General features: G+C 41.7%; 9 protein-coding genes across 12 annotated transcripts in view; 4 read left to right on the forward strand and 5 right to left on the reverse strand.

Moving 5' to 3' along the window:
* Window positions 1–7,789, forward strand: part of vcp (valosin containing protein) — a 9,380-nt gene extending 1,591 nt beyond the window's left edge. The window contains exons 2-17 of one of the 2 annotated variants that reach the window (XM_084054002.1): window positions 78–180; window positions 489–661; window positions 749–891; window positions 997–1,127; window positions 1,217–1,348; window positions 1,468–1,570; window positions 2,469–2,602; window positions 2,695–2,830; window positions 4,655–4,767; window positions 4,989–5,153; window positions 5,236–5,358; window positions 5,453–5,665; window positions 5,761–6,069; window positions 6,599–6,754; window positions 6,869–7,023; window positions 7,246–7,789. In XM_084054002.1, the coding sequence (XP_083910128.1) occupies window positions 495–661; window positions 749–891; window positions 997–1,127; window positions 1,217–1,348; window positions 1,468–1,570; window positions 2,469–2,602; window positions 2,695–2,830; window positions 4,655–4,767; window positions 4,989–5,153; window positions 5,236–5,358; window positions 5,453–5,665; window positions 5,761–6,069; window positions 6,599–6,754; window positions 6,869–7,023; window positions 7,246–7,357 (2,292 nt within the window). In that variant the 5' untranslated portion in view covers window positions 78–180; window positions 489–494 and the 3' untranslated portion in view covers window positions 7,358–7,789. Of the gene's footprint in view, window positions 1–68; window positions 181–488; window positions 662–748; window positions 892–996; window positions 1,128–1,216; window positions 1,349–1,467; window positions 1,571–2,468; window positions 2,603–2,694; window positions 2,831–4,654; window positions 4,768–4,988; window positions 5,154–5,235; window positions 5,359–5,452; window positions 5,666–5,760; window positions 6,070–6,598; window positions 6,755–6,868; window positions 7,024–7,245 lie in introns of both variants that reach the window. The other variant, XM_084054001.1, reaches the window with a different exon arrangement.
* A 342-nt stretch (window positions 7,790–8,131) lies between these two features.
* akr1a1a (aldo-keto reductase family 1, member A1a (aldehyde reductase)) lies at window positions 8,132–10,581 on the reverse strand. Its single transcript, XM_084055121.1, has 8 exons — window positions 10,487–10,581; window positions 10,255–10,374; window positions 10,004–10,155; window positions 9,541–9,736; window positions 9,404–9,453; window positions 9,111–9,260; window positions 8,847–9,006; window positions 8,132–8,229 (listed from the first exon to the last, which is right to left on the reverse strand). The coding sequence occupies exons 1-8, from the start codon at window positions 10,565–10,567 to the stop codon at window positions 8,164–8,166; spliced, it is 975 nt and encodes a 324-aa protein (XP_083911247.1). The 5' UTR covers window positions 10,568–10,581; the 3' UTR covers window positions 8,132–8,163.
* An 11,392-nt stretch (window positions 10,582–21,973) lies between these two features.
* On the reverse strand, window positions 21,974–34,507 carry dnajb5 (DnaJ heat shock protein family (Hsp40) member B5). Its single transcript, XM_084055882.1, has 5 exons — window positions 34,234–34,507; window positions 33,637–33,827; window positions 31,675–31,954; window positions 29,698–30,395; window positions 21,974–23,760 (listed from the first exon to the last, which is right to left on the reverse strand). Exons 3-5 carry the CDS (start codon window positions 31,883–31,885, stop codon window positions 23,527–23,529), a joined length of 1,143 nt encoding a protein of 380 aa, XP_083912008.1. The 5' UTR covers window positions 31,886–31,954; window positions 33,637–33,827; window positions 34,234–34,507; the 3' UTR covers window positions 21,974–23,526.
* Window positions 34,508–38,050: 3,543 nt separating this feature from the next.
* epg5 (ectopic P-granules autophagy protein 5 homolog (C. elegans)) lies at window positions 38,051–72,595 on the reverse strand. Of its 2 annotated transcripts, none has more exons than XM_084054000.1 (46): window positions 72,491–72,595; window positions 71,836–71,945; window positions 71,056–71,682; window positions 70,489–70,749; window positions 70,169–70,367; window positions 69,812–69,948; window positions 69,615–69,722; window positions 69,417–69,490; window positions 69,129–69,237; window positions 66,684–66,798; window positions 66,452–66,602; window positions 66,142–66,303; window positions 65,894–66,051; window positions 65,552–65,703; window positions 64,164–64,304; window positions 63,812–63,973; window positions 63,457–63,579; window positions 62,184–62,446; window positions 61,766–61,906; window positions 61,496–61,640; window positions 60,769–60,966; window positions 58,225–58,332; window positions 57,733–57,855; window positions 57,179–57,345; window positions 56,782–57,015; window positions 56,535–56,658; window positions 56,087–56,231; window positions 54,947–55,118; window positions 54,420–54,582; window positions 54,043–54,185; window positions 53,775–53,931; window positions 53,050–53,247; window positions 52,741–52,954; window positions 51,833–52,020; window positions 49,803–50,010; window positions 49,526–49,601; window positions 47,909–48,012; window positions 47,152–47,327; window positions 45,429–45,659; window positions 44,392–44,601; window positions 41,890–42,034; window positions 41,556–41,798; window positions 41,208–41,421; window positions 40,802–41,020; window positions 40,181–40,295; window positions 38,051–40,090 (listed from the first exon to the last, which is right to left on the reverse strand). In XM_084054000.1, exons 2-46 carry the CDS (start codon window positions 71,887–71,889, stop codon window positions 39,908–39,910), a joined length of 7,740 nt encoding a protein of 2,579 aa, XP_083910126.1. In that variant the 5' UTR covers window positions 71,890–71,945; window positions 72,491–72,595; the 3' UTR covers window positions 38,051–39,907. The 2 variants fall into 2 exon arrangements, with proteins under 2 accessions (XP_083910126.1, XP_083910125.1); XM_084053999.1 differs by having other exon boundaries at window positions 71,056–71,685.
* A 1,239-nt stretch (window positions 72,596–73,834) lies between these two features.
* On the reverse strand, window positions 73,835–79,569 carry LOC311043391 (protein limb expression 1 homolog). The gene is made up of 6 exons (XM_084054617.1): window positions 79,450–79,569; window positions 78,413–78,618; window positions 77,930–78,070; window positions 77,689–77,784; window positions 75,265–75,342; window positions 73,835–74,616 (listed from the first exon to the last, which is right to left on the reverse strand). The coding sequence occupies exons 1-6, from the start codon at window positions 79,523–79,525 to the stop codon at window positions 74,155–74,157; spliced, it is 1,059 nt and encodes a 352-aa protein (XP_083910743.1). The 5' UTR covers window positions 79,526–79,569; the 3' UTR covers window positions 73,835–74,154.
* A 1,330-nt stretch (window positions 79,570–80,899) lies between these two features.
* Window positions 80,900–87,601, reverse strand: riok2 (RIO kinase 2 (yeast)). The gene is made up of 10 exons (XM_084054167.1): window positions 87,424–87,601; window positions 86,365–86,503; window positions 86,165–86,281; window positions 85,412–85,587; window positions 85,194–85,282; window positions 84,211–84,402; window positions 84,010–84,102; window positions 83,447–83,890; window positions 82,695–82,794; window positions 80,900–81,410 (listed from the first exon to the last, which is right to left on the reverse strand). The coding sequence occupies exons 1-10, from the start codon at window positions 87,487–87,489 to the stop codon at window positions 81,249–81,251; spliced, it is 1,578 nt and encodes a 525-aa protein (XP_083910293.1). The 5' UTR covers window positions 87,490–87,601; the 3' UTR covers window positions 80,900–81,248.
* A 1,086-nt stretch (window positions 87,602–88,687) lies between these two features.
* LOC311043095 (serine/threonine-protein phosphatase 2A catalytic subunit beta isoform) lies at window positions 88,688–97,329 on the forward strand. Its single transcript, XM_084054265.1, has 8 exons — window positions 88,688–89,160; window positions 90,065–90,103; window positions 90,600–90,770; window positions 93,255–93,428; window positions 93,594–93,683; window positions 94,428–94,589; window positions 95,976–96,094; window positions 96,389–97,329. The coding sequence occupies exons 1-8, from the start codon at window positions 89,059–89,061 to the stop codon at window positions 96,459–96,461; spliced, it is 930 nt and encodes a 309-aa protein (XP_083910391.1). The 5' UTR covers window positions 88,688–89,058; the 3' UTR covers window positions 96,462–97,329.
* Window positions 97,330–108,218: 10,889 nt separating this feature from the next.
* Window positions 108,219–111,427, forward strand: shld3 (shieldin complex subunit 3). The gene is made up of 3 exons (XM_084054139.1): window positions 108,219–108,778; window positions 109,142–109,821; window positions 110,851–111,427. The coding sequence occupies exons 1-3, from the start codon at window positions 108,580–108,582 to the stop codon at window positions 111,052–111,054; spliced, it is 1,083 nt and encodes a 360-aa protein (XP_083910265.1). The 5' UTR covers window positions 108,219–108,579; the 3' UTR covers window positions 111,055–111,427.
* Window positions 111,428–113,177: 1,750 nt separating this feature from the next.
* On the forward strand, window positions 113,178–134,437 carry LOC311042957 (phosphatidylinositol 3-kinase regulatory subunit alpha-like). Of its 2 annotated transcripts, none has more exons than XM_084054061.1 (17): window positions 113,178–113,353; window positions 114,086–114,597; window positions 115,293–115,422; window positions 118,602–118,694; window positions 119,040–119,111; window positions 119,621–119,737; window positions 120,033–120,231; window positions 121,592–121,677; window positions 126,266–126,368; window positions 126,497–126,595; window positions 127,448–127,628; window positions 128,233–128,358; window positions 128,819–128,961; window positions 129,484–129,660; window positions 130,226–130,300; window positions 131,156–131,326; window positions 131,507–134,437. In XM_084054061.1, the coding sequence occupies exons 2-17, from the start codon at window positions 114,406–114,408 to the stop codon at window positions 131,694–131,696; spliced, it is 2,154 nt and encodes a 717-aa protein (XP_083910187.1). In that variant the 5' UTR covers window positions 113,178–113,353; window positions 114,086–114,405; the 3' UTR covers window positions 131,697–134,437. The 2 variants fall into 2 exon arrangements, with proteins under 2 accessions (XP_083910187.1, XP_083910188.1); XM_084054062.1 differs by having other exon boundaries at window positions 121,595–121,677.
* Window positions 134,438–138,577: the final 4,140 nt, after the last annotated feature.

The raw sequence follows: 138,577 nt of genomic DNA on the forward strand, positions 1-138,577 counted from the left end.
CCATTAAAGCCTGTAGGACTCGCGTGGAAATTATTCTAATCAGTTATCACATATCTGTTTTTTCACAGCACCAAAAGTGATGATCTTTCCACTGCCATTCTGAAACAGAAGAGCAGGCCCAACAGACTGATAGTCGATGAATCTATCAATGAGGACAATAGTGTGGTCTCCCTCTCTCAGGTAGCATTTCTAAATTTGTATCACACACTGACATATTCAAAATGACTTATCAAATGTGATCATAAACTGGCTTATATATAGATTTAACCTTTTCTGATTTCTGTGAAGCTTGTGTCAAGCTCATTCTAACTGTCTTTATTAATAGATTGTGCTTCTTATTGTTATTTCTTACTTTTGTATTGCTGTATCTGACCGTACTTTCCTTACTCTGCATCTGTAACTTTGTAACTAACTGCTGTGCTGCCTCGGGGCGACTGAATTTCCTCTGAGGGATTAATCAAGTAAAGTTTGTTTGAACTTGCATTCAGACCAAGATGGACGAGCTGCAGCTCTTCCGTGGGGACACAGTGCTGATGAAGGGAAAGAAAAGGAGGGAGACCGTGTGCATTGTTCTGTCTGACGACACCTGTTCTGATGAAAAGGTCCGCATGAACAGGGTTGTCCGCAACAATCTGAGGGTCCGTCTGGGGGACGTCATAAGGTGGGGATACTCAAGCGTCTGTAACTTTAGATAACTTAAGTTAAACTAGATAATGTCATTAACTATACCCCCCCCCCCCCCCTCCAGCATTCAACCATGTCCTGATGTGAAATATGGAAAAAGGATCCATGTGCTCCCAATAGATGACACAGTAGAAGGGATTACTGGAAACCTGTTTGAGGTCTACCTCAAGCCTTACTTCCTAGAGGCGTACAGACCCATTCGCAAAGGCAAGTATCAGATCAACCTGGTTAGAAATGAAAAGTGCAACTGTATGTGCTACCAGATGAGGGAGTGAACCTAATATTTTTTATCCTTTCCCTGTGCCTCTGAAGGTGACATCTTCCTGGTCAGGGGAGGAATGCGTGCTGTGGAGTTCAAGGTGGTAGAGACTGATCCCTCCCCCTACTGCATTGTTGCCCCTGACACAGTCATCCACTGTGAGGGGGAACCCATTAGGAGAGAGGTGAGTAGCAGACAACTCGCACCGTGGGTGTTATGACTTTGTCAAGATAACACATTGAAAATGGGATCTGATCTTTTTTGTGTGTGCAGGACGAGGAGGAGTCCCTGAATGAGGTTGGCTATGACGACATTGGAGGAGTGAGGAAGCAGCTAGCTCAGATCAAAGAGATGGTGGAGCTGCCTCTTAGACACCCTGCACTGTTCAAGGCAATTGGAGTCAAGGTGAGGTGCAATTAACAAGTGATCTTCACCTTTTGTTTAGCTCACACACATGTGCTGTACCATGTTCCTAAATTCATTTATATTGATGGATAATGTTGTTTTAAATTCTCCCTCTCCAGCCACCACGTGGTATCCTGCTGTATGGACCCCCTGGAACAGGAAAGACCCTGATTGCTAGAGCTGTGGCAAATGAAACTGGAGCCTTCTTCTTCCTTATCAATGGTGTGAACTAGTTGAGCAATAACATGCCTTGCATTGTCATTATATTTAATGGCAAATCCCAGTACTCCTTCTTTGAAAAGACTACCAGCACTCACTTTAATCCAATTAGGATCTTGTTTTTTTTTATTGAAGTCTTTATCCCTCAGCAGCACCCCTGGTGGAGACCTTTCTAGTTTAAAAAAAACAAAAACATATTGCCACATGAAAACCATAGACCTATCCCAATTAAACAGTTTTAAAGAAAGTAGTCCCGACTGCCTTCACAAACGAGGTGGTTGCTATACAGTGTTTGTTAAGAATTGTATTCTAATTCACCAGTATCACACTTCTGCCTGTTGTCCTTTGCCGTTTATGACTGACACATAACAGACCGGCAGGTGGACTTTCCCATGGAGACATTGCTCTATCCACTCCTCCATAGTTATGCCTACAGAGGTCAAAGTTCACCTTAAAATGTGTTGTGTATTTCACCTTGACTTAGTTAGCAGCCTAAAGTTTTCCTTAGCCACAGAGTTGTTAGAAGAACATACTAGAATGTTAGACTTAATAGCCATGGTATATGGTTATTATAACCTATCCATCAGATTGTGTGAATTGACCAACCTGTTTATAAAATTGTTGGCTTTGACCCAGAGCCTTTTTTACTATCATGTGCAGCCTCCCGGCTGTTAAAACCAGCTTGCCAAGCTGGTCAATGAATGATAATCCCAAAGATGAGTCATAATAAAATCAGCTATCAAATAGTTCCAGGATCAGTGTTCATCTCCCTTTTGTTGGCATACTTATTGCATGCTGTCTGTCCCCCAAAACAACGTAGCCTTAGCTTTCCTTGTACTTAAGTATTTGAAATGACACACGGGATACGTTGCTGAACTAAAAGTTTGTTCCTCTGTTCCAGGCCCTGAGATCATGAGTAAGCTGGCTGGAGAAAGTGAGAGTAACTTGAGAAAGGCCTTTGAGGAAGCGGAGAAGAATGCCCCTGCCATCATCTTCATTGATGAGCTTGATGCCATCGCCCCCAAGAGAGAGAAGGTTAGGGGAGGGAAACTAAAAGGCTACTTTAATAGCGGTACATTACTTGTTTTCTCTATCTAGTGAACTGTTGTGCTTGTCTGTCTGTGTAGACTCATGGAGAGGTGGAGAGGCGTATTGTGTCTCAGCTACTCACCCTGATGGACGGTCTGAAGCAGAGAGCTCATGTCATCGTCATGGCTGCCACCAACAGACCCAACAGCATTGATCCAGCTCTTAGGAGATTCGGTAAATACACATTTCTCTATGCTTACCACGGATCCCCAGGAAGAAAGTTGATAAAGGTGCTAAATGCCTTTTTGGAGGGAGTCAGTGGAGTTGTGATTGGTGTCCATAGCAAATCCAGTATTTGGCTTACAACCACTCTTGCCGGTAACGATAAACACAGGTTTTAGCAGGAGCAGTTTGCCTGAGCACCAGAGGTTGGCAATTGGAATATGGGGTTTCACTGAATAAAACATGTATGACTTTGACCAACCTTAGGAGAGATACAACCTACCACCACCCATTTGTGATAGTAAGGGAGAAACAAGTGCTCCCTCCTGTGTTCACTCACACGCTGACTGCAAAAAAGCAAAAATTGACAATCAACAATAATTAAGCCTACTTGAACATGTTTGCTATGAATGTGAGGCTAGTTCCAGATTAGTTTTACTTGTTAATCAAGTAGTAATGATAGTTTGAACCAGCTTGATGCAGTTTTTAGATTACTTTAATATACCACAGGTAAACGAAATCAACGTTAATCTTCTGCTCTAAGCTATCACCAGTAGAAATATTGTTTGTCAGATCTAACAGTATGGCTGATAATAGTTATAAATTAGATGGCGGAAGAGATGAGGAGGGATAAGGAAGGCGGCTTGGGAGAGACAGATGAAGCAGAAGGTGCATGAAGGGCAGCTAATTCAAGATCTACAGAAATAAGAGGGGAAATGTTAATGGATTCAGAACTCAAGTGATGGAGATTCAGATATTCTGCAAATACAGCCAAGAAAAAGACAGAAAAAAGCAGTGAGAATGGAGAGATGAGGAAAGAAGCAGTTCAATCCCACCCGGTTGAAAAATATACATGTCTATCTCAAATCAACACATGTGTTTATATACTGCATATTATGTCATACTCAAGAAAAAGTATTTAAAAGTTCCAAAATGTTACTAATGCACTAAAATTGATAGTGTCCACACTACTGCCTAGTGTCAGACAATAATTTTGTCACACTTTCATTGGTGAACAAAGGGTTTTAATCCATTATTACATACTTTGAAATCGAAAATGAAACCACCTAATGATGTCAAGAGCATGTGTATTTGGCATCAGTTTCTCGGCTCATTTTATGGGAATCGAAACTTAAATGTTCCTGGCGAGCAGATCCATAGATAAACAAAGGAAAACCTTAGGTTGCACCAGAGCAATAGTTCAAACAAATTAATTCATTGTTCATTTGTATTCATTGTATTTTTGTTTTTGTGGCATTCCTAAGCCAATATTTTGATGACCGTATGTGTATCCGGTAGGAGACACAAATAATCTACTTTGTCTCCCCTACTGGATACATTAGCCGGTAGGAGACGGGAATCAAATTATTGGCTTAGGAATGCCACAAAAACAAAAATAAATCCATGGATTCAAGGCTTCATGGGGTGTGCAATTGATAGAAAATAAGTAATTTTTTGGGTGAACTCCTCCTTTAATGTGGACGAGAAGCATATATTTTTTAAAGTAGAGAAGCATCAGCTTTATTGGGATCAAACATCAAACAGACCATGTGGTTGTTTTGACTGAAGGGACGCATTTATGGAAGACCCGTCTTGTGGGTGTGTTTTTGGATGCATGTGGAGGCAGTAGTACAGTAAAAAAAAAAAGAGACTGTACGCGTGTGCTGTAGCACCAAGGAATTGTTTACACCCCTAGCTAATTTCATAATCTCATTATGATATTTTTTGCAATAAAGTAGCCACAATTTGCATGTTCTAATTCGAGCCAAGGAAAGACCCTTTGGTCAGACACACTGGCATTTGTACCACACTAATAGATTGTTCTCCCCCTTCCAGGGCGTTTCGATAGGGAGGTGGACATTGGCATTCCTGATGCAACAGGCAGACTGGAGATCCTCCAGATTCACACCAAGAACATGAAGCTGGCTGATGATGTTGACCTTGAACAGGTCTGTACATGCATGTCCCTCGGGAACCTGCTGTTAAGGGAATGGCTGCAGTGCTGAACGATATTTTGAGGACATTTGGGTGACCTTGTTCTATCAATGGTTGTGATATGAATATGCAGAGGAATTGCCGATTTTAAAGTACTTGTAGACATAATCAAGAATTTTCTGAGCGGAGTGACTTAATCTACAATGTGTTTTCATCAATTTCTTTGTATATCTAGGTGGCCAATGAGACCCATGGACATGTGGGTGCAGATCTGGCTGCTCTCTGCTCTGAGGCAGCTCTGCAGGCTATCAGAAAGAAGATGGACCTGATTGACCTGGAGGATGAGACCATTGACGCTGAAGTCATGAACTCCCTGGCTGTCACTATGGATGACTTCAAGGTGAGAACAGTAAAGAGGCATGAAGTTCCACGTGACCTGTAGTGTTGAGCTCTCCCTAACATGGTTCATCCCATTATTCCAGTGGGCCCTAAGTCAGAGCAACCCATCAGCATTGAGGGAGACGGTGGTTGAAGTTCCCAACATCAGCTGGGAAGACATCGGAGGTTTAGACGATGTCAAGAGGGAGCTGCAGGAGCTGGTGCAGGTATGCCAATCCGCAGATATTATGTGACCGAAACGGGCACAACACAATCTGTGGCTTTTATGTGATCAATCAAAATGTCTCCTCTCGTTCTCAGTATCCAGTGGAACACCCAGACAAGTTCCTGAAGTTTGGCATGACTCCATCAAAGGGTGTGCTGTTCTATGGGCCCCCTGGTTGTGGTAAGACACTGCTGGCCAAGGCCATTGCTAATGAATGCCAGGCTAACTTCATCTCCATCAAAGGACCTGAGCTGCTCACTATGTGGTTTGGTGAGTCAGAGGCCAACGTCAGAGAGATCTTTGACAAGGTGAGATGTTACTGCTGCAATACTCAGAATTTTGATATGGGTGTATGAGGTGAAGCTCTTCAAGTTAACATTTTTGTTTTCATGCATGTACCCAGGCTCGCCAAGCGGCCCCTTGTGTCCTGTTTTTCGATGAGCTGGACTCAATAGCCAAGGCCCGCGGTGGCAACGTGGGAGATGGTGGTGGAGCCGCTGACCGTGTCATCAACCAGATCCTGACTGAGATGGACGGCATGTCCAGCAAGAAGAACGTCTTCATCATTGGAGCCACCAACAGACCGGACATCATCGATCCTGCCATCCTGAGACCTGGTCGTCTGGACCAGCTAATCTACATCCCCCTGCCTGACGAGAAGAGCAGGATCAATATCCTCAAGGCCAACCTTCGCAAGAGCCCCATCAGCAAGGTGATTACTGCTGCAATGGAAAATATTAAATAACCCACACATAATGACAAACAAACCGGGCAGAAATGTCCACCTGAAATCTCATAATTCCCCACCACCCTCTTTAGTTCAAGAGTCAATACTTAATTACCATTTCAATGAGACATTCCAGTTTGGAATTTGATTCGGTGAGTGCTCGGGAGAATATATATGTATATGTATATATCCACACACAAGCATAAAAATCCTCCAAAGTGAATGAAACACAACTGACTGCCTCAGAATATGTCCTTTTACATAATTTAGTAATCGGAAAGGACAAAAAATGCATTGAGGCTGTTTGAGGCGGGGTCCCATATTATTTTTAAACGCATCCTGAGAATGCAGGTGTTGTAAATATTAGATGCTTGCAAGATCCTGACCAATGTTTTTTTTCTTATGCTGTCTTTACCACTAGCTCCTTCCTGTCATCGGCTGAGCAGTTTCCACGCAACACTTAAATGGAGAATGTGAAGAAAATTAATTATTAATCATTTCTTGTATCTTACAGGATGTTGATCTCGACTTCCTGGCCAAGATGACCAACGGCTTCTCTGGAGCTGATCTCACAGAGATCTGCCAGCGGGCATGTAAGCTGGCCATCAGAGAGAGCATTGAGAATGAGATCCGCAGAGAAAGGGAGAGGCAGACCAACCCATCAGCTATGGTCAGTGTTGTACTGTCTCTCTTTCATTCACATTTCCATCTTCATCCCCCTTTGCTGTTCTGCCATTTGAAAGTTGATCTCAAAGGGCATCTCTCCCCTAATGTCTTTTTGTAGGAAGTAGAGGAAGACGACCCAGTGCCTGAGATCAGGAAGGACCACTTTGAGGAGGCCATGCGCTTCGCTCGTCGCTCTGTCAGTGACAATGACATCCGTAAATACGAAATGTTCGCACAGACGCTGCAGCAGAGCCGTGGTTTCGGCTGCTTCAGGTACATTTGACTATTTTTGCATTTTGTGGACATGCGGTTTATTGAATGAATCAGATTTTCAAAAACAGTGAAAATTGCAGATCTACAAGCTTTTGTTTTAAGTAAAATAAGTCTTAAGTGGTTAATCAGACTCACTGATTTAATCAAATATTTTTGTGTTGATATAAAAAATGGTCACATTGTAACATGTCTACTACTCTCTCCCACCGTCTCTCCTGACAGGTTTCCCTCAAGTACAGGTGCAGGGGGCACCGGTCCTGGCAGCCAGGGGTCAGGAGGCACTGGCACTGGCCCTGTTTTCAATGAAGATAACGATGATGACCTTTACGGATAAGCATATACTGCCCCTCAGTGGCCAGTCCTGGGATCACACCTGTACAAAATCTCACCAGATTCCACATTTTTAGGACTTTGTGCTTCTTTCATGTGTTCCTTTTTTGTATAATTTCCCTCGGGTGGAGAAAGCATGTAGCCGCTTGGTTTGCTCTGGCTTAGATGTTGGTTGGGGACAAGGTTAGGATTTGGAAATTGAAAGAGATTGTTTGCCGTTGGCGGGGGAGGGGTGTTAAATGGCCTCATTCTCAGTATATCACAACTCTACATTGAATGGCTTTAGTGATGGGGTTCTCTGCTAGACTATATGAAAGAAGAAAAAACATATTGCTAATGACTTCCTCTTTTTTTTTTATGAACAGTAGCATATAATGTATTAAGAGTTTGTCAAGGTTATGTTGTTGAAAATAAATCTCTCAAAATGGAAATGTTACTGATGTCGGCTTGTTTTTTTTTTTCACTGACAAGATTGAACTTGATTGGTTATTTTATTGAATACTTCAACAGTTCGCAAATAGTACAGTGGTATGATTTATACAATAAGGGCTTGTTTTCATTGGTCTTGTGTATTCAATTCATCAAGCATTCTGTGATCAGACGTATGTAGGTAATGGGGTTATTCTGTAACTGACCACTCTTGACATTGGAAGAAATTGTTGTGCAGCATGAAATTTTAATTTTCTGTTTCATCTTCCATTAGATATTTTAGTAACATAAGTGTCAATGTAAAACTGCTGACCAAAATCATGTTGCATGTGGAACAAGAAAAATGTGAAAACTTTTTTTTTTTTGTGCATCTATGCTCCATCAGTAAGCATCATGGAAGGGGAAGTGGGGGTGTCCTGCATCTCTCCAGACTTTCTTGCCATTACTCTGTGAAAAGATGATGAAAGTTAGTTCTGCGGAGACAAGGAACATATAGTATCTTGGTTATTAAGTGTGAGACTAGTTGTGCCTTTACCCAGCATACTGGAATTAAACAGATTTAGTTGAAACGTATTGCTGAGGTCCTTTTCAAACATGACTATCCAGGAAAAATAATTATAAGTCCTCTGTACTCGGTCAGTTTAATGATTTAGACTAGGGTGACGGTTCTATTTGCCTTTCTCAGACTACAGTATTATTACAGAGCTTGAGATATAGTATTTTGCTTAAAGGCAGGTCATACATAATCAATCTTGTGGTATACTGTATGTACGTGTAGCTGTTTTAACCCATTGAGACCTGGAACGTGTCACTCTGTGTCACTTTAGATTTCTTTGGCTATTCAAAAGTAGCAGATATACAAGCTCATAGCGTGCCGAGTGCCGCGCTATGAGCTTGTAGATTTGCTATTTTTTTTAAATCTTGAACTTCTTTTTTTATTTCATTCAAAAAATTGAATTTTTAAGAATCGCCTCAGGTCTTAATGGGTTAAGGCAGGACATTTAAGTTCTTACCAGTGGTAACAGATCCTGGTATAATTTAAGGTGTTTGAATGAATTGGTCACCTCTACTGCGGGAACAATGAAGCGTTCGTTCCGGTTGATAGAGTCAATCTGCTTCATGTCATCCTCTGACAGGGAGAAGTCAAACACCTGCAGGTTTTGCTGGATTCGGGCAGGTGTTACACTCTTAGGGATGCACACCACACCCCTCTGGACATGCCACCTACCACACAACAGGTTCACACTAATCACAATAGTAATTGTCGACTTGGGAAGCAGCCATAAACACCAACCAGTAGCTCTGGCTGAGGAGATAGTTGGAGTTACCTGAGTATAATCTGAGCAGGGGTCTTGTGGTATCTCTGAGCGAGAGCCCCCAGTCGTGGGTCATCCAGCAGGCGTGGCTCATTAGGGGAGGCCCAGGGTCGGTCTCCGCTGCCGAGAGGACTGTAGGCCGTCGCACAAACCCCCACCGACCTGGACAGAGGTATAAACTGTAATGCACATTTTTAACAAATAGTGTGAAAGGAATTTTAGGTTGCAATAATAACACAAAAGAGAGCAGAGGCGGTCTGTAACATAATACAAAATAATACACAAGCAAACATATGCTTACTGACCGACAATGAGACAGCAGGTCTGCTTGGGATAAATATGGATGGCATTCGACCTACGGCGAAGACAAAAAGATGTTTAGAGTTTCTTAATGGTTTATTCATGATAATAAAATACATTTCCCAAATATCTTGTTCAATACCTGGTTGACCACAGGCTTGTGTTTGGCCATGCTGATGATATCACCAGTCTGCCTCGCATTGAAATTGGACAAGCCTATGGCCTTGACCAGACCATTGTCCACTAGCCTCTCCATAGCAATCCAAGTGTCTCGGTAGTGTATGTCATCATAACACACACTCCCATCCTCCCTTCGAGGCATCAGCTCTTTCCCCCGCCTTAAAATATGAACATAAACAAAAACATCTCAAGGCATTGTAACAGCAGCATAATCTAAAGCCTATTCACGCTGGGCCACGCAAGGAGCCATGTTAACCACTTAAGCCATATAATTTGCTGCATTACAATAGTGGGGGGCTTTATGTAAAAAGTTAACATTTGCCCAAAATAGGGACACCAGGGACTTTCTTAAACTATATGTTTAAGAAATATAGAAGGGAAACAGGTGCAAGAAGGCGTACAGAGTCAGTATCTGTGATGCTCACTGGAAAGCCATGGGCCAGTGCATGAGGTAGAGGTCCAGGTAAGAGAGACCCAGGTGGTCCAGGCTTGTCCTACAGGCCTCCTCCACGTCCTCTGGGTCATGCTTGGTATTCCACAGTTTGGAGGTCACGAACACCTCCTCACGACGTAGAGCCTGGGGTCATAAAAGGAACATGGACTGTTTTAATACAAGTACTGCTCTGATTGATATGGTGGTTTCTGGTAAGGTGAGGTAGATAGAATCCCATCTCACCTTCTGTGGGCCTACTCTGAGAGTCAGAGCCTCTCCCACCTCCTGCTCATTGCCGTACGCAGCAGCACAGTCAATGTGTCTGTACCCACAATCTAGAGCCGCCAGCACGGCCTGTTTCACCTGAACAAACATGAAGAGACCAAGCATAATAATTTGCACCAGAAACAATAATCATATTGAATTATGAGATGATATTATTGGTAAGACTAGATGAGTATTTATATATATCAACCTGTCCAGGAGCACTCTTCCATGTGCCTAGCCCAATTATGGGCATCTTCTGGCCTGATGTCAGAGTCACGAATGAAGTCATTATTCTGGAACTAATGACCTAGGCGAGGAGAGAGGGTGGGGTGAGGTCGGGGTGCGATTGCAGGGTGACATGTACCACTCTTGAATGAATGATTAAGTGTTAAAATAGTGCATAGACTGACCAGTTGAATATTCTTCCTATGTACTTTCGTCCAGTGACAGGCTGGTCACCATGACTAAGTGCTAACGTTACTGATTATCACTCATATCCCAATTCATTAACTCCACTTCAACAGAAGTCTGTGTATGTGCAGTATGTGCACGATTTCAGCTGACTCTGTGTGTGTGTGTGTGTGTGTGTGTGTGTGTGTGTGTGTGTGTGTGTGTGTGTGTGTGTGTGTGTGTGTGTGTGTGTGTGTGTGTGTGTGTGTGTGTGTGTGTGTGTGTGTGTGTGTGTGTGTGTGTGTGTGTGTGTGTGTGTGTGTGTGTGTGTTGTTTCCTCTGGTGATCCAGCCTAGGACTGGTTGTTGAAGGGTTTTGACAACTTGGGATGCCCAAAGACGAGGCAGAAAGGCTGGCAAAGTTTTGTGCTGTCTCTGCTGCCATATATGGCGGAGCCTCATATCATGAGGACATATCCATGAGTTTGTGAATGTAACCTTTACTGCACCAAATATCCCTGTATGCTTTCCCTGTGTGTGGACATAAATACATTGCTAAACTGTGTGTGTGTGTGTGTGTGTGTGTGTGTGTGTGTGTGTGTGTGTGTGTGTGTGTGTGTGTGTGTGTGTGTGTGTGTGTGTGTGTGTGTGTGTGTGTGTGTGTGTGTGTGTGTGTGTGTGTGTGTGTGTGTGTGTGTGTGTGTTGCATTTATTTGTCAACAAATCAGTCATATTACTATACTTTATAATATTATAACCTGCTATCATTACAGTTTTTCTCAGTTGTTTGGTACATTTCTGAAATGATCCTCACCAAGGTTGTTATACTAAAGTTGAATACACAAACTCTCTGTGAACTCTGGCTTATGTCTGTAAATAGCTGATGCAGCTTTATGGCGTTAGCCCCCATTCGTCACAGTGTGGTGCTACTGAAGCACAACACTGATCCCTTTTATGTGTATCATATGATACACTGTCATTCAGAAGGTTCAAAGGAGAGGAGGAGGAGGCCTACAGAAGAGAGGCCAACAACCTGACACAGTGGTACCAGGAGAACAACCTCTCTATCAATGTCGAAAAGACCAAGGAGCTGATTGTGGACTACAGGAAGAGATGAGAGAGGCTGGACCTCATTACCATCAATGGGTCTGCTGTCGAGAGACAATAGCTTCAAGATCCTCAGTGCTCACATCACCGAGGACCTATCCTGGGATGGGCACACGGCATTAGTGGATGTGAGCTTCCCTCCATCCAGGATATACACACTGAATGGTGTGGCACTACAGGCTTTAGTGACAGTACTATCAAAGACCCCAACCATGGACTGTTGAGCTGCTACTGTCTGGCAAGAGGCACCGCAGCATCAAAGCCCAGAACAGCAGGCTCCTGGACAGCTTTTTTATTTTTCAACCATAGAAACACTGGATAATAATGGCCTGGTGCCTGTCTGCCTGTTACGCGCACACACATGCACAGGCACACAAATGCAGCTGTGCATAAGCGGGCAAAAAAACACATACACATATGCATATATTATATATACACAGTACAGTATATACGTACATACAGTGCAATGTGTTACAGTAAACATAAACGCATACAGATAACTGCATGCACACACACACACACACAGACAAATGTACACACACATTATAACACTGTTATTGTAACATACTTTTGGATTTGTTTTACAGTATCTTTATTGTGATTTTATTTTGTTGTTGTTTTTCTTGTTGCTACAGTGATGAGGAGTGAAAAGCCAAGAATTGTAGTCTTTTATACTTGCATAATGGGAAATAACAATAAACATCTTCAATCTTGAATCTGGCTGCAGTTGTTTCTGTTCACATAACCAAGGGTGGTTTTCTCAACATGATTCATGAATCACCCAGTTAGCTCTACTTCCTGCAGCACCAGCTGGAGAAATGAAACTGAGATTCCATAAATAACCAGTACTGTAACGAATCAGGAAATTATATTTAAATTGTACAGCCAGTGAATGAATACTCAATCTACTTCTTAACAACATGCTTTTCCTTTGACTGACATTTGCTCTCCAATAATGCAGGATCATGCATGTGGTATAAGCACAGTAAGGAGAAGGAATTAGCTCTTACCTCTGACAGCTCTGATGGACGGACTAGTGAGTGGCTGATCACCAACAGTGTCCCTATGCCTTTTACACAGACCACGGTCAAAGTCTGCCAGCTTTTGTTGATCTGTAACTCAAACTGATGGAAAACATCCAAAGTGTACTAGTCATCAAAAGAGGCCCAGCCAAGACAAACAAGAGCTAATGTATATACATCGTCAAAGACAAGCCACTGTAATCACATACGTGTGTGTGTGTGTGTGTGTGTGTGTGTGTGTGTGTGTGTGTGTGTGTGTGTGTGTGTGTGTGTGTGTGTGTGTGTGTGTGTGTGTGTGTGTGTGTGTGTGTGTGTGTGTGTGTGTGTGTGTGTGTGTGTGTGTGTGTGTGTGTTAGTCCATGAGCCAGAGCCCCAAAATTGAGCAATGATTATCGAAAGAGTGGGCAAAACCAAACCTATTTTAAATTGTTCATAGGGTCAATACGAGTAAATAAATATATGATAACCTTTCCACAGGAGTAGCTTTTTCATGGTTATCACACATTTTGTTATTTTCCCCATACGTACATGACAGGTGAAAAAATGACAAAATTTAAAAAAGAAACTGAAACTTCCTGAGTTGATTACTTACACGAAGACAATAATTTATCGTATTACAAGTTGTCTGAAATTGTATATTTAAATATGCAAATTAGGCATTAGGAAAATATGCCCAAATTTGCATAACTTTCCAGAATCAACATTGGAACATTGGACAAAGCCAGAGTCAACATACTTATTTCATTTTGTTAAGATGTTGGAGTCAAAGGTTTTTAACAAGGGAATATTCAATATCTGGCTCAATTTTGGGTCTCTGGCTCATTGACTAAATGCCTAATTTGCATATTTAAATATTCAATTTCAGAAAACTTATATACGATACGATAAATGATTGTCTTCATGTAAGTAATCAACTCAGGAAGTTTCATTATGATAACTCTTTTTTAAATGTTGTCATTTTTTCACCTGTCATGTACGTATGGGTAAAATAACAAAATGTGTGATAACCATGAAAAAGCTACTCCTGTGGAGAGGTTATCATATATTTACTCGTATTGACCCTATGAACAATTTAATGTATGGTTTTGCCCACTCTTTGAATAATGAAATCTTGTCTGGCTCATGGACTAATAGCTGAATGGTTAGAGAGCCTGCCTTGCAAGCTATAGATCTCAGAATCAATCCCAGGCCTCAGCAATGTGACAAAGTATCTCTGAGCAAGACACTTAAAAGAATAGTTCACCCATGAAATACTTATTTTCTATCAATTACACACTCCATGAAGCCTTGAATTCATGGAGATTTTTTAGTTTTTGACACATTCCTGAGCACAGACTCAGACATATTGGTTGGATGCATGGCGCATATAATAGGCTATCGCATTGTAGATTAGTAGGCGATAATTCCAATATTCACTATACATTCCTCATGTTTAAACTCACTGAATTATACATTTATGAACTTGCATATAAATTGTATATATTTTTGGACGACTTGTGCATTTAATTTGTCGGCATGGATCCATTTATTGCGGCCATGTTTCCTTTCTTGCTTATTATACATTTTACTTCCTCGTATCATTCCGGGGAGCTCTTTTGGGTCTTGAGTCGAACCAATTACTCCCGCGGAGACATCAAATTTCTCTTTTGGGCCTTGAGTCTTGGGACTCAAGGCCCAAAAGAGAAATTTGATGACACCATCGTGTCACTACCGAAACGGAAACAAAATTACTAAGTCCAGAGCTCGATGAATGTTAGGGGCCAAAAAAAAAGTCACTACCAATCAACTTTAAATTGCCTGAAACGTACTCCTAACAGGTTTTTGGGGGAACATTTTTTTTTTTTTCGTTTCGGTAGTGACACCATTGTGTCACTACCGAAACGGAAAAAAAATTACTAAGTCCAGAGCTCGATGAATGTTAGGGGCCAAAAAAAAAGTCACTACCAATCAACTTTAAATTGCCTGAAACGTACTCCTAACAGGTTTTTGGGGGAACTTTTTTTTTCCCGTTTCGGTAGTGACACCATTGTGTCACTACCGAAGTTGTATCGTATCGTATCGTATTGCTTCATTTTTTCAATTTTCTATCCCACCAAAAAATCAGGAAAATGCTCATTTTTTCGGATATTCTGCTTAGTATTTTGGCTTCTTTTGATTTGGGACTGACACTGAGAAAAGCTAAAAAAAAAATTTTTTTTCAAATCTTTCATCCCAGAATAAAAATCAAAGAATGTCTTTGCCATTTTTCCAATTTTCTAGCCTACCCAAAAAAATCAGGAAAATGTTTCGTTTCGGTAAAATTTATTTTACCGAAATGAAAGTTAAATCCGAAAAAATCACTAAGTGTGGAGGCCAAAATCGTCCCCCAAAAAACCTGTTAGGAGTACGTTTCAGGCAATTTAGAGTTGATTGGTAATTTTCGTTTCGGTAAAATGTATTTTACCGAAACGAAAGTTAAATCCGAAAAAATCACCAAGTGTGGAGGCCAAAATCGTCCCCCCAAAAACCTGTTAGGAGTACGTTTCAGGCAATTTAGAGTTGATTGGTAAATTTATTTTACCGAAACGAAAGTTAAATCCGAAAAAATCAGTAAGTGTGGAGGCCAAAATCGTCCCCCAAAAACCTGTTAGGAGTACGTTTCAGGCAATTTAGAGTTGATTGGTAATTTTCGTTTTGGTAAAATTTATTTTACCGAAACGAAAGTTAAATCCGAAAAAATCACTAAGTGTGGAGGCCAAAATCGTCCCCCCAAAAACCTGTTAGGAGTACGTTTCAGGCAATTTAGAGTTGATTGGTAATTTTCGTTTCGGTAAAATTTTACCGAAACGAAAAGTGTAGTGACAAACTTTCGTTTCGGTAGTGACACAATGGTGAAAAAATAAATGTATTTGTCTTGTTTGTTGTTCAAGTCAAAGCACCAGGAAGGCTGTATTTCTTGGCCAACAGTTAGCTCAATGGGTTGAGACGCAGTATTCATGATCCAGAGGCCATGAGTTCAAATCCCACTGGTGTCTTTACTGTGATGCTTCCCTTTGCAGACTAACTTCTAGAAAAACAAGTTAAAACCACAAGGAAACCTGTAACTCTCAGCCAACAGCTTAGCTCAACTGGTAGAGCGTCTGTCCAATAACATGACTTGAGTGGGTTCGATTCACACTCGAGTCAAGTGTCCCCGGTAACTTGGGGCAACAGATAAATTGACTGATATCCTTAGTGATGCTTCCCTTTGCAGACTAACTTCTAGAAAAACAAGTTAAAACCACCAGGAAACCTGTAACTCTCAGCCAACAGCATAGCTCAACTGGTAGAGCGTCTGTCCAATAACATGACTTGACTTGACTTGAGTGGGTTCGATTCCCACTCGAGTCAAGTGTCCCCGGTAACTTGGGGCAACGGATAAATTGACTGATATCCGTAGAATAACTTGTAGGAGTGTGCTGGTTCAAATCCAGTTCAACACAGGACCGAGCGGTCCTGGGTTCGATTCCCACTAACGTCAAGTCCCCGGTAAATTGGGGCGGCGGATAAATTGACTGATATCCGTAGAATAACTTGTAGGAGTGTCCTGGTTCATGTCCAGTCACCACCTTAGTAACTGAGACCGAATCTGGCCAATTCGGTCTCAGTTACTGAGATAGATAGAGGGTGTGTAGAGTAGGCGGAGTAGAGTAAAGAGGGGGAGGAGTAGCAGGTAGTGAGTAGAGTACTATTCCTACTCCTCCCCCTACATCTCCCCCTACTCTGGGCCCTACTCCTACATCTCCCCCTACTCTGGGCCCTACTCCTCCCCCTACTCTGGGCCCTACTCCTACATCTCACCCTACTCTGGGCCCTACTCTGGCCCCTACTCCTCCCCCTACTCTGGGCCCTATTCCTCCCCCTACTCTGGGCCCTATTCCTACTCCTCCCCCTACTCTGGGCCCTATTCCTACTCCTCCCCCTACTCTGGGCCCTATTCCTACTCCTCCCTCCTACTCCTCCCCCTCTTTACTCTACTCACTACCTCCTACACACCCTCTATCTATCTCAGTAACTGAGACCGAATTGGCCAGATTCGGTCTCAGTTACTAAGGTGGTGACTGGATTTGAACCAGGACACTCCTCTAAGTTATTCTACGGATATCAGTCAATTTATGCGCTGCCCCAATTTACCGGGGACTTGACGTTAGTGGGAATCGAACCCAGGACCGCTCGGTCCTGTGGTGAACTGGATTTGAACCAGCACACTCCTATAAGTTATTCTAAGGATATCAGTCAATTTATCCGTTGCCCCAAGTTACCGGGGACACTTGACTCGAGTGGGAATCGAACCCACTCAAGTCAAGTGAAGTCATGTTATTGGACAGACGCTCTACCAGTTGAGCTATGCTGTTGGCTGAGAGTTACAGGTTTCCTGGTGGTTTTAACTTGTTGTTCTAGAAGTTAGTCTGCAAAGGGAAGCATCACTAAGGATATCAGTCAATTTATCCATTGCCCCAAGTTACCGGGGACACTTGACGCGAGTGGGAATCGAACACACTCAAGTCAAGTCAAGTCATGTTATTGGACAGACGCTCTACCAGTTGAGCTATGCTGTTGGCTGAGAGTTACAGGTTTCCTTGTGGTTTTAACTTGTTTTTCTAGAAGTTAGTCTGCAAAGGGAAGCATCACCAAGGATATCAGTCAATTTATCCGTTGCCCCAAGTTACCGGGGACACTTGACTCGAGTGGGGATCGAACCCACTCAAGTCAAGTCAAGTCATGTTATTGGACAGACGCTCTACCAGTTGAGCTATGCTGTTGGCTGAGAGTTACAGGTTTCCTTGTGGTTTTAACTTGTTTTTCTAGAAGTTAGTCTGCAAAGGGAAGCATCACTAAGGATATCAGTCAATTTATTTATTTATTTTCTTTTCGGTAAAATACATTTTACCGAAACGAAAATTACCAATCAACTCTAAATTGCCTGAAACGTACTCCTAACAGGTTTTTGGGGGGACGATTTTAGCCTCCACACTTAGTGATTTTTTCGCATTTAACTTTCTTTTCGGTAAAATAAATTTTACCGAAACGAAAATTACCAATCAACTCAAAATTGCCTGAAACGTTCTCCTAACAGGTTTTTTGGGGGACGATTTTGGCCTCCACACTTAGTGATTTTTACGCATTTAACTTTCGTTTCGGTAAAATAAATTTTACCGAAACGAAAATTACCAATCAACTCTAAATTGCCTCATGCATTGTGGATGCGGCAAAGGGAAACGAGTACAGGCTACTAATCCTACATACTTACTGCTAGTAACCCCATTCATACTTTAAAATGTTCATCTTACTGTGGACATGTTTGCCTGAAAAGGAATCTTTGAAATGTTTAATAGTTTTAGAATTGTACTCCTTTAAAAGTTCAGAGATTTATAATGGAGGTCGATGGAAGAATTTGGGACCTAAACAAAACACAAAAAAACACTTTCACCTAGAAACTCCATTCATAGTTCAAAAATTCCACCTTACTGTGAACATACATGCTTGAGATTTTTTCTTTGAAATCATTTGTAGTTTGGGAGATATTTAACTTTAAGCGCTCCATGCATTGTGGATGCGGCAAAGGGAAACGAGTATAGGCTACTAATCCTACATACTTACTGCTAGTAACCCCATTCATACTTTAAAATGTTCATCTTACTGTGGACATGTTTGCCTGAAAAGGAATCTTTGAAATGTTTAATAGTTTTAGAATTGTACTCCTTTAAAAGTTCAGAGATTTAGAATGGAGGCCGATGGACGAATTTGGGACCTCAAAAAAACACTTTCACCTAGAAACTCCATTCATAGTTCAAAGAATTTACCTTACTGTGGACATGCATGCTTGAGATTTTTTCTTTGAAATCATTTGTAGTTTGGGAGATATTTAACTTTAAGCGCCCAATGCATTGTCAATGCGGCAATAGACATTTAAAGGGAAACGAGTACAGGCTACTAATCCTACATACTTACTGCTAGTAACCCCATTCATACTTTAAAATGATCATCTTACTGTGGACATGTTTGCCTGAAAAGGAATCTTTGAAATATTTAATAGTTTTAGAATTGTACTCCTTTAAAAGTTCAGAGATTTATAATGGAGGTCGATGGACGAATTTGGGACCTCAAAAAAACACTTTCACCTAGAAACTCCATTCATAGTTCAAAAATTCCACCTTACTGTGAACATACATGCTTGAGATTTTTTCTTTGAAATCATTTGTAGTTTGGGAGATATTTAACTTTAAGCGCTCCATGCATTGTGGATGCGGCAAAGGGAAACGAGTATAGGCTACTAATCCTACATACTTACTGCTAGTAACCCCATTCATACTTTAAAATGTTCATCTTACTGTGGACATGTTTGCCTGAAAAGGAATCTTTGAAATGTTTAATAGTTTTAGAATTGTACTCCTTTAAAAGTTCAGAGATTTAGAATGGAGGTCGATGGACGAATTTGGGACCTCAAAAAAACACTTTCACCTAGAAACTCCATTCATAGTTCAAAGAATTTACCTTACTGTGGACATGCATGCTTGAGACTTTTTACTTTAAAATGTTGTGTAGTTTTTGAGATATTTAACTTTAAGCGCCCAATGCATTGTCAATGGCAATGGACATTTAAAGGTGAACCTTGCTGTTCTTTCATACTTTAGCCTATACACTTGATTCACAATTGAAAAATTCCACCTTACTGTGGACATGTATGCTTGAGATTTCTTTTGTGTGTGTGTGTGTGTGTGTGTGTGTGTGTGTGTGTGTGTGTGTGTGTGTGTGTGTGTGTGTGTGTGTGTGTGTGTGTGTGTGTGTGTGTGTGTGTGTGTATAGTCCTTTGTACAAGGCATTTCTTGTACTTCTGTTTATGTGGGCATAAATAAATATTTCAAATGTGTGTGTATATATGTATATACATATATATATACATATATATATATATATATATATATATATATATATACATATATATATATATATATATATATATATATATATATATATATATATATATATATATACATGAACCTATGTTATATATATATATATATATATATATATATATATATATATATATATATATATATATATATATATATATATATACATGAACCTATGTTATATATATATATATATATATATATATATATATATATATATATATATATATATATATATATATATATATATATATATATATATATACATGAACCTATGTTATATATATATATATATATATATATATATATATATATATATATATATATATATATATATATATATATATATATATATATATATATATACATGAACCTATGTTATATATATATATATATATAGCAGGTTGGAAGCCAACCTATTTTATTGCTACTTTTAACTTTTTTAATGGATCCTATGTAAGTAAAGCCTGATAAAAGTGTCAAACTTCCCCCCCAGGATAATATCTCATGTTATCGGACGGTCTGAGGTTGGCAGGTATGGTATAATGATCAGAATCATGGTCAGAATCATGTCAGTCTCATGGTCAGAATCATGTCAGTATCATGGTCAGTATCATAGTCAGAATAATGTTAGTATCGTGGTCAGAATCATATCAGTATCAGAATCATGTTAGTATCATGGTCAGAATCATGTCAGTATCATAATCAGAATCATGTTAGTATCATGGTCAGAATCATATAAGTATCATAATCATAATCATGTTATTATCATTGTCAGAATCATGTTAGTATCATGGTCAGAATCATGTCAGTATCATAATCAGAATCATGTTATTATCATAGTCAGAATCATGTTAGTATCATGGTCAGAATCATGGTAAGTATCATAATCATAATCATGTTATTATCATAGTCAGAATCATGTAAGTATCATGGTCAGAATCATGTAAGTATCATAATCAGAATCATGTTATTATCATAGTCAGAATCATGTTAGTATCATGGTCAGAATCATGTCAGTATCATGACAGACTTTTTTTTGCAGTTAGGGCGCAGCAGGTGGCGCCCTAGGCAAGTGCCCAGGTTGCCTATGCCTAGAAACGCCCTTGGCCGTAAGATAAGACTAAAAGTTGGCAGAACAGAGAAATAAGTTCAGTGGGGCATGGTGTGTGATTCAGGGGATATTTATGGTGTTTGATGTCAAGGTGAACAAGTACAGACTGGGGAAGCTTTGTACTTTTGTAAGAAAAAGTTCATAGACATAAACAGAGAAAGTTCACAGCTAAGGTTTATTTGTCATTTCAAAACTATCATGAGCCTTATCAAAAGCACAAAAGCAGTGACAGTGAGTCTTTCAGTAACCATACTTACACTCACACTCTCTCTCGCTCTCTCTCACATACAGTAGTACAGTACTTCACCATGGTCCTTGAGCAATTCTAACATTATGTGCTGAGTAATCAGAAATCCACTCAAGAAGTAATTCTGTCAATGACATTATAATCTGTCAAAATATCTTGTGACATAAAAGTGCATCAAGCAACATTGCATTCAAACATTTTCCCATACACTGGATAGATAAGGATTGAACAACTGTGGGAAAAGCTGTGGAGGGTCTTTAGTGCCCCCTACAGTTTCAGAGAACAGCTGCTGCAGTATATTATTAAAACTGCTTTCTAGACAGTCTAATCAGTCAAAAACAGATGTACATTTCCGTATACAGATATGTTACAGAAATCGGAAGCCATAGTCAAATCACAAATTTGGGACTACAAGAAACCAAATGCAGGACTCCTGGGTTGTCTTGCACTGAAGCATGGATTGAAACAAGGACAATAGAACCTAGCCTCCACTTTGCAGCTGGGTTTCCCAGAGGATTCCTCACATCTTCAGCTACAATGAATGTAGCAACGGTGAATTTCATGTTGAAGATCCTTTTTGGAAACCCAGACTGCACAGTTGAGGTAACTCTGAGAGTATACAATGTAACAAAATGGACCTGTACACTCTCAAAGTCAAATGAACACTCAGGATTTTACAGTGTGTAAATACGAGGTCATAAGTGCTTTGTATATCACTATGATTAGACTGTTCCCTGCCATTTTACATACAGTGCAATGTGTTATATTTTTCAGCATTATTGAAATTACAAGGTTAAAAACACGTCAGCCAGCTCCAAGTCGTTGGTACCACACAGCGTACAATATTGTGCTTTATGTTGTTATGACAATACATGTAATTGGACTTTACTGTGTGAAGTGTGTGTGTGTGTGTGTGTGTGTGTGTGTGTGTGTGTGTGTGTGTGTGTGTGTGTGTGTGTGTGTGTGTGTGTGTGTGTGTGTGTGTGCGTGCGTGCGTGCGTGCGTGCGTGCGTGCGTGCGTGCGTGCGAGTGTGTGTGTGTGTGTGTGTGTGTGTGTGTGTAAAGTGTGCGAAAAACCAGGCTAAGGCACTTAAAAGTCCCTCAGATAGTGAGGCTGGTAATTCAGACTAACCAGAGCTCAAGGTGAAAGCACCCATTTCCTATGTGGATATTGTATAGAGAACCGAAGTCTGACATCACTACCACTAGAGGCCGCTATCCCCCCGGGTCGCAGAGTTATTCTTTTCCATTCAAAATACCATAGGGTCTCAATAGCATGTGGCATATAGGAACTGTGTGGCGATTTTACTCATATGGATATGAAGCATCAATTGATGGTGAAAAAGTACTAAATACTAAAAGAGTAAGAGAATAAATCAATCGTCTCTAAACACAGACGTTATCAAATGTAACTCAATATCATAAATGACACAGAGTCACATACAGTACCTGACAGAATCACCAGGCTGATTTGTTTATTTCTGGAACACAGTTCTTATATGACGCGACGTTAAGACAACTCTATGGTATTTTCAATAGAAAAGATACTTCCGTGGCCCAGGGGATAACGGAGTGATGTCAGGACTTCAATACTCTATTCGCTTGGCTTACTGTGCTGTTATGTGATTGTCAACCTCAGATCTTCCAAAGCAGCATAAGAAACACAAGATACATAATTTTATAGTCTGGGACTTCTGGTGCAATTCACCTACTGTAGCACCCATTGTAACACAGCTGTTGGACTGTGGTTCTGACTTGCGGAGAGATACATTACAAAACTGTTGAATGGCACCAAGAGGTCATGCATGAGACTCTGTCCAGCTCTAAGCAAACAGGCAGTTTTGAACTGAACTGACAGACACACTGAAACTGCTGTCGGTTCTACACTCAAGGTCAAAGCAAATAATCCCATTTGAAAATTCCATTCGGAAAAGAAAATCCCAGAAAATCTTTTATTTTTGTAAATATTGGATGCTTCGTTCGTTGTATCACAAAAGACAAAAACCGGGCCAGCTGGACAGTATATAAAACCATAAAAAAAAAGAGAGAGAGTTAAGAAAAGAAGTCCCGGTAAAAGCAAAAAGTAGGCCATGTTCATCCTCGGTATTACTGTCTCTGTGCGTACACAAAATAAACACAAACAACAATATCCCAATACTGCAGTTTGTCTTGGCACTTCACTCTCCCTCTAGAAAAGTCCCTGTATATATTAGTGTCTGTTTAACACCACGTGGAATAAAAACAAGGCTGGGGATTTTGGAGTGGCAACTAGAAGTAAGATGAATAGAATTATGGTCAAATAAAACAAAATATCACGGCTGTTGAAAGAAAGGAAGATTATCTATTGTGTATTCTGTATGTTTGGCAGTGGGAGTAGGGCCGTGTTGAGTCTGGAGGGTTTGTGTGTGTGTTGGGGGGGGGGGGGGGTCAAGTCTCCCTAAGACTGGGGCAGGTGTTGTCTAATAATCTCCCTGGACTGAGGGGGGATCCTGTCAGGGAAACGAATGGAAAACTCTACGATGAGGTCACCACGCTGCGATGGGCTCTTGGGCAATGGCAGGCCTTCCCCTCGTACACGCTTTACCGTTCCTGGCTTGATGATCTCGTGACACGGGAGCGATATCACACGGTTTTCCAATGTTGGAATGCTAACAGTACAGCCACACAATGCCTGGGAAGAGAAGAGAAGAGAAGAGAAGAGAAGAGAAGAGAAGAGAAGAGAAGAGAAGAGAAGAGAAGAGAAGAGAAGAGAAGAGAAGAGAAGAGAAGAGAAGAGAAGAGAAGAGAAGAAGTTAAACATCTTTAGTATAAACTACATGCCAAGGTAGATGACTTCATGTTTCCATGACCAACCAAAAATCTTCAACATCACTTTCTGTTTGCTGACTTTCACGGTATCATTTAAATTACACAGCCCCACACATGATAAATCAGACCAGAAGTGTTTTTTGGTCTACAGAGCACATATTTTGCATTATGGAACATCGGGAAACATGACTTGGCAGAGGCTCAATTCCCAGAGAGCAGGACAGCAATGCCAGCTACTTCAGCACTGGAAAACTTTTCCGGTTTTGGACGCTGGTGTGTGTGTGTGTGTGTGTGTGTGTGTGTGTGTGTGTGTGTGTGTGTGTGTGTGTGTGTGTGTGTGTGTGTGTGTGTGTGTGTGTGTGTGTGTGTGTGTGTGTGTGTGTGTGTGTGTGTGTGTGTGTGTGTGTGTGTGTGTGTGTGTGTGTGTGTGTGTGTGTGTGTGTGTGAGAGAGAGAGTCTGAGTTGGGGGTTGCAGAGTGCACTGGGGACTAATTTTAGCTGCGGACTCATAGCTAGAGCTAATGAAGTAAGGATTCGGCTGAGGTCGTAAATAGTTGGAGGGCTTGTCAGACGGGCTAGGGCAGGAGGTGGGGAGTACGCACACACACACGTTCACACATACTGGGCCTTATCACAGAGCCCATTGAATCCTGTCAGAGCGTAAAGAGAGAACTTAAACTTCAGGCTGGGGGAGCTGTGGTTATCAGGAGTTCACAGGCTCATCCGGTAAGAAAACTGCACTAGATTTGCCTTGGGTAGACATAGCTTTCTGAATAAAAAAAATGTGTGAATAAAGTTTCTGATGAATATTCTCAGTAGAGATAATCTTTTGGTGGTCTTTATACCAAGGGAGTATACGATATGCAAAACAGGGGTTCGACTTCGAACTGTGTCGAACCCATTCACACCACACTACAGTGTGGTTGAATTTCAACGTTATTAAAAGTGAATCTGAGAAGTGCATCTTTGCGGACTGTTTAATACATACGTCTCTCCTTACTCGATTGAGAAAGCCGGTGTAGTAAGTAGCATTGCATTGTTTCGACTTGAAATTGAAGACCCAACCAGTCATTTTGGGGCCTCCAATCCATTACGTCTTTTTAGAGATTTTCCTCCTCTCATCTAGTGGATTAATGTCAACATATAGGGGTGGACATATGGAGTGTTTCTGGTTCAGTCTGGCAGAGCAGCTGCCTCACAGAATAGACAGCAAGTTTCCAACTGTGATGTCACCCTCCTTTCGCACTACATTATGCACATCTACTGTACATGGTGGGTATTTGACCTATAGCACAGGAGCGTCATTTGGGGTCCAAGGGGATAGCAACTGCCAATCTTCCACCCCTTAGTGTTCACATTTAACCTCAGATTCAGTTATTTTATACATATATTCTCCATCTGTGAACATCAGATTTTTGATCGTCACCGAGTGCATCTCACTTCGCACCGATCCATCTACTGTACATGTGACATGTGACACACGTTATAGACATGTGTTTTCTTGTCCTCAATGATACATTCATTATCCACTTATAACCTGCCATCTCTACTTTGTCATTCTAGCCAAACATAAAAAAAATAATAAAAAAAAGCGAAATTAGCAGATCTATAAGCTCAATGCATCGCGATCAGCTATCTTAGCTAGTATGTTTGAGTTGTCAGTTTCCCCCCCCAGAAATGACTCCTCTGCTATAGCAAGCCTATGACTGGTATGTTGATGATTGACTCATCTCCCCGTTATGAACATGGTTCCATTCACTATCATAAGTCCAGTCCAGTGGCACACGGAGTGGTTGCTATGGCACTCGACACACAGTGCCAGCTGATCTGAGGACCCGCTGATTGAATAAGCCTCAGATCAGACAATAAAGCTCTAGGAAGCATGCACGTCGCGCGAGCGCGCACACACACGCACGCACGCACGCACGCACGCACGCACACACACACACACACACACACACACACACACACACACACACACACACACACACACACACACACACACACACACACACACACACACACACACACACACACACACACACACACACACACACACACACACACACACACACACACACACACACACACACACACACACACACACGTCAATCAACAACTAGTCAATATACTGTACTGTAACTGACGCTATGGTTAGCCAGTGCCTCAACTGTTGTAGAGAACTAAATCTTTAAGTCCCTTTTTTTTCTGGAGAAAATACATTAAAGCCCACCTTGAAAGAAACTGGTTCAAAATAGTCCCTTTTTTTCATGATTCTTGAAAATAAAACGTATGCCTCTGATTTTAAGGTCCAATCCTGGCATGCATCTATTATAGAGATTGAGTAACACAACCATCACACAACAATCCCTGAAAACGTACAAACTACAAACAAGTCTATATGACTGGAGTTAATCAGATGACATAGCATATGTTTGCCAGCCTAAATGATATCAGAGGTGCAGATGTGAAGTGTCGTCCATTAAGCTCTTAGAGCTCAGCAGTTACAGTTAGCACAAAACTGTGACAGGGCCTCCGCTGCTGCAACAGGAGAGAAAGGAGCTGTGACAGGAGATACTCGCACTGCCTATTCTCAATAACATCACACTGCAAAGTAGGGATGGGACGAAAATTACATGTCACGATTATTGTGGCAAAAATAATTGCGATTAACTAATTAATATTATCGCGATAATCAAAATACGATATTTAAAACTTAAAATGGCACTTTTGTTAACCACTTGAACACCCAAAAATAGCAGTTCTACAAGCTCACAACGTGTTGCAACGCAAATAGATTTGTGCAGAGTGAAATAAGAGTACCAAATGTGGTCTTTAGAGGTCTGTTTTATCAAGTATAGAGGGTTTAAGTGGCACTGAATTTGCAGCTCAACAAAAGCTAATTCCTAGTGTATGACGAAGGACAATTTCACAATACATTTTTATCTCCACGATATGGTTATTGTTTTTTTCTCACGATAAACGATAATAACGATTATCGTCCCATCCCTACTGCAAAGACTTTGTCTTTGATATGGTACCAGTAACTGTTAACCTATAGATGTAGGTTAGTTGATGGTAAGTCAATCTGACAGTCATGCAAAGTTATATAGCTACTACTACTGTCATAATAATGTGCAAATTGGTGCACTCAGAACAAAGTCTTAGCAGTATTTCCATCCTCTCAGACAGTCTCACAGAAAAACAATCTCCTCTAGAAGGGAAAGTCCCTGGAGCAACAAACAACAACACTAGTCAACAAGGAGCAATCATAAGGCATTGGTTCCAAGAATGGCTCATCTCTTATCATTGGCGCAATGCCTTAAACCCAGGTTTAAGCACTAAGTATAGAGGCCTAAGTGTAGAGGCTCTCTATACTTAGTAAACTTGACCGGAGTTGGCTCTGTACTTCGTCTGCTCTTTTTCCCCTCTACACCAAATCACTTTCCTCGAAAATAGCCGATCAACAAGTTCACAATGCGTCAAAATGTTCGAATAGGGACACACATGTACTGTAGCCGGGGCTGTGTTTTTTACTGCAGCATTAAACATCCAGTCAGGGCATCGCACCTCAGAGCTCCTGGAAGCAGAGCTGAGCGTCTCAGTGGAACACAAGCTTTTATTTGCTTTGGATACCGATTCATCTGACCCACTTCCCTCATACCCCCCTCTCCCCCTCTCCCTGCCTTCTCCCTTCCCTCTCTCCGCTGCATCCAAATTAAGTCTCTTATGTTGGAACTACGCGAGCATAACCTCTAATTTATACTTCTGTTGCTCAGTTGAAAATCTGCTATTTTTGGTGAGCAACGTGGCCGTATGACAAAGTATTGATGGAATATTCTGCAGTGCAAGCCCAATTACTGTGCAGGTGTAATCAAATACAGACTCCTGTTTAATGTGTCAACGCAGCAGTTTATTTCCATTCACTGGACTGTCTCTATTGTGTTCACAGCTTTGTGTATTCATTGTCTTCGCCAAGTTGACAGGCTGGGAGTCGAAGACAATGTTTTCACCGATGTCCATGCGCGTGTGTTTGTGTGTGTGTGTGTGTGTTTGCGGATGTGTTTGTGTCTGTACGCAGCTAATCTCAGACACCACTGGAACGATTATTTTAGCTGCAGTGACGTCAAATACCGGTATGTGTGTCTCAAAAGAATCAGCGTGAAATTATTTTCATCAAGCAAACTAAATAATAGGGAAGCACTCCATAAGTGTTTGAACTGAAAATGTATATCTTTATCCTGTGTTTCACAATAAAAAGATTTAAAACAAACAAACTAAATAATAACACAAACGTCAAGGAATCTCAGAAATATTTTGACGGAGCATGACATGCTTCAGCGGGGACAGTGAATCACGTGATGTCTACTGTAGTTTTCCTACGCGACCTCTGGGTACCGCCCAGTGGTCAATTTTCTCCGAACACAGACTGTATCAAATATAACTACTGTAAATATCATACGCGATACAGATCACCTCCCTGACAGTATCTGCAAACTCTGTTTTTTGTTTTTTTTTGGAGCACAGTTACAGATTATGTAATTCAAAATACATCTATGGGATTTTTATGGGGAAAAAATCTTGGGGGCTTGGGTTTGACGTCAGGACTTCTATTGCAATCGAATGTTGAGAGGTCTCTATAGAGGGTACTTCCAAAACTGCTTTCACTTCATAAGGGGTGCCACAAATGCGAAAAGTTTAACCATATGTCATAGAAATGCTATTTCCCCCCCGCAGCTTCCAATCCTTGCATCCTGCCGGCTGCAACCCACGCCTGCCACAGCCTGGAAGACCTTTTCTAGTTGCGGCTGCTTTCACAAGGAAAACGATATGATTAAGAAACCCAGACTGTAGAAGCACAAACTGTTCTTCAAACCACTCGACCAGAGCACGAGAAGCACAGGCTTATGACTGGCAGCACCATTAGAATTAGTTTAATTTCACAGACAGACCAGAGCTGAACTGGGCCTACTGCCCCCATAGTAGGAGCTAATTAAATGCCCTGCCAGTCACACTAATAGCAGCTTCAAACTGTTGCCACCTTCACATAACAATCCATCTTTGAATGTGATGCCATAATTCATCATACAAGAGTGTCACACAAAAATAGTGAAAATAGCGGACCAACAAGCTTCAGCTTGTAGATAGGCACATTTTACGGTTTTAAAATGTTTTTAAAATAATAATAAAAAAGGAACTGTTTTAATCTTGACATACAAGATTTCCACCCGAAAGCAACGATACACTGATAACTGAACATGTATGTGGTGTATTTACGGTACACACTGATACATGAATATGTCCGTACTGTTTAGTGTACAGTATATACTGTATATACTTATACATGAACATATGCATTAGCAGGGTTAAGAGTGAGAGAAGGACTGTGCTTCTGTGCCGGTCACACAGGGACACCACATTCCTGCTGGCTCACTCACACTGCAGTGACAGAGCGAATTTACTGCTCCTCAATGATGCTGTATGACAGCAGGGCAAGCACACACACACACACACACACGTGTACGCACGCACGCACGCACGCACCCACACACACACACACACACACTATGATATTCCACTTAAAAAAATAAAGCAACACTACAGGTGATATGCCTGCCTTTGCCTTCTTCACTGAATTCCACTGCTGCACAACGTGGTGTAGAATGAGACAAATGAGACCATGAAGGTGGATAGACAGACAGATCACTTTGTTAGGTCCGCAGACAGACAGACAGACAGACAGACAGACAGACAGACAGACAGACAGACAGAGATAATAGGGGCGGGCGGATCCACCCACCTCTTTCAGAGTGATCTTGCAGTTATGAATGATATTGGAGCCGTCTCTCTTAAAGTGGGCATGTCCTTTGTCTTTCAACACAAATGCTATGTCAGCAGGAATGTTCTCTGGGGTTTCATCCCCTTCCTTGGGGAAGGTGATCTTGGTCCCTTCCTTCCAGCCCTTCTTGATGACGATGTTGAGGATCTTGTCCTCCGTCCTCATGCTCCTGCCATCGGGGTTGAGCCTGCGGCGGGTGATCTTCATGCGCTTGGTGCAGCCATGGAAGATCTCCTCCAGCGAGACCTTCAGCTCGTGGACCACCGGTGGGTCCTGCTGCTTGTTGTTGGCCCCCAGGCGCTCCGAGTGGCCGCCCCCGGCTCCGCGCCTCCGCCGGCCCTCCCCCGGGAAGCCGTTCATGCCGCCGTGGTGGAAGCCGAACTGCCGACCGAAGTGAGCGAAGTGGTCGTCCATGTCCTCCATGTCGGCGTCGTGATCCAGGTCGTTGCTGTGGTCGTTGTTGTGGGAGGAGGAGTGGGAGGAGGAGTGACCGTTGGTGCGGCTGTGGTGGTTGCGGTTGGAGCCGAAGAACATGTCAAAGGGGTTGGAGCCCCCGAAGAAGGAGGCAAACGTGGCGTGGGGGTCTCCATGGAAGGTGTAGTGGTATGTCGAGCTGCCTGAAGGACCGGAAGAGCTGCTGCCTCCTCCTGCCTTTAAGCCTGAAAGAAAAATGCGACAGATAGATGGATAGAATACTTAATTGGCAGTTTAAAAAAAATCACAACAATGTCCATTGTGGTCCACCTTGACATAAAACAACACGCAAGAAACTGTACAAACAACCATGAAACAAAGGAAAATAAATCCTTACATATAAAGTTGGGAGCATTACATGTAGGACAAGAGGTGCCCTAAGAGAAGAATCCAATGCCGAGTGGGCTATCCGGGGTAGGGATCTAACTATGACCAGATAGTGTTAAGATGGAGCCATGATTTGAGGTCATTCTTAAATCTTGCAAGAGAATTTAGGGATTTCAGCGCTGAAGGGAGGGCATTCCACAGAGCAACGCATTTTTCCCCTTAAGCATCCCAAAACTGGGGGACCTCAATTCAATTCAATTCAATTATTCTATTCAATTCAACTTTACTGTCCTACCAAGACAGGTAGGATTCTTTGGACCAACCTCATTGGTACAGGTAAAAAAAGGTCAAAACACCAGACAAAAGGTTAGAAATGTAATTTTTTAGCAAAGAGACGGAGAGCGTGGGCTTTGGCTGGGTGGTGAGTGGACCCAACGTGGGTGAGAGTATTCCCACAGCGGGATGGGCCTGAGGAGAGCGCTCGCTGGAGGAACTGATAAGTCTGAGTACCACACTGAACAGCACACACGCACCTACACATACACCCACACAAACTACGTCAGCCGCTGCTATTCATATCTCCCACCACGTTATGATTTTAGGCCTGTCTGTCTATCAAGACACCCACGCTGCTGGAGTAGAGAGCTCAAACGTGGGATGCACATATATGGGCTCCGGGTCTGCTAAGTGTTGGTGACATTAATAATCACGATGGACTCTCAAGACAACATGCACAAGGCAGAAAGAGAGAAACAGAGAGAGGAGAGCATTACTTGAGCAATCTCTCTCAGAGGAGCGAGAGTCAGCTGCTTGCCTTCCTTCATCATATTAGGCACAGTTACTGAGCTATTTCTATTACATCTTAATCCAGCGTAACTCCTGACCAACAAGGCTCACTTTGAAAGCTCTCGGACATTTTGTTGGACAACGGTGTCGCTCACTGCGTTTTTCACTTGAAAATCTGTTTTTTTCACTTGAAAATCTGTTATTTTCAGCGAGCGATGCCATTGTGTAGCTTACGATTACGTTTATGCTCTGATTCTGCCAATTCAATGGATAGAGACCTGAGAGATCATCAGGCACACACACACACACACACACACACACACACAATCTGCCATGTACAATTCCCCTCACCTTCCTCTCCCAGCTGGTCATAGATTACCCTCTTTTTGGGGTCACTGAGGACCTCGTAGGCTTCTGCAATCTCCTTGAACTTCTCCTCTGCATTGGGATCCTTGTTTTTGTCAGGGTGGAAGCGGAGCGCCATGCGTCTGTAGGCCTTCTTGATCTCCTCCTCATTGGAACCCTTGGGAATGCCCAGGGTCTTGTAGTAGTCCTTCCCCATCACTATGCACACACTCTCCAGACTGGGACGACTGGGATAACTGGGACCCCCTGACTCAGGCCACACTCACTGATGGGGAGACGATACTTGATTAGAGTCCTGACCTGTATTACTTGTACAGTAGATAGTTAATTAACAGTATCTACTCAGCTATAACCAGTGGTTTTCAAACCTTTTCATGTCAACGACCCCCAAATTAATACGTATTTGGCAGCGGACATCCATCAGAAAATATTTTGTGCCAGAGACCCCAATACAAGATTTGTGTTATTAAAATGTTTCCAAAATACTAGAATAGAATTTGTGAAAATAGCAGATCTACAAGCTCACAATGCATTGTGAGCTTGTAGATCGGCTATTTTCAAATAGCCAATGTATAGGGTTAAAGTTGTTAAACTGGTTTTGATGCTATATTTTTCTGGGAACCCCCTGGGACACCTGGGGGTCCCCAGACCCCACTTTGAGAACCACTGGGCTATTCACATTGCATTCTGATAGGGGCTATCATCACCATTTGGTACGGGGAATAGCTCCTCTTGGGACCAGCGAGCCCTGCAGAGGGTACTCACCATGGGGACTTCACTCCCCTGAGTCCCCTCCCTGCAGGACTCGCTCTCCAGGAGCAAAGCTAAAAGGATTTGAAGGACCCCCATCCTCCCAGCAATGGACTGTTTGTGCCGCTATGTTCATGCAAACACCTGTGCTGTCAGAGAGACACACAGGTTTAGTAGCCTTTGAGGACTCGAGGAGTGACAGTAAAATCCTCAGTATTCACCCTTCACCGTGTGCAGGACACGAAAATAAATATTTGTATTCACAATAAGGGCCCATTTGAATCCATTTTACACTCTTGGGGTTAAATCAACATTGAGGGTTTTACTGTGCACATGCAAACTATAGACCTTCACAGGTAGGCTTCTCAACAGTCCAAGGCTTTTAACAATAAGCTGAACGTTATGTGGGAGACAAAGGCATATTAAAGTGGGAACCACTTTAGAGGAATCTAGTCAGCCATTTCTTCTGGCTGTTGCTGTAGGAATATTTCGTTGCTATGCTACTGTTGTAGTAAAAAAGAAAAACGGTCAGTGGCGGAATTCCCATCACCTGATTAGGCTATCAAACGGCTTCTACTTTATACATTCTCAGTTCGTTCATTCACAGAAGCCACACATGTTTACACTCCTCGGTCCTCAATTCTAATTTTAAACGGACTAATTTTAGTAATGGTTAAGCAGCAGCCCTGCTGTTCAAACGAGCAATGTGCCGTTGAGACAGACAAGCTGAATGCTGAAGATGCCTTTATATCTATAGTCTCCTATCGTCAGCCACAAGCCTTCATTTAATAACACACCGCAATGCTGTTGAATAATCTAATCCAATTGGCAAAACACAAAAGGCGACCGAAATATAAGTAGCCATTTAATAGACGTGTCACATCATCGATGACATTATGTTATTATAGCCTGAACTGACACAAATGTAGCCAATTAGTAGCCAATGGGAAGGATATATAGTAGCCTACCTACCGCATCTTCTAAATAGGCTTAATGGAACACTATAACACAAACACATTAATACCGCTGATAGCAGAACCATACAATATAATGTAATACATGTTTTAGTGACAGACAGTGCAAGCAGGCAAGGAAAACGTCTATTATAGGGCTGATGGTCTACAGCTAGTTTACGGAATGAATGAAGGCTACAGGCGATACAAATAAAAAATAAAATTGAATACAAATTAATCATACCAGAATGGTGATGTCTAAAGAGGAGTGTCAGAGCAGCATGGTCCGGTCCCGGCTCTCTGGTCTCTGGTCTCTGCCTCACACACACACACAACACACACCACACACCGCAGACACAGTCACACACACAACACCTGCACCGGAGTCTTGTTAAATGACGTCACGAAGCCGGGCTCATCACCACATCACCGGCTCTGAAATAGAGATGATCAAACACTGACGTTTTACTAACCCGGGAATAAACTGTAACACCTCACACTTTAACTGCCCGCGACAACTGTGACAAACAACCCTGGCCTGGACCTTTAGTAGAACACACATTTCTACTTAACCACTTCATAGAGTCCCTCAGGGCTCTATAGTGTCTTTTCAGTTTGCTGTTATTTTGTGGGGAAAGCTTTCGCTGCGTTGTATGAGCTTGTCGATCTGCTAGTTTTCAGCGGAAGCTTTCCCCACAATACGGACGCTGGGGTTTAAGTGGTTAAAGCATTAATGACATTTGGTTTGCACAGCAGAACTAAAACGACTGAAATTCAACAGTTTGGCTTATTTTCCTCTGTTTCACCTAGACTGTCGTGTTTAGATTAGAATAAGACTTACCGAGATTTCTTGTCTCCAGATTCCAGACCAGAGTCCAGATCGCACCGTTGTTTGCTGGTCCGACTGTAATGTGGTGAGAAAAAGACCCACCCAGCCTGGACAAGCTCATCCAGTCCTCAACTTCTAAGTTTGCAGAATGTTGCTTGGTGGTTGGATAAACTACTAGCACACTCGTGGAGTGAAGGTTGTGGATTAATACAATTGTTTTTGATCTAGCTGACCGATCGACAACTTATTTCCTTCGCAGCTCCGACTGCATGGTTGTTGTTGTCAGTCTACGGTTCGCTCTGAGAAAAACAGACATATTTGGAGAGAGGGAGAGAGAACAAGATAGGTGGGGGGGTTGGAAGAGAGAGAGAGAGAGAGAGAGAGAGAGAGAGAGAGAGTTCTACTATAGCCAGGACTGAGTTTGATAGTCTACTCCACAGAACAATAGTAGTACCATACAATGTACACGTGTGTGTGTGTGTGTGTGTGTGTGTGTGTGTGTGTGTGTGTGTGTGAGAAGTTGAACATTATATCCTAACATAACCCACACAGTACCATAGGATTGTACTGTATGGGTTATGTTAGGATACTATGTTTGGTCCAGAACCAGAACCAGAACCAGCACCACAGCCCAAACACACACACACACACACACACACACACACACACACACACACAGAGAGAGAGAGAGTTCTAGCCAGGACTGAGTTTGATGGCCTACTCCACAGAACAATAGTAGTACCATACCCTGTGTGTGTGTGTGTGTGTGTGTGTGTGTGTGTGTGTGTGTGTGTGTGTGTGTGTGTGTGTGTGTGTGTGTGTGTGTGTGTGTGTGTGCGTGCGTGCGTGCGTGTGTGAACATCATATCCTAACATAACCCATACCATAGGATAGTATACTGTATGGGTTATGTTAGGATATGATGTTTGGTCTGTGTATATGAGTGAGTGAGTGTGCGTGCGTGTGAAAGAGAGAGAGGGGGAGGGTATAAAAAAGAGAAATGCTTAATTTTGAGTCATTCCTCTCTTTTGTGATGGTGAGGAGGTGCAAGGAAAGTGGGTGTCTAAATTGAGGAGTCTGACACACAACCTGTGTGTGTGTGTGTGTGGGCGGGGGGTATTGCTGGTTCTAGACCGAACATCATATGCTAACATCATATCCCCATACAGTACCATCCTATGGTACATCCTACTGTACACACACATGCTCACACACCCTTGTATTTAGTCACATTAATAAGCTACAGGTAAACTGCATTAGCACACTCACACTGGGGTATCAGCCCCTCTATCAGATATCTCTGGACAATGTAGGAGAGTGGGGACATTCCTTTGTGTCCAGCTGAGTATGTCTTTTGGCAATGTTGTGGGATTTGTGGTAAGTGCAGCTGTCTCATAGGAGCAGCTGCTCAGTGCAATTCAAACAGAAACATCCTTCACTCAGCCCAAGCCTGTGACAGATACTGTACATACATACCATATAGGAACAAGTAAAAACCCATAAAAATCCAAGAATCCCACAAACAGGTAAACTGGATAACATGGAATGTAATATTGACGTCAATCTGTATTCATTAATACTGGATTACTATCAAGTGTACCCGCATGACTAATTGGGCTCTTGGTTCAGAGAGCTGGGCTGTGTAGCTGCAATGACACACACGTTATGGGTATTTTGGGTGGGATGCATGTGAATGTCAATTGTCAACGCACAGCACACCATCGATTGTGAGAGCAGGGGGCATTGTTTGTTTTATGTCTTTATCATAATTGCCAATGATAATCAGTGTGAGACAGTGGGAGTGGAGTTGCTGCACGTGCTGTGCTGGAACGCTCCAGGAACAACCATTTCTGACCCACTGCTGGTTTCCATGACAACAGGAGAATCTGCCAGACAGCAAGTCTGCTGTGTCCTTTTATCTGCTGTGACGGGCAACCCCGCCGCCAGCCCGGTGCATCTGGCAAGTGTGTATACCAGAGAATGTGTGAGAATATTGTCTGTTAGGCAAATTATCATAAGATAAGATAAGTGATAAGATAATAACATTGGTAACAGGATAGCTGGATAACTAGGGACATCTGGGCACCTCGATGTAAAGTGGCTATTTTGTCATAATGTTAAAAAAGTAAAGTATGCATGATTAGAACATGCTTAAACATTCGACAATTAAGGTCTAGTGCCCAGATGTCCCTAGTGCCCACCTATCTTGTATCTAACATGCAGGTGTCACATAGCAGCAACAGCAGTAAGAGTGAAACAGATACAGGGTACAGGTAAGAGTAGAGCCAAGAGCCAAATCAAGATAAGAATGCTAGGCATGTGCACTGGTACTGAATGAATTAACATAATGTATTCTATCAATAAATATAAGTATAAATGTAGTCTATCACAAGTGAATAGTATATGTATTAATATACTGTACATCTATTACATTAATATATGAATGGATATATAGATGATATCACTAGTCAATAGTGAAACTGAATATACTGTACAGTGTCACTGGCCTTCCACATTGGGTATCTGGATAATATATGTACAACCGCAGGTATAAATGTATCATAAAAAAAAACCTCAAATGCTAATGCTTGCACTAACAAACAAAGCACTAACAATATGATCTGGTACAGTGTGTCGCCCACCGCCTGCACTGCAAAACGCAAGAACAGAAGGCAGAGTTCACGGTGGAGGACAACAGACGGGCTTCACAGTCCACCTGCAGGGCATTTAAAAAGAGTGAGGAGGAAGAGATGACAGCCTGCGCTATCTGTGTCTCACACAGCTTCCGAAAAAACACTGCGTCCTCCATCGCCTCGCTCAGCGCTACGCATGCTGTAACCATAGTGACCATTGTTGCCGGCGAGTCACACTGCTCTCCCAGACAGACCAAGTGGCAGATGAGGACACATGCACACGCGCCAACGTGCACACACCTGCAGACACAGAGCTGCACTCAAAGGATCCTCCTCACCTCGGTTGCTCTTCGAGCAGTTTTCCCCATTGTTTGTTGTCCATCCTTCTCCGACAACCCCCCCCCCCCTAAAATGTACCTTAACTCTAACCTCAAAGTCCATATCCTTTACCTTAAAACTAAAATAGTTCTTTGTAAATAGTTGTTCAACAATCTCACAACACGTCACACCGTGCTGCACTGTGAGCTTGTTTGGCTATCAAAATACTTTAGAATTTTTGTGGTCAAGTGTCTCTAAGCAGTTAAATGGGGCACTGACCACATATCCCATAATCACTCTCTAGATCTTTTCATTATAGAACCTAATGCACTACACCTGAAGGGCTAAACTGGTCCTGGACATACAGTAGTAACATAAAACTGACTTGATTCTTAGTCAGGTTTCTCTGGGAGAATAAGTGTGGAAATAAGTATTTTAATAAGTATTATGCATATTAGTCCAGAAGTCTGATCTGGTTCATAAATATCAGTCATAAGAGATATCCTTCCTTGTACTGAAATGAATCGTCTGTTCTGTACAGTCTGGCACTGTGGACTATCTTCTCAAAGCAGTCCCTTGAGACCCATTCCTGGTCACTGACTCAGAGACAGAAATGCTTATGGCATTAACACAGTCACAACATAGCACAGACTTAAGCCTGTTAAAAAAAGGCTGTACGTGATTATCCTTAAGGTTGCACAGATTGGCAGAGATGGGTGCAATTAACAAGAGACTGAGAATGTGACAGCCATCTTGGATAATATGACTTAATGATATGGATAAACAGGTTTTATTTTCAAATGTCTCAAACATAGCCTTTAGGGATCAACAAATGTGTGATGTGTGACATAATAAGTATTCCAATTCCATTTACAGACTCAACTTCATCCCTGCTGCTTTATTCATCCGATAGTTTGAGCAAATGTATTACATTGCACACTACATTAGGAGGAACTGCAATGCTGTGGTGCATAAAAATACATACATAAAAACGTACCAGTGCATGTACTTTTTCATAATACAATAGCTTTTACAGCCTTACAGAAAGTGACAAAAAATAATGTTTTCCAGAATATTGAGGTGGTAGACAAATGAAATTGACCTCTTTGGCAAAAACGACTAAAAGCACTTTTGGCCATAGATAAAATGTGTAACTGGCACATTGCAACCAAACATAGATATTTAATACAGGCAGGTATGATATGCAGCTATGCATATTATACCAGGTAGAACCTGGTCATTACTACAGAATGTACTGTACCTTGTAACTAAATTAGATCTTGGCAATGATTAAGTTCTACTGTATAAGCTGTCCAGAAATTGTTCCACACACAGTCCCAAGACCAGGCAGGTAGAACTTCAGCTGTATTCAAATGGGTCAGATCTCCATGAAATTCCTATTCCAGAGTGTTTGTGGACCCCTTCGAGTTCTCCAACTAGATTCTACATGAAGACTCCTATCCTCAATCTTTTTTCAGAAATTAAAGCAAAACATCTGTCAAGAACAGAATAGGCAACAGATTTAAAGCAACAAGGCATAAAAGAAAAGTGAGAAAAGTGCAGGGAGACAAGTCATAAAAACACATTAATATTATAAAATCTATTCTCTGATCTCTGGCTACCTCACCAAAGAGCAAAATTCACGATTGAGTCAGCCTCCTTCATGATTGAATGTTCGGTAGCTATAGCCGATATACGTACTACATCTGTGCAGCATCTGCTCATGGTAGACTCACAAGTCAGTCTCTAAACGCTTCACTCAGTAAGAGTCGGAGGACAATCTCCCATCTCCCATTGTTAAAACTGTGAGGAAACAATTAAGAGAGCTAAAAAAAACAAAAAGAAACTGCATTGCCAATCCAAATCCAAACTCCTTCGTATTGTGTCAGTGACATGATTGGTTTTGAAAGTGGTAGGCGTAGGTTTGTTAGCGATTGTTCTCACTGCTGCTCTAGCATTTAGAAGTCCCCAGATGATTGGTAGGCGGTGAGCTCTTAACGTCTGGCAACACAAGACTTAAGTTCTTATGGATATAGCTGTGCAGCGTCTGTTCATGGTGGCTAGATATTTACTTAATCCAGATGCAGTGCTGAAAACTGGAATCGTCCTGCTGCAGCAAAGAATCTTTTGAGACAGAGCAGATTTTCATTGTCATTCTACCTGACATACTAAACTGTAATTTATACTTCCTCGCACAACACTTGTGATAAGTGTCACGTGACAATGACAAATGAAATATTTTCAACTGAAAATCAACGTGAGGTCTAATAACGCAGTCACTGACTTCCATTATAAAATTAAAGTTGAATATTTAAAAACATATAAAATGTGAAAAGAACATAGGCATTTACTTGGCCTACTGGCACAAGAAATTTGGTGCTGATCGGTCAAGTGGTTTGCAAGATTAGCCCTGGACTCACAGGAACCATTTTGTAGACTGCTTGCCGCTTACAGAGCCACGCCGTAAAAAGGCTCAATCTTTTCAGTTGAAAATATGTAATTCTGCTCGAGTCCCGATCCCGCCGGCCTTTGCTGCATGTCACTCCCCATCTCTCTCTCCCCATTTCCCATCAGCCTACTGTCCTGTCAATAAAGGCATAAAAGCCTCTAAATAAATCTAAAAAGAAAAAGAATATGTGATTTTGGCCAGTGACACTTGCCATGACATCCACCCAGGGTCGAGCATTACTGTCAGGGTCCGATAGCTTGCGGCACCAGTGGATTGTGCTTAAGCGTTAGCGGATAATGTGGAGGTATCTGAGGTCAGGGTACAGGAGGTTGGCTAGCAGGGCCAGGAGTCTGGGTCCATCTCTCAGACTGTGTCCTGGGTAGCGGATGAATTGAACAGCCTTGTTCACAGAGTCTTCCAGTTCAGCATACTGCTTACTGCTGGTCATGGCCTCCAATGCTCCCAAAGCCTCCACACACAAAGAGCACACAAGTTGTTATTAGAACGTAATTACACAAGGAAACAATATGGGTACAAAAACACCATGTGATTAACATACTTGCTGTGCCTTAGCGGAGAGCTGCAGGTCACTGGTGGGTTGCAGACGAATCTCAGTCTCTGTTGGCACCTGGGCCGAAAGGAACGCTGCCAGACAACGCACCACCACCCTGAACCTACATGTAAATGGACATGGCATGTGAATAGACTGATGTATGAAAAGCCAGTTCCATATCTCTGCTGTCCGGCAGCAACCTGCCAACTCTAAAAAGTATTTTTTTTCAGGAAATGACAAAAACAAAACAAAAAGTGGAGTTAGGAAGTTTTGTTCATCATTGATAAGAACAGCTAAATAGACCTCCAAGCTCACAATGAGGTTGGAGGTCAAAAGGGGGTGGAGCCTGGAGTCAGCAAAACCAGCTAACTCCGACCCCTTTGGTGGACTTAGCTGGTTTAGCAGGAAGTCTGAGGATCCAATGGAGTTAGCTGGTTTTGTCAGAAGCACTTTTTAATACTTTTCATTGGTTCAATATTTTTTGAATCAACACACAGACGTAAAGGGTGTTCAATAGCACTGATTTATGAAAAAAAAATGCAAAATCGGAAAAATGGAGTTAGCTGGTTTCTGCCGGACAGCAACGATATATGGCTTGTAGTCCTCCATAAGTGTCTGTTACTTTACCTATTTGAAACGGGTGACTTCTTTCCAAGACCTATGGCTCCCAGCAGCCCAGAATTAAGTCTCTCCTCTCCCAGCTGTGAGAGCCTGGTCTGCAGTCGCAACAGACCCAACGCTACCCCTGCAACCTCCACCTGGCCTGCCTGGGGCTGCAGCTGCTCCACTGACAGGTTTAGGGCTTTGTGCCACCACAGGAACAGTTTGGCTTCATCACCTGGACCACTGGAGACACAACAAACTATTAGAGACAAAACGTTCTATAACAGCACACACAACAGGTGTAACCCCTTCAGACAGGTCGTACAATTAATATCAAAGAGGAAATCTGTGTCATATGCATTTCTAAATACAGCCTTAGCAAGGAAAGAACCCCAAGGGGTCAGGGATGATTGTGCTGTATGAGAAATACCTGGGAAAGGCCTGACTGGTCCATGAGTTGAGTTGAGCCAGCGTTCTCCTGTCATTTGCTGCTGTGTGTTCTGTGTTGAGACGCTGCAGGATGAAGGCATACAGTGTCAGGAAGCTTCCTCCTGACTGGCTCTCAGACAGGAAGTCATCTGCTGTCAACTCGGGCACCTGAAGGGACACCAGCACAGGACCCCAACCTGCAGACTCCTCCTCTGCTGCACATGTAGAAGAAAGAAAACAAAGATATTGTAGTGTGTAGTGTAAGGATATCCTAAATTAAAGAAACTTATGATCAATATTAACCTTTTTAATATTTATATTGATATTACAGTTGGTAGTAGTTAGTTACCGTGGTTGAAGTAAGCAGTGATGCATGCCTCCATGATGCGCGTCATGTGACGCACTGATGCCAAACAGCGGGAGCAGGCGGTGAGGAGCGGCAGGATGGGGAACCCCCTCCCTTTCCTGTCCAGCCACACGATGACATGAGCTGCGAGGGCTTCTCCCGTGGACACACCCACTCCATTCAGTAATGCCAAGACATCGCTGAACAGACTGCAGAATGCCATGTGCCTCTGCTCCAAACCCGTTTCTACAGACAGAGAGAGAAGGTTGAAAACACCATGGATGGCTGGCTGACAGCTGATGATACACTGATGACGATGTGGAAGGACGCAGCTCACCAGGTGGGTTGAATGTAATGACACTCTCCAGCAAAGCCTCCAGCTGGTTTTCCAGGTTCCCAAGCGTGATGCTGCCTCCCTGCTCCAGAGTGATCAGGGACTGTACACACCAACGCACACAAGCTCCAGCCTTCAATGTCTCCTCCTGACAGACAGACAGACAGACACACACACACCATTATTTTGGATGCACCATGTTATTTAACAGGCACATCTGCCTGGAAGCAGAGTTTGCTTGTGATCATAATATTACCTTGCATGATATCGCAAAGTGCACTCTCTCCTTTATGTATATGCATTTAAAGATTCTTTTGTGTGCCATTTTGAACTCCACCAGGCCAACAAGCCAAGAGGCTCATTATGTATTTGCACCTGCCCGTGTGAGTCCATGTGACTGTGTACAGCTAATCTCGGACACAGCTGGACCGACTGGTGTCAAACTTTGCATGCAAATTGGCCTCATTGTGGTGAGATAACAGGCTGCTTTACCTTTTGGCCAATAACTGTTGAACCGTATGTTGTACAATCAAAACCTTTTTCCTGGTTTCCTTGGATCATCGTCAACCCCCCATATAGACCACGTCCAATTACACCTAACTAGATTTTCCGCCATTTTGCATTTACTTCATAATACTTTTTACTACTACTACGTTGTGACAAAATATCTTGTATTCTATGGAGACAAACGGTATCAATGCCATCTATACCCTTCAACTGATCTGAAATAAGCATCTGCTGGTCAGCTCCATGCAGAGATCCGCCACCATAGGTGGCTTGTATTTTATCATAAGCAACCTTTTCTTTGTCGTTTTCTATTGCTCTTTTTTATAAACACAAACAAAACATTGCTGGCATTGAGTAATTCTAATCACAACATTGTCCCATATTTATGTCCCATGTGTAATGATCATGCATTTGTGGGATGAGCTGCACAGCTGATTATGTGGGGGATCCCAAGTGAAATGTGCCACATTGCCCTGCCAAAGTCAAGCAATGTATTCTGTTGGTATTGTCTCAATTGGCACCAGATTGGCAGCTTGGTAGTGTTAAGAGTAGCCTAACAAATGCACCCACGTTGGCTGACCGGTGACGAATCCTGGTTGAGAAATGGAATGCCATCACACAGCCAACGCGTGACCAGGCTGGTGGCGAGCATGAGGAGGTGGAGTAAGGCTGTTATGGATGTATATGGTTCTTCCACCCGCTACTGACTATTGTTTGTTTAACCATATGAGTGTCCCTATTCTGGGGGAATTTGGCTAAAATAACCAATCTACAAGCTCACAATGCGTTTCATTGAGACGCCTTGTAAGATTGTAGATTGGCTATTTTCAGCAAAGATATTTAGTATAGAGGGAAAACAGGAGGGGGCCTAGGCTAGGATAGTAGTGGTTAATAAATAAAGCATAACATTGCTAATATATCCTGTTTATTCCTGCTTACTGATAGGGAGTTGGTTGTTCTGTTGGGCACATTTCACTGAGGATCATCCCCCCAAAAATGCAGGATCATTACAAATGGAACATCACTAGGTAAAAAGGTAAATGGACAAACTGTACAATGATACAAGATATAATGCAACTAGTACAATAAAAAATAAACAAAACCAGAATATCAAAACCTAATAAATGATGCCAACCAAACAATTCCCACCATTTATGAATTTGATCTCTGTTATACTAAATTCAATTTATATTGATTAAATGTACTGTAACTTTTCTTTTGTAGTCATTATGTTGTTAATTGTTCGAATAATGTGTCTCTTTTTATCAGTTGTAAATAGTACACTCCATTGCGGTCGGGGGAAAATAATTCTGCATAATGTAACATTTATTTATCTATACAGGATGTCTATATCTCTAGTTATTATGTGAGCAAATGGGTGAAACAGGTAGACAATAATGGGGTAACTGAATCATTCTGATGATGCCATATTTATCCTGGCAGATTACATAAATCATGTAATAGATTGTGATTGCACACAGGGTAATTATTGCACTGTGCGTTTCCTGTATTTAAATCAGTCCAGAGTAATAACAGAAAGGCAGAGGTCAAAGTTACAGGTTCAACTTTGTTCTGCCATTTCATGTTATTCTTGTACATTATAGACAGCTGAACAGAGACTGGTGGAATCTATACTGTCCTGTGTCCACAGAAAGCATTTCAAAAGGTCAACTTTTGATGAGAGTGCCGCTCATCAATGTCACTCTTTTTGACCAACCAATCAAAATCAAAGAAGAGGCGGGACTGAAAAGATCAACAAACATGGCAGAGGACACAGGCTGATTGCAATTGTGCAACTTCATACAGTACTACCCCTTCTCCTGACAGTGGGATCTTCATTGAGATCCACCACAAGGACTCAGATTCTGGCATCCATGCTTACCATTACTTTATCCATTATTTTGCTTAGGCTATTTGTACTAAAAATACCGTTGTGCTCCACCATAGGAAAAAAAAACACTTTCTGTGGACACAGTAAGAGGATCCATTCTCTCTCACCTCATGTGGAGTGCCATGGGCCAGTGGGTGAAGTCCAGCTGCACTGCGCAGTGACTTGAGCAGCAGATGAGGAGCAGAGTCAGTGCTGAGCAGCAGGGAAGGAGGGTAGTGGGTGCCGACGTATCCCAGAATGCCCTGGTAAGAGGAGAGGTCCAGCTGGTACCAGGGCAGGGAGGAAGACTGGACCAACAGGCTGAGTAAAGGGGAATCCTGTTTACATGAAAAGGGACCAAAAAAGGAGGGAGAAGAAAAAATGTGAATAGAGAGGAATCGAATTGTTGAGTTTTCCTTTAGTGTTGATTTCGTCGACAAACGAAAAATGTTTGTCGACTAACTTTTTTCAATAAAAATAAAAACTAAGCTATGATGACTAAAACTTTCGTCAACAAATAAAGACTAAACTAAAATGTTAGGGAGGGACTAGTGGAGAAGAGATCCAGTGGAACTAAAAGACAAGTCATTTTATGCTTGGTTGTGCTCAGGTGTTCTGAAAATAGCAGATCTACAAGCTCACAACGCGTCGACGCGTTGTGACATTTACTCGACTATAATCTTATGATATTTAGTCGACTAAAACTAGACAAAAACAAAGACATTCAGATGACTAAAATATGACTAAAACTAAATAGAATTTTATTCAAAAGACTATGACTAAACCTAAATCAAACTTGCTGTCAAAATCAACACTGGTTTGGACAGTAGACTGTATAAAAAGAATGGACCCCTCCTAGAGCATAGTCTACTTTATCGTCAATTTTAAAATAAATGTGACCATAATTTACCAAAACGCATATCATGATGATTGAAAGGAGACTTTAAACTAGCGACTGGAAGCATATTGTATTTTTGACAATTTTTATTAAGGTAAGAAAATCTAGTCTAAAGTTTGTCAAAAACCCATCCGCTTGCGTTAAGATAAATTATTTCTGACACCAGCAGGGTTAAAACAGCGAAACTACAGGCCATTCATATGAACTGTCTCTTCCGTATTAGCCTCAATGTAAAACTTTCAAGCTGGGCCCTTGGTTTGGACGTACCGGCTGGCTGAGGAGCTGCTCCTCTTTAGTGAGAAATGCTAACATGTAGAGAAGATACACCAACATGGTGTGTGCATCTTTCTGAGTGCCCACACTGGCTAGAGTCGGATAGGCCTGTATCGCAGTGCTGGGCGGGGTCTGGAAGCTGTCACTCAGGACGCTGACCCAGTTGACCTCGCAAAGGACCTCTCCGAGGAACAGGAAGCAGCTCTTGGGGCTCCCCCTCTCAACCTGAAGGGAACAGGTTTATGAAGAATGAATAAGAAACAGCAGCACTATGTAAAAGACGTAGCAAATGACTTGAATTAAATCAGTGGTGTAAAGTAACTAAGTACTCAAGTACTGTACTTCAGTACAATGTTGAGGTAGTTTTACTTTACTGGAGTATTTCCAATTTTCTGTACGTTTACTTCTACTCCACTGCATCTTAGAGGCAAATATTATACTTTTTTACTCCACTACAATTATTTGAAAACTAGTTACTAGTTACTTTGTAGATTTTGATTATTACTACAAAATATACATTACCCACTTCAGCCCTATATACATTTTGGCCATTTGAAAACACCGATCTACAAGCACACAATGTGTCGCGATGCAACGTATTGTGAGCTTGTAGATCTGCTATTTTCAAAAGATTTTTATACATTTGAAAACTTGTGAATTGGTTCATTTTGCATAATGAGTACTTTCTACTTTTGGTACTTTAAGTACATTTTGATACTCTTCTCTCTTTGATACCAATACTTTTGTACTTTTACTCAAGTACATTTTTAATTCCAGACTTTTACTTGTAACACAGTATTTCTACATTGCATACCATTAGACCATTATTCACACACCTGTGGTCCTTGAGAGAGGTAAAGGCTAATTTAGAGACAGGTTGTAGAGCCTATATTTACGCAGGCCAGGGTCATTATATCAGTTAGGGGTCAAAGGGCTATTTTCAGCATGCAACCAAGTGTAAAAAGTATTGATACTTTTACTTAAGTACAAAATGTGAGTACTTTTTCTACACACTGAATTAAATAAAGTAATAAAGGAAACACAGATCAGAGTGCCTCCTTGGTGGGATTAGATTGGTTTTCCATTACAAATACCATTAGACCATTATTCATACACCTGTGGTCCTTGAGACAGGTAAAGGCTAATTTAGAGACAGGTTGCAGAGCCTATATTTACGCAGGTCAGGGTCATTATATCAGTTAGGGGTCAAAGGGCAGCGACAAGGACCAAGGTCTGAAATTAACAGCTGCATGGCTTGCATGTCTAGGTCCAGTGTTTACATGTTGGGGGTCAGGGGTTTTCAGGTCAGCGGTCAGAACCAGCAGTGGACGAAAAAGTACTCCGATATTTTACTTAAGTAAAAGTATCAAAAAATGTACTTAAAGTACCAAAAGTAAAAGTACTAAAATGTTGGAAATATCAGATCTACAAGCTCACAACGCGTTGCGACGCGTTGTGAGCTTTTAGATCGGCTATTTTCAAATAGCCTATGTATAAATTGTATAAAATAGTAACTAAAGGGTTCTAATAATTGTAGTGAAGTAAAAGTACAATATTTGCCTCTGAGATGTAGTGGAGTAAAAGTAAAAGTACCGAAGATTTGAAATAATCCAGTAAAGTAAAAATACCTCAATGTTTTACTTAAGTACAGTACTTGAGTAAATGTTTTAGTTACTTTACACTACTGAGTGAGAACCAGGGACTGTGTGTGTCATACTTTGAAGAGCTGCTCCATGAGCTGCGTGTCGGGGTGCAGGTATCTCCAGGGAAGGCCACGGAGGTGAACGTGGTACAGATAGAGCAGGTACTCGGGGGTGCGAGGAGCGGTGCAGCTTTCGCAGTATTGCATCATGCACAGCCACAGGGCTCCTCTCTGGCCTGGGAGCAAACGGTCTGGTGCACACACACGCAAACACAACTGTAAATTCTCTGTACACAAGTGCAGATTACAAAGCCTAAACCATTGGTTCTAAAAAGTGGGGTCCGGGGACCCCCAGGGGTCCTTGGGGGGCGGAGTACCAGGGGGTCCCCAGCTAAATTAGTTACTAAATTAGTGTCACAATCATTTTAACCACTTTAACCATTATATTATACTTTGGCTATTCAAAAATAGCAGATATACAAGCACGGCACAGAGTGCCGCGCTATGTAGATATGTAGATATGTAGCTATGTAGCTTGTAAATCTATTTTTTTTTATCGTGAAAATTTGTGCAAATCTTTGAATATATATATATATTCTTTAAAGCGAACATGTTTAACTCAAATCTTTGCTTATGGTGGTCCCTGGAACAAAATATGAGATGGGGTCCGCAGCCAAATATGTATCATTTCGGGGGTCCTTCGCGTGAAAAAGTTTGAGAACCAATGGCCCAAACAACAACAACACACTCATTTTATATATCATATGGAATGTGTGTGTGGGGGGGGGGGCGTTCTGTAGACAGAGCTATTTACTTTGTTGGAGGAACCCACCTCTGAATTTGTGATGTAGTGTGTCAATGAGTTGGGAATAGAGGCCAACCAGACAGCCTGCAGCACTGGCATCGGTTTCCAACCAAGGATAGCAAATTGGGTTACTAAGACATGAAACAGAACAACCATGTGATAAGTGAGAGAACTGTAACTGAATGGTATCAAGCAAATGATGCAGGATTGTCCAAACTGTAGTCATTGTCTTTGTACGTTATTTATTTTGTTGTAATTTCTTTGTAATGCACAACTTCTTCTTTCCTTATATTGATCTGCAGTAAACAGCAAGGGATCGCGGCACTTTACCCATTATGGTCACATGGTTTTGCCAATTTATTTATACTGTGCAGAACTTCTTTCTATGCGAGTAATTGGCCACACTGGGATCAATCAATAAAATCTCCTAGTACTACAACACATATTAAAACTACCACTATTGCTGGAATAAATGAAGAGTTTATGACATCACATTAACAGACACATGGTATGAATGAAATATTTTCATACCTCAACATTTGCTATTCATTTGAACACTATACTGTAGGCCAGTAAAGCCTGATTCACGTTTATTGCAGTCTGTGTGGTCTTGATGGTGCGGTCTCCGTGAATGTCGGGTCGTTTCGAAGTCTGGCGTCATTTTGTTTTAAAATAAATGTTTTTTCTTTAAAGGATTAAAGTCGGAGTGGCTCAAAGATCTGAGTGAGCCTCCAGATCCCCATAGCAACAAACTGGCCCTCTGTTTTTGTCTTGTACCATTGGTCAGTGGTGGAATTTGTTTTGGTACTTTACTTGAGTATTTGTATTTTTGGCTTTCACTCACTCCACTACATTTCAAAGACAAATGTTGTATTTTTGACTCCACTACATTTCTAGGAAGGATGAATGAGCCCTTAAGCCCTATTTCAAATATAGTGAAAATAGCAGATTTACAAGCTCAAGATGTGTTGTGGGCTTGTAGGTCGGCTATTTTCACTATTATTGATTTTCTTTATTCTGGAAAATCTTTGAATTTATTTGGAAAATGTCTACATTTTAATACAGCAATGCATTTATATTAAAAAGAAAATGTTCTTTGTAATTTGTACTTTCGATTACTTACATATTTTTAAAAGCATATACTTTTGAATACTTAGGGATAGTACTCCAGTACTTTAACTCAAGCACAAATTTAACAGAGAAACTTTCAGTTGCAGTAGTAGTTGTAGTCGAGTAGCATTTGACGAGGTGCATCTATACCTTCACTCAAGTACTAGGGTTTTAGTACTTTGTCCACCACTGCCACTGGTAGCCAGCTAATCATGGCAACACGATCTGTGCACCCCCCTACACAATGTAACAAAATCTAGGATGTGTGCGTCTTCACGCTAAGGGCACTATCTTGCCTTACCCCTTATGCCTAAACTTTTCTTTATTATTATTATTTTATGAAAATAGCTGATCTACAGCGACACGTAGAACGGCAATTTGAACGTAAGGGGTAAGGCAAGATAGGCCCCTAAGACCCTCCATGGACAGTCGCACAGGCCGTGATTGTGTCATATTGTCACAGATGCAATATAGACAGCAAGAAGCATGAATCAGGCTTAACTTAAGAGGAAGCAGAGGAGGAGCCATGATTACCTGGCATCGTCGGTGTGCACTGGTAGGATCCACGGCTTAAACAACTTCACAATCTTACTGTGCAGGTCCTGCAGCACTGTCAGTGAGTAGAGTAGAAAACACTTTAACCACTTAAGTCCTATATGCTATATACTAGCCCTATTTAGTACTAAATGCAGGTGATGTGACGTCCCATTGAGCTTGTAGATTGGCTAGTTTCACCATTTAAAAAAAATCTTCAAATACTTATCCAAAGTCATTCCCAGAGCAGAGCACCAGTATACTGTGATAACTTTACCTTTCAGAACTTTGCTGCTACCCACTGGCTCCCTGGCACAGCTGCTGAGCTGCATATTGATTAGACAACCAATCAGATGTTCGCAGAAAGTAACAACCTCACAGATGTACGGGGTCCAGGCAGAGTACAGGCCAAAGGTCCGCAGGTCAGCTTTACTGAGGCGACTCCGCAGAAAGTAATCACTCAGCCAATCAACGGTCTCCTCTACCTGTTAATGACCAACAAGAAGGCAGAGCATTGTCAAGATAAATCGGAGTAAATTCTATTGCTTTATTTTAACAAACTGATGCTCTGATAAACTGCAAACATTTGCTTTCACAATATCAGCAAAAAAGCTAACTAGGAAAGTGCGATCTTTGAAGCGCATAGCTCCGCCAGGCTAGGTTGCCTAGAAAGGACTAGTCTTGTGTTTTAGCCATGGGGACACAAGGAAGCAGGGGTGGGGTTGGGGGGATAAGTGTTTCTACAACATAGCAGGCAACATGTGATTCCAATTTGGGATGTTGCGTTCACTATGTTTAGTTTTTTTGTTGTTGTAAGAAATTGTTTAAGCCAAATACAGGCAAACATTATGGAATCTCAAAACCATGTTTGACGGTCAATGTCACAAGACCATTTGTACCTACTTTGATGAAGGAACCCCCCCCCCCAAAAAAATAACGATACATGTTTATCGCATGACTCCAGAGACAGTGGCCCTCATTTATCAACGCGGTGCAGCCCGAATAATGAGCGTACGGCGAGATCACCGCACCTTTCGGCATTTATCAATATATCCTGACGTGGGCTTCATCCTACTTTACACTGAGATCTCACGTCTGGTCGAGACCAGTTGTTGACGTTGGCTGTGCCCGTTTATTCCATTCTAGACCTGCGGAGCAGCATTGTCTGACGGCCTGACAGGCATCTGGACACATATATCCACTCCAAAATGTATATCTACACTAATAAATAATCCCTGTGAAAATATAACATTTTATAAAGTAATTTAAACAAACTGCTTTTGCTTTAACAGTCATTCAGATAAGATTGTAGATCTGGCTACATTGAAAATAGCAGATATACAAGCTCATAAGCCAGCGTCGCATCGCGACGCGTTGTGAGCTTGTAGATCTGCTATTTTCAAAATATACAGCGCTTCTGCCGGTGCAACGGCTCTGCTGTTATATTTTCATGGCCACCGGGAGATCAGACATTTAACCCATGGTCCAACACACGACACCAGCCTTCATTCATTAATGTTCTCTCCAGGCTCATTAATCTCTCATTAATGCGGAGCGGGACGGGACTCGCCCGTCCGACGGTCCGAGTCTCACTGGGAAATGGGAATAGCCTACATGACGGCTTTATTTTAGTGTAACTCGAACGCGCACTGCTCGGTATGGGTTAAATACATTAATATACAAAAGTATTCCATTCATGCCGATGTGATTGGTATCATAATATGTCATTCATGTAGGCTACAAGCCTACGTGACAATACGCTACGGGCGTGTGTGTGTGTGTGTGTGAGAGAGTGAGAGTGAGAGTGAGAGAGAGAGAGAGAGAGAGAGAGGCGTGTGCGTGTGCGTGTGTGACGAGCGAGGGAAACTCTTTCTTATTGGCTTTTCATGATGTCTTCTTTGGTCGTATTCTGGTTCTTCAATCTTCATGTCGTAAAATCGGGGCGTTTTGAGAATATTTAAGGGCGTGTTATTTAAATGACGCTCGGTTTCAGCCGTGACATTTATCAACGCTGGGACCAAGTGTACGCTCGGATCAGCTGTGTAGGATGCGTTGATAAATGTGACTTCGACGTTGGTGTACGGCCGAATATATGGAAAAATATACGCAGGTTTATACGCTGCGTTGATAAATGAGGGCCAATGTGTACCGATCTGTGAGAATTGGCGAAAGCATAATTCTCACATCCGTGGGTGGAGATAAGGATTAAGGATTAGCTTAGTACAAAGTTAAACTATGCTCTCAGGATCTTATTTCTTATTACAGACATCAATATTAGTTAGTGACATTGTTTTTGTCTCCCCTTACCTGCTGTGGAGAAAGGCTGACAGGGGATCTGTGGGAGGAAGGTGGGCGAGCTAGGGCAGTGCCTTGGCCGTCAGTAGTGCTGCTTCCTGGTTCAGTCTTACCCTTAGTGCTCTGGGAGGTAGGTGAGCAGCTCAGAACTCGCAGAGTCACCTTCCAACACTCTGGACTCAGTAATTGGTCTGAGGAGCCTGTTTTTTTTATAAAAAAAATATATATATATATTTTTTTTAAATACATTCGAGACAGTTAAGACAAATGCCAATCTTTTTTTAGCCAGGTGACATCCCATTAAGATTTATGGGAGTTTAGCTAATTCAGCACCAGGGACAGTGCCTCAGGGTTTCCCTCAGGCAGGTAATAACAGGGACAATATTTCCCAGGCTGCCTCCCATTTACTTTTCATTCAAACCCTCAGATCAAATGAACACTCGATGACGTTTGAGCCTTCATTATGTGTGAGTGGGTCGGGGCTGCTGCTACAAAATGAACTGAGATAACAATAGATGTTACCGCAAGACCACATACTGTATGTTAGTTACTTACAACTTCCTGGTGGTTAAAACATCAACAGATGAAGATAAATGGATCCCACACTACCAAGTCTTTATCTCTGCTGCAAACACTCAACGGTTCCTAAGAGACCAGACATTTATACATAATAACCTCCCTCAATCCCTTCGAATGTGCACTGTTGTGAAGTGACCTGCATAATTGTGTATTGGACCGGCACTTTGTGACATGAGAGAAATTGCCTGAATAGGATCCAACCTCAGTCCACACCTGCTGCAAATTGAAGGAAGTGCATATGGCTCAGCCCCCCCCCCCCCCCAGATTAAAATAAATACTAGGACCTTTACACGCTACAAGTTTACCCAAAAAACTACTATACTAAAACAACACACACTCACTGGTCATAAGCAGACGCAGACAATCGCTGTAGTGGTCGGGGAAATGATGTCGTAAAAGCATGGTCCAGTGTTTTGTGAACAGGTGAAAGGGCGTGAGGAGGTCAGGCTCAGGGTCCCGGCCACAGACGCATAGCGCTCCGTGCACCAGCTCCAGCAGACGGGTTCTCTCAGAGAAGACGGGATGTGCTTCAGTCAGCCAGTGGAACAAGTCAAACTAGAGAACAGAGACACAGGAGCTGAGACCCTATTATATGAGTATTACTATAAGCTATCACTATTGTGTGACAGAGGCTGTAGCGCGTAGCTAACCTTAGTGAGCAGCATGAAAATGACATCAGCAGCACTGTCAGAGTGTAGTGATGACACTACATCCTGGTACAGGAAGACAAGCTCATCAGGCGCCGCGTTGGGAGTGAAAAAGGGGGAAATGAGATGACACAGACGCCTATTCTCCAGGATGGTCTTTAGCACACGGCCACACTCTGCTGACGTGCCTTGGATGAACACCTACGGAAGACACACAATTACAATAATTAAGTCCAATTAATTCTTCAGCCACATTGACCAAAAAAGGCAACCCTATTTTAGGAATTAATATATGTGAAAACTTTGAAAACTTTTCACATTTTACCCTTTTCCCCCCCAAACTATTTCAAAACACTAAATAGCCGATTTATAAGCTTACAACGTGTCGCATCGTCACAAGTTGTGAGCTTGGAGGTCAGCTATTTTCACTATTCATTGTACGCTGAAGCATATAGGCCCTAGGGCTTGGTTAATCTCTTTCATCTATTAATAATCAAAAGGTTCTTTGGGGCATTTTTAAGCCTTTATTTGATAGTGCTAGAGGAGAAAGACAGGAAATGTGGAGAGTAGGGGAATGACATACAGAAAATGGGCAGGCCGGGAATCGAACTGGGGACTCACTGATCCTGGCATTTTCAGCCTATGTGGTACAGCCACTTGGCTATTGGGCCACATTTTGTCATTTTGTGTTCACAAGTTTGTGCATGTGTGTTGTTTTTGTTGTTTACCTGTCCCAGTATCTCCACACAGGAGGAGAGGTACTGGCGTGTCGGTGGGTGTCTCAGTGTGTCCTCGCACACAAACGACACCACCTGGTAGAAGGCAGACACCCCGACGTTCTGCACCGCAGGGCTCTTCTGTGCCTTGTACATATTCACCAGAGCCCTGTGCACATGACAACGTTCATTTGTACTGTCATTCCTAGTGAGGCACTGTCAGATGAATACATTTAATTTACTTGTAGATTTGGGGGGGGGGGGGGTTATATATACTGACGTGATAAAGTTCTCTGTGTGCACCGCGGCTTTGGCCAGGCTTTGAGGAGGTGCAGCCATGGCATCTGCCTGAAGCTTCTTGATGTCACTTCGCAGAGACAGTATTTGAGCTTGTACTGCTTCCTGTTTGTGGACGCTTTCACACTATACACACACACACACACACACACACACACACACACACACACACACACACACACACACACACACACACACACACACACACACACACACACACACACACACACACACACACACACACACACACACACACACACACACACACACACACAGAAAACGGTAGCATTTACACAAATTAATAATAATGAAGAATAGTGAGATTCTGAAATGGTGGAGTGAGAGTGTATGTGGCCTTACTGTGACAGTGATGCTTGCAGGTCCCTCACAGGGCTGCCCACCCTTTCCTTTACACTCCAGCTTCATGGTGACTTGCTCAGGTTGGTTCTTATAGAGCAGAGGGAGGTTCTCCAACAGCTCCTGTTCCATTGCCACCTGCTGGGCTTCCCGTGACACTGCAATCCTGACACAAAATACAAATCCACACCAATTGAGATTATCCCACACATCTGTGATGGCACATAAAAGCTTGTATCAGCTGCTAAATGAGCTGCTAAAATCTCTTACAGGCACATGAGACTGTGATATTGTGCCTAATTTTGATTCCTTTTTTTAGCATGTACCTTAAATTGATATTGTTGTAATGTTATCTGAGATTTCCCCTTGTTTCTTTCTCTATTCTTATGACTATATTAACTGCAATCTTTGGAAGCTTTTACACATGTAAACTTGTGATGTGACAATAAACTTGAATTTGAAGTTTGTGTTTGTGTTTGTGTTTGTGTGTGTGTGTGTGTGTGTGTGTGTGTGTGTGTGTGTGTGTGTACCTGGCCTGGTCCTGCAGGGTGCTGAGGTCAAACTTCAGCAGTTCAACAGCAGCTTTAGTGTCAGTGAGGCATGTGCGGGGGATGGCAGCCACAGGGGCTTTCTGCGGCTGCAGGTCTGGAGCGGAGTGAGGCACTGGGTGCTTCTGCAGGTTGGACAGGATACGCTCCTTGGCTGCACACAACAAGAGCGGAAATGTGACAGAGAAACACGTCTGTAGGATTATAGTGTTAATAAATGATGAACTGAGCAAGACTTAATTATTAAAAGGTTATGATTTAGAGCGAACAAGCACACGTTGCAGAGAGTAAGCCCACTTAACTTTAATCAACAGGGTCCCCACACATTTTTAGCAATGAATTTCCAAAACTTTTCCAAAACTTTTCCAGAATATTTAGCCCAATTTCCAGGCCTATATAACAATCATTCAGCGCAATAATGTGTCTCTTACTCCTATGTACAATGCCCAAAGATAGGCAGTGTAGCAAAATAAATAAATAAAAAACAATAAAAAGTGTTTGGGGGTGGGGCACAGCCGCGAAACCTCGCTCAAATAGAGCCTGCGCGAGCGAAAATAGGAGGGGTGGACGACGTCGTTGCACGGTTCGTTGTCGCTTGCGGTAGGTCAGGATGGTCTCATTCAAAAACATGTATTTTAATGAGATTTCATCGCCCGCTCGCGTCGCGTCGCGTCACGTCGCATCGCTGGCAGTGCGGATGGGGTGTTACACAGCCTGTTCGGCGAAAAACTACTTATGTTACATATTTCGTGTAATGTTATACATGTTTATGAAAAGGTTTTGTATTAAAAAAAATCAATAGCCAAAAACAATGCATAGCCAAATATTTTTCAAGGACCCTTGATAAATTCCAGGACCTTTGATGAAGTTTGATCAATTCCAAACCTTTTCCAGTACTGGATTATTATTTTTTTAATTTCAAAATATTTCCAGGAATTTCATGACCGTGGGGACCCTGAATCAATCATAGGGATTGAAATGAGAACCTGAGGAATGCAGGTGAAAAATTAACTGTGGCGGGTAATGCCTTCAAGTTACTTTAACCACTTCATCACAATAAACTGGAAAACATTGCAAGCTGTAGGACTTTTTGGACACACAGCAGTAAAGCTGGCTACCTACCGGCATTGGGGCTGGTGTAGTCAGTGAATCCAGGGCTCTGGTTCTGGTGGAAGATGGGCTCACTCTGCACCTTCTCCCACAGAGACAGAACCTCCTTCTCGTCATACTGCACACGCTCAAGGTCCAAATACTCCAACCACGGCTCCTACAACATCATAAAACACGTGTTGAACATTATCCCCCACAATGCAATCTGACAAGTGTCTTGTCTTCTACCATCACTATTCTAGTTGTTGATTATTCAGTACACATGCATACCCCGGACAACACAAAGAAACACACACACACACACACACACACACACACACACACACACACACACACACACACACACACACACACACACACACACACACACACACACACACACACACACACACACACACACACACACACACACACACACACACACACACACACACACACACACACACACACACACACACACCTGTTGTCGCTGCATGACCTTGGCTAGTCTGTGAGGGTCGTACTGTTGAGGGAGAGAGGGAAGGTATACTTCCTGCTTCTGGAGCGTTTCATCGTCCAACCAAACAGCAAACACACCGAATAACCTGAAGGGAAGGAATCACATGCATACATACTGTCAGCTGCTACAACTGACATCAATGGAGGAGGGGTGTGTTTGATAAATAAAAGGAGGTGGGGTGGGTACAAGTTGTGTGGCATGGTCCTACCTGACCAGCTCCGTGTGTAGCTCAGGAGAGGTGAGGTACGACGGCTTGGGGCTCTCATCCCCTGGGCTGTGGGGTTCTGAGGAGGGCGTATGTGGTGGAGGCACCCTAAGTGCCTGGCTGGCGGCATGGTGGAAGTCAGACACTTCCTGGAGTCTCTGGCTCAGGTCTCTGAGTAAAGACATCTGGGCGGAGGCCTGGAAGAACCTCCGGCCAATACAACCACCAGCAACCAGCCTGGTGGACAGTGTGGATAAACAATGGCTTACTATTCAGTCTTAGGTCTAGATCAAGTATATGTTCATGTCTTGGACAGTATGGATAAACAATGGTGTACTATTCAGTCTTAGGTCTAGATCAAGAATATGTTCATGTCTACAGGTATATATGTGTGTCATACCCATAATCAGGGCCTGGCTGTCGGAGGTAGAGCTGGAGGAATCTTTGCCAGACCAGTGGTAGGAGAGGGTGGTCAGGGGGAGTGGCTACAGCCTGACACGCCCAGCGGTACACCTGCAGCCGATGCAGAGACGGAGCTACCGGCAACTTCAGCCGCTGCTGTGCCTTCTGGCTCACAAGCAGATGATTAAGATTAATATTAACCACACAGTTAAGTGTTAATCTAGCTCACAGTACAAAAGAGTATAAAAATAGATAGGACACTGAGGATTTACCGTGCACATACAGTACAACTTAATTAATGATACATTACGGTGCGTATGCAACGCGTTGTAAGCTTGTAGATCAACCATTTTGGCTATTTTTCAAAACTTGTTTTTATCGCACCCCGGACAACCCCATAAAAAACTAAACAATAACTAAATCCAAGCCTTTACAAAATGGTTTTGCTAGTTTTTTTCAAAGTTTTTTCTTTAAACAAATTCAAAATAAACTGAAATTGAAGACCAATGGAAAATTATGTCAATACACGTGTGTGTGTTTGGATTTGGATACCTTCAAGGCCTGGTCTGGCGAGAGGTTGGGCTCTGACAGGAGCTCATGTTCAACACAGCGTCTGACCTGAGAGTCGTCCTCATACATGCCCTCCATGCTCAGCACCAGCCAGGCAAACCAAACCTACCCAACAGAGACATGACAGACCTGTTAGGACTGAGAACTTCAACTGCTGCCTTCAAAAGTGCAAGCATCAAGGTCTTTACACCAACCAACATGAATAAACGATACGAAAATGTGTTGGCGAATATTACACATCAAACTATTCATAAGGTGATGCCTCATTCATACAGGTGGATGATTTTATTCACGGTAAAAAAAGATAATAATAATAAATAAATGTGTCGCTTTATCGCTGCCCAATATTCACATTCAGTGTGGATGTACTCATGACACAAACAGCAATTTAAATTAATGCGAATTCATCAGACGAAATAAACGCTCCCGGTGTGTACAGACCTAAATACTGTAACGTGCTTTGGGAACTCTCACCTCTCCACTCAGGGATTGGCCTTCTATGAAGGAGGGTGTGGCATTTCCAGCAATCCAGCCAACCAGAGATGAGAGCAGACCTCGGTCTCCATGGTAACCTAAAGCATCCTACATAGGGAGCATTGAGATACAATAAAAAAAATAAAAGACTAAGTACTTCAGGTACCACTGTGTGTGACAACGTAAGGGAGGAGGAAATGGATGTTCAATTGTGTGCCTGATTTACTCCTAACACCCACTGTTTCTTAACACTTATGCTGCTTGCCATGCCTGCCTGTCAGCCAATGTACATTCATTCTTCAAGCATCTTTAATAAACTTTAATACATAAATTCATTCAGATCACATGAACCCTAGCATCCTATTTTTGGGCCGAACAGTCGATGAAAATAGCTGATCTACAAGCTCACAACACAAGCGTGTTGTGAGCTTGTAGATTAGCTATTTTTGGTGAAGATATTTAGTGTCGAGGGAAAAAAGGAAGGGGCATAGCATTAGCATAGGCCTCTGCGGGACTCCATTCAACTAAGTTTAAAGGGGTATATTAAGGGTTTAAGTTAAAGTTGAGTTATTGCATTTTGTGTTTACATGCTTATGACGAATGAGTAGGGTGACCACCTCCAAACAGGCCCATTGAGGGACAGGTGAACCCCTTTTGCGGGACACATGCGCGCGTGCACGCTTTTTGGTTATTGTGCGGATTCTGTTAGTTTTATTTCAGATTTTTGGTTACTTTATTTCGGTTTTAGGGTTAGGATTAGGGTTAGGTTAGGGTTATGTTATTTTTGCCTGATTTTACCGATTTATTATCAAAAAAAAAAAATCAACAAAAAAAAAAAAAAACTTTTGCAAAAAGTGGGGGGTATGAAATCACGGATCTGTGAGAGTGAGGGAGTCGCGTCGTACGCACAGTGAATAAACCCCTTTGTTTCAGAGGATAGACAGACAATAATAACAAACTTAATGCAGCTGAGAAACTTTGGTCAACTTCATTATGAACTTGCATAATACATGGTATTTTGGTCGCAAAAAAATACCTATTCTACTTTGGATCTGATGGATAGGGTTCTGTGCAGACTGCAGTCCATTTGGAAACACTTGGTTGGACCCTACCTGGTCGTAGTGTCACTGTTGCCTGGTCCATTGCTCCTAACATTATCAGAATGGCAGCTGCTAAATCCTTTGATCTCTGATGACCGTAACATTCTCAGTGTCCTCCTCTTCAATACCTTCGGTTTTGGTCAAACTACCCCCCCAACTTGGAAGCACCAGGAGGTTGTTTGTTTATAATTATTCCCGTGGTCACTAGTTTGAGTCGTGGCGGGGGTCTATCACTTTCTGTTTCTTTTTCCTCGGTAGCTTGCACTGTTTTAAAATACTTGCTTAAATATGCACACTTTGCAGCTAGCACAGATAGCTCTTGTTTCCTCTCATTATGTTGTTGAGCTCCTGATTATTTTCTTTCCCCAAATTCAACTTGTAAACAAGCCGGTGAATGAAATCACATGTTGCTGCTGGTGGCCGGGATATAATACAAGAACGCCTCGCCCCAAAACACACTCGCCCCGGGTATATCCGGCGGCCTTGGTCGGCGAAAAAAATAGGGGCGAGTGTGTTTTGGGGCTGCGTGCGTTTCTCGTCAATGAGTATTGCGGAAATAATATGAATACTATTATGGGGATATGATATAATCCTACTGTATAGCCTACGCTAATATATTGGAAATGACAAAATAAATATAAGAGCAGTTTTGTTTCTCTCTCTCGAATCTTTGATTCGCGGGACATTGTTCCGTTTGTGCGGGGCGCGGGACAGACGGTCCAATTTCGGGACTGTCCCACGAGATTCGGGACGGGTGGTCACCCTACGAATAAGATGTTGTGGTGGATTATTTTAGGCATTGAGTTGCACCTGTGATGATGTGTTCAGTGTATGTCCTGCATTGGGGGGAGGGGGTTCTTCTCTGGTTCATTGGAGAGCCTACATACATATATATATTGTTTGTATTTGTTGATGCCATGTGGTCATTTTGTGTACATTTTCTATGCTACATGGTGAACTGAACTACATAGGACCACAATGGAAACAAAGACCCCAGGACTTTTTTGTGTTATCCTTTTAGCCTTAATGTCTTATTGTACCTTGTGCTGTTACATTTCTGACTAATACAAGTATTCAATCAATCATAAAAAGCATTGGGGAAGTCAGGGGCATGTCTCTGTGAGGATCATATGGAATAAGGAATTTCCTCAATAATGCTATTTTCATAATTCCTAACATGCCTGCACCCAATAACCACTTAAACCCTATATAATTCATTGGCTGGTGTCCCTCAGGGGTCTATAATTGGTCCCCTCCTTTTTCCCCTCCACACCAAATCTCGTCACCACAAATACACAATCTACAAGCTCACAACGCGCTGTGTGCTGGTTGATCGGCTATTACAGTGAGTCATGCCCAGAAAAGGGATGCTAGGGTTCATGCGTTTAAAAAAAACACGGGCCCATAGGACTCCAGCAGTTATCTACTGTGTGTGTCTATGTACCTTATGCTGTTGGTACAATAATTTCTGCACACACTCCTCCTGGTGATGTGTGAAAGCGGCACGGCAGATTTGATCCATGAGGAACAGGACTGTTCTGTCCCGGTACCACAGGCTCTGCTGGGTTACAATCCCAACCCAGAACTCTAGAACTGCTGCAGCACCCACACGGCCGGGCCTGGAACTCTCCACCACGTGGGTCTGGAATTTACACAATGACAGAGATTCAAATACAAAATACATGATCAGACCCACCCTTTAAAGCTTTAAAAGTACAATTCTAGCTATAGAAGTCACTTTACTAATTAGTGTCAGATTCATGTAAGTTACATGCAAATATGTTAAATATAAAGCGGAACTCTGTTCACATAAGACATTTTACTTGGTGCTTGGCGGTCGGATAGAAGACAAATTATAAAAATACATACAGTAGATGAGAGAAAAAATAATATATAATAGAGTATAAATAAATAAATATCAGCGTTTAAAGGAAGAAGTAAACGCCAACAGCTTTAGTTTATCTGGGGCATGTTCTTCTGTTTTGAAATTCAGTGCTCTACGCATGGATTTTAACAGTGAAGATTCCTTATTGATTGTTCTATGACTTATAGGCTACTAATGTTACTACTGACAGTCTGTGCTATAGAAACACAGTGGGAGTGGAAGCAATGTACAGCTTTAACTGTACATAAAAATGCATTCTTTCTTATGAAGGGTCTTTGTTGTGTACCTGTATGACGCTGTTGAGTAGTCTGACATTGTCTCCATAGGTGGCCCCTGTGAGGAGCGGCGCCACCCGGTGGGTGACCTGCTGCGTCACACCCTGAGGACACACGCTATCATACTGCAAGAACAACTGGACACAGCTCACAAACCTGTGAGGGAGAGAGGATGGATAATTGTTACTTGTGACTAAGCCAGCATTTCTCAATTCAATGTGCAATTTCTCTCACAGCCACAGGCCAATGATTAGGCTGCAATTAATTAGGATGTTGCCTACTGGGGGTTCTTGAGCAGGTAGAAGCTGTGAGAGTAGGTTGGAGGCAGGATGTTGTCCAGCAGGTGCACAACAGCTCTCAGGTGGCGAGACTGAATCAGACTCTTCAACAAACCCACTCCCTCGGTACAGAACTGTTCCAGACTACAACACCACACAATACAATCCACTTTACTTATATAGAAGGTTACCAAAGAGCTGCAGAATAAAATTGATCGCACCACGTATATAAGATAAGAAACATAAAACAACCAAAGTAATAAAAAAAGAAAAGAAACATAAAACACTGTAAGAAACAGTAGTCTGTGATACAGATGATGTTCCACTCCACTTTAATTAAAACTCAGTTGGAATTATTTGGGCCAATAATATACAGACTTTATATAACTGATACATGAATTGTGTGTGCGTGCGTACAAACCTGTGTCCCACTGTTGTCATAGCTATGGTCAGGTAGCATCCAATAGGGATGCCTGCTTTCACAGCGCGGAGAACAGAATGCATGCTGGGAGCATGTGGGAGCTCTGGGGAAGGGTTAGGGGCCGTGCCTGGGGCGGACCAAGCTGCCTGAGGGCTCTGAGCATTGGCATGGAGCTTGAGCCTCAGCAACAGTTGCCATGCCCATTGGCTAAAAGATGCTTCAGGGGACACACCTAAACGGAGGACACTGGCCAGGTAGGACACCTGCGATAAGACATAGAAGGGACAGAAAGGGACGGATACACCAATGTTATGGACATACAATTCCATATCAGTACCCATCGTTTTTCCATTTACGTTCTTCCCCTCGGACGAATAATTCAAAAATATGAAATTTCATTCCACCGTTATGCAAATGACACACAGCTGTATCTCCCCCTGAAACTAAATGCCCAGTCTATACTTCCCAGCCTCAGGAATTTGCCTTGAGGAGGTGTTGAGTGGCACTACGCTTTCTACAACTACGTTTGAAGTTAGTTGTACAGTACTAATTGGTCCCCCTGACTCATCACGCAAATATAACACGTTCTTGGCAACCTGTCCACCATGTTCAAACCCCAAACCAAAACCTTACATTTTACAAAGAGGTATAGTAAAAGTCAGTTTCTTCCAAATTCAAATTGTCGGAAAAATCAAGCCATTTCTCTCTGTCCAGGACATTTACAAAGTCATCCACAACCTCATATCATACCGCTTGGTGTAATATAAGTACTCTGTTACCACTCATCCAGCATTACTACGGTAATGAAGTTTTACTAATGCACTATGTACGTATATATAACCTATATTTAATTTAAAATACATTTTACAAGTATTCACTGTCCAAGATGCAGGAGTTACACACATTCCATGCTTAACATTGACAAAACAAGACAGAACAGACATACATACTGACTACCGGATACACATTAAGTGTAAATACCTCATTATAAATGTGAAGCAGAGTACATACCGCGTGACTATTCCCTACATTTGCGCATACTAAAGCTGACCATAAATTTCACTGGAAATGGAGCATTAGTTATGATTTGCTGACTGCTGTTCAGTGAGCCAATTTGCCAAATATCTCCTATACATATTTCAGATTTATTCTCTCCTTTGTGTATTCATTTATCTTCTTATGTAGTGATGTTAATCCTTGTATCCTCATACACCTGTATTTTATTCTGTCCATCTGTATCCTTTGGGATAAAAATGGTTTTATCCGATCTTACCTGTTTGATGCCTTCTGATATGAGGCCACTGTAAGGTTTATCCGTGAGGAACTTCTGATAGGCCTCAGCCACAAGCAGAGCCACCTCATTGTGGAGGGATGAAGGCAGGGCTAGAGAGCCATCCTACAGGGACAAATACACTCAATCACAACCGTGAACGAAGGAGCAGTTTTATAATAATCACAAAAAGATTATTCACTGGAGCTCGTCAGGGCAAATGTGTAGAACACACAACTATGGACAGAGGAAAGCCAGTCTGCTCACAGCTTTTGTGCTCCAAAAATATATCTTGTAAAATCCCAAAACGTGCACAAGCACACAAACATTGCACATCCATGTGACATGGTCATAGTACCTGAGCATAGCCCCAATTCAGTCCCTCCAGTATGACACAAGCCAGCCGGTTCTCCACAGCAGAGAGAGGGTGTTGTAGCAGCCAGGACCCTATTACACACACCTCCTCCGGACTCGGTTTCCACATGCACAGTGGCAGCTCTTTACATAGGTATAATGCCACCTAACACACACGCACACACACACACACACACACACACACACACACACACACACAGAATGGACTTGTCACAAACTCAATAGATTTGTAACTTTACAATAGCGTTTTTACAGTTCTTATTATATATCTGGAATATCACTGTGAAGTTTCCCTACTATGTTAGTTCTAAAACTGATAGAATGGCGCTACCTACCATGCCCACCATCTGTATGGTTTCTCTCAGTCTTTCCAGCAGCACAGAGATGATGCATGGATGTGCTGTTGCTATGGCAGCAAGCAATTCACGCCCAACCTTAGAATAGGTCTCTCTGGTAGAGACGCTGACATAGGACACCTGGGAGAGAAATTGAGAGGTAGGTTCAAAGAAAGGGTTCAGATGATGTCTAGTAAGGTGAGAATATGTAGGGACTCCAGTGGTGCAGTGGTTATGGTGTATATGGTGTATATATTTTAGTTCTTCAGAAAGACTTGAGAGTGAAGAAATGAGGCTGTTAAGTACATACGTATGTACAAACAGTAATGATCAAATTAATCATGTCGACCTCAGGATCCACATGGGAACGGCATGGCTCCAATGGGGATCTCAGACTTTATGTGGCCAGCCTGTGATGTCAGTCATGTATATGACGTAGTTGTCTAATGACTTATCTACAATGTGAAATGTGAATTGTGAATTGTACAAATAATTGTGTTACTGTGGTCCAATGGCAGTGTGCACAGGAAATGTTGAGCTGATCGGTCCAGCGTTTTGTGAGATTAGCTCCAGAAACACAGACAGATAGACCAACCCTCTCATAGATAGACTACATAGACTCCTGCAGAGCCATGCAGGAAAAAGAGGAGTGTCCTGGGAACTCTGATATAAAATGGGAGAATCACATCGAGACGCAACGCTACTGGTGAAGATGCTTCAAAAATTGGCAAAACAGTGTGGTGCACCTGTGGAGCAGACCTGCGGGGACGGGGGAAAAAATCATTCTAGCAGATGTTCGATCTTATATCAAACGTTCATCTGCATTTGCCATTGTCCACCGTTCCTACCACATCTCCTGGCATCAAAACAGGAAGGAGTGGTGCAAAAACTTGAGAATATTAAAACTTTTATGCACATATAAAACCACTAGAAAACCCAAACACCTGGTGCAAAAATGGAGCACATGCCAGGTGTGCCATACCATAGGAAAACAATAGTTTTGCTGGTGATTCGTTCCTAGCACCACGTCTCGGCCCCCATGGTTTAAATGAAGAATATTTGCACATTTTCACCTTCACAAGTCTTCTTTTTTTGGGGGGCTTTTCTGCCTTTATTGGACAGTACAGTTTAGAATGACAGGAAATAGGAGAGAGAGAGAAGTTTGATATACTGTTTAGTGACACTGTGCAAATATACTTTATTAAAACATTATCTCAATACCTGGGATGCTTTTCTTTTTCATTACTGTTTGATCATTTACATCTTCTCCATGTACAATAACCCATCATCATGAGGATGATGCCAAAAGAAAATGTTCATGGCCTATTTTTAATGACATCACATCTCACATAGATTTAATTCTCCCTCCTGCCTTTCTCCTACCCTACCTGGTAGATGAGCAAGGCGATGGTTTTGATGAAGGCGGGGTCAGAGTGCTGAGTGGGAGTGGCCATGTGTGCCAGTGCTGTGAGGAGAGAGATGCCGTCAGAGCTGTTGACCTCACACAGCCAACGCTCAAATCTTTCCTGGTGCTCTGGCTCTGAAACATGGAATAGAACAGAATATCAATCAGGTCCCGTCAATATCAGGGATTAAATTAGTCACAACATTGTAAACTACTTCAGAAAGGTTGACTTTCAACTTGGGGTGTATTCAGACCGGTGACCGGTTAAATGTGGCTTTTAGGTGGTCTGAAAGTAGGCAGTTAATCAAGTTATACTTTGAGTTACCTCTGAGAGCCTTCAGACAGGCATGCGTGCTATCTGCAGACACAGGTGTTTCTAGTCCTGCCGTCTCGGCACACTGCATGGCGTACAGAACCCTCCACAGCATGGAGCTGGACAGAGTCCCATAAGGCATCTCAGACATAAACAGCCAGATACCCAACCTGGAAGGGATCACCGCAGAGAATAAATGTGTTGAAATACGTTGGCCTTGAAAGCACATAGTGTAAATAACTTTGCGGATAAGAACTCGCCTCTTGTTCCTGAGTACATGTAGAACAGCACGGAGGAACAGGTGGTCATATTCCAGCTGTAGCTTGTCCAGAGAAAGGCTGTGCGTGTGGGAGCTGGCTCCAGCAGAATCACTTACACTCACATACTGTGCCCAGTGGTCACTAACGTAACAAACTGTCATTCTGAAGGATGATAACAAAGGGGACAAAGTAACAATTAAATAACAATTCATGTACTGTATTTGCTAACTCTAAAATGTGTTTTTAGAGGCATTGGAGTGTAATTACTTTGTGTTCTAATCTTAACAGCCAGTGATTTGGTTGCACTGACCGTATAGTGTGTCCTATTCGCTTGACTAGCTGCCGGTATCGAGCCCTGTTGTAGGTCTGAAGTCCGACGGCCAGAATCTCAATGAGCGAGGAGGCAAACGCAAACACTCGCATCATCTTCTGACTAGAGCAGGCCTGGGGCTCATAAACACCTGGAACAGGGGATTTGCTCGTTAGCTCGTACAGAGGTTAAGTCGACTGACAAGACAGGAAGACAAGACAGACTCCCTCACCCTGCTTGCTCATCCCCAACATGTGTGAATAAAGCTGCTGGAAGGGGAACTGGGACAGCAGGGATATGAGGTCCTCCTCACACAGAAGCAACCAGCTGCTGTCTGGGTCCTCGTCCTGTACAAAGAAGACACAGCCATTGCAGACAGAGCTTTGCAAACATACTGTACACTGCATGACAGTTAACCACTTTCCATAGGCTAACATTTTCACAAACCTTTATATGTGACACATTGTAAGCTGGTAGATCGGCAGTTTTTCGGCAATATAGTATCTAAGTATATAGTAGTATACATAGTGTCGGTATATAGGGTTTAAGTGGTTAAACTAACACAAAGGATTTTACTGTGTCTCACAAACCCAGAGTAAACACCCCCGTACCTACTAGACAGAATTTTAAAACTGGGCATTGATTGTTGTACCTCGATCATAATCAATTACGACACAATAAAGATGCATTGCTTTACAAGGAGTAGAATTAACTCCTTCAAGCTCTCTTCAAGAGGGTAAATACAGAGTAAGTCCCGTCTCAAGAGCCACTCACATTGACAAAACACAAAGCTGCACTGGCATCTTTCCTGTGTAAAACCAGGAAATGCCAATTTAGGAAAGTTGCAGTGTAGTTGAAAATCTAATCATGTAAAAAATATATTTTTCATCGCTCTTAGTTTTGTTCTTATTGGTGAATATTATAAAGATCACACTGTCCGTTTAGAGACAAGCCTACTCCTAACTGCCTTGCATTCCGAAAATAGTCAACATCAACTATACACACACTGCACTGACGTCTTGTCTCTACAAGGACAGTATAGTGAAAGTCACTTTGAGAATTGATTAACTTACATATCTCTTAGTTATGTCAAAACAGTTCTTATGAAACAGTTTTGTTCATAGAGGTGAAACCATTTATATTGCCAGTGGTAATTTTATAGGGGGTAGGCCTGATTGGCCAGCCCAGTTCTGAGCTATCGATTAATAAAATAAAATAAAAAAATGTTTATTTTATTTTTATTGATTAATCTAGCTATTTATTGAGTTCTCGTACAGATTTGTGTGGCATTAGGTATTACTGTAAATAGATTATGTATGGAATCAAAGCCTGTCAGGTAGGCTACTAACAAGGTAATTGCCACATTATCTGTAGCCTATGCTCGACTCGGTTCCTTAAATTTGCAACTCACTTTGGCTAAAAGGACATTGCGATATACATAGGCGATTTTAGCCTCTGTCAGGAGGGGAGGCAAGATTTTGTCATGGGGGGACAACAAAAACACCATCTGTGAGGAAATACTAGAGTCTAGTATAAAGAATTCTCTGCAGATATTATTTCCATAGTGTACCGAGTTAACCATACCATACTGTGTATTTCCTCACAGATGGTGTTTTTGTTGTCCCCCCATGACAAAATCTTGCCTCCCCTCCTGACAGAGGCCTATGTATATCGCAATGTCCTTTTAGCCAAAGTGGACAACTTTCTTTCTTTCCTTTTCCTTTATTTATTCAGGGAAGCCCATTGAGAGCAAGCTCTCTTTTTCAAGGACACCCTGATCAGAGCATATAAAAACACAATACAAATAAAGAAAAACAATAACAAACATTTTAACCACATTACAACATCACAGATGCAAATAAATATAGGGTTATATGAAACAGGTGCAGTCACTATGCAGTGTGTCCTCAAGAAGCACCCTGATTGGTCTCTATCGAGACCAATCAAACCAGATTCAGAGAGTCCTGAAGTTTGTTCCATTTGTGTGGAGCAAAATAAATGTCTTTCCTTGTTCACTGTTCATACGTGGACTGGTATATCTATAATGTGAGTATGTGAACGTGTTGAATGTCCAGTAACATTTGGTTTTAAAGGAAACTTGCCACACAAGGCCTTATAAGTAAAAATAACACAATGTTGCTCTCTACGTACTACAACCCCAGACTGTCACTCCCACACAACAGCAGCCAAAAGAACCACAAGCAGCCTGTGGCAGATCAACATGGGAGCATAGCTTAGCTTAAGTGGATACACTTAAGCTCAGCTCAACGTGCACAAATGATGTGGCTGTATGCGCAGTGCAGTGAATATAAAACCTGTCGAACGACCATCCAAATATTTGGGGCCAGCTGTAAACAAGTTCAGGAAATCAACACTACTAAGCCAATACAAATCAGCGGATAACATTGTCTTGTGAACTGCAACACATTAGTTATGTGCTTTTATATTTTGTTTGATTCCTTTTCTTCCTTTTTGAGAAGACCCTTTTTGGGTTCACCAGTAGTGGGAGCAGGTTTGGTGTTTTTTCCCCACATTTGAATGAAAACGAGAGTTACGCATGTAACTATGGTTCTATGAATTCCGGATGACCGCCAGAGGCGGTGTTGAAAACACCGCCTCTGGCGGTCAGAAGGAATGAAATAGAATTGATGTTAACCACTTCCCACTTCCCACTTACCTCCTCTCCCCCCTCATCCACTAGTGTCCAGTTGCCAGACTCAGGGCCAGAGGCTGTCGAGCTCTGGCCTTCACACGGCTTCATATGACTCAGGAACTCTGTGCGGTGTCTGGGGGCAGGAGCCAAGAGGGAGAGGCCAAAGGTTAGGGATTAAAAGATGATGGGAAAGGGGTGAATTGATACATTCATGAAAGCTTGAACTGATTGCTCACCGTGTAGCAAATTTTTCACATGAAATGTTTATACTCACACTGGCTATTAGTTAATTTTGGTAAATTCTGTAATCACCTGGCGGGAGACATGAGGATGGCTAGAGCCTGCATGAAGTGCGACACTCCACAGCTGTTCCTAAACACCTTGATCTGAAGTAGAAACCGGAAAAGATTACAGTCTTCAATATTCATATTTTTATATCGATATTGCATTGTATATTTGAATTCTGTCTGTCTGTATGTGTTGAATAGTGCTGCCAGGACCAGGTCTAACCTGTAGGAACGATGCAGCCCACTTGCCCACTCCAGCAGGACAGCAGAGGAGGTGGCACAGCAGGTACAGATGCTCCCCCGACCCGCCGACATGTAGCAGGACTGCCACCTGGGGATTGGCACACAGACATGTCTTAGGAAACACAACATGATTAGAACCATTGGAACGTGTGCACGTGCGTGTGTGTGTGTGTGTACCAGTCTTTCCAGCCAGTGATGGATGTCTGTCTGGAACTGTGCGTCATCGAGTACTCTCCGTGTGAAGCTGAACAGAACACTGATGGCCTCTTTCAAGGGTTGAAGAGAGCAAGGTTGTGTTTGGCTACTCGAACAATCTGCACAGAAGCACAAATAACTGTAGTTCATAAGCAGAGCACTGAAAGACCTTCTATGCCTTGAATTTTTATGGTGTGGCTCTGCAGGAGTCTAGACGGATCAATGCTAATTTTTTTGATTCTCCGTGTTTTCTAGTGCCGTGTATGTGGAACAGTGTAAAGTTTATTTTTTATACATGGGTCATAACCAGTTTTGTAAGGCATAAAATAATGATCTCACCATTTAACAGGTGATACAAGTAGGACTCCACCTGGAGGCGGGACAGCAGGGCGGTGTATGCATGCAGCGCCACCTTCTGGTGAAGCAGATCAGCGCGGGCATCAAATAGTCTCCCCAACTCAGCCAAAACGCTTGGACTAAAATCAGCCTGCTGGAAGCGATGGTATCCACACACCTTTGACTGGTCTGCACACACACCCTGCAGGGGAAGAAACCATGCTGAAATCAATGCACAAGCACAACGGCACAACAGATGGGTATAATTTGCTCCAGTGTACATTTGTGGTTGATCTAATAACACATAGTGTACACACACACACCTGCAGTGTAAGCTGTTCATCTCTAAAGCTCCAGAGACGGTTTTGTGTGCTCTTGCATTCAGAGGACTGCGTATGGAGCTGCGTGTGTGACTGTGTGAGCTGTCTGCGGCAGCGCCAGTAGTTCTGCAGCAGCTCGGTCAGTTCATGGTTCTCTTGGCGGGCCAGAGCACAGAACTGGATGGCGCACACCTCGGCACCCTCCAGCCACGCTCGAACGCCCCCAGCCGGCTCCCATACGCTCAGCTGCTCCGGTGAGAATGCCTGCAAGGAAAATAAGGGTGGAACGGTTTTCCTTAGGATTGATTATGTTTGCATTGGCCACGTAAATGCTTTTCTGATCAATAATTTCCAATTACCACGTTATTTGTGGCATTGGAAAAATCCTACAGGAGCTGAGGAATACAAACTTAAGTGTGCTCACGTAATACAGTAAGCACTCCACATATATGCTGTCGGCATTGTCTGTACTGCTTTGAGTGTGCCCAACCAAAAGTAATAAAAAAGGTAATCCATACGATAATTCCCCATTTCACAAGACAGCAGCCGCACTCATCATGTGTAAGTTACCTGAAGCTCTGGTTCAGTTTTGGGTAATTCTGGGTACAGTCTGCTTCGGGAAAGTTCAGCTACAGACTCAAGGGGTTGTAGACTGGGAGGAGACGTCTCCTGCTCAGGAAGAGCCAACACTGCAGGTCCCTGTGTCCTACAGTTCCTCAGAGCTTCCTCTTGGAGTTGCATCAAACCCTCCTCCAGCACAGGGAGAGAGGGGTAGAGAGCTGGGGCACTGGGGGCCAGTGGCCTCTCAAGCTGGGTTGAAAGACAAGTCCATGACTCATCCTCTCTCTCGACTTCAGTGCTCTGTGAAACCACTCTAAGCTCTGCACCCCCTACATCCTTCTTCTCTGCCTCCTTCGGTTGGACTGCAGCCTGAGATGTTGACAAAGTAGGGGATGCATGTAAAGTCTGTGCCAACGGTGATTTGGATGATGTCTGTGATGCTGAGGAAGCTTGATGCTCCTCAGAGGGCTGTGCTGTGGTCTCAGGGGTCTGGGCAGGTTCCTGCTGCTGCTCGTCTGTTCCCTGATATGGCAGACTGAGGGGGACATCGGTGAAACCAGAGCTGGGACTCTCTTCACACACAGCTGGTGGGGTTGAAACTTCTTTGACTTCCTCTGCCTCTTTCTGCTTCCTGGCCTGCTGGAAGCATGCAAAACAACAATTGCATATCAAATTGATTTCCCTTGGGTTAAACAGTAACTCCAACCTTGCCCTAGTTTTGAACATGTGAGGCTGAGCTCATGTCACACTCACGCAACAGTGAACAGAATTGGCTAAGGTAAAAATCACCTGAGACCTCCCGCTGCTCTTGGACTTGGTCTTCTTTGGTCTCACAGCCTCCATCTTTTAACGTCTGCTCATGTCACCGCCTCCCAGCTCTAAAATCATATTCAGCAGGCCTGACAAAGGAGAACTAGATCAATGTGAGACAGTAGCTACAGTAAAGTAAGACACAAACAACGGTCCTCCTATATTTCACAACAGGCGTTTCAACCATTTCAACATATAAACAAAAATGTGCTCAAACAGCAACAACTAGAAGTGAGGCAGTACCATGCAGAGTCACTGGTGTAGATAACCAGTTACTGACTGACTGACCAGTTAGTTGACTGTGTTGTCAAGATAAACACTGTCACTGGCTCAGAGTCAGAGCTACAACACAAGCCTTATGGGGCCTGCTTGAGGAACCTCGGTGGCAGAAGGGACCAAGGCAGTAGCAAACATGTCTATTATATCTTCTGGACATTATGTTCCAGTGAAGAAGTCCATATGGAAACTCATTTTTCCTTTTGTTTACGATTATTCTGCACAGCTAAGCTAACGCGCTATCGTTATGTTATGTTGTTATGTTGCAGTGCTGTCTGTTTTTCTATTGCCCCTACCCACAGCCTGGGCTAACTATAACTGTCTCACAACACAACAGTTCCATAATATCATAACTCACATTGTCAGAGATATGTTGCTTCACATCCAGGGAGCTGACATTGGACATTGAGGGAGCAGCCCCCAGATCACATCAGCTGTCTGCTGTTTTGTTTTGTTTTGTTCCTAGAACTCTATCGCAATCTCTGATCACGTGACTACCAGCGTTGCCATGTTTGAGTATTACAAGCGACTTTGGGCTTGTTTTTCTGTAAAGTCTTTCTAAAGTGCAGTTGCTTATTTGGGCTTGCTTCCACCTTTTTTTGATCATTATTTAAACCAGTGGTTCTCAAATATTTTCATGTCATGAATGAACCCCCAAATAAATGAATCATTATGTATTTGTCCCGCCTAACCCCATATGAAAATGTTTTGTGCCAGGACTGCACTGCCAGTGGGGCTCCATATCAGATTTGTGTTGTTAGATTTTTTTTTTAATATTCTAAATATTCCATTTGTATATAAGCATGATTTTGACTTCAAAAGAGCCTAGTGAGTGACCATAGAGTTAAAGCTAGTGACCCTAGTCGCTTCATTTGGGCTTGTTTTCCTAGACCTGGTTGCTTAATTCTCTCAAAGGATCTGGCAACAATGGTGACTGCTCCACCTCATTACGGAATGGCTGAAGGCTCAAAGTATACGTGAGCGAAAGAAACTCAGGACATTGTACATTTAACATTATGTTAAATTGAACCGGTTGAACCGTATCTGTCATAATGTAATGTGCAATGTCAAATCAATGACTGAAACGTTTGAAAGTGTGAGGACCGCTGATACTTCAAACCATTTTCAGTAAAATGCAGTATTTTGTCTGGGCAAAAACAGAACAGGGCAGGCTATTCTTTTGAATTCACCAACAAATTAAGTCAAAATCAAGTTTATGTTATGTGTAAACATCTTTTTTATATACATTTTGACCAATTAGCAATATATTGGTTTACAATTTCTAACTCTGATCACATAAGTACACATACAAGTTGTGAGTAAGAAAACAAAACATTTATTTACAATGTAAAAAACAATTTCCCTTTAAAACCTCCTTTAAACCCACAGCTGCCCGTTTATTGATCAGCCTGTATGTATCAATATTTAGCCTTTCTTTTTTCTTTTACACTGTCAGCAGTAAGGAGATATGACAGATTTTTTTTCTTTTATTTTTTTACCTCTCTATCTCCCCCCCCCCCCCCCCTTCTACTTCCTTTCCTCTTTTATGGAAATAACAACATGGTCGTAGCTTGCACAAAAATGAATTTCACCCACTGTTTTACACCTGTAAACCTGTGATGTGACAATAACATTTATTCTGATTCTGACACCAGGTTTATTCTTCTTGAGTCAGAGTGAAGCCTCTATTGATCGACTCAGTGATGTATAGGATATACATTTTCTCAAAACCTGGATACATACAAACCAGATATTAACAAAGCAGTCTATTCAGACGCTATCTAAAAATAAGTGTGTGTAATGGCAATGTGACATTCAAGATCTCACATGGTACACAAATATCACATGACTATCCCTGGCCAGAACTCTAAACCAGTCTGGGACACAAACAGCAGGTCAGTATTGTTCTGGTCTGTAGGATAAGTTGTGTTCTGGTTGCTGTTCGATGCAACAAAAAAAAACACTCCAGTCCAGTAGCAGTTGGAGGCCTTTTGGCTGACTTTTCAAACACATCCTGTGTCACTATTCAGGGTTGATCAAAGGCACATGGGTTTGCTTTGGGCTGGGTGCAGGGCTGTAAGAAGGCAGTAGTTTTGGCTTGCCAGAGGTTGGACGGACCGCGTGCCTAGTGCTTTCATGGAGGCTTGGCGAGGGACTGCAGGGTGGGGTCAGTGAATCCTGGCATGATAATTGCTGGAAAGGACGTTGCTCATAATGGTATATGGGACTCGGGGGTTGACTCAGGTGCACGTGTGTCTGGTGTATGAATGCCTGGCTCAGAGCCAAGGTGAGGATCTCAGTTTTCTCCTTGTAGAAACGGAGCTCGGTGCCTCGACGCCGGGCCAACACCAGCTCCTTTTGTGCCACTTGCAGCTCTTCCCCCAGTCGCCCAGGCGACCTCTGCTCCCGTCCCATCCAGTCCAGAGCCATGCTGCTACGCATGTACTCATCAAGTCCTCGTTGGGAGTAATAGGCAATCACACTCTGAGGAAGAGGAGAAATGGGCATTCGTGTTGCAGAGAAAATAGAGTCAAATGCTTTGTGAAGGAATGTAGCAGTGGTTCTCAAACCTTTTCATTTCAAGGGCCCCCATAACTCTGAGAGTATACAAAATGGAACTCTGAGAGTGTACAAATGGACCCAGATAGACCCATAAGGGTCCATTTGGGTCAATTTGGGTCCATTTGTACACTCTCAGAGTTACAGACCTGTAAGGGTCAATTTGGAACCCCCCTCAAGGAGTCATGGACCCCACTTTTTTGAGAACCCCTAGAATACATTATAATGTGCACTAACGCATAAAGTGGGAGACATTAATTCTGATGAGTTAACCACTTAAACCCCAGTTTTCGGATGCTTAAACCCCAGCATCCGAAAACAGAAAAGACACTAGTATAGAGCCCTGAGGGACTATATGGGGTTTAAGTGGTTAAACCCAGTTTTATACATCATCATACGTCGGTGTTATGCGACAACAGAAATCTACAAGCTTAGTGTTGAGCTTGTAGATCTGCTATTTTCAAATTATTTTAGAAGACTCTCGAAAGAAAATTGACAATGACGACATGCCCAAACTAGGGATGCCAGGTTGAAAGTGGTTAAAGAAGTGTTGAATGAAGGTGACAATGGTACCTGTCGAGAGCATTGCCTTTCCCTCAGTGCTTTAAGTGTCCCGTTCCAATGCAACAACTGGAACACGGTCATCATTTCCTACAGAGAAAAAAGAAAGAGGCAGAGACAGAATGTGAGAGAAGTGGGACAAAGAGAAATTATTATTAATCATGGTGTCTTGTTTGACACCATGATTAATTTGGATTCTGAACTCAAACATCCAGGAATTGAGCAATCTGGGAACCAATCTGCAAACAAAAGGAAAAAAAAACATTTTTCCCCCTTCGAATCAGCTGCGGGGCTCTGAATTTGTCTTGAGAGATTAGGAATTGAGTAACCGCCCCTGACAAAGACCATGTGTTATGAGAATATTTATTGAAGCCATAACCAGAATGATTACTTTAAAAATAATCTAAATATTCCTGCAACAGGTAGGCCTTATCTCTGACTTAGAATTCACTGTCTGGCTGAACGGCTGTCGTCTGTTACAGATGATTTATTACAGAGTTAAACAGAGACAGGCTAAAGATTAACATGGATTAACCTAATCACATACAGATGGAACATGTGACACGTTTATTGTCTGAGGTTAAAGTCCTCTGTGTACATGCTACCCGGAGGTGGGTAGTAAGTAAGTATATTTGAGAAGAAAAACATGCCAAAATTAAAGGAGTGAAATACATATTTTTCAAATGATTTGGCTACATTCATCTTGAAACTTTCTTTCTACCCATGTTTTTACACATTCTGATTTTTTTTATTTTTTTATCTCATTCTCTCAGAGAGACTTCAGAGAAAGAGGCTTACTGGCAGTATTTGCGTTGGCTCTGTCACATGACTCAGTTTCACCAATCAAATGTAGCCAGTCACACGGTTACACCACACAGAATATCTCCGTGCCAGCAGGTGACATGAGGTTACACACACAGAAGAATGAGTGGACAGACTAAACAATAGGTACATTATGCACTGCTTTCTTTGCAACTCAGTGAATAATCTTTTCACTAGATACTTTCTTCCTCAAGTAATTATTTGGAGGACTATTTTACTTCTATTTGAGTCATCATTATTTTAAAGTAACAATACTTTTACTTGAGTTCAGTTTTTGGCTACTCTACCCAACCTCTGATGCCACTCACTGTCTTCAGCCTGTACAGTACAGTAGTACTTGTCCTCGTCTGTTTAGGATCCTGCCTGTCTGACTCTTTGTTTACCAAACTGTCTGGCACCTACAGCAGTGATGTTTTTACATTGTGGTGTCAGCAATTCTGTTCCACTGGGTTGACTCACAAAGCATGTGTACCTGTCTGTACTCTGTATATGAACATGAACAGTGTATACAAGCACATGTGCAGGTGTGACCCATGTACTACTGAACACACAGGTGCATATGAGTGTGGGTGTGGGTCTGGGTACACACACCATGGCATAAATAGGTTTCCACACTCGAAGGTATGTACGACTGTACGTATGTGTATGTATGTATTTATTAGTGTAGGTGCATGTGTACAGTATATGTCAAAAGACAGCTAAGACGTGCACATCCACACCATGTGTTGGGCAGGTGCTGAGCTAAAAGTAATAGACTAAACAAAATAAAATAATTTAAAAAACGCTCGCACACTGATGAGCTCTATTTAAAGAAAAATGCATTTATTGCACCCCAAAGGGCTGTGATGTTACCATGGGTATATGTCCACACATGATAGTGTCGGTGTTTGTATGTGTCTGTGCGTGCGTGCATGCGTGCGTGAGACAGACAGACAGATAGAGAGAGACAGACAGAGAGAGAGAGAGAATTACTTGGAACCTTTTCATCTCTACATGTCCTGCTTTCACAGGAATGATAATGATGCCATTTCCTCCTAGTAATAACCCTCCTGCTGCTGACAAATGATTATTTACATGGAGGTAGAAATATGAGGTGTTTCATACCACCTTCCACAGCCAGAGGTCTAAAATAGTCTGACACCAAGACACTCTGACAGAAGGAATAAATGAAGGAATGGAGAGGTTTACATGCCTAGAGAGTGGAATTACCTCCCACACAGGTTAATTGTGAATGTGATAGAATTTGGCTACGCTTGGCTTACTAGCTTCTGTTATTTATTTAATGTATATACAATAATGAATCTATTTTTGCCATACATCCTACTATGAATGTACGGAATTTCTGTCCGTGTGTCCATCTGTAGTTCACGTAGTAGTCGGTCGGATAGGCGGTTGTCCAGAACTGCCGATCCGAACCATACGCCCATATATAGGCATATGGAGATCCAGTTGTCCAGAACCGCCAATCCGACCACTATGCCCATATATGGGCATGCCCATATGGGCAAAGAAATGGGCATAATTTCTCCCCCCCGCCCCACAAAGTCTCAATCTTTTAAAGTAGCTAAGAGGCAAATAGGAGCTGCCTGCAACATAACTCTCATCTTGTTCTACCTGGAACTGAAGCATGGTCCGACCCATGTAGGAGCTTAGAAGCAGACTGTAGGTTCCTATGCTGGTGCTTGGGTCACATGCATCTTCTATAGAAGCCTAGAAGCACAGTGAGAGGCAGGAGATATTATTCATCAGGATCACATGTTATACGATCCGTCTTAGCTTTCTTAATTACAGCAGGATAACATTCGGTTAAAGAAATCAGAGCTAAAGCTACGTGTTTGCATTGGCTGACACTCACAGCACTGTCTGTGGAGGCCTGACACAGGCTCTGACTGATAAACTGAGGGGTGATACGTCGTGATGGTAGCTCGTTTACCAGGGAGTTCATCAAAGCAACGCGAGCAGCATCTCTACGGGCCTCTGCCTGAGTCTCACACACCTACACATGGAGAGACGGAGGAATATGAAGGAAGAGATGAAAGGGAGGGAAAAGATTATTGTTATCTCATTCACTTCACAAAACACCTTTTGGGTCTGTTGTTGAGCTTAAGCTCCTGGGTTAAGGTTTGAACAATGTGGGTGACTGCATAAGAGCTTATCATGATATCAGAAATCAATTCATCACTCAGATTAGAACATCAAAGCCAGTCAGGTATCATAAGGTCAGTATAAAAAAACCTTAAAAGTGTGTGAGATATAGCAAATCTACCAGGATCATGCAAGCTTAATCTGAGTGTTGTTGTGTAAAGACATTCTTTCAGGAAGTTCCAAAAGGACACACCTTGTAGTTTCCAAAGCAGCTTCCTCCAGGTAGGCTGACATAGCAGACATAGGGCGGCCCAGGGCTAGGGGCAGATTCATACAGCAACAAGCTGTCTGACTGGCTGGCTGAATCCATCACAGAAACCTGGGATTCACTGGGTGATCTGTTCAGCTGGCCCACCTGTCTCTGCTCCCAGAAGTGATGGAGCATGGCCACCACATTCACTGGATAGAAAACAAAGGTTATGGTTGTTTAGCCCAACATATTCTATACTTTGTTGCATGACTGTTGCGCACTGTATTTTCAGGGAGCAACACGATCATACTATGAAGTATCTGGATATCTGAAATTCTAATAATTTTTTACTTAAAGCATTCATCACCACAACAGAAAATGAGGTCTGCATTTTGAAAAGATTTGAGCCAAACATATGCAGAGTTCATCTGGGATTCTTCATAATGGAATGAAGTGCACAGCGCTATTGCAATGTACAGTATGTGATTAATTAATCTTAATCAGACACAGAGTGCATCAAGGGTATTGTTATACTGGAGATAAAAGGAATTTGAAGCTCTTCTGTGACACTATTAGAAGTAAACAGTTCTTTCTACAGAGAACTGCACCTTCAGGCATGAGTGTATGAATGTGTATAAATGTTGATCTACGAAAGTAAAACAATCATTCTTTAAACTATAAAATTAACATTCCCAGACATGGTTTATTTAAGTAGAATTAGGTACTGGTACCACCCCGTCACAAGGCTGCACAGATCAGCATTTCCAGAGTTTCTGACCCACCAAAAAGATTTAGCAGCTTCCTGTGGCCCTCAGAGTGAGAAAGAGAATTGACTGAAGGTTAGGCTACCGGATTGATGTATCGTACATGACAGGCAATAAAATAAATCATCATGTAAGCTTTCAGTAGTTTGCCTTTGCCTGTACAGGATAGTTAACACTTAAAAGGAAGCTTTTGTCCGTTTGGCAGAATACATGCCTGCAAATATATATATATATATATATATATATATATATTTTTTTTTAATTTAGCCTACTTACGGTCTTTGAGGTCAGTGTCCATCTCCCTCTCTGACAGGTGTGACATCATGTTCTCCAGTATGAACTCTCTACTCATTCTTCTTCATCCAGTGCTCACCCCCAAGTTTCACCAAATACGCCTCAGACCAGATTTTTCACAGATTTCATCCAGTATAGCTCAAACATGCTTTATCAAAGTAAGAGCAGTTGCAGCTTTAACACAACCCTAAAAAAGAACAGCCTTCATCGTCCACAGAGCTCCGGGCGGGAACACGACAAGGAACAAACCTGAAATCCTAATGCCCCTTCACTCTCCCTTTCTCCCCTCCAAAACTCCCTCTCCTTCTCCCCTCCTCCCTTGTGTGAACATCTCCCTAGGCTTTCTCCTCTGAAGCAGACCACCTTTGTCACCCGCACTGCCAATTAACTCAGAGGGCCCCTCACTCTTTCTACACACAAGTTTGCACGCATATATGCACAGACTCACTCTCTCACACACACGCTCAGAGGTCTGGCACTGGAATGCTGTACCCCTCCCCTCAGGCTGTGCAGCTGGCTAATCCCTGAACAGAGTCAGACAGTTAAAGACATACACAAACTTGCCCAGTTGAGCCACAGAACTTACCCTTTGACAATAAACAAGAAAATGTGCACCTAAGTCCAGCCTGGGTGAAACGTTTTTCACACAGAATATCTTCAGCATCCAGACATCCGACCAATGACTGACAATGACTGTGTCTGAATATGGGGTGTGTGAGAGATGAGGGCTTGGGGGGGTGTGGAACGGAGCCATGCTGTTGACTCGAAACCCTAGTCTGAGGCCATCAGACCCAGGGTTTGAGCTCCATTCAGGCTCCTTGTATGAATAGCTATTGTTCCGGTCTGAATTCCCATTCCCTTACACATTAATGAACTAAACGCTGAGAAAGGAGTGGTCTCTTTGCTCCCCAAGTCCTTCACATTACATGCACTTCATGGTGTGTATATATCTCAGTGAGGCACGGTAAATTGGTGTGTCTATTTCCTGGCCAACTGGAGCAAACTGCACCTTATGGTGAACACATTGTGTACCATGAGCATGTATGCTCCCACAGATGTGTTTGTGTCCGTCTGTATGTGTGACTCTATTCAGTTCATTGGTTGCCTAGAGGGCGGATGTAGCCATCCATTCAGACACTTGTCTGATTGTTGGGTCACCTTTGAACCAGAGCCTAGTACCACAGATGAACGCTCTCAATGGAAGGAACTTGTATTCTTGTTCAAAATCTTAACTCACATCAATCATCCTGTCAGGTTTCAAATTAATTTATACTTTGTTGTCGCTTCCAGAAAATAACAGATTTTCTAAAACGCTTTAGAAAACGAAAAGCTTAAAAATCACCAAAGCATAGGCTTTAGAAGGTTAACCATGAACTTGGGGAGAAAAACTAGAAAGAAATCTATTACAAATTAAATGTTTCATATTCAAAAGGCTTTATTATCAATTATACAACTTGATTAGTATGTCAAGTTGTTATTTACAATGTTACTTATATAGTGAGCATTAATTGAAGGTCAACTGCATACCAGACTGAGTACTTTTCTTAACAGTTGCAGAAATGTACACACACTTGAATTTGTTGTCTACAGCTGTGTCCTTCATCACAGCTGTAGCCTGTTTAGTTTTTTTAATCACCGACTTATAATATCTGAGTCTTGTTGGTATATCCTCATTGCAATAACCCATCATGAGTTGTTTACACAAGAAGGAGGGGCTGAGCAGGCAAACACACAGTTGACAACTTTCTTTTCTTTATCTCAGTACTGCTCTGCAGTCCCCTTTATCCCCAGAAGGAGGCGCTATCCACACTGGACCTGATGTTATCCTGGTTCTCTCTCCTAGCATCGGTCACCAGATTAGCCTCCCCCTTCTGCAGACGTCTCCTCTGTGCTGCCTTCTGCTGCTTGTTCAGCTGCCTCCGTACCTTCTCGCGCACTACTTCCTATAATATACAATCACAAAAGATGTAGTTCAAACAAAAATGTGTATATGATCAATGTATATAAGACCAGCAACATTAAAGACCAGACACCCAATGCAGTTTAAATGCAGGTTCTGCTGAAAAGTGGTAAAGTAGCAATCAGACACTTCCAAGCAGTCAGTAGGCAAGCATATCAGTTTTTTTATTCTATTATTGACATTAATTGTGCCTTTGTATCACCTTCTCCTGGGGTTATAAGATCCTACCCCTAGAATATTTTCACCCCCCACTTAGTACAACTGAATTACTATAAAAAGACAATCTGGGTTTATTTCTCCTAACACAACTGCTGTAAGTAATTACACATAATGACACATGATGTTGTATACTCAAACCTTTATGTGATGTGCCTTGGTTGGGAAGTCAAGCCCAAATAGAACCTATAGATAGTTATCAAAGTGAAAACTGAGGCGGCCTGCTGCTGGATCTCTTTCATAATTAAAACGAGAAAACAACCCCAAAAACCCTAATGTTTTAGCTTATACTGTTTTGCAGCTGCTGAACAGAAAATGCAACTGTGAATAGTGAAGCAATGTTGTAATTACAACAGGACGGAACACATACAGGGCCCGATTTACGTACACCACTGGTGCAAAATGCAATTTACGCTTGCAAGGTAAGTTAAATTAAGGTCTGATTTACTAAGGCAGCAAATAATTAGGAAACCAGCCAATGGGACTGCCTTCTAGTCACATTTTTTGTTTGAAGGATGAAGCAGAGCTTAAACAGGTGCAGTGGAATGGTGACATTTGTACAAATTGAAGGCCATAACAAGTTCAGGAATAAAAAGAAAACTAACTAGGTCTCTGCCAGGCCAGGTCAATATTGCTCATACAATAAAGGCATTAGGAGTCACTAAAAATAAATGGATGATGGATGCATTACATATGATTTGAACATTAATAGTATGTTTTCTGTTTCTCGAAGTGTTTAGTGCATTGACCGTCTTTGTTGGATGTCTGTTTGTGCTTCGTATAACAGCACATTAACGGGGAGAGCAGTACATGACAAATATGGACTGTGATATTCCAGCTGCTGTGGCTACGGTAAATAAATGGTATGATACATGTTCATCACATGACTCCAGAGATCATGTGTAGCTATTTGGGGGTCATCCCTATGTTCCCCGGGTTCTAAGTTCCCCGCTTACCCCCAAAAAGGTTAGGTTAGGGTTGTAAGCAGGGTACATAAAACCTGGGGAGTTCTGGACAAATCTTTTGGCCTCAGAGTGTAAAATGTACAAACCGGTGGTATGGTAGAGCAGCTTCCTACGCTGCCTGCTGTGGCCTCGCTGTCTGTTCTCCTTCGTCTGTGTTCAGCGATGTGTAGAAGGCTGTCTGAGTCTCTGCAGGGGAAACACACCGAAGAATATATTGTGTTTATTAAATATGGCGATTATTATGGTACATTTTGTGACAAATAAAATCTATTCATTGTAATGAACTGGATTCTAATGCCACATTCACACCTTGCATTAAAATACTATCTGTATCTGGATATTAAACCGCGATGGACTAAGTAATACTGGGTGCAGAGCAGATGCCTTTGCTCGCCAGTGAAGAGGTGCAGTCCATGCAACAATGCAAATTATAAACTTGTAATTAGTCCCAACAGTGCTAACCAAACATAATGACCCGGCAATATCTGCCATTATTATTGTTGTTTCCAGGCACATGTCCATTACAAAAAGCAACAATAGACACACAAATTGAGCTATTTTTTACATGGCTCCACAGAAAATGATATTTTAAAGACATGTTCACTATAAAATACATTTATAAAATGATATATTTTGTGAGCTTGGATAAGAGGCCGAAACGTATAGGAAAATCTTAGTTTTGCAAAATATGACTGTGGGCACGACAGGTTCAAAATGACCAGAATTGAGTAGTGGTCTTGTGTACCTTGTACAGTACAGTGCCATGTGGACCCAGGCATAAGAAGCACCATCAAATGGCCTTCCTCTAATTTTGATATTCAACAGATCATTACATTACCTGAAGGGTTTGAACTCTTTATTGGAGGTGGACAGTTCCACAAGCTCCGGGCAAACATCATTTGTTTCATTCTCCTCTTCCTGCATCTCTCCCTCTCCATCACTTCCAGCCAATAACACAGTTCCAGTATCATGTTGTTCTTCTTCCCTGGTTACACATTCTTCTGCCTCATCCTGATGTTCAGACACATACTGAGAGTCTGCCTGAGGCTCACTGACTTTCAGCCCTTCCAGCTCCAGCATCGTATGGTTGTATTCCTCCATGTTCACATGTTCAATCTGTCCTTCCTCTTCTCCTGCCTCCTTGTCCTCGCTTTCTTCTTCATCGTCATCCTCCTCATCCTCCTCTTCCTCGGGTCCTGCTGGGTGTAACAAAGTGGCGTCTCTCTCCAGATCTTTGGTGAATCCGCTGGCTGCAATCTCCACATCTAGAGAGCAAGACCGGCTGCAGGAATATGCAGTGAATAGTAATACCAGGGGTCAATTTGATTGAATTACACAACACTTATTTGTTTTACAAATTGATAAGACAGAAGACAGTTGAATATAGATGTGTGATGTCACCTGATGTCTTTGAAGGTTGGGTAGAGCTCACTCTCATAATTGTATCGTCTCAGAAAGAAATCTCGGACACATTTTACATCTCTGTCAAAGTACCTATGGCAAAGATTCAAGAAATCAACTACCTGTACACAAATACTGTACGTCTCCCGAAGTTATTATGGCAATAACACTGACAATAGTGTATGAGAGAGGAGGACTGACCATTCAGCGTTGGTGTGTGAGGTGGACACCATCTGAGGGAAGTCAATCATGGTTGCATGGTCCTGGTCATCCACCATCAGGTTGAACTCATTAAAGTCACCATGAATCAGGCCATGATTGGCCAGTTTGACTATCAGCTCCATGACCTCATTGTAGAGAGCAGGTGGGTCTTGCAGCTCACGAATCTGACATCTGACAGATATAGGACAAAAATGTCACCAAGATAAAGCAACATCAATAATCTTCATAAATGTAGTACTTTCATAAGACAGGTGTTAAAGCACAAGAACACTTTGGTATAGGTTTGGGTTGTGTTCTTACCTTGCCATAATATAACTAGTCTAATTGGTGAGACATCTATTTTATCATCCAAAAATAGTCTCTTCATTGACTTCCAAACAATGCTGATTCTGCCAATATCTATCTATCACAAAACTGTACTGTATTTAATACAAATGTCACCTTCCTATTCATTTTATCATTTTTATTAGGAAGAACACCCGGGATGCACCCGCAAATCAGAATCTTCAAATAGTAAAATAAACATGAAATTGACATTTTTATTAAAAACAAATGCTGTGTTGGGTTTTATAAAGTTACACTGCATATTTTGTTTGCGTTTGTTTATGTGCTAAATGAGTGCCTTTGAGAGTTGTTTCAATTTATATTTTAAGTCACTGAGGAGACTATTTTTGGATTATTTATTATTTATAATCAACAGTGCAACAGAGCAAGATATCTTGCCAATTGGACTACCGTAGTTACATTATGACAAGGTAAGTACACAACACAATCCTCTACCAAACTGCTTTACAAAGAAATAAGAAAACAAAAAGGATTCAAAACTTATACAGTAGGTGCATTACATAATACAATCTACTTTCTTACAAATAAGAAAGAAAAACACAAACAGTAATGACAAAGGAGTGGGGGAAGACAATCATAAATGATTATAGTGGCAACTGAAATGGCTTATTACACACAGTGGATATCCATTGATGAGTTCCATCACTACAGCATGTCTGTTATAGTCCACAGGCTTGGGTACAGGAAAGCCACGTTCATACAATGCCTGGGAGAAATAATGACATGACAAAGATTACTTCATCTTATTACTTTATAAACCAACATCAGGAAGGTATCTTGCACCAAAGTCATGTTGTCGTGTTGGATCATGATAAGACACATATATCATAGATACCTTCATGTAGGCAAACTCCTTCATGGCAGAGAGGCGAGAGAGGTAAAGCCAGGACATGTTCTTCCTGTGTTTGTGGTAATCTCTCTTGTTCTTCAGGTTCCTGAAGGAGGTTCGCCCCAATCTGTGAAGCTTGAGGGCATACTGGTCCCCTTCTGGGCTAGCCACGATATATATATCTACAGGGATGCAGATGTAATCAAATGTGTGTGTAAACATGTTTTATGCATGTTTTTTTGGGCTGTGGATTATTCAATTTAACTAATTGACCAAAACTTAATTGGCACTTACAGCAATACAGTCCACACCAATGCAACTCATTGCAACTACTTGCAATCATTATCCTCAATGGTAATTGCAAGGAGTTGCATTGGTGTGGACTGGCCGTATAACTGCTTTGTTGCAAGGAGTTGCGAACTTGCGACTACGGTAGTTGCATTGGTGCGGTCTAGCCTTAGGATTGTAGTTGTTTGCAAGGAATAGACAAAATGACATTTATACCTGAAAACTAGCATCATTAACTCTTAGCTCTGTTGGAACATTTAGGGGTTAAGTGTTTCACCTCATAACCACTTTATACAAATTTATGATTGAATGTGGTGACATTTAGTTCACTTTCCCCACCTCGTTAAGGAACTTGAATCAGTGAATGTCAAGTCACAGGAAATGTTCTCTAATCAAGCTACAATCATCCAAATGTAATATCTGTGATTGTATGTGTTGTGTACATTCTAGTTCTGCTTTTTTTTTTTTTACCTGACTCTTTCCCCACACCCATCTGATTGCCAACAGAGAGCAACACTTCTCTTGAGCAGAAGGTCTTCAGGGCTAGGTAGTCATACCCTCCATAGACCAGCCTGTAGCCCTGCCCCACTGAAATTAATACAACTCCATTAGAACTTTGGGCTACATGTATGTACAATCTTCGCCTTTCAACATGTGAGATATTTACTTACTTTTGTTACGTTCATAAGCCACAAGTTTGTGCTTCACTAGCTCTCTGAGGATCTTGTTGCAGCCTCCATGTTTGAGGCTGGCGATAGAGGCCACGAGAGCCACTGGAACGATCTCATGGTTCTTCATCCCCATCTCAACCTGCATGAGGAGGAATAGATCTTTGAACTGAATGTAATCTGACACAGACTATGTAAGTCACTGACCGTTATGAGTACAACCATTAAAATAAAACTGTACCCAGCCATACCACACCATGTTAAAAACCCCTCTCACTGACTGTTTCATCTAGCATCTTGATGGGCAACATACGCCCCGCGAACTACGGCCTGGGGGCCATACCGGCCCTTTGACCATCTCATTCCGGCCCTCGAAGTCCTCAAAGAAAAACAAAATGACCCCCAAAAATGTACAAAAAGGCACCATTTTATGTTAATGCCTGGTTTTGAGAGGAATTCATTGAAATTGACTCCAATTAATAATTGGTTAATATGTACCAATAGAGCACATACCTGCATTCCATCCATATGTACTCAAATGTTAAATGTTTATAATGTGACAGAAACAGTCTGCCTATGTCCCAGACTAGTATGAGCGAATAGGGGAAGCGAATCAACGTCACGTGATTCCCTTATTTGACCCTTTAAAAGGTGCAAACAAATTGGTCAGAAAAACGGATGTATGTCTCAATGAATTTATAACATAATATATCAAACACATTGCATTATCATAATGCAATGTGTTTGATAATGTGAGTGGTACAGTACAGCTGTAAAATAATAATAATTCTGCACCATGTGTTTGAGGTTTCAATGTGTCCAATGTGTGGCCCCTCACTCATTTTATCGAAGTCAGTATGCCATGGCCCCCTGGGGAAATATTCTGCCCACCCCTGATATAGCAACATACACTACATAAAGTAACGTAGCTACAATGATACAATACAGGTACAATAATACAAAACGATGATATGAGCTGAGACACAAGACACACTGGAGCTCCGTACAGTAATTCGCCGCCTGACCAACCAAGTCAACCGACTGTCTGTAATAATCACTTACCGCTGTGAGGACGCGGAAGTCGTCTCGTGTCAAGTACCTCAGGACGACCACGTTTAATTTACCCATATTTATTCTGTTCTGGTGCAAATCTAATAAACGTGAATAGAGAAAAAAATGGATTTTAGTTTAGTAAACACATGTGCACGGCGGAAGGGAATGGCTGAGCGGAAGTGACCAGTGTTCAGCGTTGCCAGATTACGTGAGAGAAATAAGCAGCCAGTTCTTTGAAAACAAGTCCAGAAGAAGCCACCCAGAGCACTTTATTGGCTATTTGAAAATAGACGATCAAGGCGCGTTGTGAGCTTGTAGATCAGTTATTTTCTAAAACTCTTGTAATAAAATGTGGAATATTTTGAATATTTTTTTTTAAACATTCTAACACCACAAATCCTCGCTGTTACAAAACATTTTCATGAAAATATTTGAGAACCACTAGAGAACCACTGGTTTAAATAATAATAAAAACAATTGGAAGCAAGCCTAAATAAGCAAGTACACCTTAGAAACAAGACAAAAAAACGCAACCCGCAAGGATTCAACCGCAAGTAACAATTTTGAATTTTTACAAGCAACTTTACAGAAGAATAAGCCCAAAGGCGCTTATAATAAGCCGACATGGCAACACTGGAAGTGACGTCCGTCGATTTCCAGTTTGCGTGGCGTGACGTAACATGGCAACAGACAGGCAAATATTTTTTTTGTGCTGCCAAATAAATATCTGCTGATAATTATAAAACACAAGTCTAATGTCCAAGGGTTCTGTTCACCTCCACCACCTGTTCTCTCCCCTCCAAATAGGATTGCATACAGTTCACTAATATCAAAGATCTATCAAATCTGATTGCTTTTAGCTTATCAATCAATATAGTCCTTTACTGTGTCAAATGCCTTTTGGAGGTCCAGCATGACCATGCTACAGTATTTATCCGCGTCCATCTCATGTTTGGCATGTGTTTTTTTTTCAGCAAGATACTTTTCAACCTGTTCATAAACATTTTTTTCTAGAACTTTCGAGATAGAACTAAGAATAGAAATAGGGCGGTAGTTGCCGGGGTCTAATTTGCTTCCTTTTTTGTACAGAGGGATTATATTATGCAGTAACCTGCTACATTCAATCAACAAGCATACATCAATATAATTTGTTCTCACGAGATATTGATATTACGAGATCTTTCTCGCGTTACATCACGATCAAAAAGAACCATTCTTTCTCCCTCCGTGCGGTGGCGCTCGTACAGCGGAAAAGGCGGCTGCTGAAGATCCCGTATGTTATTGTAGCTAGGTTCTTTAGCAGGCTGGCTAGCTGCTGTGACGCTGCTACATTCTGCCGCTACCGTCGTGCCGCCGCATCGGGGAGCTCCGATTAAACTCGAACCCCCCTTGTGAGAACCGTTCGTCGTGGACGTCTGTAACCGTCGTTTATGTATTTATCATGATAGAAAGTCACTGAACGGGGCGTTATTTGCAGGAATTGACGTGAGTTTGGGAACCGGTTTGGCGGGACTAGATCGGGGCTAACACAATACGACGGAGCTAAAAGGCTAAAAGCAGCTAGCTAACCCGCACCAGGCAGAAATACAACCAGTCGTTTTTACATCAGTTAGGTAGCTAACGCAGCTAGCTTAGCAAGCTGTCATGGAAGACAAGACTTTTACTAAAGAACTAGACCAATGGATCGAACAGCTAAACGAGTGCAAGCAGCTAACGGAAAACCAAGTCAGAACACTCTGCGAAAAGGTATGTGGTGGAGCCCCGATGTGAAAGCCAACATTTGTGACCGAGATGGAGCCGTTTCATTGTGGCCTACATTGTGAGAAAGGGGGAGCGTCTAATTGCTGGGAGGAAGTTAACAGCTAGGCGGCGGTTCCCCGTCCCTTTAGAGTCATTCGGGGGATTTGCTATTGTTACTAATCTGTCCACAAATCCACAAGGAAACCCCATTTGATGTATTTCACACTTTAACGATACATCGAATACACACAGCGTTAACTATTATGATTTTGGTGCCAGATTGGATACAGAATTTTGTGTTTTCCACCAATGTTCAGCAAGTGAACCGGTCCCATTTTCAGCCTGTCTAATAATAGGCCTGCATTTTACACCGCTCCTGATAAAGTGTTGAATATAATGTTTTACCACTCAAAAAGATACATTCCGTGTGTTAATGCAGTGCACTACGTTGTAACCTGAATACATTGACAAACATTTGAATGTAATTTACTAGGTTGCACTATAACAAACTTGCACGTAGTTTATGTCCATCGACCTGAAAACGACATAATGTCAGAGACTTGTAGCCTATTTCAGTGGTTTGGTTTGTTATACATCTGTCCTGGTATTACTGTAGCTGGGTGAAATCGTATTTCCAGCCAGAGCTGTAACGTAAGTTCAAGTTGTGTGACAATGACACACACCCAAAAAATAGAAATAAAATAATAGATATAGATATACTACTAGTCAAGCAGACTCGGTGAGTTTGTGTTCTCAAAACTTATTTAAGCATAATCGGCCAATATTAAAGGCTATTGATTTTATGGATCAGTTGGGATTTAGAATAATTCTGTAACATGCTAATGATGCTATTACAACTGATTAAACTGTGTGTGTATGTGTGTGCGCGCGCCTGTGTCTGTCCCTCCAGGCCAAGGAGATTCTGACCAAGGAATCCAATGTTCAGGAGGTGAGCATTATCCAAGATGGTTTCCCTTCTGTTCTACTTGGGATACCATTATAATTTGTGTAAAATACTTCTATATCTTTTTAGAGCAAAATTACTGTTTAGTGATGCATCTGTCATATCTCCTGGCAAATGGATAAACAAGAGTGTTAAAGAACATCCTTCCTTCCCTTTCAGAATGACGTTCATAGAGGCATGTAGGCTCCAGGGTCATAAAACTTGCTGTAAACTGTGTCTGTAGCACAGATAGCCAGTCTGAATGTTTTCTAATGTTCAGATCTGAAGTTTAGAAAAGGTACAGCTGTGTTTTTATTCATACAGCATAGTTGTTTAAAAAACAACTATATAAAAAGGGAGAATTTGGCCATGTGAGATTTAAAATACTTATTTTGTTTTTAAATCTGTTTTGTTTTGAATGCTATTACTACATATATAGATTGTTTTTCTGCCTCTATTTCATCATTTTGCAGCAAAACATAAATCTTTGTTTGTACATCAGGTGAGATGCCCCGTCACTGTGTGTGGGGATGTCCATGGTCAGTTCCATGACCTGATGGAGCTGTTTAAGATTGGAGGAAAGTCTCCTGACACCAACTACCTGTTCATGGGAGACTATGTGGACAGAGGCTACTATTCTGTGGAAACTGTCACACTGCTTGTCACATTAAAGGTACTGTATGCACATTTATTATGTTTTTGAGTAGTTCATGAGATATTTAATTAGTGTTTGCTGTAGTGAGGTTTTAGGCAATAAAACACGTTTGACTAAGATATATTTAACATTACATGGAATAGTTTTCTTTTTGATGACCTTCATGTTGCATGTAGTGTTCTGCATTCTATTACTGCTGGGGCTAATTTGATTAATAGATGCTCTTCGAGAAATGTTTGTTACATTGGGTGTCATGACTCGTATGACGCACACCACAAAGTCACAACAAATAAAAACGAGAGCCATATAAGGAGAGTTGTGTCACCTCCGCTCACTTAAGATTTATGACATTTTGAGTCTGTATCTATCAATATTGGGTTCACCCGACAGTGAATGGTGTCCAACTGTCCAAGATGTCATTGAATAATATGTAGCCCCCACTTGCTCCTTAATTGTAAGTCATTCTGGATAAGACTCACTGTAAAAGGCTATTCATCTTCATTATTTGCTATGAAATGTAAATGGATCCCACTTGCTCCTTAATTGTAAGCCACTCTGGATAAGACTGTAAAATGTTTGTCTTCATTATTTACAAATAAATGTAAAAAAAAAAAAAATATCTGCGAAGTGGTTCTGGGAGATTAGTCAGATCATTTCAATTATTTTTGACTGTCAGACAAGCAGCTTAATTTGCTGCCAATCTTGAACACCATTGCATCTTACTAAATAGCCCTTTTTGCCATTTGCATGTCAGGATGTTGCAGTGGTTATTGTCATATTTTGAACACGCATGCGCTACTTGGCACCCTTTGTTGGTATCATTGAGCAATAGTGTGTTGCGTAACAAACCTGTTGAGTAAATGGGTTGGGATCACACAGACTGCTTTCTGTCCTAACTTGACTTTGAAACGTACCACTGCAACAGTTAATTAAACTGTGGTGCGCTGTGAGCTTGTAGAATTCCTATTTTGTGCGACACCGTCGTACGACAATACTTTGTTGTATGAAATAGGGCTTAAGTAGTTAATCAGACTAATTGAATTAGTAATGAATCGAAAAAAAGTATTGATAGAATAATTGCTATCGAGTTGCAGCCCTAGATACCATTTTGATGAGTTAGATGACTGTTGCAGAAAGGCTATATTATGTGTATGTTTGTATTATTATACTTTTGAGGACTGTAAATTGATTTACATGGATAACATGCATTCCTAAGTCTTGACCACTACATGCATGCCAAACCTTCATTCAACCCTCTTCTAAAATGCTAACTTAAAATAGTCGATTGAAAAGCGACAACCAGCAAAATGTTGTCTTTGGCAAGTATTTTCATCTTTCTATTCTTGAAGACCAGGAGTCTACCCAAGAATAGAAGTATAAGAATACACACTCGCATACAGTCAGAGACTCACCTCTTATAGGACTTTGGGCTGTAGTTAAAGTGATCATCCCAATTACTGTGCTAGATTTAGCATTCACGGTTATTAACATGGCTATTGGTCATTTTGTATTGTCATGCACCTGCAATACAGCTGTGGCAACATTGAAGGTAGTATGAGGAGCAGAACATCTAAAATCATAGAAGTCAAGTGCAATATGGCCCCATAATAATAATATTAATACACGTTATGTAGCATGAGTCAAAAACTAAAGTTGAAGTTCGGTGTGGGGACAATGATCAAGTTATGTGAGCGAGTCAGACACACACACACACACACACCCACCCTTCATGCATTTATAGATGGATTACTGATATGTCCATGAATGTTTGTAACATTTATTTATCTAGTTGATCTCAAAGTATGGGCGTTTGATTAAAACAATATTAAACTGTACGATTAAAATGTTTCCACAATCAGCGTTTTCTGAGAGTGAGTGAAGTGCTCATTCTATTGTTTGCAGTTATATACCTTATTTTATACTCTGCAGTATATTGGTGTTGCTTGCTAAATGGAACAGATTTATAAGCCCACCACATTGTGATGCTACACGATGGTAGCTTTCAGAGATGTTCTTTTTCCTCATAAACATAGTTCCCTCCCCCTGTTTACGGTGTGGCTCTGCAGGAGTCTAGTGGCAGTGTAGCACATGATGACAACACAGACGAGTTGTTACATAAAAATAATTTGACGTCGGTAAAATGGATTAACAGGTTTTGATTTTCTATATTTGATATTCAAGAACAACAGTTGAATTATAGTCTGATATATTTAGTCGGACAACAATGTTGTTGTAGCCCAACAATGTAATTAGAAGATTTCAGTATGAACCATATTGATTTTTGTTGACCCATTACCTTTCCTTTAGCGCCACCCTTTGGCCAGAAGCAGCACAACCTCTTAACCGCAAGCAGGGCTTTTAGACGCTTAGTCTTATTTATATTAACAGCAATATTTCCAATTGTCCAAACTTTATGGCTAAATGGAATGTTTCCTCTTTTATGTTCTTAAAACTCTCCCATCTGTTTCTCCTTCCAATCTGTTTCTCTGCCTGCCACTCCAGGTGCGTTTCCAGGAACGAATCACTATCCTTCGTGGAAATCATGAGTCGCGGCAGATCACGCAGGTGTATGGCTTCTATGATGAGTGTCTGAGGAAGTACGGAAATGCCAACGTCTGGAAATACTTCACAGACCTGTTTGACTACCTGCCACTCACGGCCCTAGTAGACGGACAGGTGAGGGATAGAAGGGCAGATATGTACCTGTTTGTTTATCTTCTGCTTTCTGACAAATTAGATGGACTTTTGAGGGTCTGTGTATCTGTTCGCATCTGTTTATTTCATGTGATCCTGTGTTCTATAACATATATAATAATAATATATATAACTCTCTCTTGGTAGATTTTCTGTCTCCATGGAGGCCTGTCTCCCTCCATAGACACTCTGGATCACATACGAGCACTGGACCGCCTGCAAGAGGTCCCACATGAGGTACATAATTAGTATTGACTACAAATAAACACAGAATACACTATGGCTGCAACTATTAATTATTTTCGTAGTCACTATTCCATTGATTCCTTTTTCGGATTAATCAAATAATCTTTGAGTGTCTTTGTATGTAGCTTAAGCCCTATTTTATACTTTGGTGTACAACGGTGTTGTGCGAAAATAAAGATCTACAAGCACCCATCGCATTGATTTGCGATGTGGTCGGTTGTGAGCTTTAGATGTGCTGTTTTTGAAAATTGATTATAATCCATTAAATTGATTAGTTCAATGAACTATTGCAACACTAGAATACACATTGCATGCAAGATGAGGTACAGAATTGAGTACCCACTACATATAAACACATAGGCAGAATACACGTACATATACAAATGAGGTAGGGATGTAACGGTTAGTGACAGCAAAGTGCAGAGCCCAGCAATGACTAAAATAATATAAAAGTTATAATACAAGTGGACACCCCCACTCACACAGGATATGAGCTAGTAGGTGCTCTGATTCACAGCAAACACTAAACACACTGATCTCTTTGTTGATAGAACAAACGGATATAAATGAGTCTTTGACATTTAATAACACATTCCCACATATCCATAGATGCACACAAATTAACAATGATACTGATAAGCTAAATAAAAGACATTATTGTACCATTTCCCCCACTTTCCTCCCCACCTCCTCCGTTTTGTTTTGTAACGATCACTAATCTCTCTCCCTTCGCAGGGTCCTATGTGTGACTTGTTGTGGTCAGATCCTGATGACCGTGGTGGTTGGGGCATTTCCCCCCGTGGTGCTGGCTACACCTTTGGCCAGGACATCTCTGAAACCTTCAACCATGCCAACGGCCTCACCCTGGTATCCCGTGCCCACCAGCTTGTCATGGAGGTATGACAGGGACATCCCTCTTTTGTTATTGTGGGAGCATAGGGCTTGATTCTTTCATATCATGAATGTTGACTCGTCACTTTTCTACTTCTCTTTTTCTCATGTATACTAATATACTGTAGGTTATACTGTATTTTACATTCTGCCTGTTGGTTTTTTATAGTAAGTTCTACAATATAAATAAGTGACCCTGAAAGGGGGTATTGTCCTACTATTTAACTACTTCTACATCTATGAAACAAAGGTGGCTCAGTTTTACCAAAAACATTTTCGGTTTCCAGTGCTACACACCTACCTTTAGCATGCATTTCAGCCACTGACTACGTATCCTACTATCCTACTATAATTCTAATAACCTCTGTCTGTAGTGGTGAGTGAAGCTACCCGGTCTGTAGTGGTGAGTGAAGCTACCCGGTTCTCCTCAGTGGCTGGAGCAATTGCTCTGATTTTGCACACAGCCATTGACCATTACCATCTGAACTTAACTGTGAAGCCCGTTTTTCAATTTCATCAAATCTCAGCTTCTTATTAGCGTTAATGTGTGAAAGAATGTCGCCTCCCGGGTTGCCAGATCATGTGCGCATATCCCCCCACGGATGCGTCGACCGGGTATGGTCTAGTAAATTATAATTAGGAAGACTGGTGTGACCTAACGAGGGAGAAATAATGGCTTGTTCAAACTGCTATTTCATCACAAGCTTGTTAAGAGTACCAGTTTCATGTTTGTACATCACTTGACTATTCACACTGAAATTTTAGACACACACACACACACACACACACACACACACACACACACACACACACACATATATATTTTTTTACATACTTGTAATACTTGAGCCTGCTGAGAATATTAGCTTCAGAGTTGGCTGGAACACAAAGCTAGCATGTCTAGTGCCTTGCTGCTAACAAGCATTCTTGACTGAAATTAAAAATAATTTGTAGGCGCCACAGAGTAAAATTAAAAACTGGAAGCTAGTCGCTAGCAACACTTGCTTTTCAGTATTTGGAAATACTGTGTTCCAAATACTGTAGTTATATAGGATACTAATTATAGAGGCTTAAAATAGCCAATCTTGCCCTTACATTCAATTTTACAACAAAAACCCACTTAAGACAACAGTTTATTGTTATATCCCCCACTTCAACCCTAGCGTTCTTAATCTGGGCATTTCATAATAGGTGGACATTCGGCAAGAAGCAGATCTACAAAGCTCTCATCGCAACGAGTTGTGAGCTTGTAGATTGGCAATTTTTGGCAAAGACATTTGGTGTGTAGAGTGAAGAAAGGAGGAGGCCAACGATAGGCCCCTAGGGGACCCTGGTCAATGGAAGTATGTACGGTTTAAGTGGTTAAATGTTCTATTTTACATTTTCTACTAGGGTTATAACTGGGGCCATGATAAGAACGTGGTAACCATCTTCAGTGCTCCCAACTACTGCTATCGCTGTGGCAACCAAGCAGCCATCATGGAACTGGACGATACCCTCAAATACTCGTTGTAAGTAGTAGAGAGCATCTAGTCAGTCAAGGCTGAGTAGACCTTAGCCTTTGTTTACAAAACATTTACCTGAAAGCTGAGTTGAAGAAGTGCTTCATAAAGGCATTGAAACCATTATGGTGAAACATATTGATTCCCTGACTGGCCCCATGAACTAATGTTGACTCATGTATCGATGGTGTTGGTTTCTTTGTAAAGCCATCTCTCAGTTGTGCCTTTTTATAAAGGCCTTATTAATGGACAGAAGTACATTTTCACCACCTCAACCGTATGTTTTTCTTTTCCCACCCATAGCCTTCAGTTTGATCCTGCCCCGCGCCGTGGTGAGCCCCATGTGACCAGACGCACTCCTGACTACTTCCTGTGAATGTCCAAAGCCATCCCTGTCAATCATCCACAAAGCAACACCCACCCTCTCCCCTACTCCTACACTGGGGAAAAAACAATACTGTACCAGGGATAATATAAACCTAAACTGATCGGCCTGATGAACAGATTATTAAAATGAAAAGAAAAAAAGAGAAAGAAATAAAAAAGAACAACAGCGCCCTCTCCAGTTGTGTTTAGAAATATGCTGTCATAATGCTGTGCTTATGGAGATGAAAAAAGACAAAGACAAAAAAAAACACACACACACAACGAAATGTTAAAGATTTATTGTTTTATTTTCTTTTTTGTTTTAATACATGTTCGAAAATGTTTGACAAATGATACAACTACCAACGTGGACCAAATGTGCCATATTATGATCCTTTACGACATGTACGACTCGCAAGGTTTTTTCCTTTTGTTTTCTTTTTTTTCTTTTCTTAGAACAGCAATATAACTCAACCTACCTGACATCATCACATCACATCTCATTCATGGCATATGTGCTTTTTTCCGTTGCAAGTTATTACAAAAAGAGAGGATTGCTTAAAGTAGTACAGCTGTTATTTTTAGCTCTCTGGTCTGCAGCTGGCAGTCATCTCAGCAACTACATACTGTAATTTGAATAAGAGACAACGGACGTATGAATAAAATGTCCTATTGACAAACTACCGGGCTGTACTTGACTTTATTTGTATAACTTAGTTTAATGGTACAATGCTGGAACATAATGTACATGTGGTTAAAATTCTACAAAAAACACCAAAAGATTAAATTACAGCTTTCATTTTGTCTTTTTAACAAGTTGGCCCAATATGTGACTGCTCATCTCTCAGATATTAAATAAATGTTTTCCTTTATATTTATCGTGACTCATGTTGTGTTAATTGTAGATCAGTCAATATAACTTTTTTGGGGAGGCAATTGGTGTTCTAATGCCTGCCTAGTGTTATACTACCATCATTTGAATACAGCTGAAATATTTGAGGACTTCAGATTTTTTTTTTAACCACTTAAACCTCAGCATCGGTATAGTGGGGAAAGGTTTCGCTGAAAATAGCAGAGCTACATGCTCACAATGCGGGGTGTTGCATTGTGAGCTTGTCGATCGGCTATTTTCAGCAAAAGCTTTACCCACAATAACAGAAAAGACACTAGCCCTGAGCTGAAGGACTCCGGTTACCCATGTGGGGTTTAGAGGGGGGGGGGTCTATTCTAGGGAATCCCATTCATAGAGCTCAGCTCAGCCCATGAGCCGAGAAGATTCAATCAATAGCACCCAGCTGCGTCCGCGCAGACGAGACTTGGTGCGTGAGCGTTGATACGTGAGTGCTGCTGTGTGAGGGACCGGAAGTGCCTGTTTTTTTCTATATATTAAACACATTTCTCTCAATATTAATGTTGAAACTGATTGTATCAACGATCGTTTGTATGATTACGGTGGATATATATATTTATAACATTATAATACCGGAAGTGCGTGTTTTTTTTGTTATTAAACCATTTAACTCCCAATATTTATGTTAAAACGTACACACACACACACACACACACACACACACACACACAGAATGTGTATACATTTATAATAATGATGTTTGAGCACTTTATATGTGTGTGTGTGCACATTTATGCATATATGTACATTTATAATAATGATGGTGCTCATCAACAAAAATTATTATCATTCTTAAGTTAATTAAAATAATGTTAATTATTGTCTGAGCCCGGAACTGTTATTTCTGATTGTGTTCATTATTTAAATGGATTATTATTGGTTATTAAACCATTTCACTCGCAATATTTATGTTAAAACGTATTTTACATAGATCGTATGCGTGATTACGGTGGATATAACTGCAAACGAACTATATTTACAACCACATATACATTTTTATATATATATATATATATATATATATATATATATATATATATATATATATATATATATATATATATATATATATATATAATTCGTTATTATTATTTTTATTTATTATTATTGTTATTTATTAATATTATTTATTTATTGGCCTTATGTTATGTTAATAATTATTATTATTAACATAAGGCCAATACATGAATCGAATACATCAAGTCAGGAGGGCACTAGAGACATCTGGGCACCATATTGTTGGGACGACTGGGCACCTGGACATCTGGGCACCTGGACATCTGGGCACTAGGGACATCTGGGCACTATGGTACAACTGGGCACCTTGACAACTGTGCACTAGGTACATTTCGGCACTTGGACAACTGGGCACTAGGTACATGTGGGCACCTGGACAACTGGGCACTAGGTACATGTGGGCATGGGCACTAGGGATATCTGGGCACCATATTTTGGACGACTGAGCACCTGGACATCTGGGCACTATGGTACATGTGGGCACCTGTACAACTGGGCACTAGGTACATGTGGGCACCTGGACAACTGGGCACTGGGGACATGTGGGCACCTGGACAACTGGGCACTATGGACATGTGGGCACCTGGACAACTGGGCACTAGGGACATGTGGGCACTTGGAGAGGTGGGCACCAAAACCATCTGGGCGCTAGGGACATGTGGGCACCTGGACGAGTGGCCAATTATGGGTGGAGTTCCTGGGCGTGGTATGCTGTTCCAAAATTGGTTTATACGACTTTTTAAATGGTATATATATAATGGTAATTATAATAATAATAATAATAATAATAATAATAATAATAATAAGGGTAATAATAATAATAATAATAATAATTACCATTATTATTGTTATTATTTGATGAATTATGATGTATTACTTTGTATTATTATTATGTATTCTTAGTAGTATTAATAATAATTATTAACATTAGGCCAATACATGTATCCACACAGCTTACAGCATTCAGTAACACTGGGTATAAATGCAGAATTAAATAACCCCTGTAGGCCTATTAATCATTAGCCCAAAATATTAGCCCAAAATATTATTATTGTTATTATTATAAAAAATAGGCCAACACATGCATCCACACAACGAAGACCATTCAGTAAAACTGGTATAATTGAAGTAACCGATTATATATGTATTCATTATTAACCACCCACTATGTATAATGAAATCTTACTGCATGTCTTTATACTATCATAAAGGCGCACAGTTGCTCTAATCCACACCAAACTGGGAACAAACGCTGTTCAGGGGTCTGCCATGACAATAGTCCCAGAAGGGGCCACGTGTGACCACCACAAGCCCCAAGGGGAACCCATAGGGCCAGAGAGGCGCACCATTGCTCCAATCTGTACAAAACGTGGCAGAAACACTGATCAGGGGACCACCATGATGACAATATTCACACTAAAAATGCACATAGATGTGGCACCATAACAGTGTTAGAGCAGTGTTTGACTTAAATGGCTATAACTAGTAGTCTGTCCGTCTGTCTGTCTTGCCCTAATCTTTGCAAAAATGGGAATGTTGCATATCTAGTATTGGCAATTTAATCAAGGAATAAAATAACCAGTCATTTTCTTAAATATGTCGTGTGTGAATCAGCGGGATTAGGGCCTCTGTCTGTGTGTGTGTGTGTGTGTGTGTGTGTGTGTGTGTGTGTGTGTGTGTGTGTGTGTGTGTGTGTGTGTGTGTGTGTGTGTGTGTGTGTGTGTGTGTGTGTGTGTGTGTGTGTGTGTGTGTGTGTGTTGTGGTAGTTAACTGTTATTGCCTATCTACCTGGCCTATTCATCACAGTTCAGCCAACTTGTGAAACACGCCCCAACACACTTTACACATTAATGTTGATCATGATGAATGCAAATTAAGAACCTGCAAATTGCTCAATCTCTCTCTCAGCTAAGAGGGTTCCTCACATTTTTTTTCACTGTCTTTTTTGCTGTGTTTTTAATGTTGTTATTTGCTTTTCTTTTTTTCTGTATTGTTAATCATTTGTACTTGCACTTGTTGCTTATTCCTGCTCTGTAAAGTACTTTGAGCTGCATTTCATGTCATGAAAGGTGCTATACAAGTAAAATGTATTAGTATCTAAAGTCTTTAGATAGATAGATTTTAAAATAGACAATCTACACACTTCTAGAGATCTACTAAACTTTAGGCTACTCTTTTCTCAAATATCATATCATAGCACGCATATTGTATTATATGCAGTAGCACCTGAAACAGACATTATAAGCTATACAATGATACTTTTCTCTTTATGACACATGCCTACTATACTGTTGACATTTCCACAAGATCAATAGCATCCTCTATAAATGTATGTAGTAGGCCTAATATACACAATACACCCTAATCTAATCAATTGGAGTTTTGAATTTTAAACTGGGAATACTGTTCAGTGGTTGACAGTTAAGTATACAATATATACAATACAGTGGTCTCTAGATACATTAAAGTGGTCTCATATAGCAATAGATACAGTGCGGTGGTATATATACAATACAGTGGTCTCTAGATACATTAGATACGTGGGGCGGCAGTGGCTCAGGGGTAGAGTGGCCGGGTAGTGTGAACTGGAAAACCGCAAGGTAGCCAGTTCGATCCCGGGCTGGGGCGCTCCCCTAGAGTTAGTGTCGAAGTGTCCTTGAGCAAGACACTGAACCCCTAATTGCTCCCGATGAGCAGGTTGGTGCCTTGCATGGTTTCCTCCGCCATCGGTGGATGAATGTGTGAGTGAATGGGTTAATGGCACAATCAATGTAAAGCGCTTCGGATAGAAGCGCTATATAAATGCACCATTTACCATTTTTACCATTTACAGATGCAGTAGAGTGGTCTACAGATGCAGTAGAGTGGTGTACAGATGCAGTAGAGTGGTCTACAGATGCAGTAGAGGGGTCTACAGATGCACTAGAGTGGTCTACAGATGCACTAGAGTGGTCTACATATGCAGTAGAGTGGTCTACAGATGCAGTAGAGGGGTCTACAGATGCACTAGAGTGATCTACAGATGCAGTAGAGTGGTCTACAGATGCAGTAGAGGGGTCTACAGATGCACTAGAGTGGTCTACAGATGCAGTAGAGTGGTCTACAGATGCAGTAGAGGGGTCTACAGATGCACTAGAGTGATATACAGATGCAGTAGAGTGGTCTACAGATGCAGTAGAGGGGTCTACAGATGCACTAGAGTGGTCTACAGATGCAGTAGAGTGGTCTACAGATGCAGTAGAGGGGTCTACAGATGCACTAGAGTGATATACAGATGCAGTAGAGGGGTCTACAGATGCAGTAGAGGGGTCTACAGATGCACTAGAGTGGTCTACAGATGCAGTAGAGTGGTCTACAGATGCACTAGAGTGATATACAGATGCAGTATAGGGGTCTACAGATGCAGTATAGGGGTCTACAGATGCAGTATAGGGGTCTACAGATGCAGTATAGGGGTCTACAGATGCAGTATAGGGGTCTACAGATGCAGTAGAGTGGTCTACAGATGCACTAGAGTGGTCTACATATGCACTAGAGTGATCTACAGATGCAGTAGAGTGGTCTACAGATGCAGTAGAGTGGTCTACAGATGCAGTAGAGGGGTCTACAGATGCACTAGAGTGGTCTACAGATGCAGTAGAGGGGTCTACAGATGCACTAGAGTGATCTACAGATGCAGTAGAGTGGTCTACAGATGCAGTAGAGTGGTCTACATATGCAGTAGAGTGGTCTACAGATGCAGTAGAGGGGTCTACAGATGCAGTATAGGGGTCTACAGATGCAGTATAGGGGTCTACAGATGCAGTAGAGGGGTCTACAGATGCACTAGAGTGGTCTACAGATGCACTAGAGTGGTCTACAGATGCACTAGAGTGGTCTACAGATGCAGTAGAGGGGTCTACAGATGCAGTATCGGTGTCCAGAGATGTCTACAGATCACGACAGTAGTCTACAGACATACTAGAGGGGTCTACAGACACACTAGAGGGGTCTACAGATCACGACAGGGGTCTACAGATGCACTACATGGTCTACAGATGCACTACAGTGGTCTATCGATACAGTACAGCAGTCTATACATACAGTAGCTAGTCTATAGATGCAGTACAGTGGTCTTTAGATGCAGTACAATGGTCTATATATGCAGTACAGTGGTTTATAGATTCAGTACAGTGGGATATAGATGCAGCACAGTGGTCTAGATGCAATACAGTGGTCTCATATAGCTATAGATGCAGTGCAGTGGTCTCATATAGCAATAGATGCAGTACAGTGGTATATATACACAATACAGTGGTCTCATATAGCTATAGATGCAGTACAGTGGTCTCATATAGCAATAGATGCAGTACAGTGGTATATATACACAATACAGTGGTCTCTAGATACAGTAAAGTGGTCTCAGATAGCAATAGATACAGTGTGGTGGTCTAGATACAGTACAGTGGTTTCTAGATACAGTACAGTGGTCTCATACAGCTATAGATGCAGTCTCCTCTCCTAGAAGTGGTCTCCTTTTTACAATAGGCAGAAATTACATATTTGTACTGCATGCAAAACACTGCATGGTTCTTGCCCAGAACTGCATGACCATCTTGAAAATTATGCCTTTCTGCTAAGTATATTTTCCTGGATATTTGGGATGTTCTCAAGCATGCCTAAAGGTACCAGAATCAATTGAAAACCCTTTTGTATCAATGTTTAGGGAGGTTTAGTGGTACTCTTTCTTATATGCCTATTGACCGGTCTATTTCTCATAAAAAGTGCTTGTTTAAGATAAGGCTGAAAATGACCACCCCAGAATGAAATACTATGGGTAAATTATACATTTCCTGAATCCTTAGGGTCATGTCAGTATTCCAGTTGTTGTGTTTTGTGTCTCTGATGTTTCTTGATGCCACAGAACTAAAAGAAAATATATGGTTTAGGCGGAAATTGTGAGGGAAAAAAAGGTTATTAAAGGTTTGAAGAGCTCCAGTGACCACTGTACTTATCATACATAGTCACCAAAGGGCTCGAATGAAAGCTCAAAGTGTCCCCTTAAAAATGATACCAAACATAAAATATAAAACATTGTAATATGCCCTGAACGTGAGCCAATACCAAGATATGCACATGTGTCTAAAATGCCATTTTTCAATGGGGGGTGGTACCTTTAGCAGCTGATAACCCCAATTTAGCTGGGCCTCAGGAAGGTCTATCATACAAAAATAATATCTAGGGATGTATAGGAATAAAAAAATCCCAACTAGAATTTGCCATCCCAGGTGGTAGCGATATGTGAAATTTTGGGGTTTGGCCCAAGGACTTTTTAGTGTGACTATTGTCATGGTTGTCAGATCAGTGTTTCTGACACATTTTGTGCTGATTGGAACAATGGTGCGCCTCTCTGGCCCTATGGGTTCCCCTTGGGGCTTGTGGTGGGCACACTGGCCCCTGCTGGAACTATTGTCATGGCAGACCCCTGAACAGTGTTTGTTCCCAGTTTGGTGTGGATTAGAGCAACTGTGCGCCTTTATGATAGTATAAAGACATGCAGTAAGATTTCATTATACATAGTGGGTGGTTAATAATGAATACATATATAATCGGTTACTTCAATTATACCAGTTTTACTGAATGGTCTTCGTTGTGTGGATGCATGTGTTGGCCTATTTTTTATAATAATAACAATAATAATATTTTGGGCTAATGATTAATAGGCCTACAGGGGTTATTTAATTCTGCAGTTATACCTAGTGTTACTGAATGCTGTAAGCTGTGTGGATGTATTGGCCTAATTTTTATATTAATACTACTAATAATACATCATAATAATACAAAATAATTCATCATAATTCATAAAATAATAACAATAATAATGGTAATTATTATTATTAGTATTAGTATTAGTATTAGTATTATTATTATTATAGTGTTGTGATTATAATGTGCAAACATTTCAACATCCTTTTTCTATATTGTTCATCATGGAGAGCTAAATAAATACCACAAAACTTCGCTGCCTGTCTGGACAATGGACTCATTCCAATTACCCCCTGATCTGCATAAGATTCGCTGCCTGGTGCCTCAGTCGCTTTTGAGTTTTTATTGTTGTTGACAAATAGCCACTACAATTGTGTTATTAAAGATAATTATATATATAATGACATACCATTTAAAAAGTGGTATAAACCAATTTTGGAACAGCATACCACTCCCAGGAACGGTGCATACCGGTTTGGAAAGGCACATACCGTTTTGGAAAGGCATACCATTTAAAAAATACGGTATATGCCATTATATAAAACAACATACCATGGTATTAACCTTAAAAAGTGGCATAAACCATTTTTAGAACAGCGACACATGTCCCTAGTGCCCAGTTGTCCAGGTGGTTTTGGTGCCCACCTCTCCAGGTGCACACATGTCCCTAGTGCACAGTTTTCCAGGTTCCCACATGTCCCTAGTGCCCAGTTATCGAGATGCCTACATGTACCTAGTGCCCAGTTGTACAGATTCCCACAAGTACCCTAGTGCCCAGATGTCCAGGTGCCCAGATGTCCAGGTGCCCAGTTGTCCCAAACACATGGTGCCCAGATGTCCCTAGTGCCCAGTTGTCCAGGTGCCCAGTTGTCCCAAAAATATGGTGCCCAGATGTCACTAGTGCCCAGTTGTCCAGGTGCCCACCACATGTACCATAGTGCCCAGATGTCCCTAGTGCCCAGTTGTCCAGGTGCCCACATGTCCCCAGTGCCCATTTGTCCAGGTGCCCACATTACCTAGTGCCCAGTTGTACAGGTGCCCACATGTACCATAGTGCCCAGATTTCCATATTGCCCAGTTGTCCAGGTGCCCAGATGTCCCTAGTGCCCAGATGTCTCCACCCTTATTTGCCCACTTGTCCAGGTGCCCACATGTCCCTAGTGCCCAGATGGTTTTGGTGCCCACCTCTTCAGGTGCCCACATGTCCCTAGTGCCCAGATGGTTTTGGTGCCCACCTCTCCAAGTGCCCAGATGTTCCTAGTGCCCAGTTGTACCGGTGCCCACATGTCCATAGTGCCCACATGTCCCCAGTGCCCAGTTGTCCAGGTGCCCACATGTACCTAGTGCCCAGATGTCCAGGTGCCCAGTCGTCCAAAATGTGGTGCCAGATGTCCCCAGTGCCCATATGTCCAGGTGCCCAGATGTCCCCAGTGCCCAGATGTCCCCAGTGCCCAGATGTCCAGGTGCCCACATGTCCCCAGTGCCCAATTGTCCAGGTGCCCACATGTACCTAGTGCCCAGTTGTACAGGTGCCCACATGTACCATAGTGCCCAGATGTCCCTAGTGCCCAGATGTCCAGGTGCCCAGTCATCCAAAATATGGTGCCCAGATGTCCCTAGTGCCCAGTTGTCCAGGTGCCCACATGTACCTAGTGCCCAGTTGTCCAAGTGCCCACATGTACCTAGTGCCCAGTTGTCAAGGTGCCCAGTTGGACCATAGTGCCCACATGTACCTAGTGCCCAGATGTCCAGGTGCCCAGTCGTCCAAAATATGGTGCCCAGATGTCCCTAGTGCCCAGTTGTCCAGGTGCTCACATGTACCTAGTGCCCAGTTGTCCAAGTGCCCACATGTACCTAGTGCCCAGTTCTCAAGGTGCCCAGTTGGACCATAGTGCCCACATGTCCCCAGTGCCCAATTGTCCAGGTGCCCACATGTACCTAGTGCCCAGTTGTACAGGTGCCCACATGTACCATAGTGCCCAGATGTCCCTAGTGCCCAGATGTCCAGGTGCCCAGTCGTCCAAAATATGGTGCCCAGATGTCCCTAGTGCCCAGTTGTCCAGGTGCTCACATGTACCTAGTGCCCAGTTGTCCAAGTGCCCACATGTACCTAGTGCCCAGTTGTCAATGTGCCCACATGTACCTAGTGCCCAGATGTCCAGGTGCCCAGTCGTCCAAAATATGGTGCCCAGATGTCCCCAGTGCCCAGATGTCCAGGTGTCCTCAGTGCCCAGATGTCCCCAGTGCCCAGATGTCCAGGTGCCCACATGTCCCCAGTGCCCAATTGTCCAGGTGCCCACATGTACCTAGTGCCCAGTTGTACAGGTGCCCACATGTACCTAGTGCCCAGTTGTACAGGTGCCCACATGTACCATAGTGCCCAGATGTCCCTAGTGCCCAGATGTCCAGGTGCCCAGTCGTCCAAAATATGGTGCCCAGATGTCCCTAGTGCCCAGTTGTCCAGGTGCTCACATGTACCTAGTGCCCAGTTGTCCAAGTGCCCACATGTACCTAGTGCCCAGTTGTCAATGTGCCCAGTTGGACCATAGTGCCCACATGTACCTAGTGCCCAGATGTCCAGGTGCCCAGTCGTCCAAAATATGGTGCCCAGATGTCCCCAGTGCCCAGATGTCCAGGTGTCCTCAGTGCCCAGATGTCCCCAGTGCCCAGATGTCCAGGTGCCCACATGTCCCCAGTGCCCAATTGTCCAGGTGCCCACATGTACCTAGTGCCCAGTTGTACAGGTGCCCACATGTACCATAGTGCCCAGATGTCCCTAGTGCCCAGATGTCCAGGTGCCCAGTCGTCCAAAATATGGTGCCCAGATGTCCCTAGTGCCCAGTTGTCCAGGTGCTCACATGTACCTAGTGCCCAGTTGTCCAAGTGCCCACATGTACCTAGTGCCCAGTTGTCAAGGTGCCCAGTTGGACCATAGTGCCCAGATGTCCCTAGTGCCCAGATGTCCAGGTGCCCAGTCGTCCAAAATATGGTGCCCAGATGTCCCTAGTGCCCAGTTGTCCAGGTGCCCAGTTGTCCAAGTGCCCACATGTACCTAGTGCCCAGTTGTCAAGGTGCCCAGTTGGACCATAGTGCCCAGATGTCCCTAGTGCCCAGATCTCCAGGTGCCCAGTCGTCCAAAATATGGTGCCCAGATGTCCCTAGTGCCCAGTTGTCCAGGTGCCCACATGTACCTAGTGCCCAGTTGTCCAAGTGCCCACATGTACCTAGTGCCCAGTTGTCAAGGTGCCCAGTTGTACCATAGTGCCCAGATGTCCCTAGTGCCCAGATTTCCAGGTGCCCAGTCGTCCCAACAATATGGTGCCCAGATGTCTCTAGTGCCCCAATAAATGTTATGGAAATGTATTAAAAAAAATAGGTTTATGCTAATAAATAGATTAAATGGATTACCTAGATAAGACAGTTTGTCTAATGAAACTAGCTGGGTGCTGATTACAGATAATCCACTTGTCCTAGCACTTTTTAACTTTATTATTTATTTGTATTTATATGTACATACACTAATGATAAGGATCATTATTATATATGATTATATTATATTATTATATACTAATATGAATTTAAATATCCACTGTAATCATGCCTATGATAATGCTACGTTTTAACACATTGGGAGTGAAATGCTTTAATATAAAACAATAAAACAAACAACAGTTATTAATTTATATGTCCACTGTACTAATGCAAAACAATCATTGTTATTGAGAGTAAAATAATTAAATAAATACAGGGATGTTGTGAGGTTTTGTTTTGCTTTTTATTTGCTTTTTTGTGCACGCGCGCACGCAAACTTGTGCATGCGCGCACGCACGTAAACTTGTGCATGCGCGCACGCACGTAAACTTGTACACGCGTGCGCGCATGCTTGCGCACGCGCTTGTGCACGCGCGACACAAAAAAAAGAACACTTCCGGTCCTCACACAGCAGCGCTCACGTATCAACGCTCACGCACCAAGTCTCGTCTGCGCGGACGCAGCTGGGTGCTCCTCGATTCAATAGTTCAACTCTACTATCGCGAGATTGCGAGCGACGAGACGTAAATATAGCTTTAGCATAGCCCAGCGCCATTTTTTCAAATGCATGTAAGGAGTGGATTGCTGTTTAAGCTCCCCGATGATAGATTTCTAATGGATACTCAACCGAGCCATCATTTGATGGTATGTACTTAATATGAGCCCCCCAATTAATTGATAGTGACAGATCAGATCAATACAGCAAGCAACAGTGACCACAAGTCTAGCAGACGTTAGCTAGTTAACATGCTATTACTAGCTGTTACTGCTACCAGTAACCAAGCATATTTAAAACATGACTTGCAGAGCTTGTAATAAGGAGTATACGTGTTATCTTCGATTTTACTATCACTCATCAGTTCCACAAAACAAAGTCAACCACAGCATGAAGAGGAAAATATCACTGTTGATACACTGAGCCTCTATGGAGGATGTGGTTCTGTATTACAAGTCTGCCGAAGCTGGCAATGAGCCTGAGGTGAACAGTCTGTTGCTGAAGACAGAGGGAGCTCTGAAGGCTTTCCCCTGTCGGGTTCCTCCTGTGTTCAGCCCCTGGTTTCCCTCTGCTGGAGACCACTGGTTGCCCATCAGACCTTCCAAACCCGCTCCCATCCTCAGCCCAGGTCAGGGTCTTGATTGAAAGGTGTAAAGCTAGATTGTTTACCGTGTAGCGTCTATCTAAGCCAGTGGTTCTCAAACTTTTTAATTTTACTCTGAGAGTGAAAAATTTGGTTCCATTTGTACACTCTGAGTCTCAGGCCTATGTCATAGACCTGTAAGGGTCCATTTGGAACCCCTTCAAGGAACCCTGAGGACCCCACTTTGAGAACCACTGACTGATCTAAGCTATATTTATATTTTTCACTATCATAATTGTTTCATGGTTTTATTATTATTAAGTAACAAAGCTACTGTATAGTCTGTGTGCAAAACATTGGGCTGAATCCTTTTAACAGTGTATTTGAAATTATGTATTCCCCCCACAGCTAACGTCCAGGAAGGCCTAGGAAACCTCCCAGCATTCTCTACATCCATTATAGATCTCCCCTGTACCTTCCATGCTGAAACGTGTCTGGATTTAGCCCCAGGCAAACAACGATCTATACAGGCAACTCACCAAAAAAACAAGGATGTCATTGAAAGACACCATGATTTGACCCCAGCCTCAAACCATGGAAGACACAGACAAAGACTATACAAAGACCCCAACACACAGACAAAGACTATACCACGAACACCAGAGAAACTACAAAAAATTAAAGATGGCATCTTCATTACTGGAAATTCACCAAAGCCTAGCACACAGGCACCCCTCTCTAGACTGTCATTGGCAAATCGTGAACCACAAATTCTCAAAGATGGTGTCAACACCACCGAGGACTTTGGAAGACCAGACGCAAACACACAAACAGAATCTACCAGACCATTGCCTGAACAATTGCAACCAAAGGAACTTGAAGACAGACATCCCCTTAGCTCGGAGGGAGAGCTCATAAGGTCATGGAGTGTACCTGTATTTGTACAGAGTGGTGGTTTGCCCCAGAGCTCTCAGAGTCTCTCCAATCAGTTCTGCAGGGTGGTGGGGTCCCACAGGCTCCACCTGCATCAAAGGGCAAAATTGGTGGTGTCCGACCACAACTGTGGGATGGCAGGAGACATAGAACAGGTCAGTTTATTTTAGTTTTCTTTATAATCATATTTATCCTATGGTGTTTTAGAAACATTTGTCTGTAAGAGTGATAAACAAGACCTCAGCGGCCTTCATATCGAACAGAGTTCCTCATGGACTGAGTGAGTAATTATTGTATAGTATATATTAGATATATTTATTTACACGGTTTGTGTGCATTGGAATGTCCACTAACTGGCCCACTAACCCTAGCCTGGTAAACCCTCCCTCCAGAAATCTCATTTCCATTTGATTTCTGGAGAAATCAAATGGAAATGAGATTTCTGGAGGGAGGGTTTACCAGGCTACACTAACCCCAGGTCAGTAGATTACTAATATTGCAAATGTCCATCCCTGCCAAAAGGTGCACAGTAGAGTCTAAACTTCCTACGACCTTTACGTTTATGCCATCAGAGTTGAATTAGCACTGATTATTTTACTGTGTATATGTCCATTGCCCTGGGATTTTCTGGTGGTTCAGTCAGGCACAGGCTTAGTCACAGAGTCATGGGTTTGACATCTAGCTCATGATGAGATTGATGACCACCAGTGGTTTAGGGTTATGAATGTGTCATCAAATGACACATGACAGCTCTCCCTTCACCCCATATTTCCTATCAGTTGCCATAGCATGTACTGTCCAATACAGCATAACTTCCTGAAAAAGAAACTTAGAAAAAGGGGAAGTGTTTGCTTAACTTCCTGCCATGGTAAAATCTTTCATACCTTTAATGATTTATATCTATCTGATCCCCTTACAGTATATGCAGTGATTTACAACCACCCATATAATCTATTAGCTGTTTCTCATGGAAAGTTTTAAAGAGTAAAGTGGAAGAAACTAGCCAATAAATACATCATTTTCTTTTCTTCCTCCTACCCCTGCGTATTCTTCTTACTCATTTCAATATCCCAGTGAAAGAATTAATATATGAATCATCTATATCAATGAATCTGCTCCTCCTGCTTACTTCTCCCTCTCTGTGTCCTTTATCTTCTTAGTGACCTGTTTGTGATCTTTTACAGGTATGGAGACAGTTAAGTCGGGCTGTCAGAAGCCGTAAGCTGCCAACGTGTAATGCCAACATCCAGAGACCACTTGCTCAAATCTGGGTCTTCTGTGACATTCTCTACTGTGAACACGTAGGGAAATACATCAAAGAGGAATTCAGACTGACTGGGAAAATAACTCTGTCAGTACACAAACTGGGAGACATTTTCAGCTTCTGAGAGACATACAATACAATACAGTATAGCTTGGTCGTAAGACGGGAGGCCTTGGTCCTGTATATAAATTATCAATTGGCAAGTTCACTTGCAATGTAATTAATTCAAAGGTCAATGGTAAAGTAAAATAGATTCCTTCAACCACTCCTTTTAACAATAAAAAAACAAAAAACAAAACAAAAAAGTCAAAACAAAACACCAACCAAGAGAAGCTCTTCAGAGCCACAATCTTTGTAACGCAATCATTGCAATTCATAAATGTTGTGTATACTACAAACTGCAAAAACATGCCATTTTATTTTTCTATTTTATTTAATGTAAAATGTGAACAAGATTTGTTATGAAATGTGTGAATATATATATTTTATTGTGTGCAATAAACCAGTGGTTCATTTTAACACCTCAATGTTTATAATTATTATGCAAATCTAAGAATGAAATGCATTTCCATGAATGGTGGGAATTATGTACAGCTTTTAGCTCTGAACTGGAGATATTTCTGCAGCTTTGCAATTCTGAATACGCAGTCTGGTCTGCACTGGATAGGCCTATTTCCTGGCAGGGAACAGGACTCAGATGACCCAGTTGAAATTGATGAACATGGGTTCAGTTTACTTCCTGGCAGACTGTTATGCTGAATGTTTGAATACATCTTATAGTCAGAATGGTCTGGTTTAGTTCAAGTCAGCTTGTGTGTCCTAGTCCTAGGCCAGTTGTAATGGTTAGAGCTGGTGTTCTGGGGTACCAGGTATATTTCAGATAGGCTACTACAGATGCTGCTTTTACAACTAACAATGAATAGATTATTATATTATATGCAAATAGATAGCAAATTGCGTTGCTTTTCATTACACAATACAACATTTATTGCCTGGGTTGTGAAACTGTCTAATCTGGGTAACTAAGCTTCATCCCCTGATTGTAGGTCAGCTCACAGGAGACACCGCAGACAGTACTACAACCATCACCCAACACACACACACACACACACACACACACACACACACACACACACACACACACACACACACACACACACACACACACACACACACACACACACACACAGTACCCAGACATGAGGAAGAGAGAAAGGAGGATAGGGGGGTAGGGGGTATAAGTGCATTATAGCAAAAAGGAGATGTAGCGGAATGAGAGAGAGAGAGAGAATGATTGGGGGCAAGTTGCAATGTAGCTGACAATAGAGAGGGAGTGGAATTAGGAATGAGCATGTTCTATGTTCTTTAAATTTCTCTTTAAAATAGGGTGGATGGATTACATACTGAGTAAAGAGGATGTAATGTAATAATATGACCCTAACGAATGGCTGTGATTATGTAGGCTATATAGCTTGTTCTAAACACTGTAGTGAGCCTGCAGCAATCACATGATGTGGACAGTCTATAAATGTCACTTCATACACACATACAGTGTATGCATAATTCCCCTAAGCCAACACTAGGAGTGTACAAAGTCATTTTGAAAAGAGATTCTTGAATATGGCAAGGACTAAATGGGCATGAATGGATACAGTATAATGCAGTGCCAGGCCTTTGTTGCTGTGCAGAGCGGCTCTTGTCTCTGTTCTATTCTTTTGACAGCTTTCTTTCTCTGCCTAGCGCATGGAAACTAGGTTACCGGATATTACGTCACTAGCCAGCCTGCCATGCCCCGTTGTAATAATCAGTGTTGCCATGTCCGCTTATTATAAGCGACTTTGGGCTTATTCTTCTGTAAAGTTGCTTGTAAATATTGGTGGTTGCGTTTTTTGGGGCTTGTTTCTAAAGTGTAGTTAATTATTTGGGCTTGTTTCCTAATGTTGTTTAAACTAGTGATTCTTAAACTTTTTCATGTCAAGGACGGTGAATGACCCACCAAATGAATGTGTTCTTGGTCACACAGATCTGAAAATATAAAATAAAATAAATAAATAAAAACTTATTTTTCAAGATCTTTCTTTGAAAATAGCAGATCTACAAGCTTGTAGATCGGCTATTTTCAAATAGCTGATGTATATGTTTAAAGTGCTCACGTGGCCCATAGTCGCTTCTTTTGGGCTTGTTTTCATAGACCTAGTCGCTTATGGCTCTCGCAAGATCTGGCAACACTGCCCCGTTGTAATAATCTGTTACAGCAGACGGCCGAAGCCACGAGCCCTCTTTTCGCTTTGGAAGCAAATAATCGATCAAATAAAAGCATCGCATCGGACTGTAAAAGAAGAATTGGATATCGCAACTAATCGTCGCTTCGTAATGGCATCCGTTGGTTATCGTGCCGAGGAGTTTGACGGTGAATAAATAAGGTGGGTTTACGTTTAAAGCTGCTGCCTGGCTAAGCTCAGCGTGCATTGTGTGTCTGTACTTCCTGGGGCCATTTGGTGTCTGAGCCTCTGCACAGCGTTCTGTAATGTAATGTCTGACACCCCAGATGGGACTGTCTGCAAGGAGCCGTTCTCCACTAGATTTCACATCTTCGTGGATTAAAGTTCTCAATCGCCGTGACTTGATTTAAGTAATTTGGATTCCAATAGAAATCAGCACGTCTTCACACCGAATCATGTTGCACACTGAAAATAGCGGATCCGCGACGTGTTAGATCAGCTATTTTCGGTTATTACTTATGTTAAGATCAAAGGATATTGGAAGTGGTCAAACTAGCGATAGAATACATGTTCAAGAAGCATCTTCCATAAACATGAATGTCTCAGAAATGTCATAATAGCCTCAGTCTGTGATTTCTTCAACATGGTTGGCTGTATGTGGAACAGCAGCAACATAGGTTTAGAATGATAATACCTCAACATCGTCACATTGATCGATAAGGAGATTTTATTTTGCTTTATTCCATGCATCTCTTTTCGCAATGTTAGCATAAGGATTCATCTAGCTTCCTCCACTATTTTAATATCATAAGCTGCCGTTCACAAGCCCATGACTCGCCAGGGTTCAACGTAATCGCGGACGTGGTCCGCCACGAAGCCCTTACATAATCTAGTTAATAATCCAATGTTTCTTTTCGCTGTGTTGCTTCGCAGGTGGCCCGACGCGCCTACAGATGTGGCCTCTACCGTTGATGCGACTTCTGTACATGAGTGTTCGGAATGTTTTGATTGACAGGCTGTCACCTGGTCTAGAGGGATGACAGGACACTGACTGAGTGGAGATGGAGACAGGGGAGACAAACAGCCATGCTCAGTTAGTCTAGTAACTATTTGTAATCCCTATTTACATCAATCTCAGGCTAAAGAAGAATACACATATTTTTATGAACAAAAACCTCCCTGTTTATTTTGTTGGGTTTATTGCACAGTCATTTATATATATATATATAAATAATAGTGTTTGACATATCAAAATGAGCTCAGAGGGTTTTCAGTACAAGGCACTTTATGACTATAAGAAGGAGAGAGAGGAGGACATAGACCTCCATGTAGGGGATGTGCTGCTGGTCAGTAAAGGGGCTCTGCTGGCCCTGGGCTGCACCAATGGAGCCGAGGAGAGGCCCTCGGAGATTGGCTGGCTGCCTGGCTTCAATGAAACCACACAGGTAAGAGATACCGTTTCATTTTGTTCTATTGTGTTTGATCGTGGCTTGTTAACCTATGTTAGTAAGAGGAGAGTGGACATGTCATCTTTTGTCTGATAACATGCTAATAAACCCATGAATAGTATCCAATTTATACAACGCAAACAACCATTTTTTTTTACATTTACCTAACACCGGGTAGGTTGACTGAACACATTGTTTTTTTTTGTGTCAACAACCCTCTGCTTCACATTAACACAATACAGTTTCCCACTCGGGAGCTACTCACTACAACCACAGTCTTATACTGTTGGCCACGCTGCAGTTGGCGGGTTAAGTGCCTTTAGGGTTTTACTTATTGACTTACCTGCTGTCGAATCGAAACCGGGCAGCAACCTTTTGCTCACAAGCATTCTCTACTAGTGCCTGATTTATACTTGGTTGCTCATTGTGTCACACACACCGAAAATAGCCAATCTACAAGCTCACAACGCATCGCAGTGCTTGTAGAGCTGCTATTTGTGGTGTGCGAAACCGGCGAACAACTAAGCATAGATCAAGCTATTACCTTCAGGCCACTGCTGCTTCTGTCAAACAAGAAACCATAGACACACAACTGAATAATACCAAAACAGTATATGAGTATGTGGACCCTAGCCTATTTTATAATATATATGTTAAAATTGTATGTATTGTTGTCCCGTGCTGACCTATAGGAGAAGGGAGACTTTCCGGGGACATATGTGGAGTTTGTGGGCAGGAAGAGAATGTCTCCCCCCACTCCTAAGCCCCGACCACCCAGACCACCATCAGCAGCTTCTGCCAGGGCTGACTCAGAGTCAGAGGGTGAGTAAACAGAATATAAAATACAAGAAGGCGCCAATACTAAATGAGAGCATACGTTTGCTAATGCTAAACTAGGTCTCTAAGCTCTAAGTCATTAACTTTAACATTATCTGTGTCATTTTGCATAGATCAGATTAGGATGCTCCGATCAGGATTTTTGTGGCCGATACCCATCACCAATTATTTTCCTCTGGATTCGCCAATACTAATACTGAGTTAAAAAGGACAAGAACATTATTACTCTTTTCTACTGTAGTATCTCTGCTGGCTGTCTCTTCTTAGAAAGGTCTTACCCATATTATTGTACCCATATGATGTCACTATCTTTGCACTGATTTGTGCTTTGAAGTTTGGCCATTATTAAACTGGAATTCATCATTTTTCAGGAAATGGAAAAATTAACCTGTTTTCCAGTGAATCCATTGTAGTTATTATTTAGTCACAAGCTCCTAATACTTTTCATTGGTTAAATATGTATAAAACCTACAGACAGACCCACTTTCACTTATTTTTTTTAATTAAAGATACTAGCGAAAAAGGCAGATCTACAGAGTTTGTAGATCTGCTATTTACACTACTTTTACGTTATGTCCTATGAGAAGCCTTTCACAGTGTAAAGCCTAGTTCATAAACAAAATTCATATTCGCCAAATAGCCTATGCAGACGGACAAAAGAATGACTGCTGCATGGAGCACCTAAATGGACATCTGCTCAGGGTTCCCTTTGGGTCCACACAGCTATTTAACAGACGCTGAGTAGACATCCACAATATAGAAGTTTCACACAACAGTCATATTTTGTGTCTGTGCATGCCAGTCCATGAGAAATGTCTGTAATGTCATACGATTGGTATGCACATGCATTCTTTTGTTCAACAATATGTTTATTTATTTTTCCTTTCTTTTCACAATTTTTCAACATTATATTACAAACACAACAGAAAACAAAAAGGACAATTACAATAAAACATACAAGACAATCAATAAAAAAACAAAAACAAAAGAAAAACATACATTGACATCAGCACTAATGCACATGCATTCTGGTACGCTATAAGTAGGGTTGAGTACAGAGAACCGGTACTACCACCTCCGATACGTATAGGACCGAATAGGTACCGTATTGTAATGCTGTGTAACTTGTTTGTTGATGTAGGCTGATCTAGAACCAGAAAAAAAGTACCGATTTAGGATCTAGACTGACATCTGATCTGATAATATTAAAGCTGTAAGATTTTATCGGAATGTCAAGACGATAAAAAGACTGACTTAAGACAACTCAGACTGAGATTTATGACCACTGCTGTACACTGTTGAGATGACGGGAGCGCACCACAACTCCAGCAAAAGAAACTCTCATGATTTTATTTCGACATTGGAAATTTGTTTGTGACAGTGAAATTGTTTGAAAAGGGGATTAGTGTAAGGCCGGCATTAGTTGTAATACAGTTACAGACTACAGTACATTTGGCAGTACACATAGCACATTCTTTGTGCGATGAAGTACAAGCTGTGCTCATAGGCATAAAGCCCAGGAGCAAATGCGTCCAGGATACTTTGAAGAACCTAACACTCAAATCCCCTTCAGGTGGTCAGAAACACATTTAACCACAGTGCTGCCAAATAGTAAATGCAGCATCTGTTGCATCCATATATGCAACAGCTATGTGAACATAAATGAATGATTGTTCTCCGATCCACCTTGGAAGAGCACCAAAAGCAAGATATATGCTATAATTATAAGTATACACAATGTCTAGCTAGCAGACTATCTATGTAAGCACACACAACTCCAGCTTAAACTCTTGAGGTAATGAGCTTTAGAAACATCACTCATGTGTGGTCCTAAAGTGGATTTAAATAGTCTGCAACCTCTAATTGTATAGTAACTAGGATTCAGACCCACCCTTGTACCCTTTCCTATTGCCTTTTAAACGTTGGTGATTTGACGAAAATGAAACGCACGCACAAAAAAAAACTCACTCACAACTGTAAGTTGTGTTGGGTAATGGCGTTCACTGAACACCACACATTTTCCATCTGCAGTACGTTAGGTGTTTATTCAACAACGTTCTTAAGCTTTTCATGTGATCTTGACATTGTTTGATAGTTTCCAGTTACAGTAAATTGTTGGTTTGGGTTTGAGTGACAGAGTATTTAATGCCGATGCTAAAGAGGAGTCATTATAAACAGCTTTAATCAACTTTTTCCCTTCTCTCTTTGGCTGTTTTTTCTTTCTCGTGTATATCTCCTTGTCTTTCTTTTTTTGGTCTTGTCTTTCTGCCTCTAACTCACACTGTTCACTTGTATGCAGGCACCTTGTCATTTATTAACTTGTGTTGCACAAAGAAACAAATATGCAGACGTGTGCATAAACTGGGGCACACAGTTGCGCAAGCATACATACTGTAACTTATTGTTACTTGACTTGACAGACACACACACACACACACACACACACACACACACACACACACACACACACACACACACAAAGTTGTGCTGGTTTTCACAGTTGTCAGCTGACGTCGTCATCATTACCATAGAACACAGGAAGGAAATCAGACCTATGTACATGAATGAATGTTTCCAAACACACAGCACGTATTGTATAGCATTATAATACATTAATTGATGTTATCTAGACTGTTCTCGAGACGGTTCTCAAATAGTTTTGTATTTTGCATGATTTTAAATATTTGTTATTTTAATATTCCTCTATTGAGACTGTTTGATGTTTACGATCCCTGTCAGAACATCTCATGACCCTTTTTTGGGGTTTCAAGCCACTGGTTGGAAACTGTTCTAGATAAGTGCTTTCTGTCTTGTGGTCAACACCAGTGGGCTACATTTAAACTTTAAACTGTGATCACACACAGGGCTGTGACAGAGAATTGACAATGAACTGAAAAGGTTTATTTTCTCCAGAAACCCTTGAACATAGTTTTGCAAGTTGATGATAACTAAACAATGATGTACCATATGCACTCCTGTTTCACCAGCAAAAAAAATAAATCCCTGCATAAATTAAAATGAATTGTGGTGAGCTCAACCCCGCAGGATGCATCACATAAGCACACTAATGTGGTTATTGTCCCAGTCCCATTTACAGAGCAAACAAGGTATTAACATTAACATTTTTGATTGTGTTGAATTCAATGTGTTTGTGTGTTATCCAGGCTCTGTGTTACCAGACCTCCCAGAACAGTTTGGTCCCCCAGAGACGGCACCCCCTCTCCTCAACAGACTGATGGAAGCTATAGAGAGCAGAGGTAACAAGACACACGTATAGTGATACACACACACACACACACACACACACACACACACACACACACACACACACACACACACACACACACACACACACACACACACACACACACACACACACACACACACACACACACACACACACACACACACACACACACACACACACACACACACACACACACACACACACACACACACACACACACACACACACACTGGGTCACACTCTGATTGTGTAAGCAGGCTACAGAATCATTTCATTTGGTCTCTATTAAAATGCACAGAAAGTTGTCAGTTCACAGGTGACACCCATGTATACAATCTATTTGTGTTGAATTCAGGAGTCGAGAGTCCAAGTTTGTACAAGGGCTTCAGTGGCGGAGGACTGGACACCAGACAGCTGGCTGATACTGGTGAGTTCACTATGTGTATGTGTGCATAAAATGTATTGGTCAGTCCTAGTGCCCGGCCGATGCCAGATGCTTGGGTCCGATCCTGATTTAGGAGAGTCCTAGACCAACGATCACCGATGTTTTGACGCTATTTTATAAAGATTCTTGAAAAACTAAACAAATACCTTTTTTGAAAGGCAAGACATTAAGTATGAACAAGCAAACAAGTAAATATAAAATACACATAACTGATCTTTATTTAATTTAACCATAAACCCTTTAATTAAAACAATAAAAACCTGATCAACAAATTCACGTGTCATATTGTGTAGATTGTGTAGAACTTGTAGCTCTGCTATTTAAAATGAATAAGAAAAGGTAAACTATTGGGACCGAAAAAAAGGCTGATATATATGTTCCTAATGTCTTTTTGTTATGTATGGTTAAATAGGAATAAAATATTTTTTTCCCCCCCAGTTATTTCAGGAAGCATGTGTCTTCTGCTAACAGACTGAGTTGTTTGTTTTCAGACCTGGAGCAGCTGGAATTGGTGTGTCTGTGTGACGGGGTAGTGAGGTTCCTCCAGGAGTTGCCCGGGCCGGTTCTACCCACTGTGCTACAGACAGACATGGTCCACGCCGTTCAAGGTCAGAACCTCTCACAAGCAAATGAAACGCAACAGAGAAACAGTATAATAACAGTGTAAAAATTAGGGCTATTGCGAATCTGCGATTAACGATTTAATTGTGTTTTTGGCATCAAAATTAGATTTCTGTTTGGCTTTTAGGCTTCATAAACAAAAAGTCCACAGGGCAGATATACAAAAGTTAACTGACCTATTTAATAGCACACTTAAATACCAGACAACCTCCTTGTAGGTCTATGTAAGAACAATGATGTTGAAAAGGGACAATATAAAAAGCAATATACCTTTCCATGCAGAGGTGAGAGACCCAGAGGAGTGTGCCCAGGTGTTGCGGGGTGTAGCCAGCTCCCCAGCTTGCCCTGCCCAGTATGGCCTCACCTTCCTCAGCCTGGCTCGCCACCTGGCCAGGCTCTGTCTTCACAGCTCCAGGAACCAGCTGAGTCCCAGGGGCCTCGCTGAGGGCTTCAGTCCCCTGGTCTTCAGACAGCCTGCCAGGTTAGTACCACAAACAGTTCAAACACACATACATGGTGTACACACACACGCACACACATGTTGGAAGAAGAACAGGATGGAAGATAACGTGCTCTTCTTCATGCAGATGTCTGGGTGAGTGGAAAGGGCTACATGTGCATGCCATACACACATGCACATAAATCTACACACATCTACAGACATTGTAGAGCTATTAAGGGATGGGACTATGGGCACTTTTTACACGTGGGAATGTTTGCAGTTAAACGAGGTTAACCGTAGCATTATGCCATATTTGTACAAATTGAGCACATCATGAACATTGGACACAGCAACTGTATCATACTGTATATCGCAACGCTGTGAACGAAGCCAACAGCCTCATTATAGACAGAGCATGCAAGTTGAACCGTGTCTAAATAAAGTCAAACAGTCATCTGTCTTTCTGGAAATGTTTACCACTGCCTTGTGGTTTCCTGGAAGTCTCTTTTATCAGCCAAGGCTTCAGAACAAAGCTTTTTGTTTATCGTTTACCATATTTGATACATCGCTTGTATAAATCCCAACAGGATAAAGTTATGATTAGCGTCAGCACCACCGTGCTGTGATATGAATACATAAAAAGCAGCATTTGTCACATATTAGAAAGAAGCACTTTCTAATGAATGTGTTAAATACAGTCTGAGAGCTGCTGACAGTCGCTTTGAAAAACTGAACAAACATGTAAAGGTATCTCTCCAGCAAACAGACTACTACAGATAACTACAGATTGGCTGTCGAATGTTGTCGGTTGGAAGGTTTTCGGCAATCCACGCTTTCCAACACTTGCCGCCACCGACGTCGGTTTGGTGAAGAGCTATCTTAACACTGCTAGAGTCTTGTATGAGTTACAATTATATACAAATATTTTTATAACTAATATTATTTATATTGTATGACATTTTTCATAATCTTTGGTTAATTAGACCTAAACGGGTTGTGGGTTTTCTTTGTGTACACAGTTTCCTACTTAAACGTTCCATCCCTAAGACCTATATTACAAAGTACAAACATAACATCCAGAAGTTCTAGGTCAAAATGTATAGTGCTCAGTGCTAATTGCTTAATAGAGGTGTTTAGTGGGGTGATAATGGTGGTACAGTTAAAATGGCTATATGGGAAATTAGAGACTTAATTAGATACAAGTTACTTTCCATAAAGAGTTGGGATTTCAGTTTACACTTCTGTCTTAAACCATCACATAGAGGGAGTGAACAGGATAGCAGAAGAAAAACTTCTAATCTTAATATCTCACACACAACTGCACAAACAAAAAACAAATATCTGATACCCAGTTAATCAGTATCTCTGTGTGTCTTGTGTCCGTCTTGTGTTGTGGTAGCAGCTGTGAGTCAGGTCCGGACCCCCTGGTTCAAATTCTGGAGGTTCTTATCACCAGCGAACTCAACATGAACCAGGCTGCACCAGGTAGTGTGTGTGTTTTGAGTGTACACTTTCTCCATCCACAGTCTTCATCCACCCTCTCACACATCTGTCTAAACATAGCCAAAGTTGTGCCGTTTGACAAGCCTTCATCTGTGTGTGTGTGTGTGTGTGTGTGTGTGTGTGTGTGTGTGTGTGTGTGTGTGTGTGTGTATGTACTGTAAATGTCTCAGCAGAACGTGTGTCGATGGCATAATTTTAAACTATAACTCTGCTAGACAACCTAAAAAAGTGGACCTATTGTTTGCCCGTCAATGTGTTTTTAGTCTCATATCTCTCGTTGGCTCTCGTTGCTGCGCCGAATTATCTCTGACACCACGTATGCCCACATCTCTCTGTAGTATACTGCCTCAAGTAGGTCCTTTTGACACTAGGAAGGAGGAGAGGATAGAGGGAGAAGGAACAGCAACCATTTTAGCTAGATTGAGGAAGGGAGTGAGAGAACTGGACATAGAAAGCAAACAACCATCCTTAGTCGGTCAGTCAGAAAACAGCCCGTCAGTCAGTCAGTCAGTCAGTCAGACAGCTTAGCATCCAGTCAGTCAAACAGCCTAGCATCTAGTGAGTCAGCCAGACAGCCTAGCATCCAGTCAGTCAGCTAGACAGCTTAGCATCCAGTCAGACAGGCAGCAGGTGATGGCATAGCATGCCAGCTGGTCAGTCAGTCACTGACTGTCATTTTTTAGCCTAGCAACCAGCCGGGCGGCCAAGACAATGACATCATCGTTCTGGAGGACATGAAAGATGCAGCAGTGGAGGGCCAGGGTGGGGGGTGTTGCCTTGGTGACATCACCGCTGTCGCAGGATTGGTTGGGTCGGGTAGTGATGTCACACATCTCCAAGCCGTTCCCCTGGGCTTTGAAATGAGGCTCAGTCTGCCTGCAGACAACACAGCAGCAGAGGGGAGAATGAGAGTCAAATGGATTATTGGGGAAGAGAAGAATCTGTGTCCTTTAGATTAAACTGTTCCGAAGAAAACGCAGGGTGAAAGGAAGAGGTTGACCTATTCTCGTCTCTAGTATTTTAAGAAATACAGTTTTACTGACTTACCGTCTTAATTGTATCGCTAGAGATTAACGGTTATCTGAGCTCAGAACAAAATGTGTTTCATTAGCCTTTAGTTGCCTCTACAGGACAGCAGGACAGAGATTAGCTTGCTTGATGCACAATGGGAGATTAGAAATTTCTCTTGATGTCTGAACTGTCCATTCTGCGATCAGGATCAGTCTGACTGCAGCAGGTTAAATTTTGGGGAGAGAGTGAAATATGCATTGAGAGAGAGAGAGAGAGAGGGAGAGAGAGAGTGGGAGACAGAGAGAGACGGAGAGCGCAGTGCAGAGGACAGGAAAGAAGAGTGTCTACAGCGTAAGCAAGCATACTGTAGGTAAGGTGGAACTGCTTCCTCCTCGGCCTCAACGTCTCTGTCTGTTGCATCTGTCCGGTTTCGTGTGTTTTCGGCCGCATGAGCAGAGATGGAAGAGGGCTGCGAGAGATACGCAGAGAGAGTCGGAGAGGTATAAGGGAAAGAAGGAGGAGAGCCTAGATTTATTTATCCCCCCTCTCTGAAGACCTCACACGCACACTCTTATAATGCTGTGGTGGTCCGTGAGGTAAGAGGAGGAGGAGAGATGGAGGGATTGAGGGCAGAGGGCGAGGCCATGCGAGGAACAGAGAGGATCCTATGCTACATAACCATGCAGAGCCCAGGTAGGACTACCTATAGCCGAATATGTTAACAATATTGACTCTTGCAGCATTCACAGCGCAACATGCTTTTCCTAGAAGGCTTCCAGTGCAAATTATTATGGTGCTGTGCTGTGCAGAATCTCAGATTGCAAACTAAGTTACATGTCAAAGGGAATCTTTAATGTGTTTGAAACTGAGAATATTCGGGTTAGCAATCCAAAATTGTTTTCAGATATAATGTAGATAAGTAGGATGGCTACCTCCGGCAGGCAGATAGATATATTGCATTCAGCCCTTATCTGTTTATCCGTCTGTGTGTCTGCAGCTAATCTCGCAAACTACTTGGCCAATCAGTGTCATAGTTCTTGTGCATGCTGCCGGCAGGCCAAGGAGCTAAATTCCTGATCATCTCTCAAATCGGTCAACAACAACTCTAGCACGAGCCCCAGAATTAAACTAGGAGTTTATGTGGATCTCACTAGAAACAATGGGGCAACAATGGGGATCTGGGACTCAATGTGACCAGTCTGTGACATCACAGTCATCTATGACATAATGACTCAAAATTTGGGAAAGTTAATCAGCACGATTACAGACCCTATTTACTTCCAATTATAAAATTAAAGTTAACTATTTAAAAAAGTATAAAACGTAAAAAAATGTGGAAGTACTTGAAGTGGCCTATCTGCAGCGTGATACAAAGTTTGGCACTGATTGGTCCAGCAATTAACTTTATTAGTTCCACACAGACAGAGACACACACACCCTGCCATGCCATCACTGTAAAAACAAATTGTTAAAGTTGCATTGTACTTGATAATCTATGCATGTAAAAAAAATATAGATTTTAGACTAATCTATTAGTCACGCCCAGCATATTGTGCTTGTGAAATAGTTGTGTTCTTAGTGGTGAATAATATAAAGATTTCTATGTCTGTTTAGAGACTAGCCTACTCTGCAATGCCCACTGACTTGCGTTTGCCTAAGAGGACTCGCAAAGTGAATGTAGGGCAGCAAAAACCTAACAAATTGCACATGGATTAATGTTATTTGTCGCTACAGCGGAATTCCGTAAATCGGATTCCAGAGAGGCCATGAATGAGATCACTGTAGATCCGAAGGGAGGAAAAAAAGCGAGGGGTGTTACAGGACTTAGGAATCACACTACCAGGTGATAGACAGCTGATTTGTATAGGGATACAATCTACTTGGTTGTCTGTAATCTATTTATTAATTAACTAAACAATCAGAGATGTATATCCCCACAGTTTTTTGAAGTAGGCTAATCAGTTTATCACATCTCTGTAGAGGTCCGCACATTCAACTCTACACACATTAGATTAACACCAGAATATAAATGATTAAATTAGATTCTTTGAAAATAGCCGATTTATTTAAGGCTAGAGATATAGTGGTTAAACACATTTTTATGCTACAGTATATTGCTATTAACTCATTTAGCTGGAGACCCCCTTGAACCCCCTGGTGAACCGCTGCGCTATACACACCGTCCTGTAGGCTATACAGCCACTATACTGTACGTCCACTGGGCTCACGGCATCCCGTAGGGCGTAGGCTATCCATCCATCAGGCTAAAGGTATCCCGGACAACAATAGTTTAATCCTTCAGAAAATATTTTTTATGTTGATGAAGATTTGTATAGTCTAGACTTTTCGATTAAGTTACACACCTTGGATTTACTTTGTGGCACTGTCATGCAGAATAAGCTGAAAACACAAAGTTCAAGTATCCCTATGATTCTGAAGACCTTGTGTAAAGCACAATGACACTTTGGTAGAGGTTTGGTTTGTGTAGTTACCTTTCCATGATGTAACTCCAAATATAGTGAGATATCTTCAGTAGTTGCTACGTTGATTAAAAATGGATATTCCAAAATTTCCTCCTCATTGACTTGCATTGCACGAGTCAATCTTTTAGTACACAGTGAACATTGCACGAGTCACTCTTTTAGTACACAGTGAACATAAACAAAGTGGATTCTGCCAATACGTAACATTACAAAACCTGGTTCAGCATTTATTTTATTTTTTCATATAAAATAAAGAAATGTCTACTTCCTGTATTTGAAGATCTGGATCCGCAGATCCAATCCAAGGAAGTTTTTTATAAAAACATAACAATGCAGAATCAGGTTTTGTAGTGCTAACTTGTTTGCGTTATGTGCTAAAAGACTAACCGTAAGACCTGTTTCAATGTTCAAGTCAATGAGGAGACTATTTCTGAATATCAGTTTCTAATCAACTGAGAAACTATTTCAGATATCTCTCCAATATTTGTAGTTACTTAGGTAACTACACAACCCAAACGTCTACCAAAATGTCATTGTGAGTTGAATGCACATACGGTACATGACTTTTGTTCTTTTTTTTTCCTGAATGTTGAATACGTTTTATGACTTCGCCTGGAAAAAAGTTTTTCAGAAGATATTTACATTACATGTTACATGAGAGGTAGAGCATTTCTCCAGGCAGAGGGTTGTACTCTACTGAGCACACTTTTCTAGTTCATCATGTATTGCAGTACATTCACAATTATATCAGAATATGCATGTGTTATTACTACTAGTATAGTCCTGTTGTCTATTCTATCTACGCTATCAACTTTCCAACAGAATATACATACATACATGCATACATGCTGTATGGTTGGACATAGACAGTATGCTGTGCTGCAAGTATTCAAAAATGTTGATACTGCCCTGATTGATTTGTTGATGGCGCACGCGCACGCGCACACGCACACGACAAACACATAATCTCCCCCTTGCCTTTGGCCTGGAGACATAATTAGGCTGGTAATTATCACTGCTATATATATTTATAGCTCTTCCTTTGCTCAAATTGTTGCTCAATGTCTCCATCTCAGCTCTTCCTCCTAAACCGGCCAAGCCATCTACTCCAGTCCCGAGCATCTTCAACAACAGCATGGCCCTGCAGGACTCTGAATGGTACTGGGGAGACATATCCAGGTGACATTACGCACACACTACTACAACATGCGTATCGACAATACAGTATATTCACACAGTCATACAACTCTGTTTAAGTGATGAAGTACACTTGTAACCTTTTGTTATGGCGTTTGTGTGTTTTGCAGAGAGGAGGTGAATGAAAAGCTGAGAGACACAGCTGACGGTACGTTTCTGGTCCGAGATGCCTCCACCAAGATGCATGGTGACTACACACTCACCCTGAGGTCAGTTCACCATATTTAGCAACTTTGAATACACACAGTGCTATAACTCCCAGCTCACTGTTCGACAACTCTGTTAGATCACTGTTGCAGAGCTCCATCAGCTCCACGGAGACCGGGATTTAAAATGCATCTTAAAGGCCATGTTCCCTTTTGCAAATCTTAAACTAAAACCTTTCTATGAATAAATTGTCATGTGTTCAATGTTAGTCCCACATTTGGTTGGTTGGGTGTAAGAACAGCACAGCCTCTAGAGGCCACTAGTGTTGCTTTTATACACTCTTACAGTACAGTATTGGTATAATATACAATCATTCTTCACCCATTGAATCTTAACCGTCATTGATGAACCAGGAGACTGCATCACAAAAAAAAGTGCCGGCTCAGTACCTCGTCTGACCACACTACACACAAAAAATCTGGCAGTGCTGTAACACAAATTTGTACTCTGTTCCAGCTCACTGGTGTAGAGCTATCTCGGGTCATTGTACTATAACCCTGTTATCAGCTTATACAAACTCGCTGTTCTAGAAATATCAAGCTTGCCATTCTAGAACTGTCTGCAAACTCAGTATTCCAGAACTATCTATAAGCTAACTGGTGTAGAATGTAATTTCAGGGTTCAGTAACTGCCACTTCACTGTTAATTGTTTTTGGTACTGTTGTGTGATACAGCAAAAAATAAACGGGGAGAGTTTGAGATTTAAATGTGTAATCGATGTCATTTAATTTCGTATCTTGAGTATTCCGGATGGATCCAAGGCCATCAGTGTATTATTGTGCGAATCTTTGGGGATCACCTGTGCATTTTGAGACCAGAATTTGACTTTTAAACTCTCCTTCTGTTCTCTACAGGAAAGGAGGCAACAACAAACTGATAAAGATTTTCCATCGGGAGGGGAAATATGGGTTCTCTGACCCTCTGACGTTCAGTTCAGTGGTGGAGCTCATCAACCACTATCGGCATGAGTCTCTGGCCCAGTATAATCCCAAACTGGACGTCAAACTACTCTACCCTGTGTCCAAGCACCAGCAGGTTGGTGTGCTAGTTTAATATACATAGCTGATGTAGGTATTTTGGAATGAAGCCTGTTGAGGTATCTCTCAACCCCAACCGGCTGTTTTTGTAGATTAGCTACAAAGATAGTTTTGTTGCCCAGTATAACCTTCAACTGAAAGAGGTGCTCGGGTGGCACTGGGGAAATGTACATGTCCGCCACCAGAGTCTAGGGGTGCAAATCCACCCCAGTGCATCCGGCCTGCAGAGTCATAATTGGGCATGTTCAGGAGAGCGCTATGTCCTCTTGGTGCTGTGGCAAGCATTGGGAGAAATGAATTGGCATAGTGACTAAATTGGGAGAAAAAGGGATACGAATTATTGGCTACACACAAAAATATAAATAAATAAAAATCCTTCTACTGAAAACAGGACTGCTTTTCAAGACCAAAAGGTCACCAGTTGGTTAGCTAGCTGAAAGGCAAATGGGTAGATGGATGCAAGCAGGTCATTTGGCACTCATTTAATTGTCTTATTATTGTGTAGTCAAATTTGCATCACAAGAGCAAGTAAAACATAAACAAATGCCAATGTACAGTCATAAATATGTGGTTGTTAATAATGATGATGACACTGTGTTTAGGACCAGGTAGTGAAGGAGGATAGTATTGAAGCTGTTGGGAAGAAACTCCATGAGTACCATCTGCAGTACCAGGAGAAGAACCGCGAGTACGACAGACTGTACGAAGAATATACCAGGACCTCACAGGTACATGCAACATTACAAAGTTCTAAACTCTGTCTAAATGGATGAACAATGCAAAAGGGGGAGTGGACAGCTCAGGCTTTCACAAATAAGAAAATGTATTTGCAACAAGAAATAATATACATGAATAAATGGTCACTGGAGACAAAATAGAGAAAACGTGTGGTACAGAAAGTAAACAATGTTTAGTGAAGGAAAAGAACCGAGAAAGTGAGAGCATGCTGCAGCATGTTTATTCCTGTACAAGTAGACGTTCATTGTACAATGTTTATTGCCTCACAGCACAAACTACAATTACCCATATTACAGTTATAGCTAGCTGTTTGGTAAACAAGAGCATCACAATGTTTCTATGCAACAGATTACTAATTCCTCCCTCTGTTGTACCTCTCCTCTTGCTCTCCACCTTTACCGCTCTCTCGATCACCCCCTCCCTCCCTCCCTCTTCATCTCTGTCCAACAGGAGATCCAGATGAAGCGAACAGCCATTGAAGCATTTAACGAGACCATAAAGATATTTGAGGAGCAGTGTCAGACACAGGAGCGCTTCAGTAAAGAGTACATCGAGAAGTTCCGGCGGGAGGGCAACGAAAAGGAGATCCAGAGGTAGACATTTTAAGCAGAAACTCTTGACAGGTCATGGGTAAAGACTTAACTCTTCAGACTGCACATCACCCCCTAGAACTCTCCTTATACCCCTTCTTGCCACCTTCTGCCTCGATTGATGCTAGCGATTGACCGCGATCTGGCTACCATGCAGACATAACTTGGTCACTCGATCTCATGTTTTTGTTACTTACCGTAGATTTGTTTTCTTGACCACAAAGTTAAGGATGTAATATGTTATTTAAACAGATGCTAGGTTCATTGTTTACCTGGTATCCTACAGTTTCAGTGTGCAGATAGTTTTTTCGATAGTATATTGTTTGACTAGGTTCTTGGTTTACCTGGGATCCTAGTTTCCTGAGGCACTACACTGTCTCTGCATTCTATGCCTACATTGTAATTGCATATTGTAACTATATCACAGTTAAGAGCTGTTGTTCTGCCTGACGTGAAGTAGATTATGTCGGCTTTTAAATGAAAAAATAAAAACTAACCTTCCTTACCCTGTCCTGTTTTCCAAAGAATCATGGGTAATTATGACAAGCTGAAGTCACGGATCAGTGAGATTGTGGACAGCAAGCGCCACCTAGAGGTGGACTTGAAGAAGCAGGCGTCCGACTACAGAGAGATTGACAAGAAGATGAACAGCATCAAACCTGACCTCATCCAGCTCCGCAAGACCAGAGACCAGTACCTGATGTATGTCTCACACACACACACACACACACACACACACACACACACACACACACACACACACACTGTAGTACGCATTGGCATACATATGTACAGTATTTTACCACAAACGAGATTTGAACACAACCACTAGAGGGAGACATCTTCTGTCTGTGTGTTTTAAATACAGACTGGTTTCAATGCATGTCATTGTCTATTCACAGCTTTAGCCATACATAGCACATAAGCTCAGATCATGTTTCAGTTAATGGCTTAATCGATATTTTTAGATTTCACATATGTTAAGATTTTCTTTTTTTACAGCATTACCAAACTTACATCAGTAGTTTAGTCAACATTGGCTAAACCTCACTGCACGGTTAATAAGTCATGATAACCCAGCAGTATCTTGCCTTAACTCCCACCACTCCCACATGTTTGCTTTGACACAATGCTTTGACTCACCTCAAACTAAAGCAATGCAAAAACAAACCATTGTTTTAAAGGATGCTTTTGTACAACAACTAGGCCATTACACAACATTGAGTTCTATGTTTATAAACTGTGTGTGTGTATGTTTGTGTGTCAGGTGGCTGACCCAGAAGGGAGTGAGGCAGAGAAAACTGAATGAATGGCTGGGACTGAAGAACGAGACCACAGAGGAGTGAGTATACTAGTACAACAGTCTGCCCTTCAATGAACCACGCAAGTTCAGTTAGGAAACTCTACTTGGCATAAGCTGATTGGACCACTCAATAGGGTGCCTTTACAAGCAAACCAATAATGTCAAACATTAATATGGCAAACTCAACCCCAGTTAGCATGGCACCAGGCTGCTCTCTGCAGCTGCTTTGTGTGTCACACCCCATCCTGATTGAGCGATCTGGCCACGAAATAATGCGACAAACTGTAGTGTCGGGCCATGGTGTTGAGACATTACTTGAACCAATCAAATGAACTAATAACTAATGAGAGGAGCGGAAAGGAATGTTTCCGCTTTATGAAGCTACAACACGGCGTGCATGCGTGTGTTCTTCTTCAGTAAAAACAACCACTATGACTATCACTTTACTGTTTGACTGAAATTGAAAATATTAAGTAAAGAGGGTCTCACTATACTGTTTGATGACGGTCGTTTGACCAGTAGGCTACAGAAATAGACTATAAATATAAAATAGCTAACACGGGTCTCGCTATACCGTGAACAATCCTTAAATGTATATGAAGTGCATGAGGAGCAATGCGATTAGAGAAGCTACTGTGTTGTCCGTCCACAATGCCATTTGAACATCCAATTTCCTTCACTCTTAATACAACTTCTCACAATCAAAATAGCTGTATTCTGGGAATGGGTGCAAAGCGGTGTGAGCATCTCGGCCAATAAAAATCGTTTGGCGGTGGAACACGGCCGTGAAACCTCATCACAAAAATAGAGACACAGCGATGCATATCTGCTTGTTACTGTACCTGTGCCCATGTCTACCCACCTATAACAGAGATTTCCCTGTCTTGTCCCCAGTGAGTACAGCATGGTTGAGGATGAAGAGGACCTCCCCCATCATGACGAGCGGTTATGGCGTCTGGGGAACATTAACCGCATCCAGGCTGAGTCTCTGCTCCGAGGAAAGAGAGATGGAACCTTCTTGGTCCGAGACAGCAGCAAGCCTGGCTGCTACGCCTGCTCCGTAGTGTAAGGATCATTTGCTGGTGTCTGACTGACTGACTGTCTGTCAGAATGTATATGTACCTGTCTGCCTGTCCAGAGCGGTAGAGAGATACTCCCTCTCTCTTAGTAACTATATATACACACATATACAAATGGTAGATACAGCGATACTGAATTCTGTTTTCTCTTTCCTCTGCTCTCCAGTGTGGATGGAGAGGTGAAGCACTGTGTCATCAACAAGACCCACACCGGCTTCGGTTTCGCCGAACCCTACAACCTTTATGGCTCCCTGAAGGAGCTGGTCCTTCACTACCAACACACCTCTCTGGTTCAGCACAACGACTCCCTCAACGTCACGCTGGCCTTCCCCGTCTACGGCCAGCAGAGACGCTGAAGCTCTCTCAGACTTTGTTAACTTTACAGCTGGTGTCCCAATCACATGCCGCGGAGGTGCCGCGTGTAGTATTATTATAATTTGTTTTTGTTCTTCATTTCAAGTACTACACCATGTGATTTCCTTCTTTCCGATCAAAGGTGTGTGTTTGGTCGGATTAGAAAATGGAAATGCATTCAGCACCTGAGGATATATGACTGGGTGACACCACTCTATAGAGATGAAGGGGAAGGTTCTATACATCATATGCTTTATTGTCTTCATAAGCCCATGCCCAGACCATGGTGTTCAAAGACTGAGCTCTCAGCTGATATGGAGATAAAACTGGGTCCTGCTAAACTCTCAGTGGATTTAATTATTTTTCTTTTAAAAGGACATGTTCACCCCCACACCGGTGGTTACACTAATGCACTTCCTTCCAACAACATCCAGAAATCACAAACACAGAAACATCGATGAACTTCCACAGCTGAATTCAGGTATTGTTCAGCTAAGAACAGGAATATCAGTGATTACCCGGTCTAGCCCCTTTTACATCCAACAGAGAGAGCTATCTAGGGGCATTCCGCTTTACCACAAGACCTCTACGTGTCCGTCTGTATGGATCCTGTTGATGATGCTGAACCTAAATGCAAATTATGTACGAAGACAAAAACGATGTCAAAGATGAAATGAGGGACAATCGAGTGAAGGAAAAGAGAGAGACTTTTCTTGACATGCTAACACTGTGAGTGAAAATGAAATGGGGCGAACTTAAAAAGAGGGTAAAGAAATTGACCGACACGTATCGTTCAAATACACATAACCCCACGTCACAATTCAGAATCTTCTAAACGACCATCCACACGGCTTGTTTTTTTCATGTTTCATGTTTCCTTGAGTCAATTTCATGCTTTTAAAGCCGTGGTTGTGCATAGTCTGTGAGTGAGCATCTGTGTGTCCAAGTGAGGCACAGGTTTTGTTTGAAAATTATGTTTGCCGAGCTGGGAACATTTTTGGAAAATGACATGTAACTCAACAAATATTGCAAATGTCATGTTTTTTTTCTCTCAACTAGATAGTTTGGTAGATCTTTGTCTTTTTGAAGCAGTAATAACCCAATAATCTCATGATTACACATGAGGGTAATATAGTGCTAGCCATCCTAAGTCCCCCTTCCTTCAATTATCCTTCCTTCTATTGTCTTGTTGACAATGACAACCCATTATTAACCACTTGAGCCCTATATACTTCATCATACAGCAAATGGCGGAAATAGCCCATCTACAATCTCACAACACATGAGCTTGTAGATCTGCTATTTTCGCTTGTACAGTTTAGGAGATTTTAGAAGTTTTGAAAAAAAATAACATTATTGCAAAGTTTTTGCAATTTTCCCAAAATCAGGATGCTGTGGTTAAAGTGGATAAATGTTATACCATAGAACCAAATACAATTATTGTAAAACATAACACAAACGGACTGATCCCCAAATCGTTCCTTGTAATTTCTGATTGCTGAAAGAAGAGAGAAAACTAGCCAAAGTACAACATTACTTGAGAAGACAAGCAGCAGAAAGTGGGACTTACATGGAGCATTAAAGCTATTCAAGCTATTAAAGGAACGCTGAACATGGGTTGACACGTTTGTCTTTGAAACTGTGTCTGATTAAACAATCCATGATCATTAGCATTTGAGGTAATTGTTATGGGTTTAAATGCGACTGATGCTGTCGTTATTGTTTTAAATAGACATTGATCTTCTGGTTTTGAATCTTCTTTTTTTTTTTACTCAGGTAATCTTAGCAACTTCATTGCTAGTTGGCCATCATGTTTGTCCATTAGCAGAACATGAAAATAAAAAAGTCACAACGTTTTTAATTCACCATTGTAGCAGTGTACATTGTAAACCATGGTTCATTAATCTTCATTGCGTTTAAAGTCATTCATGTTGATCAGTTTTAGAGTACATTTCTTGCTTATTATAAGCTTTGTTGTATTTGATTTCATTCTGAGATATTGAGGACATGGATAAGTATGTGAAGATTGTCATTCCACAATGAGATATCCACCTGTTTTAGGGGATTTACAATAGGTCTGAAGGCAAGTAATCACTATACTGTCAATAGATGCACACATGGGCTCTCTTTTTTAAGAGCAGAGTCATGTGTGTTTTTGAAACATTGAGTAATTTCAGGTGGTGCAATTTTTCCAAAATGGACATATAGCATGTTGGAATGAGACGGCTTCAGATATTGTGGCCTACACATTCAGGTGCAGTTTCTCAGGCTTAATATTTTTCAACCAAGGAATCGTACAGTGATATTAGAACCCCAGTGAGGGCTAACCTGAATAGGATTATTGATTTATTTGTTCCAAATCCATATTCCGGGTGCTGTCCCTTTTTTACTTTGAATTATTTCTAGTGCAAATAATGTTTTTGTGATTTATTTTTTTCTTCTTACAATGCTATGAGAAGGGTGCACACATGAACCAAACCCATTTCTCCACAGACACAGTGGAATATGTTGGAGAGCCTGAGCCAGTAGAGAGTGAATGTGTGTTCAGCATGGTTTGTGTGTTTTGACTGTTTGATCTCTGTTTTCATTCCATAGAAACTGTATTTTCTGTATCAGAAATCCAGATAGTAGTACTTTTCTTTTTCTTTTTCTTCTCTGCTTCTAATTGACCCTGTAATGCCAGTATCAACGATGTGATGTCACAAAGGACAATAAAGCACCAAGATCTTGAAAATATATACATTTTTGGGGTGTGGACTTTTTTTGTTGGGGTTGTGTCTTGGTGTCTGAACATGTAACGTAGATGCTTTGGTGATATAACATTTTCTTAATAATTTTGTTTATATATTATGCATACACACATGCTATATGTGTGTATATATTTATATATATATACACACATAAATACATACATACACACACGTGTGTATATGTATATATATATATATATACTGTATAACTGCCCATAGAAAGTTCGGAAACGAACTTCGGTCGATTATATCTCCCCTTTAATAAAACCAATTGGTATTGTGTTTTATATCATTTTTATTGTTGATTAGTCACCTTTACAACGAGGTACAGCTTGTAAGGATCAGGCATTCGTGGAATGAGCAACACAGCTAAACCTGTGGGTAGCGCCTCCCAAAAAAATGCCAAAATCACCCAATATGCTTCTGTTGGTAATCACTCTTGTTTTGAGCGACCTGCCAGCACACACCTGGTGTGTGACTGGCACCTGAGCATGGGTTCTGCAACTTTGTTGAGTTTGTGTATGCTCCAAGCAGCAACACTGCCCCCATGGAAAAATGCTACGTTTGTAGCGGATAAGGGCAATAGGGCAAGTGAAGCTGGTGTTCCGTTATGCAGATTACGCATTATTTGGTGTTAGCCCTGGTACCATTTGCAGGCAGGTGTTTGCCAGTCACAGGTGTGTGACTGGCACCTGAGCATGGGTCCTGCAACTTTGACATCTGTCTTTGGTAACGTTGTGCAAATCTTGCCTGTAGATCTATGGTTTCTCAGTGAAGCAAAGGGTCTTGGGTTGTTGTCTTCCCTGTTGACTTCACCAGTCTCACAGAACTTGGTCTTAGTTTGGAAATTATACCAGGGCTGACACCAAATAATGCTGTCACTCTGCATAACGGAACACCAGCTTCCACTTTCCCTATTGCACGGGCCTTATCCTGAAGGGACAAACGTGGCATTTTTCCATGGGGGCATGGGTGACTAATCAACAATAAAAATTATATAAAATACAATACCAATTGGTATTAGGGGAGATATAATCGAACGAAGTTACGTTTCCGAACTTTTTATGGACAGTTTGTCAATGGTTCCAAAACACAGCTGGTCCCTTTCTAGTTTTCTTTTCACCCTTTTCTCCATTTCATCTTGCTCCTCTTCACCTATTCATCTTCTCTCCATCTCCTTCCTCTGTTTTTCCTCTTCTCATTGCCTTCTCGCTTGAAGCTATAATTTGTTTGCCTTGCCTCATGTCTATTAAGCCCTATATATTTTCATTCATTTTATCTCATCTGGATAATATATGAATTATTTCTGATTATTCCATTTTTATATCTCTTACTCTGTTTTTCATCTTTACATGTTCGGTGTGTATAGAATTTATGATTGATCTAAAAAAAAGAGAGAAAAATCTGACTAATCAGTTCAGTTCTAGTTTTTTTGTAATCAAGTACAGTGGCTGTTATTGTCACTTTGGATCATTAGATTAAAACATTTGGTGGCTATAGAGTTTTCAACTAGCTTCTCAAACAGTGTTGTATTGAAATAGTTTAGAAACATTTTAAAAACACAAATATTTTATCGGGGTCCACATCCACGGCCAAATACATTAAAATCTCCCCTTGACATAGAACAATGCATTGATTTTTTTCAGCCAGCAGGTGTCGCGAAAACAACATGAAACTTACTGAGGTCTGGCCTGGACCTCGTGTAGACGTCGTAGGCACGGCGTATCGGCGTAGTGTAAAATGTCTGGTTGGTTTTTGGGGGTTTTTGGTCGTTTCTGAGGTCTGACCTGGACGTCGTATAGACGTCGTATGAACGGCGTGTCGGCGTTGTTGTATGGACGGACGTCAGTGTTGCCATATTTTGTGAGAGAAATAAGCATCCAGGTCTAGGAAAACAAGACCACAATTATAAACAACCTACCTGCATATGCATCGCCTATTATCTACAAGCTCACAACGCGTCGCTTGTAGATCTGCTATTTTCAAACACTCTTGCAATAAAAACGTGCAATATAATATTGAACTTTTTACTTTGACCAAAAATAAATATTAACCAGGACCCAGATTCAAACCCACAATATTTTAATTGAGGAACCTCAACTTTTCTCTTGCACCACAAGGTATTTCGGAGATAGATGCAGAACAGGGGTCTTCAACAGGGGGTCCGTGATAGGATTTCGTTTTTTTACATAACCACTTGAACCTTATTCCTTTTCTGAGGGGAACATTAGCCAAAAATAGCAGATCTACAAGCTCTCAACGCCTATATATATATGTGTGTGTGTGTAGCCTGTGGGACCTCCCAGCCGGCGTCAGTTCACAGCTGCAACCAATGCCTAATGATTAGTATAAAATTATCTGGTAGGGAGCTGAGCAGTGCTGTAATCAGTGTCGAAATCACCTGCCGTCACGCTGAGCTGGGGAGGAAAATTGGTAGGCAAACATTTATATGTGCAGCGATTTTGTAACGTTTATCGATTTTATAGTTGTATTTTAAATTGCATTTGTTTATGTAGGGCTTAATTGGCAAAGGCTGTGAGCTGAAGGCTGCTGTGGCATGACCCGTGTTCCATAGTAGTAGGTAGGCACACGCCATGGCAACATTCTAAATCTAATGAATAATGGTGGTGTATTATTGACATTGATATGTAACACTTTGCAGATTGCCAAGGCGTTGTCTGCCGCTGCCCCATGGTTTATTGTCCTTATTAGTTTATATGGTTTTGTGTTTTTTGTTTAATCTGGCTGCTTCCCATCTAAGCACAGTTATCCTGACAGAGCATTCAGTTATATTACATCAGTAGCCTATGTATACTATGTGCAACATGGTGTGATCCAATTGGGTTCTGTATACAGGTTCGCTGGACTGCCCAGGTTCCTAACTGTTGATCAGTATTTGTCTTGCTATATCTATTGCTCTTCTAACCTCATAGATTTTATTAAATAAAGATCAGTACTATGTACTATGATTTTATACTCTCTCTGTTTGTCATTCATTTGACAGCTTGACTGGGGAAACCTTATATGGTGTTTATTGAGTTCCCTTTAACTCAGCCTAACTAAAGGGTGGCGTAGTCTATCTACCGCTGTGTTACATGTATATATATATATATATATATATATATATATATATATATATATATATATATATATATATATATATATATATATATATAATGTGTATATATATATATATATATATATATATATATATATATATATATATATATATATATATATAATGTGTATATATATATATATATATATATATATATATATGTATATATATATATATGTATATATATATATATATATATATATATATATATATAATGTGTATATATATATATATATATATATATATATGTGTATATATGGACAACAATATAAATGAATGAGCCAGCGTATCCACAATAGGCTATATATATTATATGATATGCATATAAGATAAGGAGTACTGATATTATACAGTATAGTATTTGAAATACTACATGTATATTTATAATTTGGGTATAGATAGTGAAACATATGGTACATAGTTATGAACATATTCCCTGATATCATGAATATTATAATAGGTGATTGTATAATAATTAATTCATGTTGGTAGTAATATGATGATGATAATAGAGAAGGCACGGCAACATGGTATAAAAAATGATAGTACAATAAGGTATATTATATAATAATTGAGTCATCTGATTCATCATTTTTATGCTAGAGGGGTACCTTATTTGTACATGTCCAGATCAGAGAGATCTCTGATCAATAGCACCTTTGCCTCCTCTGGGGAATCTCCATTGAGCTTGATGTACACCTTGCAGTTTGTCGTCCAGGTAGCCTGTATCTTCTCTTGCCTTCTCAGTATTCTCGCTTGTCTGGCAATGTCCCCATTCTTTTTTGTTAGGTGCGCGTTCATGTAGACATCCGATCCCTTCAATTTTATTCCTTGTTTCAGCATTGCAATCTTGTGTTTTCTGTTGACAAAGCGTAGTATTATGTCCGGGTGAGCTTTTTTATTTCTTCGTGGTAGAGGGTGACATGCCTCTATGTCTCCACTGTTGATGTTTATTCCTTTATCGGCCATGAAGTTGATCACCTGTTGCTCCATCGATTCAACGTCTTGTTCCGTG

This window comes from Gymnoscopelus microlampas (assembly GCF_963454915.1).
Source record: "Gymnoscopelus microlampas genome assembly, chromosome: 4".
NCBI classification, from domain to species: Eukaryota; Metazoa; Chordata; class Actinopteri; order Myctophiformes; family Myctophidae; genus Gymnoscopelus; species Gymnoscopelus microlampas.

Bases quoted from the DNA above. Each gene is read 5' to 3' on its own strand.
- akr1a1a (XM_084055121.1), bottom strand. From the start codon at position 10,567: ATGACTTCATTCGTGACTCTGACATCAGGCCAGAAGATGCCCATAATT. The intron at 9,454-9,540 runs GTATTGAACAAG...TCTTCGCCGTAG, and splicing joins ACAAGCCTGTGGTCAACCAG to GTCGAATGCCATCCATATTT. The intron at 9,261-9,403 runs GTCAGTAAGCAT...ACCTCTGTCCAG, and splicing joins GACCTGCTGTCTCATTGTCG to GTCGGTGGGGGTTTGTGCGA.
- dnajb5 (XM_084055882.1), bottom strand. From the start codon at position 31,885: ATGGGGAAGGACTACTACAAGACCCTGGGCATTCCCAAGGGTTCCAAT. The intron at 30,396-31,674 runs GTGAGGGGAATT...TTTTTCTTTCAG, and splicing joins TGACCAGCTGGGAGAGGAAG to GCTTAAAGGCAGGAGGAGGC. The intron at 23,761-29,697 runs GTGGGTGGATCC...TTCTCTTCCCAG, and splicing joins GCAAGATCACTCTGAAAGAG to GCATTGTGTGGCTGTACTGT.
- epg5 (XM_084053999.1), bottom strand. From the start codon at position 71,889: ATGGAGGCTGTGAGACCAAAGAAGACCAAGTCCAAGAGCAGCGGGAGG. The intron at 70,750-71,055 runs GTAACTTACACA...TTTTCCTTGCAG, and splicing joins AAACTGAACCAGAGCTTCAG to GCATTCTCACCGGAGCAGCT. The intron at 61,641-61,765 runs GTAGGCAACATC...TCTCCCTCACAG, and splicing joins TACCTGCTCAAGAACCCCCA to GTTTGTGAGCTGTGTCCAGT.
- LOC311043391 (XM_084054617.1), bottom strand. From the start codon at position 79,525: ATGAGTAGAGAGTTCATACTGGAGAACATGATGTCACACCTGTCAGAG. The intron at 78,619-79,449 runs GTAAGTAGGCTA...TTTTCTATCCAG, and splicing joins GGACACTGACCTCAAAGACC to TGAATGTGGTGGCCATGCTC. The intron at 77,785-77,929 runs GTGAGTGTCAGC...CTGTGCTTCTAG, and splicing joins AGGCCTCCACAGACAGTGCT to GCTTCTATAGAAGATGCATG.
- riok2 (XM_084054167.1), bottom strand. From the start codon at position 87,489: ATGGGTAAATTAAACGTGGTCGTCCTGAGGTACTTGACACGAGACGAC. The intron at 83,891-84,009 runs GTGACATCACAC...ATATTCCTGCAG, and splicing joins CCAACCTTCAAAGACATCAG to CCGGTCTTGCTCTCTAGATG. The intron at 81,411-82,694 runs GTTTGTACATTT...TGTATATTATAG, and splicing joins GCTGCTCTACCATACCACCG to GAAGTAGTGCGCGAGAAGGT.
- LOC311043095 (XM_084054265.1), top strand. From the start codon at position 89,059: ATGGAAGACAAGACTTTTACTAAAGAACTAGACCAATGGATCGAACAG. The intron at 89,161-90,064 runs GTATGTGGTGGA...CTGTCCCTCCAG, and splicing joins TCAGAACACTCTGCGAAAAG to GCCAAGGAGATTCTGACCAA. The intron at 96,095-96,388 runs GTAAGTAGTAGA...TCCCACCCATAG, and splicing joins GATACCCTCAAATACTCGTT to CCTTCAGTTTGATCCTGCCC.
- shld3 (XM_084054139.1), top strand. From the start codon at position 108,580: ATGGAGGATGTGGTTCTGTATTACAAGTCTGCCGAAGCTGGCAATGAG. The intron at 108,779-109,141 runs GTCAGGGTCTTG...TTCCCCCCACAG, and splicing joins CGCTCCCATCCTCAGCCCAG to CTAACGTCCAGGAAGGCCTA. The intron at 109,822-110,850 runs GTCAGTTTATTT...GATCTTTTACAG, and splicing joins TGGCAGGAGACATAGAACAG to GTATGGAGACAGTTAAGTCG.
- LOC311042957 (XM_084054061.1), top strand. From the start codon at position 114,406: ATGAGCTCAGAGGGTTTTCAGTACAAGGCACTTTATGACTATAAGAAG. The intron at 128,962-129,483 runs GTAGACATTTTA...TGTTTTCCAAAG, and splicing joins AACGAAAAGGAGATCCAGAG to AATCATGGGTAATTATGACA. The intron at 130,301-131,155 runs GTGAGTATACTA...TCTTGTCCCCAG, and splicing joins AAGAACGAGACCACAGAGGA to TGAGTACAGCATGGTTGAGG.